The sequence below is a fragment of the Mytilus trossulus genome, chromosome 13 (genome assembly GCF_036588685.1).
Source record: "Mytilus trossulus isolate FHL-02 chromosome 13, PNRI_Mtr1.1.1.hap1, whole genome shotgun sequence".
In the NCBI taxonomy this organism is placed as follows: domain Eukaryota; kingdom Metazoa; phylum Mollusca; class Bivalvia; order Mytilida; family Mytilidae; genus Mytilus; species Mytilus trossulus.
In genome coordinates, this window is record NC_086385.1 from 49,672,489 (window position 1) to 49,794,140 (window position 121,652).

The window sequence follows — 121,652 nt, forward strand, 5'->3', positions numbered from 1 at the left end:
TAAAAAAAAGTAGTATGATTGCCAAAGAGACAATTATTCACAAGAGACCAAAGTGACACAGACATTAACAACTATAGGTCACCGTACGGCCTTCAACAATGAGCAAAGCACATACCGCATAGTCAGCTATAACAGGCCCCATAGTGACAATGTAAAACAATTAAAACGAGAAAACTAACGGCCTTATTTGTATAAAATAAATGAACGAATACCAAATATGTAACACATAAACAAACAACAACCACTGAATTACAGGCTTCTGACTTTGGACAGACACATACATTAATAATTTTACGGGGTTAGACACGTTATTGGGATCACAACCCTCCCCCGAATCTGGGACAGTGGTATAACTGTACAACATAAGAACGAACTATAAAAATCAATTGAAAAGGCTTAATTCATCAGATGGACAAAAATACATTAAGCGCATTAAGCGCTTCTAGTAAAACTCTTGATATTATAGACGTTCCATAACATTAACTTTCATAAGTAAAGCAGACGAGACATTACAGCATTTGCTATTTGGTATTCTACAGTCTGTAGTATATAGTTAAATCAATCCACATCTGCGTTGTAAATACAGAACTTAAGAAAGTACTGTTGCACAAAATGTTGTTTATCGTTCAATCTCAAATTACTCATGAAAGATGCTGTTTTGCTGAGATTTTTTGTTTGATGGATATCATTTTGGTTTAAACGTTGCATATCCATATTATTGGCTATTAGTAAATAGTGTCAGTCTGCATGGATTGCACTTGACCGATTCTCAGAGCTGAATCTTTCAAACTTATCTAGAGATGTCTTAGTTGTTGTTTTTTAACTTTCGAGGTAAAGCGTTGAATAAAAAAAAGCTTTAATGTTCATCCTTATCAAAATAGTTACAGGCTTCAACCAGTTTCAGGTTTATCAAATGGTAAAAGAAATACTGATTTCTGATTACTAGTAATAAGTCTGGTCACGCATTATCTTTCACGATCAAAATAATGAGTTACCTGATCTTTCACGATCAAGTTTGATGGATATTCAACAAATTCAAGTTTTTCATATAAAAATTAATGCTTTTAAGAGGAGAACATACCTTAAATTTACTGTACTATCAGATACACCAAAGATTACATTTCAAATATATCACGATGAACTCAAACATGACCATCATAGTAACTAAAAGCGTGTTATTTGTAATTAATTGCATATACATGCATTCCGCCTTTTGTGTTTTTTCATAAAGTACTGCATATGTTCTCTTTCTTATTTCACAGTTATGTTGGGGAAGTTAAACCATTTTGACAGACATATTTTTTAATTCGGATTTGTTCCGCGTTTTGAAAATTAAGCAATATTTTTAAAGATTCTGACCTAGAATTCCCATTAAATGTCTTTCACGATCCGTTACCAGAGATTTCACGATCGTCGCTCAATACTTGACCGCCGTTAGATATTCTTTCACGCTCATTTCTCTCGATAAACCGAATGACACCCGTGATTTATTACATATATCGAAGGACCAACTGCCGTCAAACTGAACCAATAACACGAGAATTAATTCTATAGCAATGAAACCTACATGTTGCGGGGGTTATATACACATAACTTAAAATAAGGCCATTGTATACAAGTTTCAAAACAACACAAACTATTTTTCGAAACCTTTTTTGAACATGGTATCATATGTAACAAATGCAGTCAACAACAACTTTGTCGCCAATTCACAAACTGTTTAGATACTAGTTCTGAAATGTTTACCACCGTCCCTACACCGGTACTTCAGTCATCAGAAAATAAAACAACACAACAGAACAATCAATTACACAACAAATCGTGATTGTAGGTAAAACATCAAGAAGCTGTTGCATCTGTATCACAACGAAGGTCCGATTTGTTAAAATGACAGAAAAGGCAATATAACATGTGTCAGTCAGTAACACAGGGTGATCTATGACTTACTGACGGTATTAAAGATGTTCTCGGGTTAAAATATAAACATGTAGTATCTTATCTTATAGACGATAAAACCTTAAAAGACCAGGAAAAGTACAGATATACATATATTTAGAATGAGACAATCAAGATTTGAATTTGTTCCGTGTTATTTGGCTCCTTGGCATGTTACGTGGTATGGCACCTTGCATAAAGGATGTTAATAATAAAATAAAATCAATATTAAAAAATCAATAGTCTTGGCCTTGTTTATGTAGGAATACCTGTTCAAGGTATGAAAATAGATGACGTGACGTATTATCATGTACTATAATTAACATCTATCAGGCTATTTAAACTGTTAAAGCATGATTTACCTATCTAATCGAATGAAACAAATCGCCGGCAAATTGGCCATGGCTCTTTGTATATTTTTTCAATTTTCCGAAATAAAACTTCCGAATTTACAGATACCGTACATGAATGTTGCATGATTTCTAAAATATTGAACTGCTGCATCATTAGTCTGTTTACTTGTGTTTTATCCTTGAGCAGTTAAATATCATTTGAAAATTAAGGGACTTACCTGGGGATAAAGGGGGTGATCATTTTGAAATCAAACATACAAAGATTTGTTGACCCCCCAAACATATTAAACTTGCCAAAGTTTAAACATGCGAACCACTAGCTTATATGTTATTTCGCGTAAATATTGCAAACATGATATTTTCTCAGCGGAATGAGTTCAAAGCCATATTTTGCCTTGAAATAGGACTCTTCCATGAAAGTGAAAAAGGTGGACAATCCAGTGCTTTGGGAAGTTTTCTCCGTAACTTTGTTTTCTAATTTCCTACGCTATTAAAGACAGCTTGATCCTTAGCAGCTCTGTACATAATGTACATTAAAAAGTAAACTTTCAACAGTAATTAACACACTTTATTTACTAAAAGATACTCTAAGTTGAACGCTGTCTTAACATAAGTTTTACGTTAGTCGTTTTTGAAACCTCTGTTGAGTTGGGATAGTTCAAAAGCCTAGGGATCTTTTAATACAAACAAAAAGAGTTGGGATAGTTCAAACGGGATCTTTTAATACAAACAAAAAGAGTTGGGATAGTTCAAAAAGGATCTTTTAATACAAACAAAAAGGTACATGAGTGGTGTTAAGTCATCTCATACCATTTATTGCTCTACACTATATTCTTTCATGATGCAGCATGATCCAATTTTTTGGACACATTTTTTAACAAATCGCTGTAAATTTTATATTAATTTATACTTAATTTCTCTCAAACTTGTAAGTTGATTATAACAAAACTTGGCCCAAATATTGTTAATGTAGTGCTCGTGGTGTGTGAAATATAACGACTGGATTATACAGGTTCTGAGGCACCTATGAATTTTAAATGGGAGAACAGTTTACAAAATGACAGGTTTCTACATGTATATCCCCAAAGTTGTGTGATATCTTACTTAATTGTACATGAATGGTGGTACAGAATAGAATATTTTTTATTTTCATTTGACTGTTGTAATGTTCTTTTTGGCATTTTTTCATATAAATCATTTCCGCGTACCGCACGTATAAATTATCGGGTTTTCTGCACATTGCTCATGTATCCATACAAGCCGGCGCTTCTCACTGTGTCGACTGGCTGATATTTTACAATATCTATACGAAAAAAATGATTACCTGTTTCGTCATTAACTGGTCTTTCCCCTCCCTTAAACAGTGTTTTGCTTGACGACAGCTAAACTGGTTCGCCATTCTATCTAAATCTCCGCATACTCCTAGAATCTCCGCAGCCTTTCTTAACAAGGCTAACTTTCGTGTGATACCACGGCCATCGCTATTTCAGGACATGACTCTCTTCAAACACGTATGCAATGAGTATGGTCTGTATGGACCTCATGTTTGATTGCTATCGATCAATTATTATTTATAATGATTTACGATATTTATTAGCCGTGATATATACATGTAACAATATGCCATAAACTGTTATCCAGAACACCAGTTTATCCATGCACCGTCGTTGCATAGTGACACTTGCTAGTAGGGATGTCAAAACCAGATACTGACTTAAAATGAGGGTACGTTGTGGTCTTCGAGATGCTTTGCGACACCAGTGTTAATACTCGACAAAACAAATGTGACATGAAATATAGTACTATTATATATGCGGTTTTTATTTTATTTCTGACTTATCAAATATACCATTCTATCATAGATTGAAAATAAACTGACAACGTCATGACTACAAAATAAAAGACAAACAGACAAATAGTACGAAAGACACACCATAGAAAACTACGGACTAAGCAATACGAACCCCATCAAAAACTGGGCTTGATCTCATGTGCTCCGGAAGGGTAAGCAGATCCTGCTCCACGTGTTGCTCATGTTATTACAAACCTGGTAAAAAGACTTATTCGGTAGTCACATTCTTGGTAAAAAGGGAAGTGGATTGTAGTTACGACGTTAGAAACATATCCGATACCATCTGTTAAACGGTTATTCAGTAACGGTCAACCAACTCGTAATGGCGTCCGTACAATTTACGTAACGACGATTTCAACTACAGCATCTGAAACTATTGGTTTAATACTTCCTTGTGAGCAGCAGCCCTCTGTCGAGGAAATCATGACATGTTTGAAAGAAATGACCAAAACATGTGCATGATGTGCGCGCTTAGCCGTTTGCATCGTTTTTTTTAGAAAGAAGGCACTCTATACATGTATATCTATTCCCAGTTATTTGATCACTATAGTTAAGATAACAAGACAATATCAAGAACATCTGTCATGGAATGTTATTGGAATGGTTCCCAACATGTTTTTTTGAAACCAGTGTATCTATAGGGTAAATTTTGTAACTTTTGAGTTTTATGGATTTTTACATAATATCGTATTTACTGATAGAAAATGCCATTATAAGACTTTGTGAGAAAATAATAGTAAGATTTAGAAATTGAAAGCATTTAGTGTGAAATTACATGTCACTTGGTATTAGGTTTGTTTGCTGGAATGATGTTTATTGGCACTCATACCACATCTTCCTATATATATTGAAATATAAGGTATTCGTCGAGGTCCGCTTTCAGAGGTATTTTTGGATGAACATTGAGTATGAATATAATGTATTTGTTTTCAGATCATGAGTGTTACTGACAAGCTGGTGTATGAATGAAGAAGAAGCAATCTGACATTGCACAATAGTCCATGTCAATGAGGAACAACCTTAAATGACAGTATTTTTCTGATTAGAATATGGTGAGTACAAAATGTACAACATGTTTAATGCGGGGTTCACACATTGCCGATTATTGCTCCCGTTTGAGATCAGACAGCAATACGACACGAAAAATGAAAAAGTCGGATTAGTATCCTCAATTATCTGGAATGTCCTATCATTGTCTGAACACAGTCGTTTTAGCTCGTAACAGATTCTTACGGGTCGGGAAGGGTCTGAATAGTTCGGCAAAGCACCCCGACAGTTAGGTGCGTTCCGTAACATTCGGGACAACTCAGCCGATTTTGTCTAGTCGGATTACAATCGTGGCTATGTCGTGACAGATTCTGCTGTATCGGATCGAATTCCGAACAATGTCTTGTGTATTCTAGCTGGAGGGTGTCTTGTGGAACGGGAATGATCTGGAGTAATTTTTCATAGTTGTGTTTCTGCCGATTGAGTCCAGATTGCATCCAGATCTTGTCGATTGCGAACCGTTTTTTGCCGAAACCGTTCCGAAACAGTCCCGTAATTAATACGAAATTAATCAATGATACCCACGTCAGAGTCCCGATAATTACAGAATACAATACGACTGAGACCAGACAAAGCCGTTTTCAATGCGATAGAGCGGACCGTGATAGGATAACGTTCCGTCAGTACCTGATCATCCCGAATATGCCGACAGTTTTCTAACGGATATCTTCCGTCAGCGTCGGTTCACTGTACTGTTCGGTAGAGTCGGGACGAAGTCGTGACATACTCGTTCGAATTTTACCTGGCGAAAAATACAAATCGGGTTAGAAGCGGATTCAGAACGGGATTATCGGGACTAATTCGCTTAGAAACGGTTGAATATCGTCGCTTCCTGAACACTATCTGATTGTTGTCGTGATCAAATCATTTTTTTTAAAATTTTAATTTAAGTTTGAATTTCCATCCACGATTCACAGGATCTTAATCAGACTTTTAATAAATTTTAATCGGGAATGATCCTGTCGAGGACGGTAGTAAAAATCGTGAATGTGTGAACCCAGCTTAAGTTATGATTTGATTTCAGAAAATATAACAATAAAAAAAAGAAAATAGTGTAATTATAGATATAACACTAAATTATAACTGAACCTAATAACGAGTAATTCTAAAAATGTGTCCTTTATTTTGAGATTTTTACTAGTGGCTTATTTCATTTATGTGTTTGAAGATCAGTGACGGATCAAGAAATTTTCATAAGTGGGGGCCCACTTGCCTCCTAAGAGGGGGCCGCTCCCGTCACACTCTAGTGATTCCCTATATAATCAACCAATTTTTCTCTCAAAAAAGGGGGGGTGCCTTGCCCCCTAGATCCGCCTCTGAAGATGTCTCAAAAATCTGTTTGACTTGGAAGATTAATTGTTGCAATATTTTTGTTTTGAACAACCTTAAATGACAGTATTTTTCTGATTAGAATATGGTGAGTACAAAATGTACAACATGTTTAATGCGGGGTTCACACATTGCCGATTATTGCTCCCGTTTGAGATCAGACAGCAATACGACACGAAAAATGAAAAAGTCGGATTAGTATCCTCAATTATCTGGAATGTCCTATCATTGTCTGAACACAGTCGTTTTAGCTCGTAACAGATTCTTACGGGTCGGGAAGGGTCTGAATAGTTCGGCAAAGCACCCCGACAGTTAGGTGCGTTCCGTAACATTCGGGACAACTCAGCCGATTTTGTCTAGTCGGATTACAATCGTGGCTATGTCGTGACAGATTCTGCTGTATCGGATCGAATTCCGAACAATGTCTTGTGTATTCTAGCTGGAGGGTGTCTTGTGGAACGGGAATGATCTGGAGTAATTTTTCATAGTTGTGTTTCTGCCGATTGAGTCCAGATTGCATCCAGATCTTGTCGATTGCGAACCGTTTTTTGCCGAAACCGTTCCGAAACAGTCCCGTAATTAATACGAAATTAATCAATGATACCCACGTCAGAGTCCCGATAATTACAGAATACAATACGACTGAGACCAGACAAAGCCGTTTTCAATGCGATAGAGCGGACCGTGATAGGATAACGTTCCGTCAGTACCTGATCATCCCGAATATGCCGACAGTTTTCTAACGGATATCTTCCGTCAGCGTCGGTTCACTGTCTGGTCACTGTCTGATCTCTGTCAGACTACGTTCGGTAGAGTCGGGACGAAGTCGTGACATACTCTGTCGAATTTTACCTGGCGAAAAATACAAATCGGGTTAGAAGCGACCTCAGAACGGTATTATCGGTACTAATTCGCTTATGCGGGGTTCACACATTGCCGATTATTGCTCCCGTTTGAGATCAGACAGCAATACGACACGAAAATTGAAAAAGTCGGATTAGTATCCTCAACTATCTGGAATGTCCTATCATTGTCTGAACACAGTCGTTTTAGTTCGTAGCATATTCTTACGGGTCGGGAAGGGTCCGAATAGTTCGGCAAAGCACCCCGACAGTTAGGTGCGTCCCGTAACATTCGGGACAACTCAGCCGATTTTGTCTAGTCGGATTACAATCGTGGCTATGTCGTGACAGATTCTGCTGTATCGGATCGAATTCCGAACAATGTCTTGTGTATTCTGGACGGTGTCTTGTGGAACGGGAATGATCTGGAGTAATTGTTCATAGTTGTTTTTCTGCCGATTGAGTCCAGATTGCATCCAGATCTTGTCGATTACGAACCGTTTTTGCCGAAACCGTTCCGAAACAGTCCCGTTATTAATACGAAATTAATCAATGATACCCACGTCAGAGTCCCGACAATTACAGAATACAATACGACTGAGACCAGACAAAGCCGTTTGCAATGCGATAGAGCGGAACGTGATAGGATTACGTTCCGACAGTACCTGATCATCCCGAATATGGCAACAGTTTTCTAACGGATATCTTCCGTCAGCGTCGGTTCACTGTCTGATCACTGTCTGATCTCTGTCGGATTACGTTCGGTAGAGTCGGGACGAAGTCGTGACATACTCGTTCGAATTTTACCTGGCGAAAAATACAAATCGGGTTAGAAGCGGATTCAGAACGGGATTATCGGGACTAATTCGCTTAGAAACGGTTGAATATCGTCGCTTCCTGAACACTATCTGATTGTTGTCGTGATCAAATCATTTTTTTTAAAATTTTAATTTAAGTTTGAATTTCCATCCACGATTCACAGGATCTTAATCAGACTTTTAATAAATTTTAATCGGGAATGATCCTGTCGAGGACGGTAGTAAAAATCGTGAATGTGTGAACCCAGCTTAAGTTATGATTTGATTTCAGAAAATATAACAATAAAAAAAAGAAAATAGTGTAATTATAGATATAACACTAAATTATAACTGAACCTAATAACGAGTAATTCTAAAAATGTGTCCTTTATTTTGAGATTTTTACTAGTGGCTTATTTCATTTATGTGTTTGAAGATCAGTGACGGATCAAGAAATTTTCATAAGTGGGGGCCCACTTGCCTCCTAAGAGGGGGCCGCTCCCGTCACACTCTAGTGATTCCCTATATAATCAACCAATTTTTCTCTCAAAAAAGGGGGGTGCCTTGCCCCCTAGATCCGCCTCTGAAGATGTCTCAAAAATCTGTTTGACTTGGAAGATTAATTGTTGCAATATTTTTGTTTTGTTTTACTTTGTATACCAATGTATACTAAAATTTTATGTATGGCGAAATTTTTGATTTAAATTTCTTTGTCTACTGTTCGAGGTACACTGATTTCTTAGTTGTTTTCCACGTGGATTGTAGACAAAATAAACACATTATTATTAGTTACATCGTGTGCTAGTGACATTATATATGAGGTGAGAGCGATGCTCGAATCCCCATATTGAATAAACTGACCCCTTAAATTCTGACCCCATAAATACCGTATTAGGTCCCTAGAACACTATGTAACGAATTTATCTTACCGACTATCTTAACGTGTGAAATTTAGACTAGTGACCTATCAAAATGAGCAAGTCTTCAATACTTCTAGCATTAAGAAACTACTTCTATTGATCCGACAAAAACAGATACATGTACCAACAATAACATATTAGTTTAAACATATTTATTATAGTGGATTGGGAAACAAGTTTTGCAACTTATATTAATCCCTTTCCACTTTGCGGGTGCGAGTGCTGCCTTTTAACGGCATTAGCCTACTCTTTTTAGAAATCTACAAGGGTCTCTTTAACGTGCAAGAGACATGTCTCTCTCCTAAATAACACGGGTCAGCCATTTATCGTCCCCTTTCGACGGTCTATCATCGTTTCCTTAACACCATACTCGCAAGTGGTGTCAAGGGAGAGCCGAAAATTGAGTTCCTGAAATTTTCATCCCGAAGGGGAATCGAACCAGGAACCTTTGTGTTAGTAGTCCGATGCACTAACCAATAACAAATTGTTAGGTTTAAAATGTCTTTTATGAATTGATTTCCATCTTCCTCATCAATTTCTTCGTCTGTTGAAACCTTTACGATTTTTTCTCAGTACAGTTTTGTTTTTATAACACCACTATACTAACCGTGTATGCCATAATCCCCGTCTCCCTACAACGTTATATGGTATATAAAGGGACGTAACACCACTACTAACCGTGTATGGCCTAATGTGAAATAAACACGGTCTTCACAAGGGCGCTTTTAACCCATCACATTCCTAAAAATGTATTAAAGGTACGATAAAGGGCTATACATATTGACTGTTTGGGTTGATGAGGTCCTTGATATGTTTTCCCCTCTCCCACCCATTAGTACCAGCATGTGAATAGGTTTTTATATTTATATTTTGATATTGGTAATATTACATCTATGCATTTTGGGTTGATGAGCAAGAGACAACATTAGAAAAACACAAGACTTACTATGTGATCAAATGTTGACGGAACACACCTTCACTTTAGCGTATGATGAGGCGATGTTCATGGGAAAGGTCAAATAGGTCAAGTGGATTTGTTGATTGTTATGTGTCATTTTTGTATCTCCTGACTAGTTATGTTGTCAACATCTCAGAGCTATTATCCAGTGAGCTCTTGTGCATTGCATTGTGCATAGTATTCCATATTTTGGTTTCTGAAACGTATATAGATATATACATTATCTTGTAGTGTGTTCTCTCCTGTTGAGTTTTCTATGGCCATGAAACATGAACATGATGAACTGGATGCAAGATTATATCAATCACTGAGGATGTGGGTATACTGAAATTTGTAGTTATTTATATATTTCGTATTAAGTTTAAAATTACCTCTGATGTGTATCTGTTAATAATTTAATTTTGGATATAACGCGTCTTCTGATTGGCTGACGTTATTTTGTTATGAGCCCATAGACATAATTTACTTACTCATGTGACCGTAACGTCATCAACGATTTTTCGTGGTTTTCTACGGTTTAAAATGGAATTTATAATTAAATTATAAGAAATGCCTGTAATAATTTTTCTGTTTATTCGAACTAACATAAAAAATGAGGTGCACAATGTAAAATAACCCGCTACGCGTGTTCTTCATTGTGCACCAAATTTCTTATGCTATTTCTACATACACAAACATGTTACAGTCATTCCTTAATTCAAATATCCAAAAAAAAAATATAGTGTTGAGTCTCTTTGGTTGTTTAGTATATAATAATTATTGTCTTTCAAAATTGATTTAAACTAAAATTGGCTACAAATTTATAGTTCATTAAATGCCAACAACGTGTTTTATTCATCTTAACGTACATTGTAACAAAGCAGTGCATAGTGTGCATTTGATTATTTTGATAATAATTAAATTCTTTATGAACAAATATACGGAGTATGGTTATTACATATCGATTCGAGTTCGGGTTAAAGGGTCATTTTGAGCGCGTGCAGATTAAATTCTATGTACCGACTTGCTTGGCCAATTACTATAACATCTTTCGTGGAATGTTTTTGGAAAGGTTCCCAACATGTTTCTTGGAATCATGTATTGAATTGTTCTGTCATTTGTTGTCCTTGTTTAGTGGGATGTTGACTGAAAAGAAACAAGCAGTGAGTATTCCTGTCATCGGGGCCTAAAATATTAAAATTTGAAGTGAGTACCTCATTAACATCGGTTTAAACAGCATTTTAAGTATGCATTTAGAATTGGACTAGAATAAATACAAAAGAAAGCATGCTTGTTTGTTGTTGTCCTTTATTATTTTTTGACGGCGATTTTTATAAAGTTTAGTTTTTTAAATGTTAAAGGAGTAGGTCCGGTAAGGACCGATTTTGGCCTTAAATTTCAGGTTCATCTGATGAAAGATTTTTTTTTTTTTTTTAACACTTAATGAATACATTAGTAGATTCAATTAGTTTATGTGATAGATTTGAAATGATTTAGTCATCAAATTTAAGGTTAAATGTTAAAAATCTATCAAATATGCCACAATATGCCATTTTTCGGATGGTTTTTGTCAAAAATGAAAGTGGCCGCATTCGTGTTCATCCTCAACCTTTATATATGTTATGTATTATTATCAAACACAACTTACATTTAAATATAAAGAATGAACACAAATGCGGCCACTTCCAGATAAGACGGAAACCGTCTAAAAATCAACTCAAATGACATTTTTTGTTCTTCCCTCGCCGAGATTCGAACCCATGCTACTGAGATATCGTGACACTAAATCGCCTGCACTGTAGGCGTCTCGCTAGACCACACGACCACCTGGGCTTCACAATAATAAAGCTTTCGGTGGCCGTGTGTTACCTTTCCTCGTCAGTTTTATATATATCATTGTTAATTGGTAGAATTATTATGTTGTATTCATGTAGCAAATTTTGCAATTATTGCATTTAGAGAGCCTTATTGAATTTAGATTAAATCCAAATAAACTACTCTCAGAAATTTTTATTATTATTATTACTAATACGAATAAACAATATAAATGCGTAGTGTTTGCTGTATATTACAAGGTAATATATTGTGACTGAATACGTAATTGAGACACAGCAACCCAATGACAAACAAAAACAAAGCCAACGTATGAATGTTTGATTTTGATGTTCATATGATCGAATTATAATGTTGACATTATTGTCTGAAGTTAAAACGGGTTGAACAAAGATGAGATTTCTAAGAAAATTGTTATCGAGATTTGTAAAACAAAATTAAGACGGCGAATGATATTTTATAATGTGTTAGAGAGGAAAAAAGATACTGGTCTTGCCAGTCAAAGGTCAGATCTCTCTATTTATATCAAAATTCAATTGGAAGCAATATTTTCCGCACACACAAAAAAAACGACGCATGGATTAGTTTAAATGGACCATGTTTTTATACGAGTCAAGGTCTGGTTTCGAAAACTTATCTTAATAACTGGTGAAGACTTTGCAAGTAACTAGAGTTCTAAGTCTTCTCTAATGCCTTCAAATAACTCGCGAAAACCTTGCAAGTAATCAGTATTCGAAAAGAGTTCTCTAATGGCTACCAAATTAACTCACAAAGTACTTGTAGGTAACTCAGATTTGAAGGTATCTCTAATGCCCACATATGATCATTGACGACCTAACATGTGGCCAGGTTTGAAGGCCTCCCTAATGTCAACATATGACCATTGACGACCTAGTAGGTGACCAGATTTGAAGGCCTCTCTAATGCCACCATATTGCCATTGACGACGTAGAAGGTGACCAGATTTTGAAGGCCTCTCTCCTCATGCCACCATTTGACCTTTGACGACCTAGTAAGTGACTAGATTTTGAAGGCCTCTCTAATGCCAACATATAACCATTGACGACCTAGTAGGTGACCAGATTTTGAAGGCCTCTCTAATGCCAACATATATATATATATATATGACCATTAATGACCTAGTAGGTAACCATATTTTGAAGGCCTCTCTTATGCCAATATACTACCATTGACGACTTTGAAGGTGACCAGATTTTGAAGGCCTCTCTAATGACAACATATATATATATATGACCATTAATGACCTAGAAGGTAACCATATTTTGAAGGCCTCTCTAATGACAACATATGACCATTGACGACCAAGTAGGTGACCATAATTTGAAGGCCTCTCTAATGACAACATATGACCATTGACGACCAAGTAGGTGACCATAATTTGAAGGCCTCTCTAATGACAACATATGACCATTAATGACCTAGTAGGTAATCATATTTTGAAGACCTCTCTTGTCAGTCAAAGGTCAGATCTCTTTATTTATATCAAAATTCAATTGGAAGCAATATTTTCCGCACACACAAAAAACGACGCATGAAATAGTTTGAGTGGACCATATTTTTATACGAGTCAATGTCTGGTTTCGAAAACGTTTCTTTATAACTGGTGAAGACTTTGCAAGTAACTAGGGTTCTAAGTCTTCTATAATGCCTTCAAATAACTCAGATTTTGAAGGCCTCTCTCCTCATGCCACCATTTGACCATTGACGACCTAGTAAGTGACTAGATTTTGAAGGCCTCTCTAATGCCAACATATGACCATTGACGACCTAGTAGGCATGGACTAATGTCATATTGTTGTAAATATTTGGAGAAATGAAAATGGATGCAATTTTGGTACTCCTCATTATGGAATCTTGGGTCGTTAGGAGGTCTGTTCAGACCTATTGTTTGGATTATGGATTCAAAATTAAATTGATGTAACTATATAATAAACAAGGATACATCTACAAAATAAACACAGAATGGAAACTTTTGTCTTGATCATGAAAAAAACGCAGGTGAAAAAAACTGTCAAAATAGGTGCAATTTGGGTACCGTCACGTTAAATGGCTAGGTGATCATTATAGATATTATATCAGGTTATTGTAAGTAAGTAAGTAAGTAAGTAAGTAAGTAAGTAAGTAAATTATTTATTATAGTGACATGTGTTTTCACAAAATTTATAATACAATGATATATAAAAACAATAATTAGAACACCCGACCCTTTGGGTCTATAAGTCACTTTAAACATAGATTTCAATGGTACGACGAACAAAAATAAATAAAATGTTATCGAAAATGTTCATATAAAAAGTTTTTTCTCTTATTGAAAGCTTCCAATATATATTTAGCAGTTTTTCTCGGGTTTTGACATAGTAAATATTTAAACTGTTCTTCATTTGAAAGTATACATAAATTGTCTATTTGAGAGAAATGTTGCAGTCGAAGATTGTTATAAAAGTTACAGTTGATAAGGAAATGAAATTCGTTTTCCACACAGTTATCGCTACACATTTTACATAAACGGTCACATTCGTCTTCACCTACAAACGACCAGTTTCTAACCTGAGTGGAAGAATGCCACACCTGAGTTGCGCTATTATGGATCTTTCAGTACGGTTAAGATTAAGTTCAATGTATTGTTCACAGCAGTATTCAGATTTTATGAGCCTGTATGTTCGTAGTTTCGGAAAGTTTGTTAAACCTTTCTGCCAATCTGCGGAGCACTTATCTTTGAGCAATGTTTCACACATCAGTGAATCGCAAGTGTTTTTTGTAATAAAATTGTTCTCTAGTCCTATAACTGACATAATGTTTTTCACTTCGGATGACCAATTGTTCATGCAAATTTCGTAGTCCCAATTGAAGACGCGTTTACATATACGAGTGTCGTCCATTGATATAAGCTTGTTCCAATACCTTATCATATTGCACCATCGTCGTTCCTTTGAGTTCACCCAACCAACTTCACCGTTAATTGCAAATGTCGGTGCAAATTTATGGACGCCAAGAAAATAACGAATTGCTTTGTTCTGGATTTGATTCAAGCAAGCAAAGTCTTTGTATCCCCAGATCGAAGAGCTGTAGTCAAGCACTGGTACTACACAAGAAGTAAAAAGTTTCTCAAAAGTTTTAATTCCGAAGTCTTTTAGATGATGAATCTTGGAGATAACTCCTCCTAACGCTCTACCTCCAGCTTCTGATAGTCTATTTGCATTGTCTTTAAAGTCCTTTAGGTCGTGAAAAGTTACACCGAGGTATTTGTATGTGTCAGTTATTTCAAGTAGATTGTCACCGATTTTGAACTGGAATTCACTTCTTTTAGATCGAGACGGACGGAAATGCATAACTTTTGATTTCTCTGTATTTATCAAAACACGCCATCGCTTGCACCACTCATGGACTTTATCAAGCATGCATTGCATGTCAGTTTCGGATGATGCCAACAAGACTATGTCGTCCGCATAAAAAAAGTAACGAAAGCGTTGAGTCGCCAATATTTACACCAAGTCCGAGACTGTTTACTTCCTCTACCAGATCGTTGATAAAAATTGAAAATAACGTCGGGGATAAATTATCCTCTTGTTTAACACCAGAACTACATACAAACCACTGTGAAAGTTTGTTGTTCACACGAACACAAGCAGAAGTACTAAGGTAAATGTTTTTAATCGAATTGTAAATTTTCCCATCAATGTTATTTAACAAAAGCTTATATAACAGCAAATCTCGGTCAACAAAATCGAACGCTTTCTTAAGATCAATAAAGGTTGCAAATGAAGTCTTCAGGTTTCTCGATACAGCATTAAGAGTAAATACATGGTCCTCACACGATCGATCGGAGCGAAAACCGTTTTGTTCGTCTGCTAAAATATCGTTAGACTCTAAATATGATGATAATCGACTGTTTATGAATGCACTGTACAGTTTTGATATACAAGTAAGTAAACTAATTCCTCTGTAATTGAGAGGTACACGTGGATCGGAAGATTTGTCTTTTAGAATTGGAAAAAGTATAGCTTGTCTCCAAACAGACGGAATTATACTGGTTTCAAAAATCAGTTGGAACAAGGAATGAATCACGGCCACTATAGGTTCATACTTCAGTACTTCGTATGGAATACTATCTATACCACAACTTTTGCCGTTTTTTGTTTTGTACACAAGCCGTCTAACTTCTTCGATGGTTATAGTTGTATTTATTTATTGATTTTCATTATAAAGCGGGTCAAGCATTTTGTCCTCTAATGACGATTTGTGTGTTGAAACTTGCCTATAAAATTCATCGTCGAAATTTGAAGCGGCATTATCCGTATTGTATATGTTCTGAAATTCCGTTTTCCATTTATTCAATATAGTTTCATCATCCGTGAGAATCGTTCCATCTTCGCCGTATACCTCCATCGGGATTCTCTGGGTTTTACGAGGTCCGAGTTTTTTAATTTTTTCCCAAAACTCATAAGGGTTCGATGTTGTCATGTTTTCAACTTCAACACAAAATGAATGTCTAAATTGTCGTTCACATCGCTTTAAAGTGCGGTCAAATATATTCTGGGCAGTATGAAATTCTTTACGGAGTTTACGTTTAACGGACAAATTACCTCTAAATTTAAGAAATCCTTTTTCTTTATTACGCATTGAATGCCACAGTGAGCCAAGATGTTCATTCCAATAAGGTTTTCCCACTTTAAAACGTTTACTTGTCTTTCTACTAGTGTCGAGAACTGGAATTTTAGCGTTCATTTCGTCAATAATAATATTACACAAATCGGAATATATATTATCCATATTAGTCTGATTTTCTCTTGTGGTTTCTATTCTGAATATCAAAGTTTGCAAAGCGGTTTTACGCATGTCCGACGCAAGAAAATCATTTGGTATTGAGTTTAATTTGTATCGTTTTGGCAGAGAACTCGTAACTTGGTATGATTCGTTAGCTTCCTCGTAGGTTTTGAATTCTGTTAATATAACGGAATGATCAGGAACTTTACTTCTTTCTCCAAGAAACTCAAAAAGATTGAAATTTTCAACTATTGATCGTGCAGTAATAACTTGAAATGACTTTATCAGTTTTAGAGCGTCATGCGGAACGCAAATATAGTCCACTACTGATTTTCCTCTACCGGAAACACAAGTGAAGTCATCATGTACAGGGTCATACCTTCCGTTCAAAACACACATTTTCGACTCATTTAAAAATTCTATGAAAGATTTCCCATGTTGATTTTTAGTTTTATCTATTACATTTCTAGTAGGAATACAATCAAATTCAGAGTAGTCTTTTAGGTTTCCTATTCGAGAATTGAAATCACCGCATAGAATAATCATATCGCTCTCAGATTGGTCATACATATTTGTTAGAACCTGAGCAAAAAAACCTTGTGAATCTCTGCCCCAAATGGAGGTTTCAGGCGGTAAATAACATGAAAGTACCGTAAAGGTAAAATTTGTAGATTTTGATGTAAAACGAACACAAAATATTCCTTCAAAGCTACCGTCAATCAGTTCGCAGTTATAATCGTTCAATATCCATTGTTTTATCAGGAGTCCGACTCCACCCGAACCTTTTGGAGCATTTCGATGAATGCAATGTATGTTTAATCCTTTCCATGTATACCCGTCTACTTGTAAATTGTCAGTTGATTTAAGGTGTGTTTCGCATACACTAAACATGTCAGCATCGATGCTACAAACAATGTTTTTTCGCAATAAACTGTTGTTCTGTGTCCATCCGCAAGCGTTGAAATGTCCGACTTTAATAACACCATTGCGTCGGGTTATATCCTATCTGTGCGCGCCGCCTTGCGAGTTTTGAGCTTCCATATTTTCTGTTGGGTTGCCGCCGTTGTCATTCGTTTCCTCATTTCTTTTTCGCAGTATACGCCCGTTTCCCGTCATTCGGTATGCGTTCCCCTGTGGGAGTTCTCGAAGTATCATACGCGTGTTTGTTTCCAATAACCTTTCAACTCTAGATTTTGCACTTTGAATGAAAATGTTATTAAAATGATCGTCGTTTTTCAGCTTGTGCTTGTTTCGTAGTATCTTTATTTTTTGTTGTGCGTTTTGGAGACTGACTTTCATAAGTCCTGGTTTACTTGGTATCCTTTGCTTTAGGCGCGTTATTGCGGCTATCTTAACACTAGATGATACATCTTCACCCAATTTACATATTACTTCGTTCATTTTATCCGTTAAATTCTCTTCGTCCGTATGCGGTAGATTTTTAACTATCACCGTTACTTCATTATTGTTTAACGGATTGTTTTGATCATTAAACGACGGGTTTGGGCCTTGGGCAATTAAATTATCTGGATTTATTTCAATGTTATTAAATCGTGAAGAAAGAATCTGAACTGTATTAACTAACTCGTCTATTCGTGTTGATTCTCTTGCTATATCTAAATCAATATCAGTTTTTAATGCTTTCATTTTTTCATCTATTGTGGTCAAAACATCATTTCTAAGTCTATCAATTTTGGATTCAAACATTCTCTTCATACCATCTTGTCCTTCTTTTATTTCTTTCACACTATCAACTAGTAGTTTGATCGAGCTTTCAAGACTGTCTGTACTAGCCATTTTTGTTTGTTTACAATCAGGGCGGGGTGTCTCACCTTCTGAGGATCTAGTTCGTTTGGGTCTAGAATTTGGGGTGTTTGACATCACCGTTACCACCACAATACAAGAGGTTTATTCCACAACAATATCAGCTTCATAAAACTGTCTATATCATGCGTTAATGCCTTTTTATCACTCAACATTTTTCACTACTGTTATCATGTCCGCCATGTTAATTCATGTTATTGTAAGTGAACAAGTCTTTACTGATGATTTTATTGAAATCTAAAAATAGATGCTGTTTTGAAGGATGGACGCTGAGCAGAAGATAAAACCAACATTCAAGAGTGTAGGGAAGAACATTGCCAGCGTCGATATATGGTTAAACAAATCTTTAAATGAAAATGACACAAAGGAAAAACAACAGGTATTCTTTTTTTTATATGTAGCGGAGGTCTTTTTCAAATACGAATGTAACATATAAATTTTGTATTGTTCTTAAAAAATTAACATTTGATTAACATATCAATTGAAAGGACAACTTATAAGTTTATCAGTTTCTATCAGGAAAAAATCATTGCTTTTTAATGAATCTTATTTGACCTTAACGAATTAGACTTCTCAACGGGTTTGTAATTACATGAGTAACACAACCGGTCGTTTTTCGTTGTTTTTTTCTCAAGCCGTTATCAGCTCGGATTAGACGTATACATTCAGATGTTCTTTGATAGCTTTCCGCTCTCTATGCACCTTTATTTTTTTAAAGATAAAAATATGATTGTGAGAGTTCATTAAAATATGATGACGCCAGGTATTTTTTTGGGATTAATTTACCAATGAATTTAGAAACGTTTAGTTAGAGGCTAGGATAAACGCATTTTAAATCATTATTATTTTTATAAATTATTTGTGCATAATGAAAGGTTTGGCAAATGCATGTGAAGTTAGTAGTTGTGTCGTTATTCGTCATTCGGCATATAGGTTCAATCCACCATTTTCTACATTTTCTACATTTTCTACATTACAAAATGCCTGTGCCAAGTCAGGAATATGACAGTCTTGTACATTTGTTTTTGATGTGTTTTGTTATTTGATTTTGCCATGTCATTATGGACTTTCCGATTAGATTTTCATCTAAGTTCATTATTTTTGTGATTTTATTTTTTTCGTATTGTGATATAATGTACTATGTCAATCTCCACGACTTTAAGTCACTTATGATCTATACTTTTGTTTTACAGAAAAAGACACAAACGTTTGTTAGCAGTGGATTGGAGAAACCAAACAAACTTATACAAGGGATGATCGTATCTAAACGAGATGACACAGGGGAGATACAAAAAGTTCCCGTATGTTCATTTTTAATATATGTATTTCTAACGAAAATTCAGCATTGTTTACAATACGTATTGATTAACACACGAATATCTAATGCAACCAAATATCGTTCAATAAAGCCGTGGTAAACATAATCGAAAGGTTTTTTTTAAAGATAATATGAAATTAAATTTAGCTGTTTTGTAATTCATTGATGACACATCAAAGCTGAGATGTTGGTTGTTCTTCAAATTGACTACATTGTACATCCAAAATTAAGCCCATTTTAACGAATTTGTTTTTAATAGATCAAGAATAATACTAATTTGTAACTATGTGTTAAATACCATTTGTACATAAGGGGCATTATCAGCTCAGAATTGAGCGCTTCGGTACTGACGTAATTAATTACACATCTTTATTAAATTAAACAAAAAAGAGGATGTGGTATGCTTGCCAATGAGACAACTCACCACAAGAGATCAAATGACACAGAAATTAACAACTATATGTCACCGTAAGGCCTTCCACAATGAACAAAGCCATAGATGATAGTCAGCTGTAAAAGGTCCCGAAAAGACAAATGTAAAACAATTCAAGCGAGAAAAACTAACGGCCTTATTTATGAATAAAAAATAAACGAAAAAACAAATATGTTACACATCAACAAACGACAATAACTGAATTACAGGTTCCCTACTTTGGACAGGAACATATATACATAATGTGGCGGGGTTAAACATGTTAGCGGGATCCAAACCCTCCCCAAACCTGGGACTGTGGTGTAAAAGTACAACATAAGAACGAACTATAAAAATCAATTGAAAAAGGCTTTACTCATCAGTTGGATACAAATAGAAATACTTCTAACAAAACCACAGAGTGGACGTGACCAGTTACTTGTATTTCCCAACAACAAAAAGACAATAATTACTGATCTGAGAGTACTCGCAGTTACAGACAGCTAGTTCAAAGCCACTACCAACTGAAAAAACATGCATCTAAGACTAAATTATTAATCAGGACACATGGAACAATCAATGGATTTAGTATAAAGACGTCATAAACAGTCAGATTGAATGACCTGTTTTTAGCATTCTTTGATCAGTATGCTGGAGTGTTTTTTATTGACAACATATTTTTTGAATTTGAAGTAGACTTTTTCAACAAATTGTCGGCATTCTTATGGGAACAAACTGTGGGCCTCTCCTTGTCGACTCGTGTTATTTACATATGAATTGGACACTTGTCAATACCAAGAAGATCGAAAAAGTCATGTCTTTTACAAAAATGTTTAATTTAGATATATTGATGACTTTCCTTCTACGAACAATCGAGACTTTTCGGATGGGGTCCCATTTATATGTATCCCTTAGAAACAGAAATTGAGGAATCACCCGAAACGGCTTCCTCTGCCTCATTTCTAGACTTATACCTCAAATCTGATATGCACGGTCATCTCAGTACCAGAATCTGTCACAAACGAGACGATATTAACTTTGAAAATATCAATTTTTCCCACCTTAGCAGCAATATACCAACTTCCAACCTGCATATAGCATATACCTTTTCCAACTAGTTCATACAAAAAGTAAAGGAACAGTGCTTTTGTTGTGTTCTTCATCTCAAAGTTACGGTCTCTAGCAACTGCTTAAGCGAAATTCTTTACAAGAATAATGTGTTGTTAAGATTTCATATTTTTTTTATTTTTTAAATGCTTAAGCTTCTACTCGCTAACGTACGACATAAATACATTAATTAACTTTGCATAATTTATTATAAGTATATTTTAAAAATTTGCAGGGCATGGGCTCGAGAATATGTAAGTTCGGTTCGTGCGATTAATAAACGAATGCAGATCTGCCTTTAAATTTGTATTCTGTGTTTTCCTTTACTGCTTACTGTTTACTGTTTAAATAATGAACGTTTCGGATGCCTGCATTTTAAACATGTTGCTATATTTTTCAGTGTATTCGAGTGCCCCAGGACATAGATCACGAAGCTGTATATAAAGAGTTGCTGAAGTGGACTCCAGATGCCAAACCACCAAAGGCAGTACTTTCTCTGACGGGAGGATCGACACATTTCTTAAATAATGAAACACTTGTTAGTCGATTGAAAAGTGGTTTACTCAACCTTATAACCACCACAAGTAAGCCAAAATGAAACATGAATATTTAAGTCAGCATTTCATATCCATACATTTTAATGATCTAAAAGGTCTTTGGTACCGGTTTCGTGTAGGTAAATGGACTTTATGTAATAAAATAAGGAAAATAAAAGTAAGGGTTAGTTTTCAATTTTTTTTAATGACAAAACATTGATAAAATCAGAGGATTTTGTTCTTTTATGTTATGTTATGTTATGGTCTGTTTTGTTCTGTTATGTTGTCAAAGTGAGAAAAAATATTATCTTACAGGCTTGTGGATTTTTACGGGAGGAACAAACTACGGAATTACCACTTCTGTAGGTGAAGCAGTTCGGGAATATAAGGAGAAAAACGACAAAAATGACCATATCATGGCTTTTGGATTTTTACCCTGGGTCGAGGTAAGATATACAACAACAACGAATGCAAATATAAAATGACGATGATTTCCTATACATTTTAAAATTTCTTTACGTTTAAGCAGTGATTGAAGTCACAAGAGGAAATCTTTTATACCGTTTTGATCAAAGGACTAAGATAGTTTTATTTCAGTTTTTTCCTTTTGAATGTATATCTGGCCTTGCCTTTTTTAGACTCATTTTAGAATATCATGATCCGATGTACCGAATTCAAGCAAGACCAACTTTATAAATTGATTAAGATGAATAAATATATAAAACACCACGTTCATAAAACACAGTTTTTTGTTGATAAACCTATTATATAATGACCCTTTAACGTATAATTATTTATCTGTACCTTTAATCAGAATTTGAAGAACATAGAGCCAAACCATACACACTTCGTCATGGTAGATGGTAGTAAGGACAAGGCATCGGAGTTGAGAACAAAACTGAGATCTTATTTTAAAAGTAAGATCGATACTTTTAGTATTAATTGGCATATCTATTACACGGTGACATAGTTTACCACTAGAACTCATCATATATACCAAGTTTAACATTTTGAACGCTAGACGCACGTTTTGTCTACCAATGAGTCATCAGCGAGACGGAAACAAAAACATGAATAAGGTCAAATAGAGTACGAAGTTATAAAGCATTTTGGACTCAATATTGTATATGCATCTAATTTAATCTATTCCTGGGAGTAGAAAAATAACTTCTTTTTGAAAATAAAATTTAAAGATAAAAAGCAACAATAAAAGGACAAACAACAATAATAATACATGAATTAAAAAAACAAAAACATAACCACAATATTCTCAAGGTAAAATTTCGTATTTAAAGAGAATACACTATATGAAAACTTAATCTTTGTTAAAAAAATAATTAGTAATTTGAACTTTCCCAACCTTGCAAATCAATTGGAATTTTTGCTGTTTTTTTTTGTTTTTAGAAAGAAAGATTCCGGTTATACTGTTGATTGTAGAAGGTGGATATAATACATTTGATAGAGTGTTACTGTCGGTAAAAAGTGATATGCCCGTTCTGATTATAGACGGGTCTGGCAAAGCGGCAGACTTCATATCTAAAGGATATAGATTGAGTGAAAACAAAACTAGGTTTGTATTGAATAGCATTCTAGGAATATCAGATTATTATAATTTCTATTAATTTACGTCACTCAATTGCAGTTTTTCTTTATTTTTAATACATATTTTATCTAAATGATAAATATTGGGTTTTTTTCTGTCCTAGGCCAGTGGTTTGATTCTTTTCTATTCCGACTCCCTCCACAAATAAAAACTAATTGCCTTTATGTTGTCAAGGTTACTGAAAAAGCGTAATGCACCAACAACCACACAAACAATCAAATATAAAAGATAATCCTTAGTTATTTGCTATGGTATTCATGAAAGAGAGACATTGGTAGCTTACCACTGTTCAAAGAGACAGAAACCGAGGGAGTCCCAACTAGTTCAAACTGAGCGTGAACAGAAGCTTAAGTTATAGTTTTTAGGTGTTCAAGGTAAATGTTTTTACACATGTTACAGTTTGCCTTTATTTGTCTTCTTGTCATATTACGAATGGCGTGCCTCGGTATTTGTGCATGCAGCTATTTAGGGATTGATTCAAACGTTCCTAGTGCAAGTGGGTCCAGATGATCGAATAGGACGCAACATATTTCAATAGTTTTGTTTTCATATTGTTAAATCCTTGTATTTATATTTTACTCAATTTGAACTTTATCTAGAAATTGTATACTATATACTATAGTACTCTGTACAATATTAACTACAACACACTATTTTGTTTGTTTTAATTTTTAAGTCAATTAGTTTGTATGTCTGTGAAGTATTTTCAACAGGCTTTGCTGCTGGGTACTAATTATTGTTTTGTCGTTAGACTGCTCATCTCATCTCGTCAATATCTACTTTTTTGAAAGGGTATGGGCGTCTTCTGCTATGCATGAAAATAATAAAAATATCACATGTTTCACAAACAAATGTTGGGTGGTTTAATTACTTCAGCCTTTGACTATTTCGACCACATTTCGTAAACAAAAACCCACAATAAAATAACCGTCTCCACAGTTCATCAAACACAAGAATCTTCCAAGTGTGATAAGGAAAAAAACATCTAAAGACACCAAATTAAGAAATGAATCCACAGTATGTTTGGGGTCTTTTCCCTTTTTGTTGCTTATTAAAAGATGTTAAATAATTATTTATATTTGTACACAGTGACGAAAGCAGCATTTTTACTGAAACATTCACCTCAGAAATATTGCCATTAGCTAAAAGAATTACAACAGATACGGACATTGATCCAATCAAGCTCGTTGAACAACTGAAGGAGTGTTTGCAGAAAAGAAAAATGGTATAAAATTCATTTTCTACTTCGGTGACTGTCACTTATGTGACATATTCATTCAACCAGTAGTTCCTTATGCTATAACAGCTGTGTGTTTTGCATGTAAATTTTGGACTTGATATTGTGATATGGCGCGCCTTTTATATTTAAATATCTCAAATATATGGAAACAAACTAATATTGAATCAATGGAATTGCCAAAAACAATTAAGTTCAAATGTGCAGTAGGGGTTAATATTCCACTAATGTTGGCTCAAATATAACCTATCCTGAAAACGAAGGATGTTAAATACAGATATAAAGTAAAGCTTTAACCATTTAATACATAGTACTATATGAACTTTTGTAAAAAAATTACCTTATAATGCGAATTATACTTTTTTGTTTGCCTTTTTAATTATATGTCCTCTCTAGCCTTCACGCATCTTTATGTTTCCAGTTTTAAGATACAATTAGTTTTTAATATACATTAATAAATTAACATTGAGTCAAATATACAAAAATCGAGACAAAAGATACCAGAGAGATATTCAAACTCATAATTCGGTGATAATTGTCATTTAAGGAATGACTGTAACATTGTTTCTGTCTATGAAGAAATAACATAAAAAATTTGGTGCACACTGAATAACGTGCACCACATTTTAATGTTATTTCGAATAGACAGAAAAAATATTACAGTCATTTCTTATAAATTAATTCTAAATTCCATTTAAAACCATAGAGAACCACGAAAAAACTTGATGATGTCAAGGTCACATGATTAAATTATGTATATGGGCTGATAACAAAATAATGTCAGTCAATCAGAAGACGCCTTACATCCAAAAGTAAATTATTGTAAAATAGTACACAAAACACAGAAAACCAAAGACCGAACAACACCTACCCAATGTCAATTTTATTTAGAGATTAAGTCAATGCTGATTTGTATTTTTTTCGTAGATCAACGTCTTTTCCTTAGACGATAACAATGAAACATTGGACAGGATGATTCAAAATATATTTTTCATGATTAGAAATGAAGGTATACTAATTATTTAAGCCTTGTATTTCTTGTGTATATTCCAGAGTTTAGCATGACGTCCATTATCACTGAACTACATGTAGTATACAATTATGTTCAGAGGTCAGCTGAAGCACGTTTCCGGGTTCGGGATATTTCCGATTCATTGGTAATCTCTGGCTGTTATCTGCTCTTTGGTCGAACTGTTGTCTCTTTGACACATTACCCATTTCTGTTCTCAATTTTATTTGTTATCAAATCTTCATTCAGTAAAGTTTTTTTAAATGAAATCTCCCTACTTCAAAGACGAGATATGTTTTCGATGTTTTATTTCCAAGCTTGTTTTGTTATTTCGGAATCTTATTATGGTACAACCTTTTAACTATAATGATGAAACTGAACTGATTTGCAATGCAAACGAGCCGTGTGTATAATGTGTGCAAATATATTCAAGGGCTATTTTATGATATCTTTAGAAATTGTAGTTTTTTTTTTTGTCTCTTTAATTGTGCCAAAAATAGCAAAGTGATGTGTACATAAGACACCATAAGTTCACACTATCAGATTTCCATGTAACGCGTAAACTTAACCACTCATCAGAGGACAACACATCAAAATACATCTTTCAATTTTAATGTTATAAAAATGTTATAAATTGATAGTTAAATAGTTAATCAATGATGGAACTAAAAGAGCAGAAAAAAAAACGAAAAAAGGTAGGTGTCCTTGTTACTCGAGAATTTTCAACATGGTGTGTTTTATTGTCTAAATGTTGAGTCTAATAACAACTTTATTAGTATTGGAAGGCAATACTACTAAACGTACAATTTTATATGATAGATTTGAGAAGTGTCTTTCAGTTGAATATGTCGTTATAAAACAATATGGTTAATCCCTTTATTATGTAAATTATATATTCTATACTAGATAATAAGATGGATACGGAAAAGAAAATTAAATTGGTTAATCGATGGAATAGACCTGATATAGCTGAAAAAGAGATTTTTAACATGGAAAAGAGACAGGATATTGAGAAAATACGGGTAACAATTGTCTCGTTTAATTTTCATAAAACTTTGTCAAAATATTTACTTTAACCCTTTATCAAAAATTTAAGAAATAAAAATTTTGAACAAGCCGTTAGGGGGAGGGTTGGGACCCCGCTAACATGTTTAAACCCGCCACATTATTTAAGTATGTGCCTGTCCCAAGTCAGGAGCCAGTAATTCAGTGGTTGTCGTTTGTTTATGTGTTACATATTTGTTGTTCGTTACTGGGCCAAATTAAACCAAACTTGACCACAATCATCATTGATGTATGTAGCTTAAAATTTGTATTTTGTGATCGAGCCAGCCAAGCAAGATGGCCGCCATGGCTAAAAATAGAACATAGGGGTAAAATGCAGTTTTTGGCTTATAACTCAAAAACCAAAGCATTAAGAGCAAATCTGACACGGAGTTAAATTGTTTGTCAGGTCAAGATCTATCTGCCCTGAAATTTTCAGATGAATCAGACAACCCATTGTTGGGTTGCTGCCCCTAAATTGGTAATTATAAGGAATTTTTACTGTTTTTGGTTATTATCTTGAATATTATTATAGATGGAGATAACTGTAACATGTTCAGCTAAGTAAGATTTACAAATAAGTCAACAGGACCAAAATGGTCAGTTGACCCCTTAAGGAGTTATTGCCCTTTATAGTCAATTTTAACCATTTTTCGTAAATTTTAGTTAACTTTTACAAAAATCTTACCCTCTGAAACTACTGGGCCAAATTTTACCAAACATAGCCAGAATCATTTTTTGGCTATCTAGTTTAAAAATTGTGTTGTGTGACCGGGCAAACCAACCAAGATGGCCGCTACCGCTAAAAATAGAACATAGGGGTAAAATGCATTTCTTGGTTTATAACTCAAAAACCAAAGCATTTAGAGCAAATCTGACAAGGAGTAAAATTGTTTATCTGGTCAAGATCTATCTGCCCTAATATTTTTAAATGAATCAGATAGACAACTGGTTGTTAGTTTGCTGCCCCAAAATTGGTAATTTTAAGGAAATTTTGCCTTTTTGGGTTATTATCTTGAATATTATTATAGATAGAGATAAACTGTAAACAGCAATAATGTACAGCAATTTAAGACTCAAAAATAAGTCAAAATGACTAATATGGTCAATTGACCCCCTTAAAAGTTATTGTCATATATAATCAATTTTTAACAATTTTCATAAAATTTGTAAATTTTTTTTACTAACATTTTCCACTGAAACTACACGGACAAGTTCATTATAGATAGAGATAATTGTAAGCAGCAAGAATGTTCAGTAAAGTAAAATGTACAAACACATCACAATCACCTAAACACAATTTTGTCATGAACTGTCTGCTTCCTTTGTTTAATTCACATATACCAAGGTGAGCGACACAGGCTCTTTAGAGCCCCTAGTTTACTTAAATAAGGCCGTTAGATTTCTCGTTTGAAATGTTTTACATTGTCTTATCGGGGCCTTTCATAGCTGACTATGCGGTATGGGCTTTGCTCATTGTTAAAGGCCGTACGGTGACCTATAGTTGTTAATGTTTGTGTCATTTTGGTCTTTTGTGGATAATTGTCTCATTGGCAATCATACCACATCTTCTTTTTTATGTTTTGTCAGAAAAATTACACTGGTTATATAGAAGTTTGACAAACGTCAATTTTGATCATTGAGAAGCTTAATATTCCTTTTACAACACAACATAATTCAAACGTTTAGCTGACTTTTCAGAGTTATCTCCCTGTAGTGTTATGTACCACCTTAAGGACTTCTTAAATAGTTAGTCCTAGGGTTGCTTGCGCTCAGACAGTATCTGATTCCCTTTACGATAGGCTGTGAATTAAACGTCCCTATACTGACCAGACGTTGCGCACTGCATATTCATACATCCAGTACCAACCAACAGGACACCACAGTTTGACACTAGTTTTTACTGTCGACCGGAAAAAAAACGAATGTGATCATTTTTCTATTTCCTTTGAACCATTGGAACCGGTTTGAATGGGGATGCATTAATCAGAAGCTTATATACGTGCTGTTAGATAAGACAATGTTAAATATAAATAGAATGTGAAAGTAAATAAGGAGTGTGTTATGCAATGTTCATGAAAGCGGGTGATATAATTGAAATGTTATGTAAGGTGTACTCTTAATATGCTAATTTGAATTTAAACAACATTTTTTTGTTTTAGGATTCATTAAAAAATAAAGACAGTGCAGTATCTAATCTGTTCAGAAAATCTCTTGTTGACAACAGAAAAGATTTTGTGACCCTTGTGCTCAAATATATCCTAGAGACGAAATGTTATCAACAATTTGTCACAGAAAACCTCTCATCGCTTTATAGTGAGGTATGTTGTGCAAAATTTGTTATCCATGTTTTTTTTGTTCTTAACATTTGATTTTTTTCTGATTCCATATCGAGTATGTATGACGAAGTGCGCATTTAAATATTTAAAAGCGCATTAACTAATATGATATAAAATTGAGAATGGAAATGGGGAATGTGTCAAAGAGACAACAACCCGACCAAATAAAAAAACCAGCAGAAGGTCACCAACAGGTCTTCAATGTAGCTAGAAATTCCCGCACCCGGAGGTGTCTTTCAGCTGGCCTCTAAACAAATATATACTAGTTCAGTGATAATGAACGCCATACTAATTTCCAAATTGTACACAAGAAACTAGAATTAAAATAATACAAGACTAACAAAGGCCAGAGGCTCCTGACTTGGGACAGGCGCAAAAATGCGGCGGGGTTAAACATGTTTGTGAGATCTCAAACCTCCCCCTATACCTCTAACCAATGTAGAAAAGTAAACGCATAACAATATGCACATTAAAATTCAGTTCAAGAGAAGTCCGAGTCTGATGTCAGAAGATGTAACCGAAGAAAATAAACAAAATGACAATAATACATAAATAACAACAGACTACTAGCAGTTAACTGACATGCCAGCTCCAGATTTCAATTAAACTGACTGAAAGATTATGATTTCATCATATTAACATCAGGCACAATCCTTCCCGTTAGGGGTTTAGTATCATACCATCATAACATATATGAGAAGAACATAACCCGTGTCATGCCAACAACTGCTTTTAGAATAAATGTGTTTAGTTCCGACGATGTATACAATTCAAATCGATATCATGTAATATTGAATTATTACCGAAGTGGTAGCTTAGACAGCATGTTTTTAAAGTTTTCACAGTATACTTAAGTATTTTGAATGGTATATTCTAACAGATGTAGATTAATTTCTTACAAACAAATTCGTTCGTAAAACTCTCATGTTATTTATTATAACGACAGACGTTACAATTGTTTTATACATTTCATAATTGTACATTTTCTTATTTCAAATTAATCGTTTTTATCGTGTAATCTTATTATCTTTGAAGTTATGTTTTTCACTCGGTTTCCTTTTTGCTATTTTTGCTATCGTATGATGGTCGTACCAGTTGCATTATTTGAATAATCAACATGATCAAGTATTATTGTAATTATGTTAATATGCGAAAACAATTAATCATTGGAAATATCATGTATTTTGTCAAATATGATTAAAATGTTCACCAAGATAACAGGCATAACATATTGTACGACAAAGGTTTAAACAATTCAAATTTACTGATATAGTAATTATTCAGTTGAAAAGTCCACAACAAAACGGTGGTGAGAAGTGAGAAGTAAAGTAAAAAAAAAATCCAACTCAGAGAAAAATTCAAAAAGGAAAATCACCAATTAAATGACAAAATCAAAAGCTCAAACACATCAAACGAATGGATAACAATTGCCATGTTCTTGACTTGGTACAGGCATTTTGTTAGAAAATGGTGGATTGAATCTGGTTTTATAGCTATTTAAACCTCTCACTTGTTTCACAGTCGCATCAATTCCTTTATATTGACAACGATACGTGATCAAAACAAACAGACACAATAGGTAAAAATGTCAGAAATAGGGGTACAGCAGTCAAATTGTGTCATAAATTTAATCACTTTAAATTTAACTTAGGAGCACAAAAAGACAAACATCAAATTAAATAACCTCATTCATTGCTTTTTTTATAATATTTATCTATTTATATTAAATCTACCAATAAAGCTCATCTTCACCTGAACAAAAAAAAAGTATTCGGAGACAAGGGCGCGTTGACAACGAATCATTGTAAGTAAACCCGTTTCAAAGGTATCGGAGTTATAGTTCAGTACGCCATACTCTAATTCCGTTAATAAAGGAAACATACTTGGTTTAACAGCTAATCAGATTTTAACATGTTTAAATAAAACAGATTATTGATCATCATACGTTTGTAAGAATACTGTACTCTTGTAGTGTATGGATCCAGGTGGTAGCTGTCGTGCTGGGCAATTATTGGAAGAATATATACAGTCATCAAAGGTTTTATTGTTACATATTAAGCTAAACAGTCCATTTTCATTACTATTATGTAGTCAATGTGGTTTTAATGATAATAATAAATAAGAGAAAAGAAGTTCATCTGTCTTGCTTATTTTCCTTTGAAGCACCCGTATTATTTTTATTGATACTGATAGGATTTGATACGGAATGGAACACACCAAATTAGAAATCTCCGGAAATTGCATAAAAGATTCCAAAAGCGGAAGAATGTAAAATATGTTGTGTCATCCGTAGAAGTTCTTGAAATCATATGTTTACCTTCGATCGTAGTAAATTCTTTTGTTAACAATGCTCAGAACAATAACACTCACAACCATTTGTCTGGTATGATCACTGATTTTGATATGAATATATACGAAACTGAACTTTTAATTATGATGACTTGATTTTTGCAAATTATAAAACTTGTTGTTTTATAGCAAAGGATTTGGAAAAGAGGTGAAAACAAAATCAATACAAGCGACTCACAAAATCTAGACATAATCAATAAAGCTGTTATGCATCTTCTTGGCAATAACAAATTGCAGGCTATCGCAAAGGAAGGTAATTAATTCATATAACAAGATATTAATGGTACAAATAATAAGAAAATTCAACTTATCTTGAAACTGTACAATCAAAAGAACATCTTTCAAAGAAGTTGAATTAAATTTGACAGACGCGAATATGAGGTTAATTTCTGAAAATATTGTAATACTATCAATCGTTTTGCTCAATATGCGTATTTCGACAATACATTTATCGTTTGTTCTTCAGTAGAGGTGGAATAGGAATAGTTGCATGCTTAAACTTGCTTTGATGTATTCCAACTGAACGGATATTTATGTTCCATTGAAATGGTTTTCCTGCGAAAGTTTATCTCAAAGCAACAAATCACATAAAACAATCGTCTAAATAAGGAACAGGTAACTAAAACACAAATTGGTAAACAGTTGCAAATTAAGGAAGTTCGCTTCTTAGTTTCAAAGTAATCAACTTATCAAAACACTAGTTTATATGGATATCGGATTATTAAAGGAATGGAGTTGAACAAACATAAATAGAAGTAGTCATATTAGTTGTCAAATATTCTTTGATTTGATTTTTTTTATATTTTGACAATTGGTAACCAATTGTCAAAATATAAAACAAAAACAAAATAAAATTGAGGCGATGTGTATCAAAAGTGGTACAGCATGTGGAACATACGAAACATTTTCCTATTAACTTCTAGAACACAGACCATTTACAAGTAAAGATCCTTTCAAGGAACTATTCATTTGGGCAGTGCTTATGAATCGTAAGGAGATGGCCAAGCTATTTTGGAAGAAGGACAGGGATTTTATTTGTAAGTTAATTAGTATGGTGAGATTGAATACCCCTTTGAAATATTTCACTTCTCTTTTTCACAATAAATGTCGATTGCGCAATGACATGTTCGATTTATACATTTACAGCTTTCACATTATCTACTTTATAGCTTAAATCTGTTCGCATAATCTTTTGTGTTAGTTTTCTCGTCTGAATTGTTTTACATTGTCTTATCGGGGCCTTTTATATATGACTATGCGGTATGGGCTTTGCTCAGTGTACAAGGCCGTACGGTGACCTATAGTTGTAAATGTTTGTGTCATTTTGGTCTTTTGTGGATAGTAGGTCTCATTGGCAATCATACCACATCTTCCTTTTTATATTGTAATTACATTTTACATATCTGACACAAATATCTAGTTTATCAACACCTACGCTGGATATTTCCTATTCATTCATTTGGTTTAGATCAATACGATTTTGTCAAATTTTACTAAGATCTGGAATGTAAAAAATCAACCTCTCAGAAAAAAAACTCTGACAAAATGACTTCTATCTAACCTCCTCACATGTCTATTTATGCCCCACCTACGATAGGAGAGGGGCATTATGTTTTCTGGTCTGTGGCTCCGTTCGTTCATCTGTGCGTCCGTCTGTGCGTCCGTTCAGGTTAAAGTTTTTGGTCAAGGTAGTTTTTGATGAAATTGAAGTCCAATCAACTTGAAACTTAGTACGTATGTTCCCTATAGTATAATCGTTCTAGTTTTAATGCCAAATTAGATTATTACCCAATTTCACGGGCCATGGAACATGCAAACAGATAGTGCGAGTTGGGCATCCGTGTACTTTGGACACATTCTTGTTATCAACCTAAAACATATTTTGTCTAGAAACATTGAACTTTATAGTCGGGGCTATAAGTGGCTCTAACCAAAACCACTCCTTTGATATAAGAAACCTCAAATGGGCCTTCTCTCGGGTTCGAAAAGCGAACTTACGTATAAATGGTCCAAAAACAGCCAACCTGTAATTGGTCTTAACCTCTAATAATTTTTAGGGGTAGTTCCTCTACTGTCATGATAAGGTTTTCTCTGCTGGGAAATATTTAAAAAAAAAATTTTCATTCTCAACGTTTTAGGTTTCTTTCGAGTTATGTGTCCATAAACAAGGCTCTTTCGTACAATGTTCTTGTTAACTTGTTTAAAGTCATAAAATATGTGTATCTTAAAATCTAACTCTAGAATATAAATTGAGTAAATTGATGATATCTCAATTACATATATAATAGGCGCTGCACTGTATGCAAGTTCATTGGCTAAAAAACTTGAAAAGACTGCTAGTTCAGAAGGATATATGGAACTTACAAAATATTTCGCAGATGATTCCAGGTGAGTATAGTTTATAATAGCTTTGAGAGCTGTTGGTGGATAAAAAACGTTTAAGTAACAGTTATTTGTTCATAGTATGGGAAAGTGGTAAAGTCCATTTAAAATATACGAATGAGTACTCAATTGGTTTATTTCTGGTCTTTTAGTATATTGCTTGGAAGTTTTTTGTGCATATGTGTCATAATAAATTCAGGTTTGAAAACGAGGGACGAAAGATACCAAAGGGACAGTCAAACTCATCAATCTAAAACAAACTGACAACGCCATGGCTAAAAATGAAAAAGACAAACAGACAAACAGACAAACAATAGAACACATGACACAACATAGAAAACTAAAGAAAAAACAACAAAAACCCCACCAAAAACTAGGAATATCTCAGGTGCTTCGGAAGCGTAAGCAGATCCTGTTCCACATGTGACACCCGTCGTGTTGCTTAGGTAGCAATACACAGTTAGGAAAAAAACTTGAAATTTACACTCATAATTTTTAAACACCCTCTTTCCCCTCCTGTCTAACAAAGAAGGCTTTATATGTGTATTATGCATGTATATACTTGTAGAAAGAAAATCCTCCATATATTTGATTTCTCATGGTCATAAGGGTGAAATATAATCCCTTTTGGGTGTAACCATGGCAACAATCTGCATTTCTTAGATACGAAATGTAGCAAAAAAGGGGTTGAACATGTCACAAAAGTCTCCAAAATTTGGTCTAAAAGAAAATTTCAATGAAGTACAGTAATACCTTTCCTGAATCCATAGGTTTATATCTATCAAGTGGTCCAAAAAATCATATGCTTTCCTGCTCGTTTTTCAGGAAAATTGAATTGAAAAGATCGAGCGCAAAATCTTTGTTGATAAACACGACACTAATTTATGGACCTATGAACGGTATGGATAGGAACATACGGACTCTCAATCATAGAAATGGCATATAAAACATTTTAAAATCAATCTAAATGTTCATATAAACCCACTAAGAAAGCTATATTATTCTTCAACATCTCATTGAAATATTTTCATATTTAAAAAATTCACAGGGCCATAATGCGAAACTAAACTTCTAACTGTGTTTTGCTACCTTATGTGATAACAAATCCGGTAAATAGTCTAATTGGGAAGGTCACATTCATGAAAAGGAATTGTAGTTACGGCGTAAGGAACATATCCGATATCATTTGTGAAACGGTTATTCCATAACGGTTAATCAACTCGTGATGGTATCAAAGTATCAAAACTATCAAAGTTAGTTTAGTAATAAAGGTGAAACCGTTATCATAGTTTATGTATGTATGTTTGTTTGTCTGCTGACATGTATATACTCTTAAATGAAGAACGATAAACATATCGAAGTACTATTTTCCCCAGCAAAATGTTCAGGTATTAACATAACTGAATAGCTTGCACTGCACGAAATGATGCATTTAATATAAAATTAAATGCATATTTTATGCATATTAAATTTTAAATTATAAAAAAATATATGCATTTACTTTATTGGAAAATTTCTAATTTAACATAAGTTTAAACTTAATTTAATAAAGCAAATAAATTCCCAAATTTCAACCTAGTTTAAAGATATTTTTATATCTGAATAAATTTCAAGTTTAAACAATTTAAATATAAATTAAACTTGAAAAAATTTCAAATTTAAAGAATTTTTAGTATAAATTAAATTTGAATAAATTTTAAATTTAAAGACTTTAATATAAATTAAATTGCAATAAATTTCAAATTTAAAGAAATCTTAATTTGAATTAAATTTCAATAAATTTCAAATTTATAGAAATCTAAATTTAAATTAAATTTAAATAATTTTCAAATTTATAGATATCGAAATTTAAATTAAATTTCAAATTTAAAGAAATCTTAATTTAAATTAAATTATAATTAATTTCAAATTTCAAGAAATCTTAATTTAAATTAAATTTGAATAAATTTCAAATTTAAAGAATTTTTAATATAAATTATATTTGAATAAATATAGAATTTAATTTCTAGTTAAATTTGCTGAGGAATTACAATCATGGAAATAAAAATTGAGAAAAGTTTTCTGATTTTTCAACTTCAACTCAAATATCTTGTTTGGAAATATCTAATTAAAGAAGAAAATGAAATAAAAAATAGGAAAATTCAATGATTAAAATATTGAAGCTATTGAAAAAATTATGGATCCTTCAACTTTTCTTATCAATATATACAAAGTTTGAGACTTGAAGGCAGGGATTGCTCCTCAGTTTAATAACAGTAGAATAAGATTTTGGGTTCCAATTGCAAATGTATGGTTTGTCAGTATCATTAAAGTCTGTAAAGATGAAACTACAACTATAATCCAAAGTTTATAAGTCATTTATTTGCAAAGGTTAATACCAGTTTGTAAGTATGCCTTTATCTGTAAGTAAATAATGCCAATGCCTCTGATTTTATATGAGAACTTAAAATGTTTAAATTTTAAGACTTGCACATAACACAAAATTAAGATATAGACTTCAGGGCAAGCCTATCTATCTCTATGTGTGATAATTGCAACAATATATAATACAGGAGATAACAAAAACCCTTGGACAAAGCATAATCATACACAACAATTTCCTGTTTTATCTTATTGCCATCCTGTCTTGGGCATATTTATACAGATTGAATAATATTTTTTTTAAATTGAATTGTCTCCCTTTGTATATACTTTAATAAAAGAAACAAAGTCTTTATCAAATTAATTTTATTCAGATATTGACAAATCAAAGTTATTTTGATTATCAATAAAATATACTGTCAAAATGTTGGTTACATCAAGGAACTACAATTTTACCGTGTAAACAAATAAAAGTTCAGTTCTACATCAAATTCAAACTAGTCAATAACATAATGGTATGTGACAAAGAAACATGCTTACTATTTGAGTTTGCTTGTTTAAATATCATAACATTGGAGTTATCACAATTAGCAAACATACCCAGCTTTTTTTCAAGTTTGGTATCATAAAAATATTAATGAATAATCTCCCTTGCTAGCATTATTAGTCAATCAAAGGAACAACCAAATACATCAAAAACAAAAAATAAAACAACAAACATAACATAGTTGCTAAATGAACAACCAATGTGCTGCTCAGACATTAATTCAAATTTTATCAAACCTCACCCTGAATGCTATATACACAAGATACAGGTAAAAAATAATTGAAGGAAAAGTAAATTTCAAATATATACAATTGATTAAAATAGCACACAAATAAACTTTTTATTAAAAAAATAAAAAATTTCAAGCACAAAATTATCAAATATTAAATGTACTAGGACATAGGAAAATTGAACAAAAATAATATGTTTTTAAGATTAATTGTTTATTAATACTTAAACATTCAAAATAGACGTAACATTTTTGTAAACTGTTAAATACGCAAAGTTATCTCCCATTGACCAAAATATATATAAATAATGTGGTGAAATCTTAGATGAAAAATCTAAGACAGCAAATATCAGACACTTAAATGAACCGCACCCAAATTATTATTCAGCTTTTAATCAATTAAAAAAGGCATTTTTTTTTTAATTAATACAAGAATGTGTCCCCAGTACATGGATGCCTTCTTCATACTATCATTTTCTATGTTCAGTGGACTGAAAATTGGTGAAATTCTCTCATGTAGCATTAAAATTAGAAAGATTATATCATAGATCACAGGGAACATGTGTACTAAGTTTCAAGCTCATTGAACTTCCAACTTCATTGAAAACTACCTTGACCAAAAACTTTTACCGGAAACAGGACAAACAGAACAAACAAAGGGACAGACTGATGCCAAGACAAGAAAAACATATTGACCATAAATAAGGCATAAAAAATATGTAGGTCAAACAAACACAATAACATTATCTAATGACAAATATATGTTGCACCTGTAAATGATTTTTATAGTAAAAATCAAATGTTGAAATCAGAAAGCAATTGTTTATCTTGTATAGTTAAAAAAATCTTCAAGTTAAGTTCAAGAAATCAAAATATTCTGTCTGACTTATTTTCAAAGGTTTTCCTTAGGCTGATCTACTGGTAATCTTTATAAACTATAATTCAAAAGTAAATCATGAAGTCATTTTCTTCTTTGCTAATTCCAAAAGTGTACTTTTTATTTGGCCCTATTCAAAATTGAAGGATTATTTTTTTGTCATATGCCCTTAAGCAAACTCAATTAAATGCAAGTTCTGGAGATTTATTTAGACAAGGCTTTCTTAGACCTCAACTTTTTGCAATGTGCATTTAGCTGTCCCTGGTATTTACTGCCAAGTTTATCCATGCAAGATTTAGAATCTTTCGACAGCCTAGTCAGAGGTTTTGTAACAAGGCAAATGTCATTAATATCCAAGAAAAAACATCCAACTGTCAAAATTTTCGTAATATCAATTACTATAATTTTACTATGTAAACATATACAAAAAACACTTTTTTGAAATAAGTAAAGATATACATCAAATTCAAACTAGTCAACAAAATAATGGTATATGGCAAATTAACATGATTACTTGTTTAAAAATCATTGCAAAAGGGTTATAACAAACAGCAAACATAAGCATTTTCAAAGTTTGGTATCATAAGAATATTTATGAATAACCTCCCTTGCTTGCAATATTTTCAATCTAAAAATAAACCAAACACATCAAATAGCAAAAAATAAAACAGCAAACATAACATAGCTGCTAATTTCAAACCAATGTGCTGCTCAGACATTAATTTAAATTTTATAGGATCTCACCCCAAATGAATACATATGATAAAAGTAAAAAAAGACATTTTATGATATGTATAATTGAATTAAATAGCACACAAATATTTTTTATCAACTAAATTATGAAATTTCATGCACATGACTATCAAATATTAAATGTACTTGGACAATTGAGTGAAAATAATATTTCTTTTAAGATTAATTGTTCATTAATTTTCAAACATGTTAAAAAGAGATAACAATTGGTAAACTGTTAAATATACAAAGTTATCTCCCATTGACCAAAATATATAAATAATGTGGTGAAATCTTAGATGGAAAATCTAAGACAGCAAATACCAGAGACACTCAAATTATCATTCAGCATTTAATTAAACAGAAAAAACAAAAGAAAAATAATCAAAAAAATATGTAGGTTATGCCCTCAAGCAAAAACCCATGACAGGTCTTGGGATTTATTGGGACAAGGCCTCTCTGATGGCCTGCCAACAACTCTCTTAGATCTCAACTTTTTGCCTTGTGCATTGAGCTGTCTCTGGTATTTACTGTCAAGTTTATCCATGTAAGATTTAAAATCTTTCGACAGCCATGGCAGAGGTCTTGTAATAAGGCGCGTTTCATCTTCAGAATCACTGTCCTCACTCGACATGAAATCAATTTTTATGGCCTTCATTAGTTTTTCCTCTTCAGGCACTGGTAGTTTCTTTGCTTGAAGGGCCTTAACTCTATTTTGAAGCTTCTGTAATGAAAATGTTTAATTTGATTTAAATTGACTAGTTATATCTATTAGACAAAAGGGATCTTTTCTACATGCAGTAATTCTAACTTAAGGTGAGAGGTACGTAAATGAACGCCTCTAGCGGAAAACGGGAAAATTTGCGTTCGTTGTTATGAGAGTTATTCCCCTTACACCAGAAAAAATATTTTCAAAATGTCGGAAGAAATTCCGCTTCGACGTAAAAATGGTCAATTTGGTGGTAAAGTATTCAACAATTCTCGTCAAAATCTAACAAAAAGTGTGGTAGTAGTAAATGAAATGTCTTGTCCAAATGAAACATTGCTTCCCTCCCAAGAAAATGATAGTAATAGTACCTTGGCATGGCGTGATGGTCGAAGAGTGGTTGAGTTGGGATTATTAGCTGACCAACTTAAAGCGTGTAAGAACTGTTATTCACCTTTATATCTTCACAACTGCTCAAAAGAACAAAGATATGGCCTAGGAAGTATATTGTATATACCTTGTGGCAGCTGTCCCTACACCAACTTAATAAACACTGGTAAACGACACAGATCAGAAACATCCAAAAAGGGAATGTTGATATGGGATGTGAATACTAAATGCAGTTTGGGTAAGAATATTACAAAAACTTGCATATATACACACAATAACAAATAAAAGCGTACTATGTAACGTTGACTTTTTTTATTTTCGTTCTAATCTTTGAAGTTGAAGACTGACACTTACTTTACAGTAGTTGCATGTACAATATCGTTTCTAAAAGTAAAAACAACTGTCTACACTCAATTCGACTCTCTCAAGAAAATAAATAAAGAGTAAATACTCCTTTATATGCTAAATAATGAGAATGAGTTTTATTGATTTGACAATCATTTTTTCACTCTAATATAAACATTTGGACGTTCATACAAATAGAAACCGTTGTTTACAGTGCTTTCTTTCACGTCCGCAATATGGTCTATTAATAGAAGTGGAAATTGCTAATACCGAGAGTGAAAAAAGTAGGATTAAAACAAATAATTTTTACTAGAAATATTGAACATTGAATTTTAATTGTCGCGTGAAATGAAATTTTCAAAATGCATAAATCGGAAGTGATTATTATAAGCAAGAGAAAAGGAAAATAAAATTGACTGTGATACGAAATATGGATGACATTGTGCACACACAGACAAACGGGAAGCAAAGTAGTCTTTTAAATAAAATAAAAAAATAAAATAAAAGAGTTTACAAGTTTATTTTATTTTGATTTGATAAGAATAGTATCGTGTTTTATGATTATCCGTTATAACCGCCGCCTCAAAAATTAAAAGATAAGGCGAGTTCATATAGTATACAGAAAATTAGGAAATTTGTGCGTGCATTGATTAATTCATTTTGAAATAGGAAAATATATGTCTCTAGTTATTGCAATTTCATTTAAAAAAAAGTATTAAAATGTAGACTTTGGGGTTGGTTTTTGCTTTTGTAATATGTATTTTTCAAGTACAAACATTTCATATAAATGTCTTTCCAATAAAATCAAATTTTATTACATATATATCGGATACATTGTATTTATGAAAAAAAATCGTTTGTTTAGCCTATTTAGATGCTGGAATGGGTCCACACCAGACAGTGAATTTTCTTGCTGGCATTAACATCCCCCCAATAGCAGTTAAGAATTTAAAGATCAGAGAAAGAGAAATCGGTAAAACTATTGAAAAGTGTGCTGAAATGTCTTGTCAGAAAGCTTTACAAGAAGAAATAGATTTAAGCAGGTAAGTCAAAATTTTATATCTATTAAAAATAAGAAGATTTGGTATGATGCATGTATTAAGAAAACTATCCACGCGATATATTCTGACATAACAACTACATGTATAAGACCGTAAGGCCGGCTGATCATAACGAATAGGTAGCTTCAACAGGCCCCGAAATACAGTAAAACAATTTAAACGAAAAATACTAACGATCTAATTTCCTTACAAAATAATAGAATGAAAATAAGTATGAAACACATCAATAAATGACAACCACTGAATTACAGGCTCCGTACCTGGGACAAGCACATATAGAAGGTGTTGAGGTTAAACTTATCCTGGCTACCACACACTTGGGATAGTAATGTCTCTATACATGTAGTTTATAGTTGAACAATTTAAAAAAAATCCTTTATGAAGAAAATAAATCATTGCAAATGGTGAACATCTAAAATTAAATCTTGAAGTGTCGATGTGTTCAGTTTTATGAAAAAACGAAACAAAATTCAGGCATCTCCTCACAATCAATAATATTTAATTCAATAAAAGATGATTTATAGTCAGATATATTGAAAATAAAGTTAATCGGATTGCCAGCGTGTGTGATTAAATAGACCTAGTTATATAAACTACCCATTAACAAGAAACATATATTTTTAGAGATGAAGATGATAATTTAAATGGACCTTCAATAACAGTTTCTTTTGATGGTGCTTGGCAGAAACGAGGAAGTGGAAGAAGCTACAGTAGCTTGACAGGTATGCCTATATGTATATAGTAAAACGATAAATAGCTAAAACAGAGATTTCACGTCACCCCCAAAAATCACTTCTTATTTAGTTAATGATTTTGTATGCCCAGAGTCTAGAAGAAGGAGCATTAAGAGTAATCCTTCACCGTCCGGCTGTCTGTCCCATCTTTGTTTATACAATCTTGCTTAAATTTAATAAAAGAAATTATCAGTGTTAAATACAACAATTTGCAGACATATAAAAAAGAAGATGTGGTATGATTGCCAATGAGACAACTATCCACAAAAGACCAAAATGACACAAACATAAACAATTTTAGGTCACCGTACGGCCTCCAACAATGAGCAAAGCCCACTGAATTACAAGCTCTTGACTTGGGACAGGCACATGCATAAATAATGTGGCGGGGTTAAACATGCTAGCGGGATCCCAGCCCTCCCCTAACCTGGGACAGTGGTATGCATGGTTCAAGTTTGGGCTGTGAATCGCTTACTATTCTAGAGTTATGCCCTTTTAAATGGGAACATTGTTTCTTATTATATATGTCATGTGAATTTTATAAATCTCATATACATTACTGAGTATCACAACATGTAAACAGTATTCGAATTTCAGTATTGGGTCTTTTGCCGTTCTGAAATTATGCTCTTTTTAACTCGAAATATTTCAAAGCTTTGGGCGGGGCATTTGGGTTTTCATATAAATTATTCTTTTCAATTTTATACATCGTCTGTTTACGGCACGTATTATAGTATACTGTTGTTCGTTCATTCGTCGGTCCGTCCGTCCGTCATCAACATGTCATACATTACCGCAAAAACGCTTTAACCAATTCTCATATAACTTTGGTGAATTGTTTATATTTATTGTTGTGAGCTCTCATTCGTTTTTCATAAATTGTTTATATCTAAATATGTAAAATCCATTTTGATTTTCATAAATTTCTTATATGGCATTGAGAATAAATTGAACTTTATTTGTTTATAGTCTGACAACAGATGTACTAAGTATTGCACAACAGCACCTTGTATTGCACAACAGTAATAATATATGAATATAATTTCAATTTATATTACTTATTTTAAGTTCTGTGACTACATTTATTCAGAAACCTGTAAAATGTCAAATATTTGACTTGTACCAAGCTTGAATATGAATGTCGTTATAAATCATATAATTATATTGGTAGGTCATGCTACAATGATTGGTGAAAAAACTGGAAAATGTGTGAGTCAAGGAACTAAATCAGCAGATTGCAGAAAGTGTATGTATGTGGATGAAAAGGGAGATGGACAGCACGATTGTAGGAAAAATCACAGCGGAAGTGCAAAGTCGATGGAGCCAAACTTAGCCGTTGAAATGGTGCAGGACCTGCAATGCAAAGGATGCACAGTTTCATGTATAATAATGGATGACGATACCACTACTCTAGCTAGACTTAAACAAAACATTAATTCTGATATTGTTAAAAGGTCAGACAAAAACCACCAGAGAAAAAATATTGTTAGTGACTTATACCGCTTACATGAAAAACACAAAGGTAAATTGTCAACAAGTACTATAAGCTACTTGACAAAAGATTTAGATTATGCGATAGCCCAAAACCAGAATCATGCAGAACAATTGAGCCAGAATATTTATGCTATCATTCCCCATTCTTTTGGTGATCATTCTCACTGTGACTTATCGTGGTGTAACTACCATAAAGATCCAGAAAATTACAAACACAAAAGTCTTCCGTATGGCAAAGATTTAAACGGAGAGGAAATGTTTGCTGATTTGTCAAAATTGTTTGATTCTTACGCAAAGAACTCACATAAATTAGCTAACTGTGGCAGCTCACAAGGAAACGAATCCTTAAATCAAATAATCGCGTTAAAGGCACCAAAAGCTAAGCATTTTGGGAGTAGCCAATCCCTTCCTTTCCGAGTATGCGTGGGTGTTATTCAGAAAAACGAAGGTCGTTCTTATATACCACAAGTATACGAAGCTCATAATTTGTCACCGGGAAAATTTACAGTAATGCATACGGCAAAAATAGACAAAAAGCGCAAACATGACAAAGTAAATGCAAGTACCCGGGAGGCAAAGAGAAAAAGACTAGTCAAAAAAGGAAAATTCAACATAAATCTAAAGGCCAAAGAAATACGAGAAGGCATCACATATGCAACCTCTATATCTGCACCAGGAAATTCGATAGAGAAAGCTGATGATATTTCACCCATTCCTGATCCTGAACCAGAAGTGACAGAAGATCCCGTGTCTTTGAAAGACGAAACATTTGTTTACTTTGACCTTGAAACTACAGGATTCGGTAAGAAATTAATTGGTTTTGTTGATGGCTGTCTTTTATTATATAGCCAATAGAATCGTTATCTTTTTTCGGCTACAGATTATTTTCCTATTTATGAAGAACTTAAACAGCCAGATCTTCTTTGATTTGAATCTACACTGAGTAATTGGAAATTTATAAACAAAAAACAAAAACAACAAATAAAAAAACACGATCAGGCTACACCAGTATGTAAATGTTATATGTGTGCCTAATATTTATATGTCTTATTGTCATTCAAAAAGGGATAAAATACAACTTGGAATATAATGCGTTGCTATTCTATAGGACCTGAATACATTATTAGAAATCTTTATAGTATCACAGTATATTTAAAATGTCTTAGCGTTTTTACCAATACTAAGAAGTTTGAATAATAATATCAAATGTATTTAACATTATGCATACATAATAAATAGGCTAAATAATTATGAATAAAGAGAGAAATTAACTGGAATTCAGAAATTCAGAGGACACTACAAAAAGAAAAAATCCCCTTCACATCCGCAATCGCTACATATAATGTTTAACATGAAACAACAACCGTTTTTTTCTGCATTGAATTGTATGCGTTTCCGTTAGTTTTGCTAAGTAACATAAACGATAATCATTGTAGTTTTTTACTGTGTGCATCGTAAGATGAATGATAGGACGGCAATTTTTAAGTATTAATATCAAAGACTTATTTTGAATTGTTTCTTTTTCAGGTACTGATTGTGATATCATTCAATTAGCTGCAGCATATGCCAACCAAAATTATAATCGGTATATGGTACCTAGTCAGCGTATCTCGCCATCTGCCTCTAAAGTAACCGGGTTTTCAAAAAGTGGTTTAATTTTGTACAAAAACGGGGAAATTATGCAGACAGATGAAGAACCTGAAATTTTTAAGCAGTTTATTTCTTGGCTTCCAAAAAAATGCATTCTGATTGGTCACAATTCAAAAATTTTTGATTCCAGGATTCTGACTAAGGCTTTACAAAATAATAATGTCATGAAAGATTTTGAATTGAAATGCGTTGGATTTATTGACACCTTATCATTGACGAAAGAACTACTACCAGACAGAAAGACAAGTAAGCAGTCATACAACCAGGAATCACTCGTGAAAGATATTGTTGGAATTAGTTATGATGCACACAATGCCATTGGTGATGTGCAATCCCTGCAACAGCTGATCAACACGTTAAAAGTTTCTCCAAGAATGCTTGAAAAACACAGCTTCTCTGTTCGCTACACAGTAAACATGATCAGTAAGCTGCAGCTAACTAAATCTAGACTGGAGTCATTTAACAACATACCATCTTCTTTTTGTTCAAAGACAATGCTGAACAAAATTGCCAAATCCGGTTTACGGTTAAACCATCTCATCCTTGCAGGAAATAGAGGAGGTGTTGATGGTATACGCGAATTGCTTACAGAACAGATCGACGGGAAGCCCCGAGTTACCAAAGACAAGAAGATACTGGACTCGATTTCAGAACATATTATGTCATTGCAAAACTAGAAAAAAAACATTGTCTGAACGTTTATACATTATTTTTTTTATTTTATATTACACGTTTAGTTTCTAGATAAAACACATTACGATTTTATAATATTGACATCAATTCACGATCATTGAACAAAACAAAAAGTAGGATAAAAGGATAATGGAAGATTTGCATCAAACTTTGATATATTGTGTAGGTTTTATCTATAAATTACGTGTATCCCCTTTGCTTTTATAATATAAAACATAGTCACCATCTAATTTCAGGATGGAATAATAAATCAGTACTATTGTCTATTTTTTGTGTTGTACGTCGTACGACGATTCATCGGCACATTGATGACTCGATTAGGTAAAAAAATGTGTTTTTCAGTACAGTTTGTCTTTTGACTTTTTCTACAGTTTTTCTGCGGCATTGTCAATTTGTTTTCATCTTTGGAACATTTCGTTTTCCTTACTGATTGAGCAGCAGCAAATATTTCATGTATTTTCGGGTCGAAAATGTATTCAATGAATGTATATCGTCATTCTGTGGATTTCAATGATAGTTTCCGTTTACTTGGCTTAAACTTTTACAGATTCTAAACTACCAGTCCATTGTTTAAAGATTTTCTTTTATCATTAAATCAGTGCCTTAATTGTTGTTCATTGACGTAAACCCCACACTGATAGAAAAATTAAGTTATACATGACTAGGGTCTCATCTAATCTGTAAACAAATGAATATCCGTAATAACTAGTGATACTTTTTCAGACAGGATAATTATTTCATAAGCGCTATAGCGCGTAATTAGTTTAAAAACACATTGTAAACAAAGAGACGCCTTGAGGTAGCGGTCGTTGTCTTCATTTGACAAGATTTTTATGTTGGTGACTATTCTGCTGATAGAGACTTGACGTTGCGTAATCCTCTTCGGCGACGTCATGCAATTTCTATCTTTTACCGTCAGCAATACCCTTTCAACGGCTGATATATAAAAAAGGAGTCCGGTAACCATAGGAAAATTATATATCAATAGAAAGGAAAATTCTATCATAAAAACATTTAATTTTTATAGAAAAATCGTGGGAATGGTTTTAACTGCAGTTTAAAATAAGCTGGAAATTTCTTACTTTTTGCGTAAATTTGACGTTATGTCTATGTACTTCATGGTGTTTTTCTAACAATTTCAAATGACTGTAACTTTGAAAGTACATCGGTTACCCACTCAAAATTTTCAATTTTTCTGTTTGTTTTTAAAAGTTCTACGTGAATACAATTTCTTAAAAAAATCGGTGGACAAGCCATTTACGTACCTGTTACCTTAAGTCATAATCATAAGTTGAAAACAAGATATTCTATAGAATGACCAATAAATATCCTGTGGAATAATTAATATTTAAAAAAAAAAAAAAGGATTTGTGACTAAACATGAAATTAAGCTGCACGTTCATAGTACATTTATACTCTGCTCCCATAATGATTTTCTATTTTCAGTGGACCATGAAATTTGGCATTAAATTTAATATAATATAATAACATAGACCACATGTGTATTAATTTTAAAGTTGATTGGACTTTATTAAAAACTATCTTGGCCAACAACTTGAACCAAAACTTTTACCTGAAGTGAAACAGATGAAAGGATAAAAACGCAAAATAAAAAGATCTTTTCACGGGAAAAAAACAATAAAAACTCTTGTTTCTACTTATTTTACAAATCACATAAGCTTTGGAGCTTCATGAATGGAAACACTTGAAACAAAAGTGTAAAGCATGCTGAGCATAAATATTCCATTATATATCATTATGAAAAAAAGCATTTCATTTCAATGGTAACTTCAACATGTTGACTTAAACATCTGTCAAATCTAATAAAGAAAGTGCAATTTTTTAAAATAAGATGGTTTGAATAAAATGCATTGTGAAGTCAACACAATAGACTGATAGGACAGGATAGATAAGCTTGTTTATCATTCTACAGTTTTTTTTCCTCAATTGTTACTATGTTTTGTACTTACCCTGTTCTTTCTCCCATACAAAACCATTTTTCTGTTGTGTGAGGCCTTTTTTCCATCCTCCTCCATTTGTCTCCTTTGTTTTATGGTATTGAAATATGTCTCAATACCAGCTGGAAAGTGAATATAATGTACAAGTCAGTAATAGGACTATTCCATTTAAATTTCCCACCTGAGGGTGGAAGGCTACCATTTTTTTTTTATTCTGTTGGGGGAGGGGTTTTAAAATTTGAATGTGAAATTAAAGATTGTGGGACTAGTCACACTCAGTTTATTTTGGTGTTTGATGCTGGTGTAAATTACATTAAATGACAGCCATTTCAGTGACAGGTATTACTACAGAACCTTTCCTCTAGGTGGCGTGTCTTGGAAGAAAAGACATTTACTTGATGGGACATATATTTTCAAAATTTTCCTATAGGAGGGGTATAAAAATTAGGCAGCATCACCATTTTCCTCCATGGCTTATTATTGAGTTTTTTTTTTTGTCTTATTCAATTTCAATATTAATGACAATATTAAGTACTCCCATTTTGTTTTCTTTTGACTTATAAGATGTATTTGTAATTAGCCCAATCAGCTGTTTAACTGAAACTGAATTACTGCCCTTTTAATCTAATTTTATCTATCTATTTAGTAATTAATCTATTAATCAATAGCAAATCAATATAAATTCAATGTGCAAATTTTCAAACAGAAAATAGGTCATTCATTGTTTGATTGTCTAGTTCATTCAAATATAAAATTGTTTTGAATTATTTTTCTGTTGTTTTTTCCTGCAATTATCTTTGGTCTCTATAACATCAATGAAGTTTTCAATCGTTTGACTAAAGTGCATTAAAATTACCAGATGTCAAAGAATGGATCTCATATAAAAATTAAAGTGCTTGAATGATTAACATATTCAAATTCCAAATAAAAAAATCGTAAGGGTTCCGCAAAACCCAGTGTTTGGCCTACTTTTGCTGTAAACCACAGGCTCCTAAATATTCCTCTTGATACTATCTTTTGATTGTAAAAAGTTCTGTCCAAGTTTGGTAAAAATATAGGATAGTTTATGAATGTGATTAATGTTTTAAAAACTTCAACTACAGACTGTATGTAATGTTAACTTAAATAAAATTAAGTCCATTTATAAGTAAAATACAAATAAACACTGTTTTTAGATACAAAATGTTGTTAAATTTCCTTCTAGATACAAGCTTCTGTTCAAGTTTGGAACAAATTCTTGATAGCATAAGAAAGTTATTAAAATTTTAAAAACTTCATGAACTTTAAACCACAGAGTGAATTTAATATTTCCAGCAGAAAAAAAAGTCCATAAGTAAAATACAGATAAAAGGTATTTTATTTTTACAAAATTTAGTTCTGGATACTATCTTATGATCATAAACAAGCTTCTGTCCAAGTTTGGTCATGTTGGTAGAAATCCAGTATAGTTTAAGAAAGTGATTAAAATTTCAAAAACTTTAACCACAGACATGACAGAGTGAATATTTGTGGACGCCGCCGTCAGAATGTAGGATCGCTTAGTCTTGCTTTTTCGACTAAAGTCAAAGGCTCGACAAAAAGAATGTGACAAAGATGCTCCCCTTTCCACTTGCATATATGTAAAGAGGGAATACCTGGAGAAAATAGAAAGGAATTCCATTTAAATTAGAACCTGAACTGTTTTGTAGTAACAATTTTTGTGTAAATCTTCATACCATTTGATTAAAACTAAATTCTATTGTAGCTTAGTGACAGGGTTATACTTTTATGCTTCTCAACTGGCAGCAAGGGCATAAATTATTTTAAATGTACCATATACATGTAGATATCATAGTAAATTTGCATTACTATTGTAAAAAAAACATGTACTTACTCTTAATAACACCTTCTTCTGTTGTTGAAAATTGTCCTTTGACATAAAGACATATAGCCTCAGACATCTCTTTATTTACCTCTGCAGAATACCTAGAAGAAGCTAAAAAGTTAATATATATTGGCCAAGTAATTGCATATTAAGAAAACACTAATGGTTTGAATATTTTAAAATTAAGGTTTTTTTTCCTTCTTTCTTTTTCAGTTAAATAGTTACTTATTCATTCTTAATCCATATCATTGTAACACTGCATGCTATATTTATGTAATTTAGTTACCTGGAGTTGGTATTTCAAGGAAAGGGATTAATATCAGCTATATACACATGTAGCTTGTTTCTGAATCCTATTATTATTGTGTATTGTGTATGATGATATATTTGTATTGATGATGAATATATATGTTTAAACTAAAACTAATAGTGTGAGGAAATACAAGTTTAAACCAATAAATGGTTTTTATATGGAAACAAGCCTTACCGGACCTACTCCTTTGTTTTCGTTAATTTCTTTCTCATATAAATCAGTACACTGCTTCACATTTTGATAAAAAGTAGCTTACTATATGGCATGGGTTTTGCTCAAGGTTTAAGATGTGATGAATGGTAACCTATTGATAGTAAAATTCACTTCATGAGAACTCTATTTTTTAGTTTTCTCATTACCAATCACACTGCATCTCCTTAAATATTACATTTTGACAGGGGTCTACTTATAATTACATTATTTTCCATAAAATTAAAATACAAAGATATTTCATCCAGTATCATTATCCTAAGACTCAGCCCAGTCATGTCAAATTCATGTAATTACTATTACTTACTTCAAAATAGAACCAGCTGCTGTTTTACATGTCCAGATTAAATTTTTTTCTGTAGTGCTATGCCTGTAAGCATCACGAACAGCTTGCTGCAAAATAAAACAAAAAAGGTTTATCAACTATCATTTATTAACTGTCACGACTGTTTTGATTGAATAAATGTGTACTGATAGGAGATCATATACATGTATGAGGAATTTATATGTTTTCAAACTGGTCTACACCAGGAACATTGCACATATATTTGTAAAATTGGATCTATGCAAAGGGAAGATTGGACAGGGTGTCCATGATTCCTAATACTTGAAATATATACTTTGCACAGTTCACTGCTTGGCTATTTGAAACTTTATGATTGCATGTATAAATTTACCCTGACACTTGAACTTACATATAATATGTATAAGGTATACATGGTATATTTGCAGATTTTATTAAAGCAGGCTGACTATGGGGTATGGGCTTTACTAGATGTAAAAACAGTTACTTATAGTTAATTTCTGTGTCATTTGGTCTCTTTCGGAGAGTTGTCTCGTTGGTAATATTCTTTTTAATAAGCAAGTATTATTATTATATTATAAGCTGATAAAACAAAAAGACATACATTTTTTTATATATATATGTCATGTATGTTCCTAAATCAATGTTCTATCAATGGCATGTCTCACTCTCTAAGTGAATTGCATGACTTACATGTAAAGTATATCATTTGATAGATTTTCTAATTATGAAATCAGAAAATGTAGACAAGATATTTATTTTAATAAATATATAAGTGTATACACATGATACACATGTATAGCTGTATATATACATTGCACTGTACCTTAATATGAGCAGGAACATGGACAGCTCTTATTTTTCCTTTTTTCTGAGCTCCTGCATGTAAATCTATCCTCTGTAACATGTGATGTAATTCTTCAATTTTTTCCCCTTGATCTGTCAATGTCTTCATCAAAATCTCAGTTTGAGCATCCATCATTCTCTTCATTAGCTAAATTATAAATAAATATATCTTTTTGAGAGATTGTAAATATACATTACATGTATATAGTAGTCTAAAATTCTGTCAAATCAATACCTTTTTAACTTTGATTTACTGTTAATATACAAAATCTATATGTATGGCAAAATGTATGGTAGTAAAACTACATTTGTACTGAGCTGCATGTTCTAAACTTGGGACATATTCTTACAGAATACATTGTAATTAATTGAAATGCAGACGCAGTGACAATGTTGCAGGCACTGGCAAAATATTATCAAAAAACATGTTTGTGAGCATTAATTTTGAGTGCCAATTTGACAGAGTGCTAATGTGGCTAATATTTTAATATCAGCATCTGCATACACTTCCAGACTTTAAAGTCTTTAAGTTTATACTCAATAATGCAATGTACTGTAGACATGGTAGAATAGCTAATTGTTTCTAAAGTTGATTACAGACTTACTCAAACATGTTTTTGCTCTAGTCCAAATCCTTATGACTTCGTGAAAGGCTATTATATTTTTTTTTCTTTTGACAACTTACATCCACAAGTGTCAAAGCGAAATTTAAACAGTTAAATATAGCCTTCCTAGACAGCATAATCATTTGGACTAGTTAGTATTTGCTCAAGACCCGTTTCCCACAGAAAACAAGTGAGTTTGCACGCCACGTCCTCCCCTGTTTAACACCATTTCACAAAATACAGTGAATAACGAACCCTTTTCACGAATGCACGTGAAATAAAAATGGCAAAACATGCTGCACGAAAATAACCCTTTATCACCCTCTGTAATAGACGTATTTACACTTTTATGCAAATTTGTCCGCCATTACATAACATCACACAGGTTCCCGTAAACTTTGACTTCATAATTCAAAACATATGACGTCACAACTAAAAAGTGATTATTGCTTGACGTCAGAGGTGATGTTAGGTCATTCGGAGGCAAAATACAGCTAAATACCAAAAGTGTAAATACGTACTCCTTTGATAGGTTTTGTGTTAGGAAGGTGTCCCAGAAATAAATTAAAATAACCTTGCCAAAAGTCATAATCTGATTATTATTTGGACTAGCCATCACCTTTTCAGAATCCGGGTCCGTTCGCCCATATTCACGTTCGCCATACTACGTGTTTGCCCTGATACCTGTTCGCCAAGATTTTTATTTTTTTCTATTTGTTTTCCAGTCGCATAATTTTAAGTATTTGAACAAAATATGTTAAAGTTTGTTAACAAATTGACAGAATATTTATATTGCCGCAATCATTTTATCATTTTCTCTTTGATTTACAGAGTAGAATTGGTATGTACAATGTAATTCTCTTTATTGATATTTGTTAACAAAATAATTGTATTCTGTCAATCATGAATGTATGCAATATAACTGAGACTAGGACTATCTCCGAGTATAATAATGAACTTGTAAATCCGTTCCATGATATCTGAATATAAAGTTTTTTCAACTTCAATGCCCTAAATATCAATATTTTTTAGTAGGGCGAACGGACTCACTGGGCGAACGAACTCAGGGCGAACGTACCCAAGGCGAACATGTTTTTAGGGCGAACGATCCCAATACCACCAGTTCACTAGGTTTTGTGGAGAAAATTGGGCATAAATCATTGAATGTCAGAATGAGCTTCAAAAGATAAATGATTGTGTTATGTCTAGAACATTATAAGTAATACGGTCACCAAATCGATAATCAGACTTATGTTGAACTTGAAGTGACTGTTGTATTGACAGTGTCAGTGTTGATGAAAATTACTTCTTTGCGGATTTGAAAATCCCGCAATGACAATATGAACTGTGCTGTATGGAAAAACCGCGAGGCAACCGAGAGATAAAAAATCAAACTAAATACCAGTATTTAAGATATCATTTGTCAGCCCAATAAGATAATGTATCCTTTTTGATAAATTAAGATGATACATATGATATAACTTATATAACTATAATGGATTTATGGAATAAATGAGAGAAATGTTATCTTTAGAAATTGATGAAATAAATAATAAAGTGTTTTTCTTGTCTACTTTTGGGTCTTAACTTACACTGTTATTACAACAACATTGCAAAAAACCGCGGGACATGGCCAGATACATTTATAAAGATACATCATTTTTCATAATAAATCAAGCTGAGTGAGTTACCTGGACTCTTTCACACATGAGAATGCACCTGCATAGGTTTTTCTCAAATTATTGACTAAATGGAAAGTTCAAACTTTACTCAACCTAATAACTTGTATAACATACGGTCATGTACAGTGATATATAAACATGCATTATGAACAGTAATTGAGTTACACAAATTGTATACAGAAGTCAGAACTATCCAAAATAGTGACAAGTAATTTAACTTAATTTTACCTCATTAACTGACTCAATGTTGACATTATTGTGTGCAGCGCTGGTGTGAAAGGCGTTAGGTGTTGAAGTTAATCTTCGTCGAATCGAAATTGGTGTGTCCATATCTGCTGGTCCACCGCATGCTCCAGGCATAAACTGTTCTGAAGGGGCTGACAAATCTAGAGGCGCCAACACAGCATTCCTTTGCTTCTTTCGGAGAGGACTTTCAGAAGGACCCTTTTCTTGTATAGATGTACCTATATCCACTGTTTTCGAACCGTCATCCGACCCCGAGTCTGAGTTCTCCATTTGGAGATGGAAACTGGAAGTACTGGTATTAATGATTTTACTATGAGGAATATCATCATCTTCAGAACTTGAAAGACTAGCAAAGCTTCCAGACGACATATCAAGACAGTGATGCAAATAATAAACAGGTACAAATTTTTGTTACAACTGTGTTTTAGGGAGAATTTCTCGAATTATGGTTCTGAACTAAAATTCAATCTCTTAAATATCATGTATGGTCCACTGATACATGTAGTTAATCTTTATAATTAAGGGAGGGCTGTATAAATATAATCAAAATATGTGTCCAATGAAAGCTAAATGTGAAATTTAATTTCCAGATTTAAAGCTTAGTAAATTATACTTTTTTTGCTACAGCTGCAATTTTGATGCAAAGGGAGGAGTCATGACTAGCACATCCTTCATTCTTTATTAGAACTGTCTAACCAGAAATTGTTCAGCTGTATTCATCATGTTCAATGGCAAAATATTAATATTATAGACAAAAAATCTTCACAAAATTAATGTAGAATAGATCAAATCTAGCACTTTGATATGTCATTAGTAAAAATCATTCATACTGCAATTACAATCGTTGGTTGGAGTCAAACAAAAATATATATCTGCTAGCACATGCATATCAAGTTACACAGGCACTGAACTGCTGAACAGTAATAGAACAACTTTAGAAAACTGCCAGACTTCATTTAAACAATGAAAAAAAAGAAAATTTGTTTTAAAATCAGATGTTCAATCTTACATTTTGTAGTTAGTCATGTCGATAGTGCAGGACTTCTTAAGCTACAATATTTAATGTATGAAATCCTTGTCTTTTTCTAAATGCCCTATTGGCTATGTATATAATTCCTATAAATGTTTGCATTAAATAAAATAGTCTAGCTCCTTTTCTATATTAAACCCAATATAAATTAGATTAAAATGGTCATAATTTCAAATGTTATGTTGATCATGTGAGTATAACATGGCCAGTTCCTTCAGAACCTTTGATTTATTTTGTAAAAATTTGGTGATTCTCTTAAAGCTCTTTCAGAAATATTTTGAATTAAGAGCAATTACATTGTAATAGCTTCATTAAATTATTATAAACTAACCATTATACATACATTTTGTAACATGTACATTTATAAAGGATATCTGATCTTATAAATTTAAATTGTATATATACAATGTATATATTTATTTTTTTAACTTAAACCAAATTGTAATGTCCACAAAATATATTTAAGCGTTTTTATATAAACTTTGTATCTATTATATTTCTAGACTGTAGCATGTAATTAAGTGATATTAAAGCTAAATCAAAGACATCTATACTGAGTGTGCTTATTTTATCTCTTATGTTAAATGTATGTAAAAACATTCACAAAAAAAAAAAAAAAACTGAGAACTTAAACAAAAAAGTACTGTGTACACCTTATAATGTGTACTGCTACAACATTACAATTTTTACACAACATATATATATATATACATAACTCGTCTAAACATCAACCCAACAATGTTTGATCTGTAAATTTGCTTTCGCAAATGTTTGGTTCTTCCCTCGCCGGGATTCGAACCTATGCTACTGTGATATCGTGACACTAAATCGCCTGCACTGCAGCCGTCCCACTAGACCACACGACCACCTGGGCTCTCAAAAAAAGAGCTTTCGCTGGCCATGTGTTACCTTTCCACGTCAGTGTTAATCTAGCGGCGTACTACAGTACATGATATATAAGGCATGAAGATGTTATTGTTACAAATCAGCTAAATTATCATATAGTAAAGGATCCTACAAATTAATGTAAGATACAGTCACAGAAAATAATTATATTCATAAGTACGTCTGAGTCAGTGACAACCCTACAACAGAATTGTATCCATCGGATCGCCATCAATGTTGGTGATACATGGCTGTGTACATAATGTATATACAACTCGTCTAAACATCAACCCAACAATGTTAGATCTATTTATATATAACTCGTCTAAACATCAACCCAACAATGTTAGATCTGTAAATTTGATATATATATACCAGTGGCAGATCCAGAAATTTGTGGGGTTTTATAGCTGAGCTTAAGAGGGGGCTCACTCCGATCATGCTTCAGTAATCCCCTATATACATGTATAATCAACTGATTTTTCCCTGGTGCCCTAGCCCCCTTCTAAATCTGCCTTTGTATACTAAAAGCTTATTTTTGTCAGTCTCAACTTAATTGGATTTATAAAAGGGGGGGGGGGATAAAATATTCAAGATAAAGTAATAAAAAAACTAATAAATAAAAAGGGGCATAACAGAATAGAGTGAAATATGAAAAAGGCATGACATCAGTTAAAAAGATGCAGGATTTTTTTTTCATCATAGCCTGTAGCTTTTACAAATCAAATGGTACCTTTCTTAATTATGCATGCAGTTTTCTATATTTTTTTAAATGAAAAATTATTCTTAAAGTTTTTTTTAAATATATTTAAATATTATCATGATTATCATGTATATTGTTTTCTTTCCAGACACTCACTAACATGACTAAAAGTTGATTGTGATAACAGTATACATACATGTACATGTATAATGTAGCAGTATATAGCAGCATATTAACACTGTAAGTATATATTCATTAAAGGACCTACTAAGAACCGTTAAATTATGAGTTACGAAAGGAGAAGGGATAAAATGGCCCTAAATTTTTGATGATTTTTAAATCTGGCCAAAAATATACAAATTTCCCATATAAAAACTTATTAAACAATATTTGTATTCAAAGGTCAATAAGATATATACAGTGTTGCTATTTGAATAATGCCAGGGCTATTTGTCTGGCCATTGTAATACGCATGTCATATAATGTGCGTTTTAAAGTTTGTTTAATACTATCTTCATTTAGGCAGTGGCGGATCCAGAACTTTTCCGAAGGGGGGGCCCTCTGACTGACCTAAGATGGGACCCGCTTCAGTCATGCTTCAATGATTCCCTATATAATCAATAAAAATTTTCCCAAGGAAGGGGGGGGGGGGCTGGGCCCCCCAGGCCCCCTGGATCCGCCTTTGTTAGGGGTCGCGTGTAACCTGATCACTGATTTTCAATTTTAGCATGTTTAGGATCATGACTGAAAACGGTGATATCAATATTTGTGATAAATTTTGCAGTTTGTAGAATTTGAATGACAATGGAACATGATATTATGAACTTCCAAGAATGATATAATCTTATAAAAGGAACTCAAACAAATTAAAACCACAAGGAAAATGGGAAATAAAAGATAATTGATCGGAAAACTAGTTTCACCAAATCAGTGGCATACCTGGGTCATTTTTACGTGTACGCCCGAACCTTGGTGAGGGTTATGAGGGTTCCCAACCGCTCAATGATAAAGCACCTGCTGGTAGTGGGTTCGAAAGGGACGACGCCCGCGAAAGCTATAAGAATGAGATACCAGATACCGTAATGATTCCTGTCAGTATAAAATCATTGGTAGCAACATACTTTTGAATGTAAATGGTTTATTTGTTTTTGGTTAAATTTTGTAATATGTTAACTTTATAATCATCGTGTTAACCTGGAAGCTAGCCTAATGGTCATTGGTTTTAGAGAAAACGTCCAAACCAATATTACTTTTAAATAAGTTTAAAGGGTGCAGTGAGTGAGCATACAATCGACAAAAGCACCTTTTAATGAACACTAAGAGGTGCAATATGAAAAATTATGGAACATCTAGGATTTCTTCCCACAAAAAGTGAACAAAATATATCGTTCCCTTAAAGGGATTTAAAAAAAAATCTTAAATTTTCTTTTGATATTTTTTTCTTGATCTGGAATATTTCACCACGATCTATGAAGGTTTATAAATAGAGCATGTAAAACAATTAATTGCGTAAAGAAAAGTCCGGCTATCTGTCTATCAGAAAAGAACGGAAAAATGAACGAAAACAAATGCTTTCCAAATTTTAGCTTTAGACATTAGTCATAGAAAAAGTTTCTTTGGCATTTTCATAAAATTCGATGAAGGTTAGACAAGTAGTTAATGTAATTGAGAAATAACTAAATGTAAGCCCAAACTGCGACCACTTATTAATTGCAGAAAGAAATACATTTTGTCCTTAAAATGCAGGAAAATTGAAGATATAATTGCAATCTAAATATTGACGCCGCTTTGTCTCTCTTTTGGGACATAAATCACAGGGTCGACAAAAATACAAACAGAATTTAAAATCTGAGCAGATAGTGAATTGCTTTGAATATAAGAAAAGTACGTAGAATTCATAGTAGATTTAGACTTTTACAAAAGATTCGAACAAATATATTAAATGATCTATTTGAGAAAATGTAGCCCCTTTTATTCAAAATTTCAATCCATTGAAAAAAGAAGCACAAGGCTGATGTGCTTTTGACCAGTTTTTCTTATTCTATGTCGATTATTTTTTTTATTTTCAAAATTCAAGTGTACGCCCGGGCTTTTTGACTTAAACGTAGCTACGCGCATGCAAATTATTTGATTAAGAAAGGCCTTTAATACAAGGTGGGGGTTGAGGCTACAAACTTGAAGTGGGGATGTTGGAAATGGGATTATAAAAAGTGGGGTAATGAATACACTGCATGGGACAACAAAGATGTGATCAGGAGAAAAAAATAAAAGAGAAATATGGGCTCAGGGGGGGGGGGGGCACTTCCTATGTAATGACTGGAAGGGATGAGCTGCTGGAATAGGTCACTATTTCATGCTTCATGATATATGAAAAGGGTGAGAAATTCAGATTATATTTATCAATAGGTTGATATTATCACTTGCTGGATATATATTATAAGTATCTGAAACTAATCAAATGTTCGTGCGGTTAAACCTCAGTTGTAAATGCATCAGCTATTTGTCAAACCAATTAAACTCTATTTATTCAGTGTGGTATTTCAACTGAGGTTAGAAATAGATGCAATAAATCCAATCATTTTGACATTTCCACCTAATTAACATTGAAAGGTTTGCATACATGAAACATTTGAAGAAATTCCACAGCATAGTGTTAGCGTCCTTCAAGAGGGAACGACAAATCAGTTTTTAATTAATGTAAACTCAGTAAAAGTGATACTATCTGAAGTGTTACTACATTTATCTGATAAAACAATATTTATTGTCTTTTCAAATTGAAATTTCTTCATTAGAGGAGTGAAGAATTTATTGTGAAAGCAGATACAGATTTTTTTTTTTTTTTTTTTTTTTTTATTAAAATATTTAATTTTCTATATTTATAATACATATCTATCACTTCTGTGCATGTCTCACCTAGTTTCGTGTGATTTAAACGACCCAGAGAACATTCCATATGGATAGTAAAATTTGGTATTTTCTCTTGGTCGTTTAAATCACTCGAAACCAGGTGAGACATGCACAGAAGTGATAGATATACATATAAATATAGAAAATTAAATATTTTAATAAAAAAAAAAATCTGTATCATAGACCCAAGCGCCTGTGAAAGGGGAATGTGTAAATAGCAAAACCAGAAACTAAGAAACCAGAAATCAGAAACAAGAAACAAGAAACAAGAAACAAGAAATTAAAAATTATCTAATATTGAATATGTTTCTAATAACTAATTATAATTGACCTGATATAAATACACATGTATAACTGATAAGGACTCTGATCTTTATGCACCTTCTGTAGCTGAAAACTTTATCAATTGTAATAAAACTTAATTATATACAAAAAAGTGTCAGTTCAGTGTTGGATTTTTAATTGTGTTGAAAGGTTGACATTGTTTATAGATGTTTTAATCTTGTGTTTACTTTATAGTAAAGGGTTGCTGATGTAAAACAATTATAAAGTTTAAGAAATATCACCTCTGAATTTGATTTATGATTTCCTTTCTTTCCTTTTTTCATTGTTTTAATAAGTAAATTTATTTCTGTTGATTTTTCGCTTAACCCTAATGGTCACATTGACATTTGAATCATCTCTTCACTATTTTTTTTTCATTTTTGTGAATATGTACATATGCTTGAATTATAGTAATTTCATACACAGTTGAAAATTGTGTCATTTTTATACGCACGTTTACAGGACGTATAATGGTATACCGTTGTCCGTCTGTCCTTCCGTCCGTTCATCTGTCCGTCTGTCTGTCGTCAACATGTCGGACATTAACTCAAAAATGCTTTTACCAATTTGCAAGAAACTTTGGTGAATTGTTTATATCTATTGACGTGAGCTCCCTTTCGATTTTAATAAATTTCAGATTTATGTTTCCGAGTTATGGGGTTTTATTCATTAAAAAAAGGGGGATTTTCCAGTTTTCGGACAATAACTCAAAAATGCTATCAGCAGTTCTCATGAAAAATTGGTGAATTGTTTATATCTATTGACGTAAGCTCCCTTTCAATTTTTATAGATTTTAAATTTTATATTTCCTAGTTATGGGATTTTATTCATAAAAAGGGGTGATTTTCTAGTTTTCAGACAATACCTTTATTGCTTTGAGCAGTTTTCATTAAACTTTGGTGCCTGGTTAATATCTATTAAGATAACCTCCCTTTAATTATTCATAAATTTCTGATATGACATTTAGAAGTTATTGAACCTTATTTTTAAAAAATGTGACGGGCGTATCATGCGCTCATGGCGGAGCTGTTTATTATTTTTTTACTTATTTTTACATAGAAACTATGAACAGTGTAACTGATTTTTTTTTTCCAATTTCACTTGTGGTATTCTGATCACTATTTATCTAAATGGTTAAAGAACATGACACAATTTGTACTCAAAATGCCACTTGAAAGATATGTTTACAGCCAGAATATAAAACAATATTAAAACATCTATAATCAATGTCATCCTTTCAATGTAACAAGTTAAGTATGCAGTCCAACACTGAACTGACACTTTTTTGTATATAAGTTTTGTTTCATCTGATAAGGTTTTCAGCTACAGCAGATGCATAAAGAACAGTCCTTATCAGTTTAATATAAATGTGTAATTATATTATGTCAATTATATTTAGTTATTAAAAAAATAATATTCAACATTACATATTTTTTATATTTTTTGTTTCTTGTTTCTGGTTTCTGGTTTCTGATTTCTGGTTTCTTGGTTTCTGGTTTTGCTATTTACACATTCCCTCAAGAATGTGAGGTGGGGGAGTATGAAGTTTTATCTAAGAATTTAAGTACTGAAGGATTACATACATCACCTTTTGTGTCATTGATTAAAAAAAAAATACATCAAAAGTTGAATTCTAGTTTGAATTCTGGAGATGAACAATCTGAAGATGAAGATGAAGAATTTTGGAACAATCTTACATTAGCTGACATTGATGCAGACTTCAATGGGCAGGATGAATCAGCTAGTGGCACTTATTATTTAAATATTTTTTCACATGATGCTATAAATGATGACAATTTAAAAAAAAACACTTTTTATTTATTTGTTTGTCTGTGTATTTTTATCTGTACTTGGCAATCTTCTCATGTTATTCCGGATATTGCAGTCCAACATTTATTATTGTTTTTATCTGATTTTTTTAATGCTCTATCAGCAGAAGTTGTTGCCTTTGCTGGACTTGCATCAGCTTTTCCAGCTACAATTTATAAGTTGTACAAATATATTGGATTTCAAAAAGATAATTTTACAAAATTTGTTGTATGTAAAAAATGTTATAAATTATATAAGTATGAAGATTGTTTAATAATAGTAGAGGGTCAACAACAATCCAAAAAATGCAATAATGTAATTTTTCCAAATCATACACAGGTTGGTAGAAGAAGGCCGTGTGGTGAGCCTCTTCTTAAAGTTGTTCAATTACAAGGAACAAAAAAGTTGTACCCATTTAAAACTTATTGTTACAAATCAATTGCTTTGACCTTGTCTAGTTTTGTACAAAGACCAGATTTTGAAGAAAAATGTGAGATTTGGCGATCAAGAAGACAGGAACCTGGAATGAATATATGATGTATACATTTTGGATTAAACTAAAAGTTTGTTATTGATTAAGTATGGTGCAAATAACCTTTCTTAGATTAATTATGCACATGTTCTCTAAGCATCAATATAATTATATGTTCTTCCAAAAAAATTTATGGGCTATATACTATGTCTTTCACTTAAATCAATATAATATATAAATCTAGCTGTTTATGGCTAGGCTTGTCTGCCATAATTTGTAAGGACATATTTTCCCAGATTAGACTTGTCTCAACGACATCCTTGTTGCATATTTATTTTATAACTACCTGTATTATCTAGTAATAAAACCGCCAGCATTTTTATCTTGGTTTTAATTGTGTCTCTAATTAAACTTATTAGTTCAGTGTCGAAAGTTTAGTTTTTTTTCTGCTTAAATCATGTCTATTTGATGAGTTAAGTCTTCTTCCATTATTTTTTCAAGTGTGTTTTATCTTGTTGAAATGTTTCACTACTGTCTCAGTTTAGGTTGAAGGTAGGCATGTCTATTTAAACGTTTAAACCAGCTGCATTTGAACTTCAATGAAACTTGTATCAATGGAATATGTATGTATTAATATGCCTATTTATTGAAGTGGAAATTACTTTTGGTTTCAGTAAATTATCTAAGAATGAGTTGTGGGAAATTCATTCAAAGTTAAAAATCAGTGGCGGATCCAGAAATTTTCGTAATTGGGGGCCCACTGACTGCCTAAGAGGGGACCCGCTCTAGTCACGCTTCAGTGATTCTCTATTTAAGCAACCAAATTTTTTTCCAAAAAAAGGGGGGGGGGGGCCTTAATCCGCCTCTGAAAATGGCAATAATATTGCATGTTTCTTTATCTTTGCAATTTATAAATTTTGAGTTTCTTCAGGAAAATAGTTCGAATATTAACAAATTTGTTAATATTCGAACTATTTTCCTGAAGAAACTCAAAATTTGGCGATTGTTCTATAACTGTTTCGTGGATAGTTTTCTCATTGGCAATCATACATGTACGTACCTGTTTTGTAAATAGATAATAGACAATATTTTTTAGCACAGACACATTTACATTAAATGGTTGTGGCATACAAAATCAAGACAATAAAGTGACTATATATAGATATAGGAAGATGTGGCGAGAGTGCCAATGAGACAACTCTCCATTCAAATAACAATTTTAAAAAAAGTAAAAATTAACTATTATAGTATAGGTCAATGTACGTCTACAACACGGAGCCTTGGCTCACATCGAACAACAACTATAAAGGGCCCCAAAATTACTAGTGTAAAACCATTCAAACGGAAAAAACTACGGTCTAATCTATAAAAAAAAAACACCAGAAAAACCTACATATTACATTAACAAACGACAACTACTGTACATCAGATTCCTGACTTCGGACAGGTGAAAACATTTGCAGTATGTATTTTTTTGTCGAGCTTGCAACTTTTGTTGCAGAAAGCTCGACATAGGGATAGTGATCTGGCAATTTCGGCGGCGGTGTTAGCTAATTTCGTAAAAGCTTTACACTTTAAAAGGTGGAAGACCTGAATGCCTCATACTTTTTTTATATGGATTCCTTATGTTTCGAAGTTTCCGTCTGTCACTTTTCCATTTTCCTTGACCTCATTTTCACGATAAAGTGACTACTTGAAAAAAAAAATTTATAATGTTAATCAGTTCACTCTAATTATTAGTAATAGGGTAATGTAACTTGCAAGATCCGTATGCGCGTCACACAGTTTTCATTTGAACTTGACCTCATTTCATGGATCAGTGAACAAGGTAAGTTTGGGCGGTCAAGTCCATAACTCATACTATAAGCAATAGGTCTAGTTTATTTGTTGTATGTCAGGATTGTATGGTGTATATGTCCAACTGGCAGAAGTCATCTGCCCTTAACCTCATTTTCGTGGTTTAGTGGTTATAGTTAGGTCTGTGTGTTTTTCTGTATGCATTAGGTGTACTATATTTGGTGTACATGTCAAATCCAGGTATCATCTGACCTTGAACTCATCTTCATGGTTCAGTGGTTACATAGTTAAAGCCCGAGTCACAATAGAACACGATCACACCACGGCTCACAGCGATCTTTAATAAATTCAGAGCGTGGTTAGTTCGCGGTATGAGCGGCATGAAAATACAAATTTTCGTTGTTTTCACGATGCTACTTCGTCCTCGTTACGCTTCTACGACCCTGTTATGAATATATATTTCATCAGGGACTTTCGAGTATAAAGTATAGGGACTTTCTAGTATAGAAAGTATAGGGACTTTCTAGTAAAGAAAGTATAGGGACTTTCTAGTATAGAAAGTATAGAAAGTCCCCGATTTCATGTGACAACGACAATGGACACATAGAGCATGATGATCGTACGTAGTACAAAGGTAATCAGGTCGTAATAACACCATGACGAGGACGACATGGTGTGCTAGAATCGTATTATAGTCTTGAAAAGCATGGTATAGTCGTAATGGAAGCGTGGTTTGGTCGTGGTGAGAACGTGTGGTCGTGAAAAAGGTTGAGGTAACGTCGCTGTGATATCGTATCGCAGTCTCTCGTTTTCAAGTACACTCTTACTACGATGGTACTTACTATGTTCTCACTACGCTTCTTCAACAACCTGATTTCACCAGGACCGCACCAAGATTGTTTTTAACATGTTCAAAGTTGGTCACACTCATCACGATGACGAAGAACTCATGCACCACGTACGTACTATATACAACCTTACGGTGTCAAAACATGCATTTTTTCACAGATCGCAACCAAGTACTTGTGTTTTGGTCTGGGTTTTTTTCTCGGTAGGTATTAGTTCTACTACATATCTGGTTTGTTGAATGATTGTGAGGTGTACATGTTCAACTGGCCGGTGTCCTATGACATCGATATAGGCTATATATATATTTTTTTGCTTTTTCACTCTTTTGGTCTTTTGGAAAATGTTGTTTGTGCTGTTTTTAGACCCTTCTACAACGAAATTTGTTTGACATGCACACGTATAAAAATTGCGGTTTTTATCCAACGCAGTCATAGGTTTGAACGTAGTTTTCAATTTAGATTCGGCTATATATATATATATATATATATAGACCGCTAGATGGCCCCGAATTATTCGAGTTACCAATAGGGCAACAATTAAAGATGTTTTGTGTTGGCTTTCGATTGGATTCTAATTAAGATAATATCTTTTATTTGTCATATAAGTAACATTATACTTGTGACATAAACAAAATTAACAACAACAATAAAATAACTGAATTGAACACACACATATCTATATATATACAAGTAAAACTAACTAAGAGTCCCCTGTCCTCAGCTCTAAAGACTGTTTTAAAAAGGAACTTGTTTTTTCACTTGGTTTATATTAGAAGGATTTAGTAGGACTACTAGTTTTTGAGTATCAGATAGATTTGGGAACATAGCTATTGACATGTCATTAAAAAGTTTTATACGTAAAACATTTTTAATTTGACAGTGGAGGAGAAAATGATTTTCATCTTCTCAGGTTTTAATCGCCGTATTCAAAGACATAAATTCTGAAGTATATTTTGGGCACATTTACCCGAACTTAACTGTGGAACAGTACAGAGTTGAAAGAAGAAAAATTAAAATTAACGCTAATTGTTTATAGTTTGAATAATTGATTAGCAACATAAAAAAATCTCTGGACTGCTGCCTGCTTAATGTCTAGTGGAAAGTATTCCATGCATATTTAGAGGGAATGTAAACACTATAGTTAAGTAGTTGAATTAATTGTATATATATGTAGGACTCTAAAGTACGATGGTACTCTAAAGTGCGATGGCCATCATTAACAGTCTATCATTAATGTGAGCAATCTTCTCTCAAAGTCGTCATTGTAAATTACAAATACAAAATTTGTTCTATTTTTTTAGCAGACATTTCCGTAAAAAAACTGTCGCCATATTTTGTTCAAGAACGGGTTCGTCAAACAAGGTTCGCATTCTGGATACAATCTGGACTCAATCGGCAAAAAACATCAATTACTAATCTCTCCAGATCATGCCCGTTCCACAGGACACCGTCCAGAAAACACAGAAAATTGTTACGATTTTGATCCGATTAAGCAGAATCTGTCACGACATAATCACGATTGTAATCCAACTATAGACAAAATCGGATGAGTTTTCCCGAATGTAACGAAAACCACGTAACTGTCCGGGGTGTGTGTGTGTGGGGGGGGGGGGTGCTTTGCCGACCTCTCCGAGCCTTAGGAATATGTTACGAACGTATACTACAGTGTTCGGGCAATAGTAGGACATTCCAGTTCACTGAGGATAGAAATACGACTCTTTTTACTTTTTTGTCTTACGTTGTTTGATCTCAAACGAGAGCGTGAATAGTCGGCGCTGTGTTAACCCCGCATGACAAGGAACATTATATTATCGGGAGTCCGGATTTGTCCATGTGTTTGTCCGGCCATCAGTTTATAAGCCCTCTCATATGTGTTATTCTTGCCAAATGTAAACAAAACTTATATCTGAGATATATCGTCAGCAAGGGTTCGGAGACTGCAAATATGTTCCGAGCAACTTTTTTTTTAAATGTGTTAGGCTTTAGAAACAATAGTTTTATGGGAATATTGCATTGTAAGTGCTCGCATGCATACGCATGTACAAACAATAACAGAAACTTATCAAAGATCAGTGGCGGATCCAGAATTTTTCATAAGTGGGGGCCAACTGACTGCCTAGGAGGGGCCCCGCTCCGGTCATGCTTCAGTGATTCCCAATATAATCAACCAAGTTTTCCCAGAAAAGGGGGGACGGGTCCCCGGGCCCCTCCTCTAAATCCGCCTTTGAAGATTGATAGGAGCAATGTCTAGAACTAGTTCGAAAATCAGTACGGGTCACTTTTTTATTTGACCAAAAAATAAATGCGTTTATTTAATGCTATTACGTTGTCGTCATCGGCGTCGGTGTCGTCCATGCATAGCCATTTGCAGTTGGTTTCCGGGCAATAACTATTTTAAGTATAAATGAATGGATCTCTATGAAATTTTTCCACAAGGTTCTATACCAAAAAAAAAGTGTTACCCTTGCATTTTAAAGTTATAGGAATTATAGGGACCAAACAGTGGTCAAAATAAGCATTATTCTTTTTTTCGGAAAATTACTTGTTTATAAGTGAATGGCCTCTCTAAATTTTTACCACAAGTTTCCATACCATACAAGAAAATTTGGATTTTTTTTTATAATGGTTCTGTGGTGGAATTAGGGCCAAAAAGGGGGAGTAGAAGCAATGTTTTTTGTTGTGTATACTGATAAGGTCAATATATATATGAAAGTGCCTAGAAAATCAACCAAGCTATTTTAGAGTAGATCTGATTCGTAACTTCCTTCCCGACAAGAGCTGGAATATGTACTTTTTATTTCTAACTTCTACGACAACATCGTCTAGCATTGCACAGATGCCTTTATCCCCTCCTCTAACTCTAGCTATAAGATTTCGTTTCGGGAAGCGTTACATGTACCTTCTAGTAGGAATGAAATATATATAAAACTTAGAAAAACAGTATAGGTTTATATTTCACATTCACCTTTGAAATCTGAATACAACAGTGTATTTAGAATAATAGATATTTTTTCATCTTTAACCCGCCGCCCCCCCACCCCCTTTTTCTTTAATATGTTGTATTGTAAAGAAAAAATCTGAATTAGAGTTAAAATCTATTTTTATCTCTGATCATGTTTCATTGAATGAGATGGCATGTGCTAAAAGGTGGAGTGGAGTGGAGTGGAGTGTTGAAGTGGAGTCATGGAGTGGAGTGTTGGAGTGGAGTCATGGAGTGAAATATACTTTTAACATATATAAAAATCAATATCAAAGAAAAAAAACATTTATAATTTTTTTTTTTAAATTGCAGAACACAATGATGTTATATTATTTCATTGACATATTTGATTATTCATCAAAGTTGAACCAAGTTTTGGGTAGCATTTTATGACAGCTTAGATGGAGAGGGGCAATGTTGTTTATCGTGTAATTTATTTTACTGTCTTGAATTGTAGTGTTTTCCTCATTTTTAAACAAGAAGGGGGAGTGAAGGCCCAGTAACTTATACAGATAAAATTATTTTTTTGACGAGCTCACAAAACTTTTATGAAAATACACAAATTGCTTATGTTATTTTTCAAATTATGGTAGATTTTATACATTAAGTCCTTAGTTATAAAAAAATATGTCTTATTACCGGCATTTAATGTTAGAATCAAACAAAGCCTGAAAAATAGTCTTGTGATAAAAAAGATAAAAAATATTTATATTTTTGTTGTCAATTGACAATGATATATAATAAAATTAAATTTTCAATCAACATTTTCACAAGATTTTATCATACATGTTTATTTAATGACTTGTTTCTTCCAATTAAAAATAGATAAGGAAAATGTATCTTTCCACCATTGCATGTCCATATATTTATAAAACTGTCATTACTTTAACCTCAGAAACTGAACTTTAATAGATGAGAAATGCTTTTTTATTAATTTGATAAAATAAACAGATGTTAAATCAGTAAAAACCACACATTATATATGTTCTGCATATTATGAAAACTAGACATTTATAAGTATAATTATGATGAAAACATTTTCAACAAATTTTATTGTAAATTTAAATGTAGACTTTATATATTGTCCTGAACATTTTATACTGAGCCAAAAAAGTTTAGCAACAAAAATGAGAAATTTTATTTTATTTCAAAATCATACCAACACATAATTTGAATAACAACCAAATGGAATTATGACATGTCAGAAACAACATGAATGTTTATCACTCACATTCCTCAGGATTTTCTTTGTATGGAGCGCGGGAAGATCAATATGCAGAAAAGAGTATAGTGTTATTCGAAATCAAATTTCTCAGCCATGCCCCAAGTGCACAAATGAAGGATTGGCAGGCACACCAACAGCTGTCCATAGTCATGCACTACTTTTGTGGCCGGAAAAAAACTTAGTCACATGTTGACGTAAAGTGAAGTTAGCGCTCCTCCCCTGACGATAGTTTTTTCGGTCTACGAGATATTGACCTATCCTGTGCAGTTGCAATTTGTCGATATCTGTTTGTTAGTATCTAAACTGTTGCCTAATGCACATTAAATCGAGCCACCATGTCAGCAACACTCATGCCGGCATCAACCATTCAAGAGCTGTCTGACGGTCATTTTCGGGTAGGCCTGGTAGACGCCAAATGCAATTTTTTCAAAGGTGTATGTGTTTTTCTTACCAATGGTGTGTTTCTGGACATTAGTGAAAAAGAAATTTTTACTATCGTTTTAAAAGTACAGGTACAGAATGTAAAACATCAATTACACGTGCAAAGCTGAAATGGCACGAAATCAATCACCATGAAAAAAGTACAACTGTTTTAAATTACAGGTAAAACGAATGATTGTATCAATGATGTTAAAAATATTTATTTCCAGAAACATAAAAAAAAAATTGAAAAAAAGTGTTGCTCAACTTTTTTGGCTCAGTATATGTTAAATTCCTAGCGATTCTAGTAAAAGCAAATGCTCATCTGATAAACTTTGCTTTATGTCATTATGGATTAAAACATCTTTGAATTCAAACTGAGGATTCTTTTTTCTTGACAAGTCATCTATTAAATAAAAATATGTTTTTTTGTAGAGAAACAAATTGTTTCAAGATTTTAGAATTTAAATACATAGATCTTGGAATTTACATATACATTCTATAATCATATGTTTTTAATGTCCAAAATTAATTTTATCTGTATAAGTTACTGGGCCTTCACTCCCCCTTCTTATTAGGAAAGCTCTACAATTCAAGACAGTAAAATAAATTACACGATAAACAACATTGCCCCCCTCCATCTAAGCTGTCATAAAATGCTACCCAAAACTTGGTTCAACTTTGATGAATAATCAAATATGTCAATGAAATAATATAACATCATTGTGTTCTGCAATTTAAAAAAACAATTATAAATGTTTTTTTTATTTGATATTGATTTTTATATATGTTAAAAGTATATTTCACTCCATGACTCCACTCCAACACTCCACTCCATGACTCCACTCCAAAACTCCACTCCACTCCACTCCACCTTTTAGCACATGCCGAATGAGATACACGTGAATATAAATGTTAATTTGAAGTTATGTACGTAGTAAACTGATAAAAGTATTGATAAGTTGCCTAGTCAAAACGACAAGATTTCGCTAGATTATTTTAGAGAGATAAACGGATACATTTGCATACGATAACTACGTTCGAAAACAACTTTCACTTTCGTCTTTAGGAGAAAGGTCTTCAAAATTACAACTGAAGATGTTTTACGTTCCCCTTTTCTTTACTTTGGTATATAATTAATTGATCCCCCGGAGCGGCTCTAAGGATAGCTTGAAAAGGTCTTTCAAGTGCCTTCATTAATATTTATGAAAATGGCGGGAAATTTAGAATGGCCAAGGTTATTTCTAATTAAGTGTCTGGTGTTAGAATTTATTTTGTTGCGGTTAAAACCACATTTGTCAATGTGTCAGATATTTCCGACATTTTTTACCTTTGCACCTAATTAACACAAAAAGACTAGGAATTCCCAACAGTCAGCGTCGTTGTAACAAGGAATGGCAATGTATCGCATTACTATTATTTATAGATCAATACACGTACACATTTTTGAACTCATTTGCTTAAAATTTTGATATTGTAGTTTGTGTCAGACTTGCTAACTTGAGCAGTTAGATATTTTATAAAACAAGTACAAGCTAATCTGTATTTAAAAAAATAGGACAAGGGTCTCAAATAAGAATAAGAAAAGAAATTTTAAAGAAATAAAATGTTTTCGACTTATCGCCAAAAAATATAATTTGACTACCAAAAAAGTTATAAAAATGTATTCACATTGTAAAAGCACATCACCGAGTTCTCGAAATTCGAGCAAGAAAAGTGAGGTAACATTTCGAAGGTATGGAGTAAACAAAGTTATGTTCACATTGCCTATCATACTCAATCATGACAGACGAAGCCCCCAGAAGACTGATCTGACTCGTTTTAACAAAAAAAAGTTCGGGCTGGACTATCTTGCTTGACATTGATCCAACTTCTCCCCGACAATTTTTACCATGTCAATAGAATTCGAGTAGGGATCAAGAGTCCATGCACTAGGTATTCGTTGGGAAATGATAGTGTAGAGATCAAGATTGATCATCATACAAATATTTTAGGTAAACGCGGACAGAAAGTCACAGAACCAACCACTTTGACTTTGTTCTTAAAAAAGTATTTGACCATTATCAATATCTATTAAATAAATTTTAACTAAAAAGCTACTTTATATATAAAAGTTCAAAACAAAAAAAAATGTTTTCATACCCAGCCATATTAAGTTTTACCCTTGTTCTTCCGTACGTACCAAAATTTGTTTCCGTTCTCTAAGGGGACGACCATTTGATATTCTGGGGGGGGGGGGGGGGGGGTGGCAGGAGGATTTTGAAAATAAATAACTCAGCCTTGATAATTACAAAAATAAATGGTTTGTTCTTTGGTAGTTTGAAAATAAATTACCTGACTTGAAATGTATTAAAAATAAATAACTCAGCAGGTCTTTAGCTTCTTGCCAAGTTGGGCCTTCAGCGGTTCCAAAACCCTTCAAAAAAAATTTCGCCTCGCTCCGCTCGGCAATATTTATTTGACAATACTTTTGAAAAGGCTATATACGTAAACTGTAAAAACAATCTTTAATACTATGTACATTGTAAGTATGCAAAACATGTATAATAAAAGATAATTGTGGCCAAGTTTGGATTAATTTGGCCCAGTAGTTTCAGAGGAGAAGATTTTTGTAAAAGATTACCAAGATTTACGAAAAATGGTTAAACATTGACTATAAAGGACAATAACTCCTAAAGGGATCAACTGACCATTTTGGTCATGTTGATTTATTTGTAAATCTGACTTTGCTGAACATTATTGCTGTTTACAGTTTATCTCTATCTATAATAATATTCAAGATAATAACCAAAAACAGTAAAATTTCCTTGACATTATCAATTCAGGGGCAGCAACCCAACAACGGGTTGTCCGATTCTTTGTTTTTTTTTAGTTAGAAGTCAAAAACTGTATTTTACCCCTATGTTCTATTTTTAGCCATGGCGGCCATCTTTAATGGTTGGCCGGGTCACCGGACACATTTTTCAAACTTGATACCCCAATGATGATTGTGGCAAAGTTTGGTTTAATTTGGCCCAGTAGTTTCAGAGGAGAAGATTTTTGTAAAAGTTAACGACGACGGACGACGACGACGGACGACGGACGACGACGCCGGACGCAAAGTGATTGGAAAAGCTCACTTGGCCCTTCGGGCCTGTTGAGCTAGCCTAAAAACTGACATATTTTTGACTCGACCAAACTCGATCGCTTCTTGGTGTCTTCTCAACCATACACGAGTACACATGACTGCTACAAGATACAAATTGAATAAAAGGACGTACAGATCAGATATTCACATATTTCTTATTCATCACAAATACAGTATTAACATTTTAATTGGATTTTAGAGGAGGAAACAGCGTTTATAAAAAAAAAAATTGTCGAGAGATGAAAATCATTCACTGACTTTTATTGTCATATAAACATTGTAAAATTACAACCCATTGATATATAAATCTCCGTTGTAGTAGAACTTTGAAATAATACATACAAGCATAGTTGGCTTATTAAAAAGAAGATGTGTTATATGATTGCCAATGAAACAACTCTCCACAAGAGACTATAGGTTACCGTACAGCCTTCAACAAAGAGCAAAGCCCATACCGCATATATAGTCAGCTATAAAAGGCACCGAAATGACAATGTAAAACAATTCAAACGAGAAAACTAACGGCCTTTATCATAGGCTCCTGACTTGGGAAAGGCACATACATGCATAATGTGCCGGGGTTAAACATGTTAGTTGGATACGAACTCTCCCCTAACCTTGGATAGTGGTATAGTAGTAATTTTTCGAAATTCGTTTTGCCGTCATGAGGTAAAGTCTGGTAAATCACTCAGATAACATGCATGTATACGCCGTCTTTCTGGCGTCTTTACTAAAGAAATTTGTTTTAAAGCAATCACATTCCATGTATTATTTTCTTTATGTATATTAAATAAAAATCCCGATCCCAAAATTTTCAAAACGTCCATGGCATACGGGCGTTTTTTATCCGACACCTCATCTGGTATACTCTTCGTGCCACAAGACCCTTCTATTGATATTAAAGATTTGCACATCCGCAAATGAATGGCCGGGCAAAGAGAGATTTTTAACTTTTTCCCAGTCTAGCCGGACGAATAGACACTCCGTCTTTGTACTCGTTGGTCCGGTTGGTGTCTCTTTTACACATTCCCCGTTAAAACTCTAAAAAATGTCGAATGTTCAACCCTAAATCTGTAATGGTTGCATAGTGACAAAACTGCAATCTCGACTTCTGCCACATCTCAAAGGACTAAAAGACAAAGCACGTCGCTATGGATTCTTCTTCCAACCATAGCAATAGTACTCAAGAACATGTACACTAGCTTCCCTCGCTGTTCCTCTATTTATAGCGATGCTAAATTTTAATTCAAGTCAGGCCCAAATTGAATACTAACTTTTTTGCAATCTTTATAATGTTCATGTCATGTTTTTGATACTTTTCGTATTTCATCGAGCACCCATATTTTATAATTGAAGGATGGCTACAATATAGAAATAAAAAATATATTGTTTATTTTCAAATACCACAAATATCTGCCAAACACCAAATGACGGTAAATTAAACAAACAAGTTGATAGACGGCCTTCAACATTGAACAAAAGCCATACAATGTAATAAATTGCGAGGCAATTCAAACGAAGATGACCAACAGCTTTCGGTATGTTATGATAAAACATGATAGACAGATAGAAAAAATCAGGTCCCTGAAAATTTGATTTTACCCTGAACACAGAGACTTTAATTTACGGGTGACAGAATCTGTGACCCAAACAACATGGTTTTTTTATTGGTGGCACGCCCCCCCCCCCAATTTTAGGTAAACAAATGGTTGATCAAACAGGGAATCACCGAGGCATGATTGCAGCGGACCCCTCTTCGACTGCCAGTGCTCCTCCCCTTATGAAAATTTCTGGATCCGCCACTGCATGCATGGCAAAACAGAAAATAAAAGTCAGTAATAAAAGACCAGTTTAAAAACCTTTTGTTTTCTTTTAACACTGTCTATCTTATTTGACAAGTATTTACTAGACAGTTTAGAGGAAAGATTGATGTAGGTTTATGTGAAATTGGTGAGAGAAAACAATGTTGCAGGGAGGATAAAGATTGTCATTGAACTTTTTATTTCACTCTAAGTCATAAGCCCTGATTTTACACATACTTTTACAATTTTATCTCAGCATGTTATCAGTAATTTGTTACATATATAAACTTTCTCTATGGTTAACTAATTGTAACCAGATGTGTGTTGACTATGTAAACCTCTTAATGTTAAACTGTTTTATCGGGTTTTGTATAATTGGTATGTCCCTGTCCTTCCACAGGTTTCATTGTATTTTCTGCTCTCTCTGGTAAAAAATATGATGATTTTGAAAATAAAATCTGGGACTATTAGACCCCGGTGATCGATCTTTTTTCAGGTGCTTGTTATATTTAGACAGGAAAATAAAAGTCAGACCGGTTCTTTTTAAGTTGTAGTGAAACGCACTAGATTAAATAAGATCGATCGCGATCGATCTTGCTTGTGCAACGTAAATCCGAACTTGGGTGAACGCGCGCGGCCCTTGTCTTTTTTAAGATCGATTCAAATAAAGAACGATTCAGTTTCAGTCCCAGTGTAAACATGGTCTTATACTAATAGTATAATAGTCCAGATAAAATTTATAATAAGAAAAAAGTAAAAGATTGATAATGAAAATACGAATATTTATTTTACTACGTTATACAACCTTCCCTGCATTTATCTGAAAGGATTTTATTTCTCAACTTTATTTTCTATTCCTTGTATTTTTTACTTCTCGTTAACTTTATGACTTCCTATTTTTGAAAACAGTTGTTGAAGTGAATTCAGGAAAAAAAACAAAGATATACCATAAACAATTATTCCAACATCACATGCGAAAAAGCATGTAATTAATCTATCAAAACGCAGATTATCAAATCAGGAATATATCCTAGCTGTTGGCGAAAGGCTTGAAATTTATACCAACGCAATCTAGCAAAAATGCAAAAATGTCTATACTAAAAGACTACAATGAATTTGCTAGAAAATTACGATGTCGGTATATGTTCAGTCAAGAAAAAAACTGACATTCATACATTTCGTAGCAATACATGATATAAACCTGCCTCTACTTGCCATACGTTAGAAAATTATATAGAGTTAACCAAGCTTGAATTGTCTTTTCTACCAATAGAAAGAATTGTAAAAAACAATCTTACCAAGGGCGAAAGAATAGCGCTACGCAATTTGAAAAATGATGAAACAAAAGTTATAAAAAAGGCAGATAAAAATTCAAATTGTGTGATTTTAGACAAGCTAGACTACATAACAGAAGTCACAAGACAACTAAATACTCAACATTACTGCCATTAGATTCATTTAACATGGCAGAACTGAAAATTCAAGTCATTGATAAATCATTATACGATCAAGGCATAATCGACAAAATATCATTTCGATTTTTAACAAATGGTCAAAAATTAAGAGATGCACGATTAGGGAGAATTTATATTCTTCAAAAATTCACCGCCTTGAAATTGAGACGTTTAAACAAATACAACATGATGGATTAAATGAATTAAATATAATTCCACCTGTCAGACCAATTATATCACAGTGTGGTTCTGTAACTGAACTTATAGGTCATTACGTTGACTATTTTCTTATACCAATAGTTCAAAATCAGTCCAAATATATAAAAGATACTACATCGTTCATTAATATCATTGAGAAATTAAACCTATGGCAAACAGTCTGTTAGTTTCGTATGATATAACACAGATGTTTACAAATCGACCTCAAGAAGCATTATTGCGTGCGGTTGAACGAGCCTATTACAGTTTTGAAAAATCGTACTTCAAGGTCAATACTCCGCCAGTCAATGTATTAAGACATTTGTTGAGAATCATTTTAGAAAACAATGTATTTGAATTTGATGGGAAAATTTACAAACAAATAATAGGTACGGCACTTGGTGCAATTCCTTCACCGGAAATCTGTGACATACTAATGTTTGAAATAATGAATCAAACTATTTCTGCATTTCAATATAATAAAAAGACAAAATATTCTATCATGCCAGATATAGAGACGATGGATTCATAATATATAATGGAACATTAGATGAAATTATAGACTTTTTTCGTCTTGTAAATGATTATAACCCCTTATTAAAGTTCACCTATGAAATAAAAAATGTTGGATGTTGATGTTATTAAAGGTCAAAGATTTACAACATATGGCATTCTTGACCTCGAAATACATTTTAAAGAAACAAATTCTTATCTGTTTCTGCACAGAAATAGCTGTCACTCACAGCATGTGTTCAGAGGATTTATTAAAGGTGAAGCAAGACGGCGAATTAGAAATACAAGTGACCATAACAAATTAATAAACAATCAAACTAATTTCGGCTCAGGGGATATAAACTCTAAGCCGGGAATGTCTCAGTATATACCCTGTCTGAGACCTTAATAATATATAATATATATAAGACAGTAAAATGAGTAAATCAAAATATTTAATGAATATAAGATAAGATAAGATAACTTTATTAGCACTAACACATTGACAATAAATGGTTATGGCAACAAATTAAAGACTAACTACAATAACATATATACAATGAAGGAGTGACAGTGGATAATTATGAGAGAAATATATAAAAAAAATAAATGGGAAGCATATACATTATTACAGAAATCAAGTACCTTTTAATAATGAGTTTCTCACCAACAAGCATTCATTCAAATAGTTGACGACAATTTTCAATATTGTTTGGGAATTACTATTTAGAATTGATATAAGCAAGTTATATGATAAGGAAGGAAAGGAGTAGGTCCAATAAAGACCGATTTTGGCCTCAAATTTCAGTTTCATCTGACGAAAGATTTTGACCACTTATTAAACACTTAAGTCACGGTTTATTTCATATGATTCAATTAATTTATGTGAAAGATTTTAACTTAAAATAGTCATTAAAATCGATCTGATTCAAGCTCAAATATGAAAAATCTACCAAATATGCGAAAAAATGTAACTTTTTAGATGGTTTTTGTCAAAAACGAAAGTGGTCGCATCCGTGTTCATCCTCAATTTTTATATATGTTATGTATTATCATCAAATACAACTTCCATTTCAATATTTTGGATGAACACGAATGCGGCCACTTTCGTTTTACACGGAAACCATCTAAAATTTAACTAAAATGCTGGAATTGTGAAGATTTCAGTAATTTAGCATGACTTATAGGTGCTAGTGCCCAATATATGTGCATTGTATTGTCAAAAACAGCCCATATTTATGTAGCAGAACCTTGACACCATTTGCGATTATGGTCTTAAGGAAACGATGATAGTCCGTCGGAAGGGGACGATAAATGGCTGACCCGTGTTAAGAGAGAGTCATATCTCTTGAACGTTAAAGACACCCTTGTAGATTTCGAAAAAGAGTAGGCTAATGCCGCTACAAGGCAGCACTCGCACCTGCAAAGTGGAGAGGGATTAATATAAGTTGCAAAACATGTTTCCTAATCCACTGTAAATAAATATGTTTAAACTAAAATTCTACTTTCCAATAAATAACTAAAAGTTTACATTTTAACAATTTTGTAAAACTGCTATATTTTGGGGCCGAACAGATGTCTTACTGGACCTACTCCTTTGTTGTTCAATAGAACATTATCTAATTTTTTAATAAGGTTATCTCTCACATATTTATAGGAGGAACATTTTAAAAGAAAGTGAAGTTCATCTTCAATGTATCCATTGTTACAGCAAAGACATACCCTACTCTATTTTGGTATTTTTAGATATCGCCCTCTTCCAATAGATAAAGTATGAGCACTTAAAAATCTACCACTTTTGGATTTGCATTGATCAACATACGAGGGTCTTTTATTTGGTTTATAAAGTATATTAAAAAAGTTCAATTTTTTTATTTTGATTGATGTCAGTCTCTTGCTTTTGGAAAGCCATATCATTGATTCTCTCTTGGGTGGGTTTTTAATACATCTTAATATCAATAGGATTTAGATTAAAACACAGGTACCTAACAATTACAATAAATTTAAAGTAACAAAAAAGTACTATATTTTGAAAGTACATTTCCAGTACCACAGATTTTTTGTACAGAAAAAGTACCTATGCAAAAGTAGCAGTATAGGAAGCGATTTTTACGGCATTGTCATTTCTTCTCTCTAGGAAAAGTCTTGAGAGATATCTGCACCACGTTGTTTTATGAACCTTAAGTACATGTATGCCCTGCTGACTACAAATGTTGGGGTCGATTAGACTTGTAGGTTCAGCGTCCGCATAACTTCCACTTACGGAAAAGCGATTTATGTTGTACAAACGGGTATCATTATTTGCAAAAGAGTCAGTAGCAAAATACGACGACTGGGGAAAAAATCCCGTTTACTTCGTGAAAATTGTGAAATTTGCGCTAAAACAGCTTTTACTTTTAATAGTGTGCCCTTTTATACTAGTATGCTGCACATTTGGTTATTTCTTTTTCAAAGAATTATCCATCCATCTGTAAAACTGTGTTGAATATATTAAAAAAGAAAGACAAATTTTAAAATGTATAATCTTAATCTTTACGCTTTTCCAATGTAATGGGAGATAACTTATTTTTAAAATAAATATTTTCCTCTGAAACAGATATGATTGTTGACAAAAAGAGTTACATCCCATCATAAATATTATCAAAAAAGTAATACGATATTCAAGAAAAATCTGACAAAGTGAACTGTATAGAAATAAGTATATATATGATTATCATAAATATCAAATAAAAGGAAAATGTCAAAATGTCAAAATATAATTAGTTTATAATAAGGGGGATAACCAAAACTGCTTGTTTCTTAAAATATATTCTATTTGTGTTGTTGATATGTACATATGTACTTCGATAAATACATGTTGTTTAGACTATTCATAACTGGATTATTCTTTATAAAAGACGATAAAAATCTATCAATGAAATTTAGCCATTATTCAAGCTCTTGTTATTTGTTGTGTTTTGATTGAGATAAAAGATAACCAGAACGTCCATGGAAATCTGACGAAGACTTTTACTTACGTGAAAATCTCGATCTACAGGTTTAGGGATTTTCAGGATTTAAATATTGATTTACGTAAGTTGTTAATATTTTTCCAACGAAAGTTTCTTTTTTCTTCTTCTTCCTTTTGAACAATTATAATAAGCCCGATCGTAAAGTCGTCTTGTTTTCTTAATATCGTTTTCGCTCCATTTTATTTTGTACAACATGTCTTCATCTGACAGTAGTGAAGCCTTGTTGACCCTTAAGAAGAAGAATTACTTCATCATTGAAATTAAACAAGAAACATAATATAAAAAAAATGTGGTATGATTGCCAGTGAGACAACTATCCACAAAAGACCAAAATGACACAGACTTTAACAACTATAGGTCACCGTACGGCCTTCAACAATGAGCAAAGTCTATACCGCATAGTCAGCTATAAAAGGCCCCGATAAGACAATGTAAAACACGTTACTAAAAACTGGCATTAAATTTCAAATTTACCGAACAAACATTTATTAGTATAAACTTGTTATTTAATCTAAATTAAATTTCAGTTAAATCGTCTGATATTAGTAGTTTTGATAAAAAATAAACGTATACCAAAACTGGCATTAAATTTCAAATTTACCGAACAAAAATTGATCAGTATAAACTTGTTATTTAATCTAAATTAAATTTCAGTTAAATCGTCTGATATTAGTAGTTTTGATAAAAAATAAACGTATATTTAAATGACAAATTTAACGGTGATAAACAAGATTTAAACCTTTTAAATAACAAATTTAAACTGCTATTATTTTTCAAATAAATATCAAGTTTAATAACCCATAAATCGGAATTAAACTTAAAAAAATAAGAAATTTAAAAAAATTATTAAATTTTCATAAACTACTAAAATAATTCTTCATAAATCAGACCTTAAATTCAAAACTAGAAATTTAATATATGAATAAATTTTGTAAACGTATCATTTCATGCAGTGTTGTATTTTTGTCAAAATCTGATGTACAGTAGTTGTCGTTTGTTTATGTAATATATACGTGTTTCTCGTTTCTCGTTTTGTTTATATAGATTAGACCGTTGGTTTTCCCGTTTGAATTGTTTTACACTAGTAATTTTGGGGCCCTTTATAGCTTGTTATTCGGTGTGAGCCACGGCTCCGTGTTGAAGGCCGTACTTTAACCTATAATGGTTTACTTTTTAAATTGTTATTTGGATGGAGAGTTGTCTCATTGGCACTCGCACCACATCTTCCTATATCTATAGCTTAAATAAAAAACCAAACAAAATAATATGCTGAAAGTTTTTTTAAATATTGTTTTCAGATATTATGAGCAACTTGCCTACGATGTGATGACAGAACTTTATATCAAAGATAAACACAAAGCCAGACAACTTTTAGTTCAGAAAGTTCAGAGATATGGAAATACAACACTTTTCGAACTGTCCCAACATAATCACCTAATGAAGTTTGTTGAACACACTGCATGTCAAACTAAATTGGATATCATTTGGAAGGGGAATATTCTACCTTATACTTCCCACGCCAAGGTATTTTTAAAACTCCTTTATGGATTTTTATATTAAGACATGATTTGTATGTCTTTGGTTCTATGTAGAATAAATGTAAAATGCTAGGATTGTAGTGGATTTATGCCCTAAGAGGATACAACTAGTTCTACACGATACATAACTATCGTAACTGTCGTTTTCAAAAATATGAGCACTTATTTTGTTTTGGTTGAAATATCATGAAATAAAGGCGGCGTTTTACTTACAGTCATACTTTATTGACCAACACGAAACGTTCCTATTTGTGGACCATTATCCATTTCTACCTTAACATATGTTATTATTTAGAGGTAACAGTAGTTTACTACAGGTTGTCAAGTCTCATTTAGACCCCATTGGAGATACATGTACAAATCAAATTCTGGCTTTACATTCATCAGAAACGCTTGAAGCCGAATATTTGAAAGTTAAAAATTAAGAAGAACCAAATCAGTTGAGTACATATAGGACCCAAAAGGTGCTTTGTAAACTATTTGGGAATAATATCAAGTTCCAAAAAGTATCCAAAACAATCAAAATATTTTCAAATCTTGTAGCAAAAAAGCATCACGACAATTAGAAAGTAAAATCACAAAAATACTGAACTCAGAGGAAAATCAATTTGGAAAGTCCATAATCACATGGCAAAATCAAAAAAACAAAACGCATCAAAAACGAATGGACAAGAACTGTCATATTCCTGACTTGGTACAGGCATTTTCAAATGTAGAAAATGGTGGATTAAACCTGGTTCTATAGCGCTAACCCTCTCACTTTAATAACAGTCTCATCAAATTCCGTTACATTTACATGATGCGTTAAATAAACAGTCACAATCAATAAAATAGTCAAAATATGGGAACATCAGTCATCATCGTATAACAATTTAACAGGACACAACAACATCTACTATCTACGAACACATGGACTGATTTGAGTGTCTGACGTCAGAAAAATTATATACGTCACATAAATTTGTCGTTCAATGTGCATACAATAGTTATCCAAAGTACCTGGATTATAAACAATTTTAAATTTTACATAGGCAACACGATGAAATACATGAAATTATAGGTAATAAAACTAGTAAAGATATTCTTCTACAGTAAAGATGTGCATTTTTGTTTCTACTGAAAAAGATTCTTAAATTGTTACGAAACTTTTAAAGATGTTTTGTTTATCTTTTCATTTTTTATGAGCCACTTGTTTTGAATGTTGATATAGTCTATATCAATTACTCATTTAACTCACTGTTGACAAAAGAGAAAATTGTAAATATATATTGTCATCTTTAAGTATTAATTATATGCATACATTTAATTGTTTAGATTATTGTTGCTGCTTTTGTACCATTCATGATACAAAGCATAATGATTCAAGATGAAAAAGACAAAAATGGAGAATATCCACCCCAAAGAGCAAACAGCCGATATACTTCACATGAGCAGAGAGACTTTCCAAATGTTAATTCAAAATGGTCATCAAAATCTGGAATTGAGTCTAATAAAATGCAAAATCAATCAAGCTTAGCAGAACAATGGAATGAAATTGAGTTTCATCAAAGAATAAAAAATGTTTATTACTTTTACAACTCACCTGTTACAAAATTTATTTTTAGTTTGGTAAGTGTAAGTTATACTTATTTTCATAAAAAGAAAAAAAAACGTATAATTTGAAGAATACTAAAACATTTGAATATCAATTTAAGTTACTGTATTAAAGGATAGCTACTTTATTAGCGTTGACTCTTTGCTAACGCATTATCTCTTTTATGTCATGATTGCCGAAATTCAACATGATAAACTGCGTCAAGTATTATATATTTTAAACATACCGTAAACTCATCAAAGTTGAAATGTATTTTTGTGAAGTGATACCAAGCAGCCTATAAAGAAGGGATGTTGATAAATACTTATAAAATTGTCACGAGACCAGCTATCTACCGTTAAAGAAGCAAAAAATAAAGTGAATGTTGATATCGATCATACGATAAATGGTCAGGAACCAGCCAAATGTTTTATTGAACTGATGTAATACCGGTTCAATACCACGCAAAATTACTAACACCAAAAAAAAAAAAAACCCACTGGTATCCGATTAAGGTGACTGATGATGCGGATTTTTAACGACATTGACTGGCTATTAAGACTTCCAACGGTTTATTAAGGTGGCTATGATGTCTTACTCCATCTTAGATTTCGAAATAGCAGATAAAAATTGATCCTGATTTTTCATGAAATATGCAAATTTCGAGAGTAATATGTATTTCATTTGTTAGACTATTTTTTTTAGTTAATATAGCAATTTATGTGATTTATCATATGTACGGCTGTATTTGACAAAAACTGAATATTTGTTATTTTTTTTCAACTTTGTCACATATGGAGAGATATCTCAGAAAAAGCAACTTTTACATTAGAATGTGTTGTGAATTTACCTATTTTATCATTTTACAATCAAACATTTTTTACCCTATTTTTTTTCTTATCTCAAGACAAAAAAGTAAAATCAACTTAGAGGAAAATCTAGTCGGAAAGTCCACAATCGCATGGCAAAATCAAATAACCAAAATACATTAAAAACCAATGGACAAGAACTGTCATATTTCTGACTTGGTACAGGCATTTTCAAATGTAGAAAATGATAGATTAATCCTGGTTTTATAGCGCTAACCCTCTAACTTTGATGACAGTCTCATCAAATACTGTTATATTTACAATGATGCGTGAACTAAACAGACATACCGTTGGTTTTCCCGTTTGAATGGTTTTACACTTAGTCTAGTAATTTTGGGGCCTTTATATATTGTTGTTCGGTGTGAGCCAAGGCTCCGCGTTGAAGGCCGTACTTTAACCTATAATGGTATACTTTTTAAATTGTTATTTGGATGGAGAGTTGTCTCATTGGCACTCACACCACATCTTCCTATATCTATAATCAATAAAATAGTCAAAACATGGGTACAGAATTCATCATCGTGTTACAATTTTAAAAGGAACAATTTAATATAACACAAAAACCTCTTTCTACAAACACATTCATTGATTCGCGTGTCTGACGTCAGAAAATTGTATACGTCACATATATTTGTCTTTTAATGTATGTACAAACAATTTCAAAATTTCACGTCGGCAAAAATATCATACAGGGTTAAAAAAAGTATGTAAGAATTAATTTCAGAAAATATCGAGATTCAAAATAGTCCAAAAGTTAAAAGCTATCTTATATTTTGTCTTTTAAAATTATATCGTTTAGTTTTCTTTTTATCACAAAAAATTGGGGTCATCATTATCTATACAAAATCTGACAATTGTGCAAACTCTGTAGCGTGAAAAACCCAAACTTTTTATTGAGCATGTTATACACTACATTTTGACAAATTATAAAGAATTTCTATAGATTTTAATTTAGACATATTCAAAATGTAAATTTAATAATTATTATGACGCAGAAATAGTCTTACTATTTCACTTCATTACCAGTCCCCGATGTTTTAATGCAATATTCCCTGAATATATTATTATCCTTTAATTCGTAACATATATCAAATCCATTTTTACAGATTGTAAGTATTCAAACTTATTTGTGTTCTATCTTGTTTGTGTTCATTTAGGTCAATTGAACTAAAAAACGTGGTGAAATTATATTTTAAAATTTTGTTTTGAAAACAACTGACGTAAAATTGTTATCATCTAATTATTAAATATTTAATTCACTGTGCTAGGTACAACATGTTTAACAATAAACAACAGGCAATGCACACACAAATATAGCAAGAAACAGATAAAATCATTTGATCGAACCAATACCCTTTACATACATGACATTTAATTATTTATACATTATTTTTTCAGCTGGCATATAATGCATTCCTTGTGGTTTTTTCCTTGTTTGTGCTAACAGATTTACACCCGGTGTTTGAAGGAGGAATATCTTATAAAGAATATATTATATTTGGATGGGCAACATCTATGATGACAGAAGAACTGAGACAGGTAAAACGTAAAATCACAAAAATACTGAACTTAGAAGAAAATCAATTCGGAAAGTCAATAAGAAAAATTCAAAAAAAGCACTTAAGCCATTTCGTGCGTCCGAACAGATTCAGTTTATGTTTGACCAAATAGATTATCAGCGACAATAAAAAAAGATTCAATCACAAAAGACACATACAAAACCTGTGGAAACAACATGAGCACACAAAAGACACCATGGCTAAAAATTAAAAAGACGAAATAACAAAACAGAAGAACAATAAAAAAGCTGATAACTGAGTTTCATTAACCGCCACCCTTCTCGTCCTCACCCTCAAAAACGTAAACTAAACACAAACGATAACATATGGTTGCAAACTAGCTAGATGATCTTCATTCCTTTCTTGATTTACATATGTATTTATATTTTGTAGGCGTTTGTTTTGAATTCTGCCCTCTTGAAGTATATCACATGGTTCAAGTTTTGGACAATTTTTGAGGTATTCATGTACTCTCTTTTTTACACATCTGTTCTTCTTCGATTGACCTTATCAGGTGACGATTTTTTTTACGCACGTGCGATGTATGCAATTACACTTGGAATATTTATACTGAACAGTATGCAGTTCTTTATCGTTTCAACGGCCATTGGTCCTAAAGTGATTATGATTGGAAGATTGGTGAGTAGTTTAGTATTTATTTATAGTATTTTGTTTCTTTCTTGTTGTTTTGAATATCTTTAAAATTATCACACATACATAATATAGGAGCTTCTTTTACGTATAAATATGTGTTTATCTACAAATAGTTATAAGAGGTATCAGGCTTATAATTTGATACGCCAGACGCCCATTTTGTCTTCATAAGACTTATGAGTGAGGCTCAGATAAAAAAAAATATCAATATGTGGGGTATTCAACTTTGTACTTTATCTAGCTTTTTCACATGTTTTGTTTTTCAACTTTTGATCTTCAGTGCTGTACAACTTTGTACTTTTTTCACTTTTGATCTTTTATATCTGGGCGTCACTGGTGAGTCTTGTGTGGACGAGGCGCGTTTTTGGCGTATTGAATTTTAAACCTGATGCTATTAATCATTTGTTTCTTTGTCTAATATGTTCTCCTATTTATTTGTATTGTAGTCCTGTAATATTATGTTGTCATTTCAATGTTATATTTAACTTTGCCATTAAAGTGCGAGGTTTGGCATGCCACAAAACCAGGTTCAACCCACCATTTTTATTCCCCTTTAAAAAAAATGTCCTGTACCAAGGCAGGAAGATGGCCATTGTTATATTATTGTTCGTTTCCGTGTGTGTTGCATTTTAACGTTGTTTCATTTATTTTCTCTTATTTTTGAGATATTAAGATAAGACGTGGTACGGTATTTGTCTATCCCAAATTCATGTATTTGGTTTTGATGTTATATTTGTTATTCTCGTGGTATTTGGTCTGATGCTTGGTCCGTTTCTGTGTGTGTTGTGTTTCGGTGTTGTGTCGTTGTTCTCCTCTTATATTTAATGCGTTTCCCTCGGTTTTAGTTTGTTACCACGATTTTGTTTTTTGTCCATGGATTTATGAGTTTTGAACAGCGGTATACTACTGTTGCCTTTATTTATTCTTCACTATAGATTGTTTTAAACAGAAAACATGTGTCTAGCGAACAAGATATAAAGCCTGGTATCTATTTATTACATGTTATTAAGTTTGAACAAATATTTCAATACACCGCCGACAGCTTAGATAAAACAATGTAATGTGACGTCATGATAGTGGGAGGTACACAATTCTTTGTATAAGACAATACCCACAGCACGATCTACATATATTGGATTAGTAATAATAGACAATACACAAAGCACGGTCTACATATATTGGATTAGTAATAATAGACAATACACACAGCACGATCTACATATATTGGATAGGTAATCATAAGTAATAGACAATACACACAGCACGGTCTACATATATTGGATAGGTAATACTAGACAATACACACAGCAAGGTCTACATATATTGGATAGGTAATAATAGACAATACACACAGCCCGATCTACATATATTGGATAGGTCGGTCATAATAGACAATACACACAGCGCGATCTACATATATTGGAAAGGTAATGATAGACAATACACACAGCACGGTCTACATATATTGGATAGGTAATAATAGACAAAACACACTGCACGATCTACATGTATTGAATAGGTAATAATAGACAAAACACACAGCACGATCTACATATATTGGATAGGTAATTATCAAACGTGATGGATTATCTTGAATAAGATGCAATGAAACAGTTAACGGATGGTTATTTCAACAAAAAACAACAATTTCTCATTTTATACACTTACATTTCTTTAATTCCTAATTTGATTATACAAGTGCATTAAAATGTGTACCGTAAATTGTATTATCACAATTTTATATACCTAAAAAAAAGAAAAGATGTATGATTTTCTGCTGATTATAGTAATCAGTGTTCCAAACTTGAAAGCGCACATTGCACTAGATATTTGTATTTTATTTCAGTACAGTTATCGAACATCTGATTACCATATCGAATGTATTAATATAACATAGACAGACTGAGCAAAAAAGCCAGGCTGTTAATAAAATGTACCAATATTGTTTTTTATCCAGCTATTTTCAATTTATAATTTTACGTTTAGTTTTGTTTTACCCTAAAGCCGTTGATTTTCTTTTCTTATGAAGTCGATATGGTTTTAAATGCGAACCTTGAAGATGGCTCCAAAATTGACCATTACTATTTTATCTATTTACATTTTCCAGTTTGTTAGAAATAGTCGCAGAATTAGCATATCTTCGATTAACGGATTAAACATTACGCTTAGTTGTTGATGTATGTTAGCATTAAACTTGTCTAGACAACGACAACTATAAAAAAAACCTTGAGTTTGTTTTATATTATAGTGTAATTTAATTGTGTATAGATTGACAAATTATTTTCATAGTTTGTCGTTTTTGATATGAACAACAATATATATTTTGGTTTCAGATTTTTGACATAATTTTCTTTGTGTTAATATTTGCCGTGTTCGTATTTGGGTTTGGTATCATTTACCATGCAATCATGTACCCGAACTCAGAACCAGGATATTTACTCTTTAAAGAGATTATTTACATTCCATACTGGCAGTTATATGGAGAACTGTTTTTAGATACATTTCAAGGTAATACTTTGACGTAATGATTCTTTGTTCTCGAACTGTAGGTTTAATTTGTCTAAAAACTTAGATAATAATATCTGTGCAGATTCATGTGTTTAGACTCTTCAAACTGAATGCAGATTACTTTTAGCAAGGCTGCTCAAATAGTCTGACGACACACGGAGAAATAATCGTGAGCATGATAGATTCAATCGCTTAGTAATTTATTTAGTTATCTTGTCTACATATAACACTAAGAAAGTATGGTATGCTCGCCGAATGAGTTAATTATCAACCAAAACACTTAAAGACTACAGGAAAAAAGTGAAAAATAAAATATCAGTGTAAGGCTTGAAAAAAGTGTTAAATCCAAGTTTATAGTTAGTGGTATTAACACAGTACTAACAAATGTGTGGGAATGCAAAAAAAAAAACAGTGGCGGTCTGGTCTTTACTTAATGCATGCAGTAGTATTAATGACACAAAAAACAAACCGGAGAATTAATGTTTAATACCACATGTAAAATGTTAATAACAATAACAAAAAGACAGAACTAATAGATCTGGAAAACTGCTGTTCTAATTGAAAATTTGCCCATTAATGTGAATTATAATCATCCTCCGATTCACAAGTCTTACTCAGTATAAATTACGAAGACGCTTCTTTTTGGAAGCTGTCCTTCGCCATTATGGAGTCATTTTTTTCACAAGATAAACATTTTCTAGAAACAAGTAGAATAAGCAGACTTAAAATCTTTGCAAGATATTTGATAATTTAATAATTTTTAATAAAATATCTTTATTCTTCGAATGTTAATGAATACCGGATCTGCTTTCCTTTGATCAGCTCAAAACCCCCGTTTAGTTGGTTGGTTCGTGATGCTCTGTCTTTGGTTTCCTATGGTTTGTTTTGTATTTTATTGTTTGTCATCAAATCGTTTAAAAGAAGTAAAACCACAAAAATACTGAACATAAAGAAAAATCTAATTGGAAAGTTAAGGTACCTCTGGTATTGTTCTTTACAATATCATATATATATATATATATATATATATAAACGTAGATCTGGTATGATTGCCAATGAGACAACTATCCACAAAAGACCAAAATGACACAGACATTAACAACAATAGGTCACCGTAGCTAATATATAAGGTCCCGATATGACAATATAAAACAATTCAATCGAGAAAACTAACGGCCTTATTTGTGTAAAAAAATGAACCTACCATTTTGTTTCATGATGGACAGGAACGGAAACAGACTGTACAAAAGATCCGGCACTGTATAGGAATGGAACAATGGCAAGATGCCCGGAAGTCAGTGAAATAAATTATATGTTATTAGCTATTTATACGGTTTTGACGCATATCATTCTCGTCAATTTTCTCATAGCAATGTTTTCGTAAGTATTTGATAGACAAGCATATTCAGTATTTATGCTTGTTTTGGTTTATTAACAGAACAAATTAAGAATGAGTTCAAATTTTACGAGATCAATGCCCAATATGGGATTAGTTTATATAAAAAAAATAATTAAACATTTGATAGGTTCCAATATTTTTATTTTCTTATTTGAAAGCATATGATGTCACGAAAACTCATGGGGTTAATTGTCCTAAACTTTTTAATTAGACTATTTTCCGGATTTGTTATCGCATAAGCAACACGACGGGTGCCACATATAGAGCAGGATATGCTTACCCTTCCGGAGCACCTGATATCACCCCTAGTTTTTGGTGGGGTTCGTGTTGTTTACTCTTTGGTTTATGTTGTGTCATGTGTACTATTGTTTGTCTGTTTGTCTTTTTCATTTTTAGCCATGGTTGTGTCAGTTTGTTTTAGGTTTATGAGTTTGACTGTCCCTTTAGTATCTTTCGTCCCTCTTTTCAAAAGATAGTAGCATATAGTGTGAACTTAAACTCGGCAGGTTAATGAAATGTTCACTGAGGGTGGTTAACTCACAAGCTGAAAACAGCCGACGGACTGAATATTAAGTAAAATAATCTGTAAAAAAAGTGTTTAATCTTAATAACTCTACACGCAATGATTTGCGATTGTATCTAGACATTTTATTTTATTACCGGTCAAATCCAGAGTTGAGATATCGTAACAACAGCATGGAAGCTATATTGACTTTCTGAAATCAACACCTTCCTCAAAATCTCTATCAAAATAGATTATGCAAATTTTATCCGTACAAAAAAGGAACAATGTAAATACACCAAGATCATAATTTTGCTTATGAGTAGTACAAACGGTGTGGTAGAGTCTCATATTATAAAAGAAAGGCGAACTCTACCAAAGGAATATTCAAAACCATAAGTCGAAGACAAAAGGATAATCACATGGCACCAATAAAAAAAAATCAAGCGACGAATAACTGTACAAAGACAGGCATGGAAAACAAAATAAAAACAAAACGCACCCTACCACAAACCGGATGATCTATAGTGCTTCGGAAAAGACGTAAGACTGAACGATTGAATTATAATCATATTTACTTCTCCTGTAATACTAATTGTCGATTGTGTTGATCTACAAATTTTAATTTACTTGCTTATTTGGACATCGCCTTGGCGGCCTTCCTATCTGAATGACCCATGCCTTATTGTCAACATAGCTATTGACTGTGTTATGTTGTTTTTCTTTTACACTCAATACGGTTGAAATTTTGGAAGTGCAAATTTTGCAGTGTATTTTGATTAACTTCTTGGTTTTCCATGTTCTTACCTTTTTTTGATAACTGCATCATGTGAAATAAATTATTTCCGTAGGTACCAAACACTGCTGTCTACAAAGATATTCTAATATTTGGACAAAATGAAATGTTTTACAAAACATCAAGTCTAGTTTTCGTAATGGTTAATTTTTTTCATGTCTTATTTTGTCAGGCACACATTTTCAAGGTCTCAAGACAACAATGAACTGGTTTGGAAGTTTCATCGATTTTCGCTTGTCCAAGAGTATTATGACAGGTGTCTTTTGGTACCACCGCTGATAATACTAAATCACACGAAGAGAGCTTTCTTTTTTTATCGTAGATAAATGTTGCCATGTCAGTAACACAAAGCAAGTTAATGTTTTCAGTAAGTACATGTACAACAATTATTATTTTCTCATCATAGGGCATTTAAATTAAATGATAACAGAATATAGACGGATATAATGATGCAATTTGCATATTTATATCATGATTTGGACAATTATATTAAAAATGACATATTAAATACTTGAGCGCTACTGAAAAGTAGCTACTAAAAATATCATACTTAAACTGCAACGAGATAAGAATACGTCTGGACAAAACAAGTTATGTTAATTACTGAGCAAAAAAGTAAAAGTTAAATCCCATGAAATAAAAAATCGGGTTAGAAAGTGTTTACTTATCAGAACTGTCCAAGTTGCCCTTCCTCTCGCAGTTTCTGGGATTTAGTTACCTTATTAATAATTTGTTTACTACGTAGTAATCCTGATGTCTTTGATAAGTATTTTTCTCTTTCGGGTATTCGATTAATAATTTGAATTCGTATCACATGTGTATAGCAGGAAACCATTCATAGACTAGAAAGTTTACCTTGCTGGGGCCTAACATTTTTGGATTGATAAAAACATATAGTAAACCTTATGATGTTAAATCCAGTTTGAATTAAAATCACTATACGTTAATCAAAAATAAATTGAACGGAATCATATACCCACGTTATATATCCTTCATGTTTGTTTTGTATTAAACAATACCTCATTTTATAATAATGTTCATACACTTTATTCCAGACCAAAAAATAAAGCAGTGTTTCAGTAGTAGTCAGAAAACTTGTTAAATGTTATGCAACAGTATGTAAATGAAATAGTCTTTTGCAGATCTTTTATGATATTATTCTGTGCAAAGCACAAACATGTCGTCATTCAATCAAAAGTCAACAAAACATTTGAACAGACGTTAACAGACATGTCAGTAACGACACTGTCATTAAATGTAGCATATTTTGGTATTGGTATTGATTTATTCATAAGGTCTTTGCATCGCTAATAAACACATTTATTCCAAAACCAGTTGTAAGCGTGACGCGCTCTATGTTTTTCCTATATGTTTTATAATGTATGATACTAAACCCCAAACAGAAGGGGTTGTGCTTTATTGTCATATGATGAAGACCTATTATTTCAATTAGTTTGATTGAGGTATGGAGCTGGTATGTCAGTAGCTTCTAGTAGTTCTTTATTAATGTAGTCATCTCTGCCATTTTGCTTAGTTTCTTTTGTTACCTTTTCTGACTCGAAAATCATTTAAGCTAAATTTTACTGTATTTATTGCTGTGTGATTGTTTTTGTACGTTGTCCAGATGTATAGGGGAGGGTTTAAATCTCACAAAACATGTTTAATCCCGGCGATTTGTTGTGACTGTCCCAAGTAAGGATCCTTTTGCCTTTGTTAGTCTTATTTTGTATGTCTTTTTTTAAAATGTAGTTCATTGATATGTTTAGAAGTTTATTGTAACGTCAGTTTTCACAAAACTAGTACATATTTTTGTTCTGGGGTCATCTGAATCACACCTCGGGGTACCAAATATTTTCGCTGTGTCGAAGACCCATGGGTGGCTTTTGACTGTTTTCTGCTCGGGTTTGTGTCACTTTGACATGTCCCCTTTTAATTTTTTAATTTTACGCTTTTATATTGTTACGTTATAAATGTGTATTGTATGCCTGTTCGTGCAAAACATGGTTTTAAGGAGGAATACTTTATCATTATCGTTACCATTTTGAGGAACCTAATTTATATTATTGATGACATTCTGCTACCACACTGTAAGCTGCCTAGTCAGCTGGTACCATATAAAATATGTTTTTGAAGTATATTTCTCGTCATTATTGTACAAAATCGACACAATGATTGTACAAAATCGTAAAGATTGTATCTGCATATTGTCGTTTAGAAAACAAATTATGAGCTTTATCATAAATACCAACGAGATGAGGATACAACTATCCATAGACCAAAAACAAAAATACCAAAAATACCGAATCCAAAGTAATTCCAAACGAAAATTATTTCATCAAATGGCAAAATTAAAAGCCCAAAATCATCAGAGGAATAGAAAAAAAATGTCACATTCCAGACTTAGTACATGCAAATTAACAAGAAACGAAAGACAACAAGTTGTCGTATGGCCTTTAACAAATAAAGAAATCCATATCTTTCTACAAATCATTACCAAATAAATATATGATTGTCAATTATTCAACCAACAACAATCCACTAGAGACTAAAGGGATTTAAACTACTGTAGCGGTGTTCGCCAACAGTGAACAAAACCTATACATACAGTAAATAAACAAAGGCTCCGGACAGAAAAAAATGATAAAACATATCAAAACAGAAATCAAAAGGCCTGATTTATGTTAAAACAAAAATCGTATTACAGCTTATACATATAATAGCCACAAACAAAAAGCATAAAAGGTAAAACACTTTTAAAATGTGGGAGGATAAAAAAAAGAACTCACATTTAAAATAAACGTAATTCATGGCCGTGAAGTTTAAATACGTAAGATGTTACATTTAATGAATTTCAGTTTTCTATTTGTTTTGCAAGGAATTGACATGAAACTTAAAGAAAAGAAAAGAATCGACTTGTTGGAGAAAGATGCAGTAAACAGTTATTCAAATGCATCAGTTTCATTACGAAAATACAGGGCGAGAGCTATATCTAGTGACGACGGAAGGTAAGCGAATAAGAAAATGCAATAGTTCCCCTTTCTACCTTTTGTTTTTCATGTACGTTAAAACAATTTCACTACGGCAGGTTCTGATTAATTTCATATCTCATTTCAAATCGGAACTTGATTGATGTATATGACTTTCAATGTCATCATGCTCATCAATTAAACCATATTTCACACATATTATTAAGATACTTCCAAAAATAGAAGATCTGCTTCATATCGTGATCTGCTCACCGACATTGACAATAATGGACGAATTCAGACTTTACCCTATTACAAGTTTGATGATTTCAACTGTCCAATTGTTAGCATCCGGAGGATACTTGGCAGTAGTTATGTCTTCTCTTCCCATATCATATATAAAAAAGAAGATGTGGTAAGATTACCAATGAGACAACCGTCCACAAGAGACCTAAATTACACAGAAATGAACGTTATGACTATTTAAAACTTCACTCTTGTTAAGGTTCAAACTATTTAGACTATAAACCAGGTTTTTGTTTTAACAAAACATAAAGCCAACATCTATTAGGGGGGGGGGGGGGGGGCATGAAAAACGACTGAAATCGACAATACATGAGTTTAGAGGCCACAGTCTCCAACTGGTTTACCGACACGATATATCTGTGTCTATTAATACTAGCTATATATATATAGCAAAGTCATTTGTTTTTAAGTTTTATTCCCGTATGTGACATTTACACTCTGCTAATTTTTGAAAATTAAGGATAAAAATCATAAAAGACACAGATTCAACCACCATAACTCGTGTATTTCAATATTTCTTCCCTCTCAAAAGTTCAGCTTTGATTATTGAAAAAGCTGGCAGACCTCACGCTTTAAATATTGAAATTCCACTGTCTCCAGTGGATATATATATCGTAACACACTTGTTGCAGTGATGGAATCAACTTTGTTGGATGACTTCATTCATTCAATTTTTATTGAGACACCAATACATGTAAGCGGCTCATTGCATAGGCTCTTGTGGAAAGTTGTTACTGAACCTAAGTCCAATGTTTAAACACAATTTAATTTTTCAATACTAAAGGAGAGGGTGGTTATGAATATTTTCGGCTCTCTGCATTCCAAAACTAAAAAGTTGTGATAAAAGTAAGGTTTACAAATAAACCAAGATGACAAAAAATGTCAATTGACCGCATGAGGAGTTTTCGCGTTTCAAAGTCAATTTTACACCATTTTTCGTATATTTTTATTATTTTTTACATAAATCTTCTTTTTCGCAACTATTGGGCCAAAATAAACCGCAAATTTGGCCTTAATCATCCTTAGGGTGTCTAGTTTTAAAAAGTCTATCCGATGAGTCCACCCCACCCATCAACCAAGATGGCAATAATGGCAAAATATATAACATGGGGGTGAAATTCATTTAATGCAAAATAGTAATCTACAAAAAAGTCAATATGACCAAATTTGTCTAGTGTCCCATACGGAGTTATTGGCCTTTAAAATTGTTTTTTTTCACAATTTTCGTAAATTTGGTAATCTTTTACATCAATCTTCTCCTTTAAACAACTGGGCCAAATAAAACCAAAATTGCCTAAATCATTCATTGTCCAATAGCAAATAATTGCTCGTATCATACCTTTCTTTTTGTCAGTTAAGACTAGGAACCAAAATACTCAACTGACTTTAATGCAGGGTAGTCATATCAATTAAAAAAATTAAAGTGAATATTAGGGGTTTGATCTTTTTATCTTTGTAAACTTGTGTGGTTAAATCTTGACTGAGGTGCCATGTACATATAAATAATTGCCGGAGATTTAAGTAGTTGCGCACTAGTTTGAATGACTTTTGAACTAATGCACACTACTTTCTTGCTTAACCCACCCAGTTTGTTATCTTGGTCTTTATCTACCTTATCTCTTTATGAGGCTTATGTATTGGTACACAGCTAAGATTGATCGTAAGTATACTGAATTGTTCAATTTCGATCAAACTTAGTCGGCAGTACTTTTGTGAAACCGACTCATGGTCCAGTATAGTATACTGTTGTCCACCAGACACACATGTTTAAATACGACAGTGCAGTTACAATGTACGCTCGTAATAAGATAGCTTAGAAACTAATTTAATTACTTCTTTCACAAGATTTTAAAGCCCAGTATACAAAGTTGGTAAACAAACTATCTCGATGCGCTTTTCAAACAATTTCATATTTTGAATGCTTTGACAATTTTGTGACTTAATTTTTTTTATATTAAACAATGGGACAGTATACATAAAATGAAGTTAATACTCATTTCAATGTTAAATCATTGCTTATAAATTAAAGTCATATACAAAATAGTGATAAACATGATGATTCTGGTTTAGATATTGTTTTGAATTTATGTTGAAAAACTCCTATTACTATACATTTTGCCATGCATTTGTTTTATTTTTAGATAGATCAATTAAAAGTTTCACCAGCCGTTTCTCCTATATCCTCTTAAACTAGATAAAAATATACCGTAAAGTGGCATTTTTTATACAATTCGATACAAATGGCGTTGTATTGTGGAAATCATTGCATAAACCTTCGACGTTATCACGTGACTTTTGTTTGATATATCAAACCGGACACTGGAAACTGATTATTATCGAACTTAGGAACTGTAAATGAACTTATTTTCGCGGATACTTTATTTCGTGTTTAACAGTATGAAGTCCACTTCGCAGCGATTTAATTTCGCGATTTTTTTTGTATCTTTTTGAAGGAGTTTGATAAGTAAAGACTCAAGTTATACATATTCGCGACGATTTATATTTGCGTTATTTTCTAATAAATAAGTTCGTTTACAGTATTGTTTTCATGTATCTCAAGATGAAATTTATCTTAGAATACAAACAATTGGCTTTAATATTATAAGCGGTACCAATCGTATTGAACAAGATTCTTATTTTAAATATTCAATGTACAGAATTCGATTTACCCGAGAACACCATGTATTGTTTCATTGTTATTTTTTGAGAACTTTCGAAATCAAAAATCGCGAGCTCAAGCTGGAGATGTACTCATTTTATAAATATTTGTACAATGGGACAACAATGTCGAAATACTTTTTGTCAACTTTGAGAAAGGGAACTTTATTATTTGTTTTATTTAGCACATGTTATAATTTATGAACGGATAAAGGCAATTCTTTAAAATTGCTCCCTGACACGATAATGTTCAAACCGTTTCAAATTGAATTAACACTTATTATTATATTGGTTGCAATGAATTACATTGATTTCCCAGTTAGATAAAAACCGATAAGTTCCCATGTGAAATAAATGTAGTTATTTCACTCTCTGACGTCATACAACAAAAGGCGTTGTCAAGACGTCGATAACGTCGGATCAAAACAAATTGTGAATGCGTAGGAAAACATATGGTTCCTTACAGTTTTTACATTAATTTCATAAAAAAAAGCCATTAGCAAATGTAATAAAAAGTATTCCTAATCGGCGTATTTAAATATAAAAAATAAGACAACTTGTGACCGAACGCCGCTATGGATTAAACTCGTGCTGCGCACTCGTTTAATCCATGCGTCGTTCGGTCACGCGTTGTCTTATTTTTGATATTCAAATACGCCGATTAGTTATACTATAAATGTAATATTTGTCTACAGCGCATACATTAATCAGAAACGTCCAAGACCAGTGTATATTGAAAGCTGGGGGTGTATGAATACTATGAATTTATACTGGCAAAAAAAAGCGTCAGTGTTTATTTTACAATTGTATCTATGTTGTAAATATAGATTATTCCATGTTCTTGACTTTACAGTTATTCTCATGACGCAGAACATAGCTTACATGATCAAGTCGAAAAAGTGACAAAGGAGGTTGGAAAACTTCAAAATTTCTTGGAAGAGATTAAACAGGATATCAAAGACATAAAGTCATATAAGCAGAGAGTATTACTAGTTGAACTTCCTAAGGGTATTCCTAGTGGAACACATGTTCCAGAGGAGGTCCCAATGTTTCAACAAACGTCATAAACAATTACATAATTCTATTCTCAGTCAGGAACAGCCTGTACCAAATCTGGAATACAGCAGTCGTTTAATGTGTTTTAACCTTTGAGTTTGTCTTTTGTAAATATAGTTTTATTTTTGAATTTTTCTGGGAGTTCTGTATTTTTGGTATTTAATCCTCTGTTACTCAATGTAGACGTAAACAATAGCAATGTGCGTTGGTTTTACTCCGCTTATTCTATACAAAATGGTTGATAACAATAATTTTATTTACTCATCTACTGTGGATTCATTTATTTTCGTGGGTATCAATTTTCGTAGATTGACGTAAAACTGCATTCACGTGGATATTTGATTTTGTGGTTATGCCAATATCTGCATACAAAGTATATAAACAATCTACGTTTCGTTGAACATTTAAATTCGTGGTAATCATGTACCCACGAAATCCACGAAAATATCCAACGAATATTAATGAATCCACAGTATAAGTTTGTGTTTGGATTGAAATTGGTTTTTTATCAGCTAACTTTTATGTTTCTACTGTAAAAATCAATTTGCTTAAAACATGTATTGAGCTTAGCATTTAAAATGACAGTTCAATAAATTTAATGGGTATTATTTTTAATGCAAGAACATAAATACAATCCTCTGGTTAAATAAAAAAAAAGATAAAATTGCTTGCAGTATTATGTTACAAATTGTTTTAAATTGGTTATTTTTTTTAATAAAAGTATTTAGAAAAGATTAAAATCGGACGTATTTATGAAAATATTAATCTTAGAAATTAGATGGAAGAACACATTTCATCCGAAAATGTATTAGAAAAACAAAAACTACGGGGTATTCATTTATGAAACCAATTAGTACATCCACAGCAAAACAACACATATATGATGAATATATGATGAGCATTATTTAAAGCAACAGACGTTTACTGATGCTTGAACTGAATCAAACGATCAAGTAGAGATAATAAGATAATAAACAAAAACCAAGGGAATTGCAAGAGTTATCAAATGATCCATGCCCCCTACGGAAAAAAGCTAGGATAAGCTTCCCCTTCTATGAAATCAAAGGTTTAAAAATTAGTGATCATTCATTATTCTCAATATGAGATGCATGCCAAAAATATCTTATAATGCAATTCATAATAATACACTATACTAAATTGGTTTTTCATAAAAAAAAAGCATCCGTTTTCGTAAATGTGAACAAATCTGACTAGTGAAAATGTTCATCCTGTTTATCGAGTCAAGTTCTATCTGTCCTGAAATTTTATCAAGCATATAAACCGTTGTTGAGTTGTTGCCCTTGAGTTAGTAATATTATTATTAAATGTAAAGGTAATGTGAACATAGGTATTAAACAAGTTTCCTCATTGTCAGATTTAGTATGAGTGGCCGATTAACCTATGGATGAAGTTCGAAAGATGATTACTGAAATTGAAAATGGAAACAGGTAATGTGTAAAAGGGACAACAACCCGACCATAGAGCAAACTACAGCAGAATGTCATCAATTGGTCTTCAATGCAGCGCGAAACTCCCGCACCCATAGGTGTCCTTCAGCTGGCCCCTTAACAAATGTATACTAGTTCAGTGATAATGGACGTCATACTAAACTCCGAAATATACACAAGAACCGTAAATCAAAATTCATAAAAGGCCAGAGGTTATGGTGACTTTGTTCGTGGTATTCTATCTAAAGGCTTTTAGTAATACGATACCCACTGTTATTTTCGAATTTGTGTTTGTCGACTCACGATGAGTATCGTGTACAACTCAAAACACCAAAAAAGAGACCAATCTCTGAAAACTAAAGTGCAAATTACAATGTATCTAAATTCGAAATGATTTGAAGATCTTGTTAGGTTGTGCCCCGCGAGACGCGTTGTGGGAGACAAAAAAAAAACCTATTCCGTCTGTATGTATATCTGACAGGTCAACTCTCTCACGTGTACAATGTTTGACATATATTTATCACACTTGTAGGTTAATGTGAGCGTTGTCGCTGACAAATTTGAAAATCAAAGACGATTATTTTTTTTAAAGACACTAGAACATGTAAAACACACCCGCGAAATCGAGGGAATTTAGAGCATGGTTGAAAGTATGTATACTGTTGTAGCGAGAAATTTTGTAATAGAGTTTGTTCAGTAATACAGTTTAAAATACAAATGGCGTTGTATTCTGGAAAACATTGCATAAACTTTCGACGTTATCACGTGACCTTTGTATGTGAAATCCAATCGGACACACGAAACCGGTTATTATCGAACTGAAGTACTGTAAATCAACTTATATTCGCGGATACTTTATTTCGCGTTTTACACTATGCAGTCCACTTCGCAGCTATTTAATTTCGCGGTTTTCTTATCTATTGACGTAGTTTGATAAGTAAAGATCTAAGTTATACATATTCGCGACGATTTATATTCGCTATATTTTCTAATAAATCTCTCGCGAAAAGAAGTTGGTTTACAGTATTGTTTTCATGGATCTCAAGATGAAATATATCTTAGAAAACAAACCATTGGCTGTAATATTATAAGCGGTACCAATCGTATTGAACAAGATTCTTATTCTTAATATTTTATGTACTGTGTATTCGATATACTCGAGGACACCATGTATTATTTCATTATTATTTTTTAAGAACTTTCGTAATCACAAATCTCAAGCTGGATATGTATTCATTTGATACATATTTCGACAATAGGACAACGATGTCGAAACATTTTTTGTCAGCTTTGCCAAAGGGAACATTATCATTGTTTATGAACGGAAAAAGGAAATTCTCTAATATTGCCAATGTGCGGAACAATGACCTCAGGACTAATAATAACCTCCCTGACGCGGTCTTGGTCAAGCCGTTTAAAAATGAATTAACACTAGGTAAATGTAAAATGTGTATAAGGCGCATGCATTCATCAGAAACGTCCAAGACTCGTGTAAATTAAAAGCCGGGGATGTCTGAATACTATGAATCTCTACTGGCAAAAATAATACTAGTAAGTAGATTATTCCATGTACTTTACAGTTATTCTCATTACGCAGAACATAGTTTACACGAGCAAGTCGAAAAAGTGACAAAGGAGGTTGGAAAACTTCAAAATTTCTTGGGAGAGATGAAACAGGATATCAAAGACATAAAGTCATATAAGCAAAGATTCATAAGGGTGTTTCTAGTGGAACACATATTTCAGAGGTCACAATGTTTCAACAAACGTCATAAACAATTACATAATTCGATTCTCAGGCAGGAACAGTCCTTACCAAGTCTTGAACACAACATTTGTTTACCATTCGTTTAATGTGTTGGAACCTTTGATTTTGTCTTTTTAAAATGGATTTTTCTTTTTCTAGGAGTTTAGTATTTTTAGTATGTAACCTTCTGTTTCTCAATGTAGACGTAAAGAACAGCAATGTGCATGAGCATTATTACGCTTATTCTACAAAAAAAGGTTAAATACCATAATTCTATATATACACCTGGAAAAAAGTATTGCAACACCAAATTCAAATTCAAATTAAAAAAATACTTTTATTTTTCTGTTCAATAATTTGTTGAAATAGAACTAGTTTAACATTATTTAAATATAAACTGAGTTTAATCAATAAATATCGACTCTATCAGTTCTTATCTGCACATGCAGCTACTGTACTCGTTAACACTAAAACAGATGTTTTAATCCTCATTGTTTTCAACACTTAAAATAACCAAGTTTATAAATTTATGTTATTGACACCTTGTAATTGGTCATCCACAACTCATAACTGCAGCAAGATGGCAGATATCCAGCATGAGGGAAACAGGTATGCCGCCGTGATAATTGCACGTATTGTTGGTCATCTCCATTCCACTTTAAGTCTTTTTGAAAATACAAATCAGGCAAGAAACGATGTTAAAGACCGTCCGAGGTCAGGAAGACCCCCTATAACATCTGCTAAGGAAAATTAAGCATAATGAAGGTTGGTCAGAAGGAAACCTATTGCAAACAATACAATCATAAAAAGAGAATAATGACCATACATGAGCCTTTAAGCAAGAACTGTTCAAGATCGGCTCATCGCTACTGGTTATCTTGCGATAATACCATTTCGGCGACCTTTGCCTACGAACAGACACACAGATGCCCGTATCCAATATTGTGCAGAGCTGGCCAAAAATGGAAATTAACGTCGTGAAGAAAGATCCATTGTTCCAATGGAATTCGGTTTATCTTCCTTGGCCCTATCGATTTGAACCATATCGAGCATATATGGGACACTGTGGGGCGTAAAGTGCACGAAAGGACACCCCAGTTCAAACAGGTCATGAAATAATCAATACCCTTTGTCAAGAATGGTTGCTGCTAGCTTAACAACAAATGAGTCGACTTAGAAGACATTAGGATGCGGTTATACGTTTGAATGGAAGCTGCGCACAAAGTACTAATTATTTGGCGTATATCGACAAAACATGATGTGAATAATCATCTAAAGATTAATTTTGAAATGTTTGACATTGTAAAGTTCGACTACAGTAAAACTTGTAAACTGCATTTTTTTGTACAAAAAACACTTCATTTTGTTATAAAAATTTTGGTTCGATAAAACCTTTTTTTTTCATACATTTTTTGTTCGTTTTAAAGCCAATGTTATCATTAACTACGTTTCAATATTATTTTACAAATATTTTATCATATTCCATCCAAAATAAAAGACTGATTTTTCAAATCAAGGTGTTGCAATACTTTTTTCCATGTGTTTACTTATCTTTAAACTTGTGTTTGAATTTATATTGGTTTGTTATCAACTCACCTTTATTTTTTCCACTGTGAAAATCAATATGATTAACATGTGTATTGAGCTGAGCATCTAAATGACGGTACACTAAACTGAAAGGGTGATTTTAATGCAAGAACACAAAAATAATCCTCTGGTTAAATAAAAAAAAGAAGATAGAATTGCTTCCAGTATCATATTACAAGTTGTTTTAAGTTGGTTATTTTTTTTTATTAAAAGTATGTAGAAAAGATTTAAATCGGACGTTTTCATGAAAAGGTGAATTATAGAAATTAAATGGTAGAACAAATTTGCGTCCGACAAAAATCAAGGGAATTGCAAGATGAGTCAAATGAACCATGCCTCCTACGTAAATAGAATAAGCTTCCCCTGCGATGAACGTTAACAAATTAGTGATCATTATTTATTCTCAATTTGAGATGCATACCAAAGATATCTTTTAATGCAATTCATAATAATACACTATACTAAATTGATTTCTCATTATATAAGCATCCGTTTGCGTAGCTCATGTGTACATTGGCATTAACAAAATCTCCTAATTGTCAGATTTAGAATGAGTGGCCGGTTTACCTATTTATGAAGTCCGAATGTTGATTACTAAAATTAAAAATTGAAGCGGGGAATGTGTCAATGAGACATCAACCCGACCATAGAACAGACACTTACAAAAGGTCACCAATAGGTTTTTAATGCAGCGAAAAACTGCCGCATCCTGAGGGGTCCTTCCGTTGGCCCCTTAACAAATATATACAAGTTCAGTGATAATGGACGTCATTATCAACTCCGAATTATACACTAAAAACATAAATTAAAATTCATACATAGCAAAAAAAGGCCAGATGTTATGGTGATTATGTCCTTGGTATTGCTATCTAAAGGCTCCCAGTAATACGATACCCACTGTAACTTTCGAGTTCGTTTTTGTCGACTCACGATGAGTATCATGTACAACTCAAAACACCAAAAACAGACCAATCTCTGAAAACCAAATGGCAAATTAATATGAATCTAAATTCGAAATGATTTTAAGATCTTGTTGAATTGTGCCCCGCACGATGCGTTGTTGGAGACACAAAAGACCTCTTCTGTCTGTCCGTTTGTCTGACAGGATTTGTTTAGCTCTCTTACGTGTACAGTGCTTGACAGAATTTATCACACTTGTAGGTTTATATGAGCGTTGTCGCTGAAAAATTTGAAAATCAAAGCCGATCATTTAAAAAAAAAAGACTAGAACACACCCGTTAATTTGCTGTTATCATCATCAGAAGTCATCGCAGGTCAATTCGGTGGTTGATAAGATTGCTTCTAGACTAAAACACACGCGAGACGAAACTACATATAATTTTGCCATGCCCTGTAAATCTATTATTTTAGGCTTTTTTTTTATAATTTTGATAAATGTTACGCATGGTTATAAATCTAATATGAGATTTGAGTTAAATCGGTGAACATGAATAAGACAGCAAGTGCCCATTTAAGAGCAAACGCTCGTTGACTAGGAAAAGCTCAAAATTGAAGTTAATTTACTATATTCTATATGTCTACGTAACATTAAAGTGTATTCTTTACGTTATATTTATGTATGCACCCAACTGTACATGAATACGACATTAAACCATATGCCTAAGTTTGTAAGCCATATGACAATGAAAAAATAAATCAGAAGTGACCCTGTGTGAACCGGAAGAATCTATTGGTGGGTATTTATCTAGTGTTAAAGTAAACAGAACCTTCAATTAGAAATCAATATCATATACTATACTAGTATTAAAAATTACCGACATTGACATTTTTCAACCCGGAGTAACGAACTGCATGCATTTACCGCACAAAATGTAATGAAACCGTTGGCTACAATAAGCTATAAATTCAACGACTATCTAAAGAAGATATTAAGAATTCGATATCAAACTACATCATCTCGAGTGGAAAAACCTTCTCCAGTTCTCTGACTAAATGTTGTTTTTATTTAGGTTTCCCGAAATTTCTCTGGAAAGACCTTCTATATTTCGTTCTGATTATAAGGACTTTCCACATATCTGTAGAAATACTTGTTGCATTTCTTCTGATTTTTGTTTCTTCTAACAAATTTGTTTCATGCAGTATATAGTGGTTTTGCAAGACGGTGCTTTTATATAGATTTTTTTGCATAAGTATGATATTGAAAAGTTTTGCGTTTGTAGACCGACCTTGTGAAGTTGAATACTTCTTATTGTTATCGAATACTGTTTTTATTGTTCGTTTATCTTCTCTGTAATAATAAACATGGTAAAAGAAATCGAAAAAAGATTTTACGAAAGTGACAATATGAGAGTTATTACCTCCTGTGTATTTTAATCTACCTCAGGCATAGACTACCTTAGCTGTATTTGGCGAATCTTTTAGGAATTTTGGTCCTCAATGCTCTACAACCTCGCACTTTTTTTGGATTAGAGCGTCACTGATGAGTTATATGTAGACGAAACGCGCGTCTGGCGTATAAACTAAATTTAGTCCTGGTATCTATGATGAATTTATTTACAACTGCTGGGTCGATACCACTCCTGGTGGAGATTTATTTCCCCGAGGATATCACAAGCCAAGTAGTCAGCACTTTTTGTGCTGACATGAATTGTCATTGATATGGTTATATTTTTAAATTTACTGTTATAAAATTTAGAATTATTTGAAATATTAAGGCTTTTCTACCTTAGACATAGATTACCACAGCTGTATTTGGCAAAAATGTTAGGAATTTTGGTCCTCAATGCTCTTCAGCTTCGTATTTTATTTGGCCCTTTTTTAACTTTTTTGGATTCGAGCGTCACTGGTGAGCCTTATGTAGACGAAACGCGCGTCTGGCGTATATACAAAATTTAGTCCTGGTATTTATGATGAGATTTTTTACAACCACTGTGTCGATGCCACTGCTTGAGGAGATTTATTTCTCCGAGGACATTGCAAGCCCAGTAGTCAGCACTTTGTGTGCTGACATGAATTGTCATTGATATCTTTATCAGTCAGGGGCATTACTTAAACAAGTAACAATTAAAATTACCTATACAAGTAATGTTGAAAACGAGGCTTATTTGAATATAACTCAATATATAAGTTATTTTTCTGAATATTATTTTTATAGGTGTCCAAGAATACAGATTTTACTAGCTTTAAATAATTTTCACAGTAATCTGGTTATTTTTCCCTTGATATATAAAAACGAATTCTTCAGAAACACTAATTAACTTTCCGACGCACTTATCTTTCATACCGACGCTCCTTGGTCAAAGATTGGTCTTATGGGACTATTAAATTATAATGTTCCTCCAAAATCTTGAAGGTAGACTGGTATAAATAGATAGATACTTGTGAATTAATTAAGACCTGAAGTTATTTATAATTTGTAACCTAAATCAATTACATATGTGCCTTAGATAAGTGTAATTGCTATTTTTTTCAAAAATGTTTAAAATAACTTATTCAAGTAATTTTTTTGTCATTATTTTCAAAGTAACCTTTTATCTCTATACTCCTCTCAAATCTGATAAATTCTTTATTTTTTTATATAAAATGTTGTTTAAAATCATGAAAACTACATTTAGTCTATGTTTCTATTGAAAATTAAAATAAATCTATTAAGTAATTTTATTATTTTTAAAATAAAAAATTACTTATATAAGTAATTAAAAAAAATAACTTGTTTAAGTAACGCCCCTGACTGTTTATATATATATACTGTATATAAATTTACTGTTATAAAATTTATAATTATTTAGAATTGAGGAAACGCGAGTCTGGAGTATATACTAAATTTAGTCCTGGTATCTATGATGAGTTTATTTACATTAGTTATCTATAACTGTATACAATGATTGGTAGGTTGAAGTCCTTTGTTCACTAATTTGAAATTGAAGTTAAGGTCAAAGGTCAAGGTAATATACCATATTTTGATTTTACCTTGTTTTTCATCTACTCTAGAACTAAGCAGATATAAACTAAATGTTTAGAGCAAAATGTTTACCTCATTATGACGAACATCTGATATATTTCAATTAAACAGCATCTTATAGGAGAAAAAGTCCTTAAATTGGTTAAATTCAAGGCTAATTATTCTACAAGTTGGTTCGTAGTAAAGCAATATGGTATTATGCAATTTTAAAGTGGCATACGACCCTGACTATATCAACCGGAAAATACATTGAATTGACAGGTTGAAGTCTTGTCCATTCCTTTTATAAAAAATGTAATAAGAAACAATGAAATGAAGTATAAGGAAACCATAAATATTTGGAATCTGTGTGAATAATGATTTGATATGATACTGGAAGTCATATTTTTTAAACCGGAAGTAGCAAATTAAATCCTGAATTCAGAGAAAGATATATGTATATATATATATATCCCTTTTATTTATTGAATCGTTATGGAAAACCCTATGCTAGGACGCCAAAAGTAACTCTGAGTAAACCAAAGTAGCTTCTCGTCAATCATTTAGAAAATGATGTGTTAAGACCTTCAATTGTTTCTCAACAATTATATCTATTTTATTTCTTCTTTTGCCTCGTTTTTTTTTCTTTGGTGTAAAGCGGTTTGGTAGATATCTCTCGAATTTGTTGTATATGATTTTAAACAGTAATTGCGCTGTTTAACCGAGCGCTTATGATTCTGTAATCTTGTCATCAATCTTATTAGATATCGACAAAATAATTTTACTAAACTGATACTAAGCGACACGTCGTAAAATATCTTACATACAAACGTGTATTGGCATTTAAAGGAAATTACCTTCTAGTACACCTTCTAGTAAATTGTATCTTGGAATAACACTCACTTCCCCTCATACAGTAGAGACTAAGTGACATTTCATTTTAAGACCTTGCTCAATAACCTCCAAATAAGGTCAAAGGTGTAATCCGGCAGTATAGATTTGTTTGCACGTCTTTAATGTTAAAGTATAAAGAAGCAAGCGGGAAATGACGAATTATCTCTCCTTTTTCAAACAGAAAATTATAACGTCACCAGTGTCTGAGCAGAAAGTTGATGAACCAGGGGTATGTCAAAGAACGTCTCGTCCTTTTTCTAAAAAAGTTCATCGGAAGATACCCAGAACTTGTTGATAAATATTCCGTATCAACTTCACAAATAATACAAGATGGTCTTGAAGTATAGATTTTGTGTACTGACGTTGGTTATCATCTTAATAACGCGTTATAGTGTTATTTTATTAGTCTTTATTAATATTGCTTGTACATTTTTGAGATATTCTTTTGAATTGACTCTGTGGTTATATAAAAACATCATGCTTTGAACGACAAAATTATTTCATTTACTTAAATTACTCTTACTTATGGATTTTTACATACTATGAATGATAAAATTATTCATTAAAATACTTTAAACTTCTGTTAAGTCTGTTTTTTATTTTATACATTTGACGTGATACTGTACGTATGTATCCCATCATACTTTGAACCACACCTTATTTATTTATTTTTATTACATTTACTGTTGAGTCTGTTGTTTGTTATATCAACTTGACTATGCATGTATGTATACATCCATACTTTGAACGACAAATTTATTTTTATGTCTACCTGTGCGAATTTCAAATGCGCAATTTTACACGGGTAGACTTTATATACATAAATTAAGTGGTACAAGAAAAGCAAAATGAGTATGTTAAATTTGATGTATGCCTTTTTGTGATTCTTCGTTACATTTGTTGTTTTTATAGTGATGCAAGTATGTTTGTTTTGTTCATACTTTTAACGACAAAATTATTTTTATGTCTACCTGTACGAATTTCAAACGCGCATTTTTACACCAGCAATGACAACCTTCTTTCCTTGACGGGTAGACTTTATATACATAAATTAAGTGGTACAAGAAAAGCAAAATGAGTATGTTAATTTTGATGTATGCCTTTTTGTGATTCTTCGTTACATTTGTTGTTTTTATAGTGATATTAAGATGATAACACAATAATGACTGCTGTACCCCTATTTTTGACATTTTTACTCTTTGAGTATGTTTGTTTTGTTCATACATCGTTGACAATGTAATGGAATTTGATGCGACTGTCATACAAGTGAGAGGTTTAGCTAGCTATAAAACCAGGTTCAATCCACCATTTTCTACATAAGAAAATGCCTGTACCAAGTCAGGAATATGACTGTTGTTATCCATTCGTTTGATGTGTTTGGACTTTTGATTTTGCCTTTTGATTTTGGATTTTCCTTTTGAATTTTCCTCGGAGTTCGGTATTTTTGTGTTTTTACTTTTTTATACAAAATGTAGAAACCACATCATTTATTTGTTTTTAAATCAGTATACATCTATCCATATATGATACCTTTAACTAGATTTTATCATTTTTCACATCAAATATATCGTTTCGGGTGGAAGAACCTCAATTGTTCTTTCAATAATTGGATTTTAATCAATAAAACGATAAAGTAGAAACACCGATTGTTTTCTTTTCTGAAATTTATATTTTTTCTTCCCCCAAAATATTTTTTCCCGCTGTAAGCTGTCGTCTAGTTATTTGGTATATGAAATCGAACAGTTAATACGCTTTTGAAACAAACATCGCTTACTTGAATACTTTTCATATCAGAGTTATTTCCCTGAACACTGTCTGTTCTAAGACTTTGCAAAGAATCCAAAAAATGTATTTACCAAATTGCCTCTGATATCCGAAGGATGTTTTGATTTTTTTTACAAAAGCTGTATAGAGATTTTAAGTTAGAGTTAATTCAATTGATGCATTTGATATAAGTGATATCCATTTGTAACTGAAAATAAAGGTAAGAGAGAGGGTGGGGGGGGGGGGGGGTGTTTTGACTTACATAAAGGGTTATTGGTCCGAAAATAGTAAGAAAAAAAAATTCTATCTAGGTCGACTGAAAACGTAATTCCAAGTAGTTTAAATGTACTGGAGCCCCATTTCAATCCCCACTTTACACAAATTTGATCCTGACTATGTTTTTTGCTACCTATCCAAATAACACTTGTTTTTTTCCATATCAATCTTAAGTTCCGAGATTTCAGCATACAATTGGAGAACACAAAGAGATGCATCGAGCGATTCTGGCGAGCCATCTAATATCAAGGATGTATCATCTGTTACTATATATCCCTAGTCCAGATGAGAATATGTTATTTAATTTAACAAATAAAATGTATACTTTTATCTGGGATAATCAACCAGATAAGGTCAAGCAAAATCTTTTATATCAAAATTATTATAAGGGTGGATTAAAAATGCTAAATTTAAAAGCATTTATACAGATACTAAAACTTACAGGGGTGAGACGTTTGTATAATTCGAATTCAGAGCTGGTGAGATTAGTCTCTATTGTGGAGCAAGTAAATTTTATTGAAATAAGTCATATTGGGCCTACTAAAAGGCCATCAAATAAATTTTGGCAAGAGGTTGTTGATGCTTGGAAAACCCTTAATCAAATTAGAAAACCAAGATGAATTGATGAAATTCTATCGTATTCTTTATGGGAGGAAGAAAACTTTAAAATTGGTTGTTTAAGAGTCTACTATAAAAACTGGGCAAATGCGTTAACTTGGGCAGTGCAAGATTTGTAAGATGACCAGGGCAAAGTTATGTGATATCAAAATTTCCAACAATTATATCAATTTAGGCCAAATATTTTACATTATTATGGAATAGCACACTCGCTTACTGAGTGGTTAAACACATACATTTTTTGAAAATATTGTCATGTAAAAAGTAAAATCACAAAAATACTGAACTCTGAGGACAATCAATTTGGAAAGTCCATAATCACATGGCAAAATCAAAAAAACAAAACGCATCAAAATCGAATGGACAAGAACTGTCATATTCCTGACTTGGTACAGGCATTTTCAAATGTAGAAAATGGTGGATTAAACCTGGTTCAATAGCGCTAACCCTCTCACTTTAATAACAGTCTCATCAAATTCCGCTACATTTACATGATGCGTTAAATAAACAGTCACAATTAAAAAAATAGTCAAAATATGGGTACAACAGTCATCATCGTATAACAATTTTAAAAGGAACAATTTAACAGGACACAAAAACATCTACTATCTACGAACACATGGATTGATTTGAGTGTCTGACGTCAGAAAAATTATATACGTCACATAATCACGTAATCTATCATATGTTACCATAGGGGATTGTTTTCAAACCCGGGAGAACACATTATGTTTCTTATTTTAAAAAAGTCTACATAAGCCATCATATGGCACTGGACATGATATTTGTTACCAAATTTAAATATAAATGGGATCAGAATCTATCGTATCTGGTGGAAATACCACCATTTGTTCTGTGGAAAATTGATTTATAAAAATTATTATTATTATTATTATTATTACTATTATTATTATTATTATTATTATTATTTTATTATTACTATTATTATTATTATTATTATTATTATTATTATTATTATTATTATTATTATTATTATTATTATTATTATTATTATTATTATTATTATTTATTATTATTATTATTATTATTATTATTATTATTATTATTATTAGAGGCGGGCAGACCACACCTTCATTTAAATAAGATTTAACAACAACTTCACCTAGATAAATTGATATTTCCAGTAACCGATCGTAAGAAGTACATAAACCATGTTGAAATAATAATTATAATCGCAAGCAAACGCTATATATTTTTCAAACATTAAAAGTAGATGTCCGCCCTTTGTGTGTGCTTCTTATTCTGGTATCTTTTGCGATAGCTTGTCCTTGAATCAAGTAGAATGTACCTGTGCAGGAGAAGAACCAAGCAGTGTCAATCTTTCCTCGTACTGATGTGCCAGATCTCCTAATCGAAACACAACCGACTCTTCAGAGTTCCTTTGAGTTTCAAAAATGTATGTGACCAGCTCGGCTAATGCAGTTTCTCTTATTATAATTTCCTCCTGTGTGCAACTGCTTTCGATCTCTTTTTGTCTCTTTTTTTTTTTTTATCTCTCTCTGTTATATACAGCTGCGAGACAAGTTAAGTGGTACTCCATCTCTTGTGCTTTAACATCACCACTACTCAGCTTTGCCAACAGTTGTTTATCCTGATGAGCTGTTGTTCAATCCACTAGTCATTGGTTTAGATTCATTGTCATTACCTCTCTTAAGAAAGATAATGGTGACTCTTTATCACAAATGAAACATTTATGCACATTTTCAACTGGATTTTGTTGTTGATATTTAGAACGAGGAGTACACATAAAAGGTTTAGGAGACGTACAATCACTTGAACTTCCAGATGGTATCGGTGACATATTGCGTTTCTGGGCTCTCTCAAGTTAAGTATTATTGAACTTTATCCTACACACATAATGGTACTTTGCATTTTCTTTTTTCATTGTAATTTCAATACCCTCTCCGTGGTTTAATTGCCGAATATCAAGAGGGATAGGGAGGGCATTAAATTCACGAAAAAGAGGGATATGTTTGCCTTACAATGTATATCCTTCTTCTGACGATGTTAGTAGGTCTGTTGTGACCTCCTGACACAAACAACATGTTGTCAATCAGTTTCCCAACTATTTGCTGAAGAAGCTTATAAGCGAATTCTTTTCGCCATTTCAAAACATAAGTAACTATTATATACACAAAATTAATCAACAATGAACTTAAAGAACAAGAACGCGAATCTTATCTGACCAATAAATAAATGCAACAGCAAAGAAGAACCAAGTGAAACTAATCAACTATTTGAAAAGTACACGAAGAGTGTGTGTTTGTAACTTGAATACATTTACCCAACATAGAGAAACGTCAGAGGTAAAATTCTAGAAATTGTATAAAATTCAAGATTACTTTTCTTATTATGTAATTTGATGTATTAACAGTATTATTATTATAAAATTGTGTTAGTAAAAAGTAAAATCAATTTGGAAAGTCCACAATCACATGGCAAAATCAAAAAACAATACGCATCAAAAACGAATGGACAAGAACTGTCTTATTCCTGACTTGGTACAGGCATTTTCAAATGTAGAAAATGGTGGATAAAACCTGGTTCTATAGCGCTAACCCTCTCACTTTAATAACAGTCTCATCAAATTCCGCTACATTTACATGATGCGTTAAATAAAAGGGATAGTTAGTAAAAGGGATAGAATTCCTTCAAATCAATAGCTTATCGGAATTGCAAATAAAACTTCGTAACTAAAAATATGAACGGTGGAAAGACAAGTACCGAGCCACGTCTTATAACAATGAGAACACACACTCTCAAAAAGATTAACTGGAATAAAATTGCGCCCTCGATCAGTGGCGGATCCAGAAAAAAATTGGGGGGTGGTCCCAAATGAATATTGAATGGTATGAAAAAGGTTAAAAAATACCTTCCACGTTATGGAAGATCATGAATTTGGACAACACCATGCAATGCACATATTCCTAGGTAAAGGAATTTAATGACATGTAAAACTGATTTTTATTTAAGACTCTATACCATATCTTGCAATCTAAAATAGCACAACATACAACTGTCATCTGAATAAGGCAAGCTGTAGAATAGGTATTGTTATTCTTTTACTTTTCTACATTGGCTAGAGGTATAGGGGGAGGGTTGAGATCTCATAAACATGTTTAACCCCGCCGCAATTTTGCGCCTGTCCCAAGTCAGGAGCCTCTGGCCTTTGTTAGTCTTGTATGATTTTAAATTTTAGTTTTTTGTGTATAATTCGGAGTTTTGTTTGACGTCCATTATCACTGTACTATTACAGAAGTAGCAATACACAGTTAGGAGTTTAGTTTCGCATTTTGGCCCCTGTGGATTTTTCTAATAGGAAAGTTATTGTATAATTAATTTCATTTTTAGACAGATGAGTGCTTATTTAGCCTTCATAGATGGTTTATAAGAGCATCAATATTATTTTTTACATGTTTTATGGGCTGTTTTCTGTTTGACAATCCGTATTTTCATAGCTAGAGCGGTCATCGGTCCAGAAATTAATGTACTGTTTACAAACACTCTTTTTCTACATGAAGTTTTCGACGCAATTTTACAAAAAAATGAGATGAAAGACATATGATTTTCATTGGATTTGCTGAATATATGTACACAGTTTCAGAAAAGGTATTACTTCAAGCGATTGAAATTCTACTTTTAGCCAAATTTTGGGGAAATATTTGACATCTTTCCCCACCTTTTTGCAATATTTTATGACAAATAAATGCAGATTGTTGCCATGGATACACCAAAAAGAAATTATATTTTACCATTTGATTTACTGGATATAAAATTTATGGAAAATTTTGATTACATACATATGCCCATATGTGACACAAACAGTAAGCTTGCTATTGCAAGAAAGCAATGAAAAGGGGGTGGTAAAATTCATAAAGGCAAATTTTAGGATTTTTTCCTAACTGTTTATTGCTACCTTATGCATATTTTAGGGGCCAGCTGAAGGACACCTACGGGTGCGGGAATTCTCGCTACATTGAAGACCCATTGGTTGACTTCGGCTGGTGTTTGCTCTATGGTCGGGTGGTTGTCGCTTTGACATATTCACCATTTCCTTTCTCAATTTTATTAGCTAAAATGTTCCAAATCGGTAAAAATAGTTTTACGTAAAATTGTTCAAAATTTACTAATTCAACAAACTTGACAGTCGTTAATCAGGTCATTCAATATCATGCTTCGAGGGGTTTCCTTACAAAGTTATCTATAAGTTGTTTTATGTTTAGTTCCAAACTGTAGTGCACATGCATCAACGCAAGTCCGTTTAAACGCGATTGTCCCATAGTTGTTCTCGGGTAAGTTTTTAGAAGTGATAGACTATTGGCATATAATCTATCGAACCTAATGTAGCAATCGAAGATTAGTCGAAGATTTGTGGAATGTAACAACTGACATGATTCGGGTTATAAAACAGTCATATTTGGAATTTAAAAAAATCAGGAGTGGGTTATCGACCGATATTTGACCGAAAGTGATACTTTATCTTATATAACAATGATTTACTCCATTTTGTAATATATTGGATACAATACAAGCAAAACGGGCAATAAATATGATATCTTTTTCCTGTGAAGACGTCATTTCGAAAATCCAAGATGGCCGCCATGATCGGATGATTTTTTTTTGTGGCTATCCCCCTAACATGATTACATACACCTAAAGGCATGTTCTTACAAAGTTTCATGCTTGTATCACCATTTGCATGATTTTTGTGGTAAGCTGCTTAACTAATAGATTACATTACAAAGTTAACTGCTGTACCGAAACGTTTTTACATTTTAGCTATTTTGTCTGTTTTTCTTTGCTGACATATTGGTTTCATTTTGATGTAATTATTTGTGATTGTAATACAAAGCGAGGCACATGATGTGAACAAAAATTATCCACAGTTTTCTACATGAGGAAGTGAGTGTCCCAGGTCAGGGAATGTGACAGTTGTTTTCCATGTGCTAGCTGTGTTTGAGCTTTATGATTTTGCAATTTGATAATAGACTTTTTTATTTCACTTGAAGTTTTAAGTATGTTTGTTTTGTTTTACAGAGCTAGCTAAGAAATATACAACTACATATAAGCTCATTATCATGAATTAACAAATCAACAAAACAAAAAAGCGAATTTCATTTTTTGGTAAACGGGAACTAAAATGTGACCTTATCGTACGGATAAATGTTATTGATTTCTTTTAAATGTATCTATTATAGGATGTCGACTGAGTAAGATTTCTTTTCATAGCAAAATGTACACAATAAGTTGTGACCCAAAATTCCATAAAAATTTGTCAAATACGCTTAAGGTATTATAGTCCCGAGATAAGAAAGTCCTTTTTCAAAAATTCAAAGTTTTGTAACAGGAAATTTATTAAAATGACCGTATAACTAATATCCATGTCAACGTCGAAATGCGGACTACTGAGCTGGTGATACCCTCAGGGACGAAATGTCTATCATACCGAACTAAAGCGATGACGTCACAAAGATTTGACTCCATATCAATGATTGCTTGTCTTCCATATATTCCATTTACGTTTACTCATCATACAATTAAGATTCATAAATTATTTTACTTCAGTTTTCTACCTCGTACTTGATTTTTCATTTATTGAAATTGTTCATAAATGTTATCCATTTTCAAACACATGTGTACAAATATCTATAACAAAAAACTTGTCAAGATATCAAACACTTCAAAATAAAAGAAACGACTGTGGAAGATCCGTCATTAAATTTAGAATGGAAATGGGAATGTGTCATGTATTTAGTTTTAATGTCATATTTGTCATCCTCATCGGATTTTGTCTAATGCTTAGTTCGTTTCTGTGTGTGTAACATTTTAATGTTGTGTCGGTATTCTCCTGTTATATTTAATGCCTTACCCTCGGTTATTAGTTTGTGACCCGGATTTGTTTTTTGTCTTTCGAATTATTAGTTTTGAACATCGGTATACTACTGTTGCCTTTATTAATTCAAAGAGACAACAACCTAACAATATAACAGACAACAGCGGAAGGTGACCAATAGGTCTTCAATACACCGAGAAACTTCGGCACCCGAAAGCGTCCTTCAGCTATCCCCTAAACAAATATATATACTAGTACAGTGCTTATGGACATTATACCTAACTTCAAAGTATACACAAGGAACTAAAATTAAAAAGCATACAAGTCTAACAAGAGGAATATTTCAATATGAAAGTCCCTAATCAAACGGAAAAATTAAAGGATAAAACACTTCAAAGGAATGGACAACAACTGTCATGTTCCTGACTTGGTATAGGCATTTAAAAATTTGGAAAATGATGGATTGAATCTGGTTCAATACCGCTAACCTCTCACTTTTATGACAGTTGCATCAAATTTCATTTTTGTTATTCAACGATGCGTGAACAAAACAGACATAATCGGTGAAATAGTATATATAATATAATATGGTTACAGCAGTCATTATAGTCTTACAGTCTCATGCATATAAACATGACAAACAAACATAAAAAATACAAAAAAAAACAATTATCAAATTAAAAAAAAAAACACATTCCTTGTTTCGCGTGTTGAGCGTCAAAATATGCAAACGTCAACACAGCCGAAATGTAATTCTATTTTTACCATTTAAATTCGGATAACATCTGTTTATTTGCTATATTTGTAATATCGAGCTGTCTAATTTATAAATATTGTTTTGGTTTAAAATTTTCATCTTATTATGATTTATCTACTATCAAACATCATTAAGTTCAAAACATGTAAACAAAAAGAAATTATTTTATGCAAACAAAATCATGATATCCATATGGGCAAAGCAAGCAGGTAAAACGTGTCAGCAAGAACACCGATAAAACATTTGTCTGTGAGGTAAAGAAACAGATAAATATTACGCACTTGTTGAAAACTTGTAAATTTTTTACTTTTCTGTGGCAAGTCAGGAATATGGAGGTTGTTATCAAAGTTTTCCATTTCTTTGTATGTTTTATTGGCGTTTGTTTTTGTTGCACTTTAGTGTTGTTCGTTGTTTTGTGCATTTTGAACATCGGTTACAACTGTTGCTTTTTTTTCACATTTTTAAACATATATGTAATTCAGGGTGTGTTCTCTATTACATATATGTTTTGTTAAAATCGGCGCTACGACCTGTACTTTGGTATGTATTGGTGGGCAATTAATAGTATTGAAATAGTTATCAATTATTGAATATTATTTCGTGATAGCAAATGATACACCTTTTATCTTAAACCTAGCAACACTTGGAAATCCATGAAATAACCATTTCAAATAATTTTTCTGAAAACCTAATTTAACACAATTTGGTTTAGAGGAAACAAATCGGTATACACATATTATACATTCCTTACGATACAATATTACTATCTTTTAACAAAAGTCATAATAGCTCTCTAAACGTTTCGTTTTGAACTGTTGCACTTTTCAACACTGTTGTCATAATTTGATGGATTGAAAAAGTGAACACTTTAGGGCTTCTATATCTTTATACGGGTTCATAATTAAGAGATGATACATGTATTCATAAAATAAATTGATTTTTGTTCTAAAAGTGGAACTTTTATAAATGTACTAAATGCATATGTTTCTTCAGGATCTAAAATTATTTGGATCTACCTAATCAGTTGGCTTATAACTTTTTGTTTTGATGGAAAAAATTGCATACAACCAATAAACTTCATATTGTATTCCTTAATAAAAAGGTATGTTTGTTTTTACGTCAGTGACTACAAAACTAGGTGTAGTCACTTCAAAAATCCAGAAATTAGTCGTGTTTACGTAAAACTCAATGATTATCATTTTGTTGTTTTATTTAGTTTCAATTTGAGTATCCTTCACATGTGTTTACTGCTATATTGATTTAAAAAATTTTAGGTTAAAAGTTAAAATATTTTTTTGTAATACATTGTAAATTGTATTTTAGGTGCGATTTTTCATAAACTTGATAATTATGAAGTTATTTATATATATTTTGTATTACTACGGACTATGAAAGATATGTTATTTACATCTTTTCAGTTACGAATATTTTGTCTTTTGTTTTGTAGATAACTTTATCACAGATAGACGGCGATGCCCCGCTGAAAGCGTTTAAATTATTTCAATGTTATTCATGTATTATAAAAATTACAATTAAAAAAATCGCAAATTGTAATTTATTTAAGTTTACTGATAACACAAAAATACATTTAGAAGTCAGAATGAGCAACTAAAAAAAAAAGTTAACTAGATGTCATAAAATGGTTAAGAAAAATTAATCTGCGGATAAGGCTGTGTTCACACCAACCGATGCTTACTGTTAAAATTGAGAATGGAAATGGGAAATATGTAATAGAGTCAATAACCAAACAAAAAGCAGAAAAGAGCTGAAGGTCCTCAATGGTATTTTGATACAGCAAGAAAATCCGTACTAAGGCGTGCCTCACCTGGTTCCTTGTCGTTGAATCCATAGGGAATGGCTGTTCCCAACTCGCTCATCCAAAAGTCCTTTTTGTGTTTTGTAATGAACATTACCAAAAAACAAATAAATGTGAAATACCTAAACGTATAAGATGTTTACATACTGAATTATATAGACGACATAATGATGTACTTGTACTGGTGATAACATTTATTAAATGTTTTGACTAATTTGTGATATAAACCCTGGTGTTATAATTTTTCAATAATTCATAAATTTCTTTCTGTAAAATCAACTTAACTTGTTTACCATTAATTAATTGTAATGAATATTATATTTGTACATCGGTTCTCGATTCTAGGTGCTCCAGAAGGGTAAGCAGATCCTGTTCCAGATGTTTGCAGCCGTCGGTCATGTTGCTCATGTTAATGCAATTCACGTTAATAGTCTAATTCGGTATGTTCATGAAAAGGGAATGGAGTTGCAGTTACGACGGAAGTAAGATATTCATCCTTGGATCGGTTATTCCGTAACGGCCAACCAACTCCTGTAGCGTCCGTAAAATTTACAAAGAAATGATTTCAACTTCCCGATTTGTAACACTTGGTTTAATAGCGTCCGTCTTAGCAGGACATTATCAAGGAAATCATGTTAGGAAACACAAGCACGGAAATATCGTATCAATTTGGAGATAAATATCCGTATGCATGCGCTGCTGTCAATAAGTGAATTATGTATTACTGTACAGACGTTTACAAAAAAGTTATATTGTGTATACTATACATTTAATGTGTAGTTATGTTTTATCGGAGCCTGATTTGACCTTTCTTATGAAAAAAAATAATTTTATAAAGGTGTGTGTGTGTGATGAAATAATAATGATTCGCGTATCATTTATGTGATTTTTACCAAGGCCGCAAATCCTCATCTGGTTGCCTGATAGGTAGACACTAATGTGACTATAGGGAATTTATGTAGACTTCCTGTCTTCTGTATTTACGGAAGGCCCAAAGTGCAAGTTGGATATTTACAATTTATAGTTGAATAAAATTGAGAAAGGAAATGATGAATGTGTCAAAGCGACAACCACCTGATCATAGAGCAATCTACTTAAGACCGCTTATATGAGGGTGAGCACCCTCTGGTCTTTTAATGACCATAATGTTCAACTTGATCATATACGCTGTATGTAAAAAAAAATTTACCAGAATATATTTCCCAGAATATTGTTATCTTCGATATCTACGGTGGGCTTAGATTGTCACTTTGCCAAAAGTTTAGGACAATAGTGAGAGCCTTCTGATCTGTCAATCTTTCTTATAATATGCAGATATTTAGTTAATATGTAGATACAGACTTCCTGACATATATATTGACGGAGGGCCCAAAGTGCCAGTTGTATATTCAAAATGTTTAGTGAAACCCTTCCTAAGACGCTTAAGTCAAATGAAGATGACATAGTGATGTGACATCACAAAGAGCCAGCGAAAAACATGACATTATGCAATGCTGAGATACGGGAGTCGACAGATTGCTATAATAATACTAGTATCATTTAGTTAGTGGGTCTTCAATGCAAAGATGAACTATCTCATCCGTAGGCGTGCTTGAGCTGGCATCTAAACAGATATGCCTACTAGTTCGGCGATAATAGATGTCATACTAAACCCCGAATTATACACAAGAAACTGAAATTAACGAGACTAACAAAGACCAGAGGCTCCTGACTTGGGACAGGCGCAAAATTGCGACGGGTTTAAACATGTTTTTTGAAATTTCAACCCTTCCCCTATACATCTAGCCAATGTAGAAAGAATCCGCACACCAATAAACACAGTTAAACTCAGTTTGAGTCCGATGTCAGAATATTAAACAAAAGAAAATAAACAGAATGACAATTATACACAAATATCATCAGACTTCTAGCAGTTACTGGCATGTCAGCAATGTATGGATTTGACAACCACCATGCGCAACCAGAGTGTTGTACAAGGTTTATCAAAGGTTTAAAAGATCTGTGGACTAGGTATCATAATTTTTTCATTTCGTGTATATGTATCTTTAGTTTTGCATCCAGAGAGTCCTTTTCAAGAATTTTAAAAACCTCCAGCGTATAACTTTTATGAAAAAGGAATATACGATAAGATCACATAAACCAACAGTCCGGGATTATAATTATTCTTTTACACTTTACAAAATATGAACACACAATCCTTAAAAGTAAAGGTGGTATATTATACAAGTATATTATACATATAAAGTACTTTAAAATGTCATTGAGTTGTTGTAATTTTCATGTTGTATAATCAGAAATAATTACATCATGTTTATGTAATCGATTAATTTTTCATGTTCTGTAACATATTTGTGAATAACAATGATGTTTATTAATTTTCTTTGTTCTCAGAAAAAGTGTATTTAGCATACCACTATAATAAAACTCTACTGAAATTATGAAAAGCGATAAAGTTAAATTTTAAATGCAAAACTATTGCCGACAAAAAAAACCCGGGATATTCAAATAGTGATTGTGTTGTTTCAAAATGTTGATTGAGGTAGCACTACAGTCAAAGTTTTCTGAATCCAACCAACAGTATTTAAAAATCAATTTCTTTCTAAAAATTCTCAATGGATTTTCAGAATCTTTTACTCAATTGAAAGCTGAAATAGTATTCTTTCTTTAAATATAAATCATGATTTATTTTGGCTTTATTAATCTCAAAGTATAGCTCATTATGTGCAAAACAAATGTCTTTCACTTTGGATGCAAATGGCACATTTAGGTCAAATGGAATACAAATTAGTTTTCTTCCTTTAAATCAACCATACACAAACGACAAATGTGTGTGTCGGATTTTTTATATATGCCTCCCTTAATACGGTATTTTTATTTAAATGCTGGTTGCCTAACCTCATTTTACCTTTCATCTTTGGAGACCTACAAATTCATTTTGAAACAAAAAATCCTAAAACTTAGACTCTGTATTGTAATAACTTGTGGTGAGAGCTAAACAGCTGGACACAGATGATTGACATATAAGCCCCTCCTAAACCCTATATATTTAAATAAATTATCATGTGCTTTCATTTACATAAGTTTATTATCAATTTTCTACATGTTGTGATAACTGTGCAGAGTTTGATTTACTTTTTTAATCTTCAAAATTATATGATAAAAAATCATAAAAAAATCAGGGTTAGCCTGTACTGCTTCCTTATGATAAAATCAGTCTTAATATATAACCGATTGTATTGCTATCTAGTAATTCATATCCCGCAGTTCTCTTTATAACAAGCTATCCTGCATTTCGTCATTCTGCAATTGCGTTTGGAAAACTTCTTGAGTGATAATTTCATTATCCCTCAAAATCATAAGTTAAAAAAATACTCGATTTATATAAAAAATCAGAGATTGTTTTGTGTCATTATCAAAATTTCAACGTAAGTTTTCAAATTTCTAACTAATATTTACGTTTTTGAATCAAGAATTTACAATGAAAT

At 32.5% G+C, this 121,652-nt stretch overlaps 5 protein-coding genes and 1 long non-coding RNA gene across 6 annotated transcripts; 5 read left to right on the forward strand and 1 right to left on the reverse strand.

Moving 5' to 3' along the window:
- The first annotated feature begins 11,138 nt into the window (after positions 1-11,138).
- LOC134695080 (uncharacterized) lies at positions 11,139-19,740 on the forward strand. The gene is made up of 3 exons (XR_010102686.1): positions 11,139-11,218; positions 18,702-18,833; positions 19,648-19,740. It is a non-coding gene; the product is annotated as an uncharacterized LOC134695080 (long non-coding RNA).
- Positions 19,741-20,255: 515 nt separating this feature from the next.
- Positions 20,256-22,797, forward strand: LOC134694446 (transient receptor potential cation channel subfamily M member 8-like). The gene is made up of 5 exons (XM_063555458.1): positions 20,256-20,284; positions 21,527-21,545; positions 21,692-21,875; positions 22,143-22,273; positions 22,642-22,797. The coding sequence occupies exons 1-5, from the start codon at positions 20,256-20,258 to the stop codon at positions 22,795-22,797; spliced, it is 519 nt and encodes a 172-aa protein (XP_063411528.1).
- Positions 22,798-23,289: 492 nt separating this feature from the next.
- Positions 23,290-90,879, forward strand: LOC134695081 (transient receptor potential cation channel subfamily M member 1-like). The gene is made up of 16 exons (XM_063556274.1): positions 23,290-23,397; positions 24,520-24,655; positions 25,595-25,676; positions 26,583-26,698; positions 28,883-29,041; positions 31,032-31,097; positions 31,538-31,661; positions 32,332-32,445; positions 33,697-33,796; positions 80,420-80,645; positions 81,974-82,267; positions 84,500-84,640; positions 85,054-85,119; positions 87,648-87,822; positions 89,049-89,202; positions 90,692-90,879. Exons 1-16 carry the CDS (start codon positions 23,315-23,317, stop codon positions 90,843-90,845), a joined length of 2,190 nt encoding a protein of 729 aa, XP_063412344.1. The 5' UTR covers positions 23,290-23,314; the 3' UTR covers positions 90,846-90,879.
- Positions 35,977-55,012, reverse strand: LOC134695244 (uncharacterized). Its single transcript, XM_063556461.1, has 6 exons — positions 53,620-55,012; positions 51,085-51,252; positions 50,262-50,347; positions 49,441-49,532; positions 47,580-47,689; positions 35,977-39,260 (listed from the first exon to the last, which is right to left on the reverse strand). The coding sequence occupies exons 1-6, from the start codon at positions 54,004-54,006 to the stop codon at positions 38,946-38,948; spliced, it is 1,158 nt and encodes a 385-aa protein (XP_063412531.1). The 5' UTR covers positions 54,007-55,012; the 3' UTR covers positions 35,977-38,945.
- Positions 39,354-46,888, forward strand: LOC134695243 (uncharacterized). The gene is made up of 5 exons (XM_063556460.1): positions 39,354-39,870; positions 40,843-41,020; positions 41,663-41,760; positions 42,944-44,068; positions 44,794-46,888. The coding sequence occupies exons 1-5, from the start codon at positions 39,453-39,455 to the stop codon at positions 45,591-45,593; spliced, it is 2,619 nt and encodes an 872-aa protein (XP_063412530.1). The 5' UTR covers positions 39,354-39,452; the 3' UTR covers positions 45,594-46,888.
- A 2,521-nt stretch (positions 90,880-93,400) lies between the features above and the next one.
- LOC134695082 (uncharacterized) lies at positions 93,401-97,641 on the forward strand. Its single transcript, XM_063556275.1, has 2 exons — positions 93,401-93,524; positions 97,303-97,641. The coding sequence occupies exons 1-2, from the start codon at positions 93,403-93,405 to the stop codon at positions 97,514-97,516; spliced, it is 336 nt and encodes a 111-aa protein (XP_063412345.1). The 5' UTR covers positions 93,401-93,402; the 3' UTR covers positions 97,517-97,641.
- Positions 97,642-121,652: the final 24,011 nt, after the last annotated feature.

What these genes read in the sequence shown, in the direction of transcription:
- LOC134695082 (XM_063556275.1), top strand. Translation starts at nt 93,403, where the DNA reads ATGAAACTTAAAGAAAAGAAAAGAATCGACTTGTTGGAGAAAGATGCA. An exon ending in ATATCTAGTGACGACGGAAG is followed by an intron (nt 93,525 to 97,302) that starts GTAAGCGAATAA and finishes TTGACTTTACAG; the next exon opens with TTATTCTCATGACGCAGAAC.
- LOC134695244 (XM_063556461.1), bottom strand. Translation starts at nt 54,006, where the DNA reads ATGTCGTCTGGAAGCTTTGCTAGTCTTTCAAGTTCTGAAGATGATGAT. An exon ending in AGAAGAAGGTGTTATTAAGA is followed by an intron (nt 47,690 to 49,440) that starts GTAAGTACATGT and finishes TTCACTTTCCAG; the next exon opens with CTGGTATTGAGACATATTTC. An exon ending in TGTATGGGAGAAAGAACAGG is followed by an intron (nt 39,261 to 47,579) that starts GTAAGTACAAAA and finishes TTTTCATTACAG; the next exon opens with AAGCTTCAAAATAGAGTTAA.
- LOC134695081 (XM_063556274.1), top strand. Translation starts at nt 23,315, where the DNA reads ATGCCCGTTCTGATTATAGACGGGTCTGGCAAAGCGGCAGACTTCATA. An exon ending in GTTTGCAGAAAAGAAAAATG is followed by an intron (nt 24,656 to 25,594) that starts GTATAAAATTCA and finishes TTTTTTTCGTAG; the next exon opens with ATCAACGTCTTTTCCTTAGA. An exon ending in AGTTTTGGACAATTTTTGAG is followed by an intron (nt 85,120 to 87,647) that starts GTATTCATGTAC and finishes TTTTGGTTTCAG; the next exon opens with ATTTTTGACATAATTTTCTT.
- LOC134695243 (XM_063556460.1), top strand. Translation starts at nt 39,453, where the DNA reads ATGTCGGAAGAAATTCCGCTTCGACGTAAAAATGGTCAATTTGGTGGT. An exon ending in GAAGAAATAGATTTAAGCAG is followed by an intron (nt 41,021 to 41,662) that starts GTAAGTCAAAAT and finishes ATATATTTTTAG; the next exon opens with AGATGAAGATGATAATTTAA. An exon ending in AAGCTACAGTAGCTTGACAG is followed by an intron (nt 41,761 to 42,943) that starts GTATGCCTATAT and finishes TTATATTGGTAG; the next exon opens with GTCATGCTACAATGATTGGT.
- LOC134694446 (XM_063555458.1), top strand. Translation starts at nt 20,256, where the DNA reads ATGAACAAAGCCATAGATGATAGTCAGCT. An exon ending in CAACCTTATAACCACCACAA is followed by an intron (nt 21,876 to 22,142) that starts GTAAGCCAAAAT and finishes ATTATCTTACAG; the next exon opens with GCTTGTGGATTTTTACGGGA. An exon ending in GATTTTTACCCTGGGTCGAG is followed by an intron (nt 22,274 to 22,641) that starts GTAAGATATACA and finishes ACCTTTAATCAG; the next exon opens with AATTTGAAGAACATAGAGCC.